The sequence below is a fragment of the Syzygium oleosum genome, unplaced genomic scaffold (assembly GCF_021117445.2).
Source record: "Syzygium oleosum isolate NSW1041296 unplaced genomic scaffold, Sole_v2.1 Sole_v2.41, whole genome shotgun sequence".
In the NCBI taxonomy this organism is placed as follows: domain Eukaryota; kingdom Viridiplantae; phylum Streptophyta; class Magnoliopsida; order Myrtales; family Myrtaceae; genus Syzygium; species Syzygium oleosum.
Genome location: NW_026607525.1, coordinates 756512 through 894024, shown reverse-complemented (window position 1 = coordinate 894024; position 137513 = coordinate 756512). Strand labels below are relative to the sequence as shown.

At 40.5% G+C, this 137513-nt stretch overlaps 15 protein-coding genes, 2 long non-coding RNA genes and 2 pseudogenes across 31 annotated transcripts; 10 read left to right on the top strand and 9 right to left on the bottom strand.

The window, feature by feature from the left end:
- Positions 1-11849: 11849 nt before the first annotated feature.
- Positions 11850-15551, top strand: LOC115691517 (cytochrome P450 734A1). The gene is made up of 5 exons (XM_030618161.2): positions 11850-12235; positions 13319-13545; positions 13672-13916; positions 14091-14499; positions 14646-15551. The coding sequence occupies exons 1-5, from the start codon at positions 11950-11952 to the stop codon at positions 15102-15104; spliced, it is 1626 nt and encodes a 541-aa protein (XP_030474021.2). The 5' UTR covers positions 11850-11949; the 3' UTR covers positions 15105-15551.
- Positions 15552-24359: 8808 nt separating this feature from the next.
- On the bottom strand, positions 24360-27426 carry LOC115691518 (uncharacterized). Of its 4 annotated transcripts, none has more exons than XM_056306145.1 (3): positions 27199-27426; positions 25827-26280; positions 24360-25364 (listed from the first exon to the last, which is right to left on the bottom strand). In XM_056306145.1, exons 2-3 carry the CDS (start codon positions 26238-26240, stop codon positions 24597-24599), a joined length of 1182 nt encoding a protein of 393 aa, XP_056162120.1. In that variant the 5' UTR covers positions 26241-26280; positions 27199-27426; the 3' UTR covers positions 24360-24596. The 4 variants fall into 4 exon arrangements, with proteins under 4 accessions (XP_056162120.1, XP_056162124.1, XP_056162122.1 ...); XM_056306149.1 differs by having other exon boundaries at positions 25827-26272; XM_056306147.1 differs by lacking the exon at positions 27199-27426 and adding an exon at positions 26878-27181.
- A 3275-nt stretch (positions 27427-30701) lies between these two features.
- LOC130136032 (uncharacterized) lies at positions 30702-31441 on the top strand. Its single transcript, XR_008815111.1, has 2 exons — positions 30702-31151; positions 31224-31441. It is a non-coding gene; the product is annotated as an uncharacterized LOC130136032 (long non-coding RNA).
- A 2510-nt stretch (positions 31442-33951) lies between these two features.
- LOC115691520 (protein arginine N-methyltransferase PRMT10) lies at positions 33952-39095 on the bottom strand. The gene is made up of 8 exons (XM_030618165.2): positions 38770-39095; positions 38067-38259; positions 37839-37944; positions 36747-36936; positions 35101-35283; positions 34942-35025; positions 34378-34602; positions 33952-34263 (listed from the first exon to the last, which is right to left on the bottom strand). The coding sequence occupies exons 1-7, from the start codon at positions 38980-38982 to the stop codon at positions 34426-34428; spliced, it is 1146 nt and encodes a 381-aa protein (XP_030474025.1). The 5' UTR covers positions 38983-39095; the 3' UTR covers positions 33952-34263; positions 34378-34425.
- Positions 39096-48211: 9116 nt separating this feature from the next.
- Positions 48212-48631, bottom strand: LOC130136026 (uncharacterized). Its single transcript, XR_008815107.1, has 2 exons — positions 48496-48631; positions 48212-48414 (listed from the first exon to the last, which is right to left on the bottom strand). It is a non-coding gene; the product is annotated as an uncharacterized LOC130136026 (long non-coding RNA).
- Positions 48378-50647, top strand: LOC130136025 (probable receptor-like protein kinase At5g20050). The gene is made up of 2 exons (XM_056306002.1): positions 48378-49916; positions 50158-50647. The coding sequence occupies exon 1, from the start codon at positions 48534-48536 to the stop codon at positions 49869-49871; it is 1338 nt and encodes a 445-aa protein (XP_056161977.1). The 5' UTR covers positions 48378-48533; the 3' UTR covers positions 49872-49916; positions 50158-50647.
- Positions 50648-53960: 3313 nt separating this feature from the next.
- Positions 53961-58144, top strand: LOC115691515 (uncharacterized). 2 transcript variants are annotated; one of them, XM_030618156.2, is made up of 10 exons: positions 53961-54091; positions 54917-55008; positions 55174-55288; positions 55597-55633; positions 55736-55805; positions 56098-56202; positions 56451-56601; positions 56684-56766; positions 57579-57672; positions 57769-58144. In XM_030618156.2, exons 2-10 carry the CDS (start codon positions 54978-54980, stop codon positions 57851-57853), a joined length of 771 nt encoding a protein of 256 aa, XP_030474016.1. In that variant the 5' UTR covers positions 53961-54091; positions 54917-54977; the 3' UTR covers positions 57854-58144. The 2 variants fall into 2 exon arrangements, with proteins under 2 accessions (XP_030474016.1, XP_030474015.1); XM_030618155.2 differs by having other exon boundaries at positions 54917-55044.
- A 1197-nt stretch (positions 58145-59341) lies between these two features.
- LOC115691516 (deSI-like protein At4g17486) lies at positions 59342-61965 on the bottom strand. Its single transcript, XM_030618160.2, has 4 exons — positions 61591-61965; positions 60449-60736; positions 59829-59909; positions 59342-59722 (listed from the first exon to the last, which is right to left on the bottom strand). Exons 1-4 carry the CDS (start codon positions 61721-61723, stop codon positions 59583-59585), a joined length of 642 nt encoding a protein of 213 aa, XP_030474020.1. The 5' UTR covers positions 61724-61965; the 3' UTR covers positions 59342-59582.
- A 2325-nt stretch (positions 61966-64290) lies between these two features.
- On the bottom strand, positions 64291-70006 carry LOC115691530 (uncharacterized). The gene is made up of 9 exons (XM_030618180.2): positions 68436-70006; positions 67753-68360; positions 67544-67642; positions 67318-67470; positions 66438-66601; positions 65485-65632; positions 65217-65339; positions 65026-65113; positions 64291-64748 (listed from the first exon to the last, which is right to left on the bottom strand). The coding sequence occupies exons 1-9, from the start codon at positions 70003-70005 to the stop codon at positions 64582-64584; spliced, it is 3120 nt and encodes a 1039-aa protein (XP_030474040.2). The 5' UTR covers position 70006; the 3' UTR covers positions 64291-64581.
- A 12050-nt stretch (positions 70007-82056) lies between these two features.
- On the top strand, positions 82057-86086 carry LOC115691541 (receptor-like serine/threonine-protein kinase SD1-8; annotated as a pseudogene).
- A 3169-nt stretch (positions 86087-89255) lies between these two features.
- On the top strand, positions 89256-93965 carry LOC115665664 (receptor-like serine/threonine-protein kinase SD1-8). Of its 4 annotated transcripts, XM_056306163.1 has the most exons (8): positions 89256-90563; positions 90810-90917; positions 90990-91216; positions 91373-91580; positions 91664-91901; positions 91987-92137; positions 92240-92468; positions 93739-93965. In XM_056306163.1, the coding sequence occupies exons 1-8, from the start codon at positions 89366-89368 to the stop codon at positions 93750-93752; spliced, it is 2373 nt and encodes a 790-aa protein (XP_056162138.1). In that variant the 5' UTR covers positions 89256-89365; the 3' UTR covers positions 93753-93965. The 4 variants fall into 4 exon arrangements, with proteins under 4 accessions (XP_056162138.1, XP_056162137.1, XP_056162136.1 ...); XM_056306162.1 differs by lacking the exon at positions 93739-93965 and having other exon boundaries at positions 89259-90563; positions 90996-91216; positions 92240-92768; XM_056306161.1 differs by lacking the exon at positions 93739-93965 and having other exon boundaries at positions 89259-90563; positions 90993-91216; positions 92240-92768.
- Positions 93966-96909: 2944 nt separating this feature from the next.
- LOC115665663 (receptor-like serine/threonine-protein kinase SD1-8) lies at positions 96910-100375 on the top strand. Of its 3 annotated transcripts, none has more exons than XM_056306160.1 (7): positions 96910-98183; positions 98421-98522; positions 98608-98834; positions 98991-99198; positions 99282-99519; positions 99601-99751; positions 99854-100375. In XM_056306160.1, the coding sequence occupies exons 1-7, from the start codon at positions 96974-96976 to the stop codon at positions 100148-100150; spliced, it is 2433 nt and encodes an 810-aa protein (XP_056162135.1). In that variant the 5' UTR covers positions 96910-96973; the 3' UTR covers positions 100151-100375. The 3 variants fall into 3 exon arrangements, with proteins under 3 accessions (XP_056162135.1, XP_056162134.1, XP_056162133.1); XM_056306159.1 differs by having other exon boundaries at positions 98421-98528; positions 98611-98834; XM_056306158.1 differs by having other exon boundaries at positions 98421-98528.
- Positions 100376-106543: 6168 nt separating this feature from the next.
- On the top strand, positions 106544-109951 carry LOC130134566 (receptor-like serine/threonine-protein kinase SD1-8). 3 transcript variants are annotated; one of them, XM_056306126.1, is made up of 7 exons: positions 106544-107827; positions 108077-108184; positions 108270-108490; positions 108648-108855; positions 108939-109176; positions 109263-109413; positions 109518-109951. In XM_056306126.1, exons 1-7 carry the CDS (start codon positions 106618-106620, stop codon positions 109812-109814), a joined length of 2433 nt encoding a protein of 810 aa, XP_056162101.1. In that variant the 5' UTR covers positions 106544-106617; the 3' UTR covers positions 109815-109951. The 3 variants fall into 3 exon arrangements, with proteins under 3 accessions (XP_056162101.1, XP_056162100.1, XP_056162099.1); XM_056306125.1 differs by having other exon boundaries at positions 108267-108490; XM_056306124.1 differs by having other exon boundaries at positions 108264-108490.
- Positions 109952-112613: 2662 nt separating this feature from the next.
- Positions 112614-116219, bottom strand: LOC115691540 (G-type lectin S-receptor-like serine/threonine-protein kinase At1g11330). Of its 2 annotated transcripts, XM_030618192.2 has the most exons (7): positions 114926-116218; positions 114474-114581; positions 114153-114382; positions 113775-113982; positions 113453-113690; positions 113225-113375; positions 112614-113127 (listed from the first exon to the last, which is right to left on the bottom strand). In XM_030618192.2, exons 1-7 carry the CDS (start codon positions 116130-116132, stop codon positions 112831-112833), a joined length of 2439 nt encoding a protein of 812 aa, XP_030474052.2. In that variant the 5' UTR covers positions 116133-116218; the 3' UTR covers positions 112614-112830. The 2 variants fall into 2 exon arrangements, with proteins under 2 accessions (XP_030474052.2, XP_056162102.1); XM_056306127.1 differs by lacking the exon at positions 112614-113127 and having other exon boundaries at positions 113219-113358; positions 114926-116219.
- An 888-nt stretch (positions 116220-117107) lies between these two features.
- Positions 117108-120597, bottom strand: LOC115691539 (receptor-like serine/threonine-protein kinase SD1-8). 2 transcript variants are annotated; one of them, XM_056306116.1, is made up of 7 exons: positions 119295-120597; positions 118848-118955; positions 118533-118765; positions 118173-118380; positions 117854-118091; positions 117626-117776; positions 117108-117518 (listed from the first exon to the last, which is right to left on the bottom strand). In XM_056306116.1, the coding sequence occupies exons 1-7, from the start codon at positions 120514-120516 to the stop codon at positions 117222-117224; spliced, it is 2457 nt and encodes an 818-aa protein (XP_056162091.1). In that variant the 5' UTR covers positions 120517-120597; the 3' UTR covers positions 117108-117221. The 2 variants fall into 2 exon arrangements, with proteins under 2 accessions (XP_056162091.1, XP_056162090.1); XM_056306115.1 differs by lacking the exons at positions 117108-117518; positions 117626-117776 and having other exon boundaries at positions 117800-118091; positions 118533-118762.
- A 4278-nt stretch (positions 120598-124875) lies between these two features.
- LOC115691548 (early nodulin-93-like) lies at positions 124876-126153 on the top strand. Of its 2 annotated transcripts, XM_030618201.2 has the most exons (5): positions 124876-125036; positions 125225-125338; positions 125464-125525; positions 125682-125757; positions 125871-126153. In XM_030618201.2, exons 2-5 carry the CDS (start codon positions 125245-125247, stop codon positions 125963-125965), a joined length of 327 nt encoding a protein of 108 aa, XP_030474061.2. In that variant the 5' UTR covers positions 124876-125036; positions 125225-125244; the 3' UTR covers positions 125966-126153. The 2 variants fall into 2 exon arrangements, with proteins under 2 accessions (XP_030474061.2, XP_030474060.2); XM_030618200.2 differs by lacking the exon at positions 124876-125036 and having other exon boundaries at positions 125141-125338.
- Positions 126154-126205: 52 nt separating this feature from the next.
- Positions 126206-128836, bottom strand: LOC115691538 (pentatricopeptide repeat-containing protein At1g08070, chloroplastic-like; annotated as a pseudogene).
- An 881-nt stretch (positions 128837-129717) lies between these two features.
- On the top strand, positions 129718-131169 carry LOC130136040 (early nodulin-93-like). Its single transcript, XM_056306017.1, has 3 exons — positions 129718-129894; positions 130794-130869; positions 130983-131169. Exons 1-3 carry the CDS (start codon positions 129718-129720, stop codon positions 131075-131077), a joined length of 348 nt encoding a protein of 115 aa, XP_056161992.1. The 3' UTR covers positions 131078-131169.
- A 316-nt stretch (positions 131170-131485) lies between these two features.
- On the bottom strand, positions 131486-133958 carry LOC115691547 (pentatricopeptide repeat-containing protein At1g08070, chloroplastic). The gene has a single exon (XM_056306130.1). It carries the CDS (start codon positions 133915-133917, stop codon positions 131671-131673), a length of 2247 nt encoding a protein of 748 aa, XP_056162105.1. The 5' UTR covers positions 133918-133958; the 3' UTR covers positions 131486-131670.
- Positions 133959-137513: the final 3555 nt, after the last annotated feature.

Sequence of the window (137513 nt, the reverse complement as noted above, 5' to 3'; positions counted from 1 at the left end):
CCCTATCAACTTCCGCTAGCTCTTCGTCATCATCAACCAATGAAGTCAAGACATGCTTCACAACAACTACCCCAAATATATTGAAAGAGTTGCCGAAGATAGAATCGGCATTCTAAAGTGGTGGAAGAGTAGAGGTTCACATTTCATGATTCATTCCACCATGACTCGTGACTTACTATGCCCGCTGACGTCTATGGTACTATTGGATTCCATATTTAGTGCTAGCCAATGGATTATGGTAGACAATAAATGCAGGTTACTTGCGAAAATCTAGATTGGCCATTTGCGAACATGATTGGTTATTAAAAGAATTGAATATAATCGAACGTGCCCAACATAAAGAAGAGGACGACCGTGCTACTTTATCATCCGAGTCATGGTTAGGGACACATCAGCGAACACACTGGACTAATTAGACATTCTCTTAGGTGTAATGTATTTTTAATCATTATTAGAGAACTTGCAAGTTTAATTTGTTTTCCTCGAATTTGCAAATGTACTTGTATTTCATTTGTGTAATCGGATGAATGTTTTTGGATGATTTTTCTTATTTAATTTTTCAATTATTTTTAGTGCTAAAACTTATATATATTGTTGTTAATGGAGACAACATAAAAAAACACCCACCCAATCTGCCTATAAAGAGAACAAGAAGTTTGCACAAGACATTTAGAAATCACTACTCACATACCTGTCGTGAATCGACAAGTTCGGAAACCCTTACACTATTCATATTATGCAATCCAACCAAACAACATATGGCCGACTTGAACTTCAATATACCTGAGTTAGGTAACCGATCGAGAGAAAGTGGCATCGATATATGTGAATTGTTCGATATCAAAGAATCCTGGATCTGAGACATTGTGCAATGGGTAGATAGTGTTGGCAAACTTTTGTGTATAATCCAAATAATAAGATGCGACTTTTGTGGCGGTACAAAGAGTGTAATCGTGATCAAGAGGGACGTGTGGGTAGGCTCGGACTGACCGGCGAAGCATAGCTATGGAATACCAAATTATAAATATTATTAGCATACTTGTACGTTGTGGTTTGAATGTATTATGTACTGTTTAAGTTATCCTAAACTATTATTATAGTTCCATATCTTCACTTTTCATTAAATCCCGCCATTTATAAATACAATTTTTTTTTTTACTTTTTTTGAATTTATCTTAAAAAAATTTAAGGCTTGAGCCAACCGTGCCCGGGATTGGCATGGCCCGGGATCCCGGGCCATCGCTAATCAAAATGGAATGTGTAAATATAAATAAAAAGTATTGCAGTCTCTCGAAAATATATCGAGTCAAACAAATGAGCTCAAAACACTATACCATTCCCACTCTTTTTCATTATATTTATCTCCATCATTGGTATTTGTTTACATTATTTTGTACAGCATGGCTGTGAAAATTACATGTCTATACCAAATACTTGACGTCCTAGTCAAGACCTGCCCACCCAAGCGCTTTCGGCGGAGTACCTCGCTGTTTGAATTTGGAAGTGGAAGTGACAAATTAAGCCCTAGTTACGCATTTAAAATTTAAATGATTGAGGATGGTACGAACTCTTGATGTTACCCCTTTTGATTTGATTGAGAAATTTTCTACAAATGGCAAAAAGGGCCTTTGGCATATGTAGGATCTTTCTTCTCGCTACAGCCTACATAGAATCTTTGTTCTTTTCCATCTTATCATGCTAAGAAAAGATAGAAGTTGATCCTCATAATGATAACAGTGAAGAAGATCTTCTTCTTCTGTTTTTCTCTTCGTTAGGTTTGTTTTCGGCTCTTGACAAGGCCATAGATTCCAACTATTTGGGACATATATGTCACTAACATTCCAAAGGTTAAACAGTCCCTCCATCTCTCGTGTGAAATTCTCGTTTGTTTTTTTTCTGTTTTTTTTTTCATAAAAAAATTTGGATGAGCATAGTTTCTTTCAATTATAGAAATTTCAACGTAGGGATAAATTTTTTGCCAGATACAATGTGCCTATACATAGATTTTGGTTTCTCTATCTAATGGTCTCCTAGCCATCAGGGTTAGAATAATTGGTTGGATGCGTCAGGTGGAGTTCTAGCTTAGGTTTTGGAGGCCGTCCGTTCAAATCCTACCAGCTAAGTCCAACTACTATTAATTTCCATTGACACCTGTGTAGGCCAAATGTCTACACTTAACCGTTTTATGAGGTTTGCAGAGTGTTTCATGAATTTCTAGATAGATAGACATCTACGTTCATGTCCCTAGATTGATGATAACTCAATAAATTTGCTTAACAAAAAATGGGTATTAACCCAAATAGTGAGAAATTTTTCACCAAAAGTTGATTTTTGGTAAGATGAATAGCAAATTTAAAGGCAAAAGATCGTAAATGATGGAAATTTAAAAGACAATAATATCAAGAAACCGAGAAAAGTACATCAGGAATATGTGTTGTTGATGATCCTCTATGGTGACACGCTACCATATACATAACCCCACTAATTACAACCTTTCACTAGCAGTTATAATTCTCAGTACAATTACTATGCGAGATTCCAGCCTCCTATTCGCACGCCAATCTCATTCGCAAACGATTACAACTTCCAAGGTCATTAGGTTACTCAACTGTCTTCAGTTGATATTCTTCTCCTCATGTCCTCCCCTTGCTTAAAACACTTAGCCAAATTTTGGAATGTCAAGCATTTGCTTGTTCAATTGATGAACTTTGTTGAACAACTCTCAGCTACTTGTCGATGTTGATTCAACATAGAGTCGATGGTTCTTCTTCGTAGATGTCGATATTCATGTCATACAATTGTTGATCATTTAATGGCTTGCACCACTTTCATCTATTAGTCTTCCTCAATTGTCTATACTTCGTCGCTCCTTGATATCTATATTGCATGTTTTTCAAGGGCTACGCATTATGGTCATCGATAGAGTAGTTTTGTAATTGCTAATAACCATGTCCTGCAGTTATCGATAACCATGCCAATCACATCAACCGAACTCAATTAACCAACTAAACCCACTATATGTCGATTCAAAAGAGCTAGTTACTTTTTGGTGAAAAAAAAATGATTTCTTAGATAAAGCATGCCTTGGTGATACATACATACATACATACATATTAACAAGTCATAAGGGTCAAATGTTTGGTATATATTGTGCAAATCCTTTGTTCAAATCACGACATCTCTTATGTAGAATATCCTTGGAGTTCAATTTCACCATCATGTGGATGAAGCCTTAAATGACGTACATGGATGTGCACAAAACGAATTGCAAGCATTCATGAGGATCATTCGAATCCAAGATTCGGATACCACTTACTATAGAAAAAAGTCTCGATCTTAACATACCAATTTTTTAAGGCAAATGCATATCGATAGTGCGAAACATTGTGCGACCAAGAGTGGAAATAGATATGGGGAGGAACATAAGTCGACCGGAAAAATTTGATCTATGATTATCACCTGTTCAGATACAATGTGAGATTATTGTTAGACTATTATCAATTGTTCACGCTCAAGCTATTGAATAAAATCATTTTTTTATATGTTTAAGTATTCTCAATACATATAAAATCCACCATATATGGTAGACACACCTCGCTCTACCTAGCCCAAATAAAGGATCACACATTGTTTCTCCCTTCAACATTGCGTAGATGACCCCTCTTATTCAAATTTCAAACTCAAATGAAACGACTCATTAGTATTCCACGAGTGTTGCAGCACTTAATTTTATGGTTCCTGCCACGGAACTACATATCCAGCGAGACCATCATTAATTAGTCCATCCAAAAAAAAAGTTCGAATGACGAATTTATTTAAATGATCCAACACCTCTCTTCATAGAGTAGGTTGATAATTCAAAAAAAAATCAAATTTTAAAAGTTGGATAAAAATACAGGGTAAACTAAAAGATTTTGAGATGACAACTCTACTTCGACATTAAAGTGGAACGTTTTTAAATCTATATTTTCTATTGGCCACGCTTTTTCCACTCCTAAATTGGCTAAAACACTTCCCAACAAAAGTGTTTCGATTATTTTACCCATTGTGGGTCCCACCTTTTAATATCTTAAGAGCCCGTTTGGCAACTTGCCAAACAGTGAAATTTCTGTTCTTTTGTTCCTAAAATCAGTTTGGGAACAGAAATCCGTTCGTTAAATTTCTTGTGCCCGAGCATAAATTTGCAAAAAATTGTTTCCAGAATCAGTTTTGGAACAGAATCAAGAAGCAAAAAAAAGTAGCTTCTTGATTATGGAACAATTTTTCCATTTTTGATTCTTCTTGGTTTTCTTCTTTTTTCTTGGTTTGTTGTTCTTCTTCTTCTCGGCCTACCGTCGGCCACCGATCAGGGCCGACAAGAGCGTCGTGGCCCTTGCCACCTAGGCGAGGGCAGCTTATGGCCGCGACGGGGAGTCTTCGCCCAGCCATGGCGAGGCCGACCTTGCCGTCGCCTGGGTGGCGACAAACCTAGATGGCGACGACGAGGTTGACCTTGCCTTAGCTGGGTGAGGTGCGAGGGCGGCGGCGAGGGCCACGACACCCTCGCCGGCCTTGGCCTATGGCCGGTCGCCGGCACCGACGACTGGCCATGGCCAAGGAAGGGAAGGAAAAAAAAGAAAAAAAAGAGAGAAAGAAATATTAAAAAATTCAAAAAAGTATTAAAATATTATTAATAAAAAGAAATTTTGTCTAGTTACCAAACGAATTTCTGTTCTTTTTCTATTCTAAGAATATAAATTTTGGTCAGTTATCAAACACCTTCGAATGCTTAGAAATTGTTCCTGGGCACGGAATAAAAAAGAATCATTTATGAGCAGAATCAGTTTTCGGGCACAAAATCGTTGCCATGCGCACCCTAAACCTTCCCTCTGTGTCTTGTTTTGATTTGTTTTTGCGGGTCCCATTTTCCCTCCTCTTCATCCCACCTTTCTTCTTTCTCTCTTTCTCTCTCTTGTAGAGAAAATGCCACAATAATCACTTCCATAAAAGCACGTAACTCAATCGAATGATATTTTCCTAGTATAATTGGTGGTTGTGCAACATATGGAAGCGTTCTCTATTCAAAACCAACCCAATATAGTATAGAGGAGGGATTCAACTAGATTTTGCACCGCCACCAATAGACTTTACTAGCTAATATGCGAAAATGCATTTGGCATGCCCACTTGTTATCAAGAACCGCAAACAAAATGGTAAAAAGTTTCAATAAACCTACTGAAATAAGAAGCAAATTGAAATTTACTGGATAAAAACCCTTCATCCTTTACTAAGTCTGAACCAAACTAGACCAATATGTGCATCTTGAAATCATTCTGCCAAACAAATTGCAGAAAAGAAAGAGGCCAATGGAAACCAATCCAGAGAAATTTTCAATGAAAAGAATATTCAAAATTCACTGAAAAAATCAAATGCATGCTCTAACCGCACAGGGTCAAAGAAATCACTAAGTTTAATCGTTAGAAGTTAATGGGATGATAAACCTTTTTTCACTCGGTGAAAGCAAAACTCTTTGGTTACGTTTGGTCGTCTGGATTTCTAGTTAAGATATGACTGGATAAGATAGAATATGAAATCCAAGGGATTTGCTATATCCTATCTCTTGTTTGGTGAATCGCAGTAATAACGCCATAGATTTTCACATCTTACCGTGTCCATTATTTACTATGAACATCATATTAGTGTAAATAAACCTAAAAATTGTACAAAACGAAGATGATAAAAATCTCTCACGACACTCTTACCTACTTCATTTTTATTTGCTTATTTTTTTATTATTTTTCCCTCTCTTTTTTAATTAATTTTTTTTATTTCTTTCTCTCGTTCCATCATTCTCTAATAAAATTTTATAAATTAGTAAACTATACTAATATACCTAAAATATTTAATAAATATAAATAATAAATGTATTTATTTATATATATGAAATTTATATCATAAGACAGGAAGAAATTTGAATATTTAAATAAAAAATAAATAAAAACGAAATTATTTTTATGTTTTTGTTATTTTGAATTTTTATATTAAAATTTAAATATTATTTATATTCAAATATTATTTTAATTTTATTAATTTAACAAGTTTGATATTCGAGAAAAATAACTTTTATATTATGGAGATTAGAAATCCTATCCACCCTTATTTCACCTCCTCTATGGGATAATTTTATCCGGGCTATATCCCTACTATATCTGACTTTATCCTGTCTTGGACAGACACCAAATACAGGATATGATAAAATATATCATATCATGAATTTTATCCCGACTACCAAACGTAGCCTTTAGGATTGGAAAAGACCCGTTTTTCTCTTTCCACTCTTCCCCATTAAATTTCAAAGACTTCAACTAATAGAATCCCCAGAATGAGAGAAACTTAGCACTGCCAAAAGGCCTCACTAAAGATCATCCTTAAAAGCATAATCTGTAATCATATTCAACTGTAAACGAGGAATGAATCAATACCTACTTTTCCCAGACATAAAAAAAACACAGATGAAAGAAGAAAAAGAAAAAAAAACACCTTCAAACTTTATTAATCTCAACCCATCACAAGGAAAATTACCACATTACTCAACATTAATCAACACTTCTAATTTAATCAATTTATCCAACACCCACCATGAAATACAATGCAAAACCATCTCAAACATCAAAGAGATAGAGAGAAGGGTGAAGATAAAAAAAAGTGGGGCCCACAAAAGAAATTCCAAGAAAAAAGACACTAAGGGTGCGTTTGGTGGCTTGCCAAATAGTGATCGATCCTATTCTTTTGTTCTCGAGAACAGAAAAAAACAGAAATCTGTTTGGTAAATTTTTTATTTTCGGGCACAAATTTGCACAATTTTGTTCCCAGAATCAGTTTTGGAATAGAATTAAAAAGCAAAAAAAAGTTACTTCTTAATTATGGGAACAAGAACTAGAAATGGAAAAGAAATTTTTTTCTTCTTCTTCTTGGTTGTCTTCTTCATTTTCTTCCTGACCTGTGGCCGGTCGCTGGTCGCCGGCCACAAGCTAGGGCTGGCGAGGGCGAGGGCGGCTCTCGCCCAAGCCGCGAGCCGCCCTCTTCGGCCCTGGCCTGTGGCCGATCGCCGGCGCCGGCGACCTGGCCATGGGCCAAGGAAGGGGGAGAAGAAGAAAAAAAAAAGGAAAAAAAGGAAAAATAAAAAGAAAGAAATATTAAAAAATTCAAAAAAGTATTAATAAAAGGAAATTTTGTGTAAGTACCAAACGCATTTTTGTTCTTTTTCTATTCCAAGAATAGAAATTTTGGCTAGTTACCAAACGCTTTCAAATGCTTAGAAATTATTTTCAGGAATAGAATAAAAAAGAATCATTTCTGAGCAGAAATTATTTTCGAGAACAAAATGGTTATCAAACGCACCCTAAGAGGATGCTTAAAGATGAGACCCACAATGGATAAAATGGTTACAATGTTTTATTGGGGAGTGTTTTAGCCAAATTAGGAGTGAAAAAAGCGTGGCTCATTTCCTATATATATACTTCTTCTTCTTTCGATGTTCGGCATTTTTATAATTTTTTTAAAACTCAAATCAAATTTGTTTTTTTTAGTTCTATCGCAGGTTCCAAAATACTACTATTTAACTGTATGTAGAATATTCTTGTGTACTTTTTATTTGATTCTCCTTACATTGACTTTCCAGTGAATCGAATAAGGATCTTTTTATTTTTCGAGGGGGGCCACTGAAATAAAGGGGCCAGTATTGCCTTCACTCATTTGTCTATTAATGCCATGAGCTACTTAATTAATGTTGCTAAAGAATTTCTAAAAACACAATGCTGAATTTATTAATATTGGTTCACAAAATATCCAAATTGGACGTGACCCTCGATTTGTATTTATGATTTATTTGCAGCCTCTCCTTTCCCTTTTAATTTCTGCAGAAATCACATGGCACAAAAGTAACAACATGGGTTTAAAAAAAAAACAATGAGGAAAAAACATATGAAAATTGGCAAAGGAAGGAGGGAAGGGGGGGAGCTTCATCATCATCACCATCATTTGCAGGCTTTTCCGGTTGAATGATTTTGATCATTTTCGAAAACTCCACACGGCTCTGTTGTGTGATTGCACATACTTTGTCCTTTAGCTCTTTTCATTGAACTTTTCGTTAAGAAAAATTAAAGGGAAAAATCCATCTTTTCCTTTCTTTTATCGTTCTTTTTTCCAGGTCCAGGTCTGGTCAGATTCTCTTATTGCCCTTCTTTTCTAAAAGTCTCCTCTTAGATGCATCAGCCTTATCCAACTGAAGCAAAGAGACAGGGCGAACAGGCAGCGAAGGACAAAGTCAGATCTTCCCTTCAACTCATTGTGGTACAGAGCCGAGAATCCACCGCCATACATTGATCACCCGGAGTGAATACCCAAAGAAAGAACCTAGGATGAATTAATTACGTTGCGCATCATCAATTGGATGAGTTGAGATTCTTGCGTTTCGGTAGAATGCGAAGCCATAGCTCGAGCGGATGTATGTTCTGAAAGACTTCATTTTAGATTTTTTGGTACGTTCATAAAAAATGGCGGGATGCGATTGTACCACCCTCGTGAACCACGACGGTAACAAAAACGGTGGCGCCTCATCATTGCACGAGGCTGGATTTTGGACGTGGAACAACTCGATCGGCGATTCTATGGTCGAGCTACTTAGAAAGAACGAGAGAGGAGCACATCCACATCCACATCATGAGAGTGACCTAAAAGACTGAGCAATAGAAGAAGTAGGAATTGAGCTTGCATCCGATCATTCTCGTGAAAAACTTCCATTAGACCATGTAGTAGGAACATGAGTTAATTTGGCTACTACAAACAAACACATGTAGTAGGACTAGACATTAAATTTACGTAGGACCCATGAAAGGGCACAAGGCCCCAACATGTCTTGGGTGCATTAGGACAAGATGAGGGAGAGAGTGTCTTTGGGTGGGGCACGGACGGTTGGGTCGACTGGAGGGCAATGTATGCCCCACCAAAGGGCCACAAGGAAAGAAACCCTAATTTCGACGGCCCTTTTGTTCCCATGTGACCAAAATTTAAGAGCAACATTCCAAGACAACAACCCCCTTTGTGCCCCCCCACTCCCAAATCTATCCCCTCTTTCATTTTCTTTCCCCAAAAAATCGGTCTAACATGAGTCGATGTGCGTTTTGCAATTGGACGCTCGACGCACCGTCTCCTCCTTTTCCTCCCTTGTGTTCTCACTAGCGGTTAAAGGGAGGGAGACGAGTATGAATGGACAGAGAGAAAGTAACAATTGAAGGCGAGAGAGGGAGAGAGAGAAGGGGGGGGTGGTGATTAAGCATGACTGTGTATGTGTTTTGTGGCATTTGGCTTTGGCGTTATGGGTAAGGAGTAAAAGAGTTGCGTTCGTCGGTATTTGAGCTGCTTATCACATGTCATATAGTGTGTATGGTCAAGTCATATACATTCCATAAGTTCTCCAACAAAGGTGATATCATACGCGGTTAACAATATCTTTGTGAACGCCTTTGAACAAGTCCGTGGAAATCGTTGATCTTTTATATATATATCGGTTATGAACAAGCCGATAGGCTTAGAGATAAGTTATGTCGATAATGTTTGTTCATCAGTTGTTTAATTTAATATTGGACTGACGAGTCGGTCTGTTCTATCAAAATGTATACCGATGAGGTTAGTCAAACATAAATGTAACAATTGTTACTGTTCAATCACCGACTTGCTTCTTCTTCTTCTTCTTTTTTCATTTCTATGGAGCTATCGGTCTGTTCTGCCTTCTTCGAACATCTCCCAAATTCATACGGCGACACCACACAATCAAAATCCTCCTAAGCTATAAGATGGCCAGCTGAAGTAGCAGCGAGACCCCTGTGCTTCGGGAATTGTATTCACATTTTCATGTGGCCAAATGATCGACGAATCTACTTTACATTTGAAAAAATGAGAGACCAACAAGCCCTACACATTCCCACGGTTCATTTTTCCTTTTGCCACTGACACATCGAATTTACATGATTAACAAAGTGGTCAAGGCTTGATTGGATCATTGGAAATTGGTTCACGACCTTACATTTATACTCGATGAAATCAAATTCCGATGAAAACTGTGATTTGACCAGGGGAATCAAGCAGGTCAACTTGTAGGAGAAAAAGGGAGGTCCGAATGTGTCCTCCCAACCAACAAGTTGTATCGGCATGACCATCGGACTACAGATCCTTGTCGAGACTGATATTGATCTGTAGATGATCTTGACGTTGATTTCACTATCTCAGTTTTATCCCATGGATGGAAATAATCCCAATTCGACCCGTAAACGATTAATGCATGACCTGATATGGAAGGATCTCTTTATCCCTTAAATTTAGTAAATACTGTGGAGTTTACACAATCTTCATACATGCTATATAAGACAAGCTCGAGAAGTAGCTCTTAACCTCAAATTTTTACCGAAAAAAAGAAAATTAGTAATACTCATATACACAATAAGATGAATTGTAACCATATACTATCAAACAATAGTCAAAACGGTGATGATTCTCCGTGTGTAGATTCTAAAGTAACGTTAAACTATTCCATAAATTACAACAATATGGGATTCTTCTTCAATTAGTTCGTGTTTTCCTTTTTTGTGTACAATTCTTTCTTTGGTAAAATTTTGTATACAATTCACAATTATATATTTGATATATGGAACAATAATTTAAATCATCTTGACTGAAATAGACCAGGCTTCTCAACTTTTCGTCTCTTGGAAAGAGCAGCATAGAGAGACTGATTATTCAAAACTCCATGACCCGTCCCGTTTAGTGAGCGCATGTTTAATTAATGAATGATTATCGTATAACATACCTCATTTGCTGTAACCAGCACAACACATGTACCCCCCAAAAAACAAATGGAATGTCCCACTTAATTATAAACTTATATGCCCGAGAAGTACATTCCATGTCGTTCTTTCAGGATAACCACATTCTTAATCATTAAATATGTACTTAGTACTTTTATATTTAGAGGGACAGAAAGGGGGGCGTTATTAATTGGAAGATTGCATCGTGACAATATTGAATCAAATCTCATGTTATTATGGATTTTGTTAAGAAGTGCTCTTAGGGAAAATGTTAAACATATTGTCATTTTCAAAACACTATTGATCTCGTGTTATGCAAAATCATGCGTTGAAAATGAAATTATTTTTTTGTTTGTTTGTTATGGTTTGAAAGTGCCTCAGAGTACTCGTTATAAGACCCTATGGCACAATGGAAATATATGATTCCGGGATATCCCGACCTAAAACAAGGAAGCAATAATATTTTTCCTGAATAATGATAATCGGAAGATTACATCATGATACTATCGAATCAAGCGTTTCTTAGGGAAATTTGTTAAACACTTTGTGATTCTCAAAATACTTTTGATCTCGTGTTATGCCCAATCTTGCTTTGAAGGAAATTATATATTTTTTTGTTTGTTATGGTTTAAAAGTGCCTGTGATAACCTGTTATAAGGCCCTATGGCACAATGGCCCGACCCTAAAACAAGGACGCAATAATGTTTTTCCAGAACAATGAAATGGCATTTTTTTTTTCCAAGATAGAAAAGAGGGCAAGGGCAAAATCGTCCAGGACGGCCCAAGAAGAAAAGGAAAAATTTAAAGAAGCACCTAATTCGTTGACCCTTAGAATTCCAATGGCGGCCCCTACGCCGTTGCTCTTGCCACGAATAATACCAAAGGCCTCTCTCTCCTTCTCTCTCTCTTTCTCTCTCTCGCGTGGTATTAAAAAGCGGAGACACTAACAAGGAGCCAAAGCTCTCAGTCATATAAGAGAACAAAAATCGCTCAACAGAGACACACACAGCAAGAGAAAGAAGAAGAAGAAAAGAGACCCCCACATCCTTTCTCTCTCTCTCTCTCTCCCTCTTTCCCTCCCTCTCTCTCTCTCTCTCTCTGTTTAAACATGGAGGACGAGGCGTTTGGGTGGCTGAAGCTGGCGCTGATATGCGCGGCCCTGGCGGCGGCTGCACTGAGGATCGCGGCGGTGCTGTGGTGGAGGCCGAGAAGGATCGAGGACCACTTCTTGAGGCAAGGCATAAGGGGGCCGCCGTATCGGTTCTTCATCGGGAACGTGAAGGAGCTGGTGGGGATGATGATGAAGGCATCGTCGCAGCCCATGGCGCCCCCCTTCTCCCACAACATCCTCCCCAGGGTGCTCTCCTTCTATCACCACTGGAAGAAGATTTATGGTACTAGCGAAGTTTTCTTTTATTCCAAGGTCGTTCTTGGTGCGTTTAATGTTTTACATTAGCGAGAATGGTTCTTGGGTTTTCGTGGGTGGTTGAGTGTCTTTGTTTTGAACGGCACGACTTCTTGATGATTAAAGCGACTGCGAATGTACTTCAGTGTGATGATGTTCCTTCGGCCCTTTGAGTTTTTTCTTTTTAGTGGCTTACTGTTTTGTTCTTTTGAGTTCTCTCTAGGGTACTTCTTTTAACGGCTTTTCGGTCTCTCGCTCCTTTTTCCTTCCCTTTCTTACTCTTTATCTTTTGGGTTTTGTGGGTCTTTTGAGTTTTGGTGTTCTTGATGTTGAAGTTGAGATTTTGGACTGTTTTGGGTCCTTCTATTAATGCTTCTTGCACCTCCTTGCTTCCACCTCTCACCTTGGTGCTCGTCAAATTACACTATTTTTCTTTCTTTCCTTCAAATAATTAATGTGAGAGATTCTAGCTCCAGCAGTTCTTGTTTTCCCTATCCCCTTTCAATTTGCAGGCGTTGCGAAATTTGCAAATTCAATTTTCCTTTTTTCCCCTTTTTCCCTTCTGTATTGCGTACAATGAATTGTTATTCTTCTTCTGAGGGGCTGAGCTACGTTTTCTCGCTGGCTTTCCCTTGTCCGCTTTCGTTTGTTTATCATGGAAGTTCGAATGTGACAATGAAGTTCCTTGTGTTTGTTAGCGACACTGTTCTTAGTTGTCTTTGTTCTCTCTCTCTCTCTCTCTCTCTCTCTCTACTGTCTTTCTCTCTCTCTAACTCTCTCTGGGTGGTGGTAGGGTCTACACTATCCATGCCCTCCGAATTTAATGGTTGTCTTGTAATCCTGCTCATTCCTCTTTAAGCAAACTTCCCACTTACTACTTGAGGCCTTGTGGTAGTTCCTTCTTGGTGCGAGAAACCCTTTGCCTTTGGCAGCTGTTTCCATCTGTTCTATAGTTTTCCCCCATTAGCATGGAAATTTAATGCCACATTATCACCACCGTCGTCGTCGTCCTCATCTCGTTGCACTAATCGTCCTCTAGTTTTTATGACATCACGAGGCGTTTTCATGGCAGGGTCAACGTTTCTGGTGTGGTTCGGACCCACGGTCCGGCTCACGGTCTCGGACCCAGACCTGATCAGGGAGATTTTCACCTCCAAGCAGTCGGAATTCTACGAGAAGAGCGAGTCGCACCCCCTCGTGAAGCAGCTCGAAGGCGACGGCCTCCTCAGCCTTAAGGGCGAGAAATGGGCTCACCACCGCAAGATCATCCTCCCCACATTCTACATGGAAAATCTCAAAGTAAAGCATCCCTCCCAAGAATCCCACAAGAAAATTTCAATCACGTCAAGAAACAAACACTCGATCAGTCAATGCAGATCGATTGACTTGTTATCTCTCTTAGCCAATTTCTTTTTTTGTGTGCAGCTGCTGGTGCCGGTGGTGGCGAGTAGCGTGACGAGCATGTTGGAGAAATGGGAGGCATTGATGTCCAAATCCGGAGAGGTCGAGATCGAGGTGTCGGAGTGGCTCCAGAACCTGACCGAGGACATCATCACCAGAACAGCATTCGGCATTAGCTACGAAGATGGCAAGGCCATCTTCAGGCTCCAAGCTCAGCAGATGGTCCTCGCAGCCGACGTTTTCCAGAAAGTCTTCATTCCTGGCTATAGGTAAACCAGTAAAAACAAAAATCAATTAACCCTGCTCTATAACACTCATCGATCAAGCAATACCCATCATCGCCTACCCGTCGAATGTTTCGGAACTGGCGTGCCGGGCTCGGTTGGCGAAATACCCAAAATTTATTCGATGCATTAACTCACTCTCTTATGGTCTTTTGGCAGGTTCTTGCCAACGAAGAGGAACATAGTCTCCTGGAAGCTGGACAGGGAGATAAAGAAGTCGCTCGTTAAGCTCATCGATCGCCGGAGAGAGGAGTCCGGCAGCGACGGCGATGGTGGCGGCGATGGCGATGCGACGCTCGAGGGACGAAGCCGGAGCCGGCCCAACGACCTGCTGGGGCTGATGATCCAGGCCTCGAACGCGTCGGACGCGGTCTCGGTGAACGACATCGTGGAGGAGTGCAAGGGGTTCTTCTTCGCCGGCAAGCACTCCACGTCGAACCTGCTGACGTGGACGACAGTCCTCCTGGCGATGCACCCGCAGTGGCAGGACCGGGCACGTGACGAGGTCCTCAGGGTGTGCGGGTCACGTGACGTCCCCACCAAGGACGACCTTGTCAAGCTCAAGACGGTACCGCTCGTCTCTGTTTTTTTCGCCTTTCTTTTCATCTACCGAAAAAGACCCCCCAACACTACACGCACTTGAGATTTTAGTTCATCATAACATTCATTTTCGGTGCTGTTTTGTGTATCTGATATGATTGATCGTCTGTGCAGCTGACCATGATAGTGAACGAAGCCCTGCGGCTGTACCCGCCGGTCGTGGCGATGATCCGGCGGGCTAGGGCAGACGCGGAGCTCAACGGGTACCAGATCCCGCGCGGGACCGAGATCCTGATCCCAATCCTGGCCCTCCACCACGACCAGGCCATATGGGGGAGCGATGCCAACGAGTTCAACCCAGCCCGGTTCGCGGACGGCGTGGCCCGGGCGGCGAGGCACCCGGGGGCGTTCATCCCCTTCGGCCTGGGGCCCCGGATCTGCATCGGCCAGAGCCTGGCCCTCTTGCAAGCCAAGCTGGCCCTGGCGATCATAATCCAACGGTTCTCGTTCGTCCTCGCACCGAGCTACCGGCACGCCCCGACGGTGCTGATGCTCTTGTACCCGCAGCACGGGGCGCCCATCATATTTAAACGGTTGACTGATCCTCCGGCCCCACAAGATCAACGGTTGTGAATCGAAGCTTGTCCTTAGTATATCTGATGAAGGAATTTTTTGCGTATGTGTTGGTGTGGGGGATTGCTGGTGGGTGGAGTGGAGGGACCAATTTGTCCATGGTTAAGTTATCCATAGTGCCAGTAGGGAGTGAACAAAATGAGGGAAAAAAACGAAGGAAAAAAAAATGGGAAAGGCGTCTTGAAATTCTGACCCAATAGTCATGTTTTTATTTTTCTTTTTTTTTATAAGAAGGAAACAAAAAAAAAAATGGAGAGGAAGAGAAAGGAGGGGGTGCCTAATGGCATGTGGGATTTTTAATTATTTTTTAGGTTTTAGGTAGGAATTTACTAACGAATAGGAGTAGCCCATCTCATATCTGTATGCAATGTATATTTTCCACAAGTACCCAGCATTTTTGTAATATTATGCATTTATGAACATGATGAAGTAAGATGTTTTACTCAAGCCCCCCTCTCTCTCTCTCTCTCTCTCTCTCTCTCTCTCTCTCTCTCTCTCTCTCTAGCTAGCACCACACTTGTTCAAAATTAGATGAAAAAATGGTTATAGCTTAATGTACTTGAAAATAATCCAAAGACTTATTAACATTATGTGGTGTGGTACTAATGGATATTTAGTGGCTCAAAGTGGAATTTTCTTCAAGATACAATGATTTCATAAGGCACTACTAACAAGTAATGCATTCGTTTTTTCAAGGTCTAGGCCTGGGAAAGGAGAAGGGAGATTGTATTTGATTGTATAATTTGCATCGTCTAACTGCCATATAAGATATTTCTTGGCTTCTTTTCCTTACTTAAAGAAAAGACTCACTTTCCAATACATAGTTATCTTCAAAACTTATTTACTCAGAACTTTTTTTAACATGGGTGCTATAGAGTTGAGAAATACGAAAATCCATGTACATTTTAATCCTTCGAAGTATCTTCATATGAGCTTTGGGATGCTCTCTTTGGGAGATTGACCATAAAGTACATGCAAAAATCTTCTACCACGATGGGTGCCTCTCAATCATTTTATGTGTTAGTTATAAATTTCATAAGTGCCACAATTAGTATGAATGAATAGTTTGGATGGATGAAACACCGAATGAAAAACAATCCGTGCAAATTAGAATACCATCGATTTACTTTGGTACGGCGAATTATCATAGAGGGTTTCCTCTCTCATCATCGAAGCTCGTTCATTTAGAAGATAATTGATACATATAGTCAGTAGAAGAAATGATACTTACATATAAAGTCTTGTTATTAAGTGATATGTATAATTAGTGGTACAAGTGATACATCGCTTGGGCGTGCACAAGTGAGGCTGCATATATGTCCAGAAGGTAAGGCCGTCCAGGCCTCCCTTTTTGGCGCGCATTGGATTTCTATATGCACTTTACCTCTGCCCTTCAATTCTGTGAGCCGGTTTTGCTGACTCTCTAGAACTGGTTCTTAACTTATCACTGATAAAAAAAAAATAAAGTCTCATTAATAAGTGCCCTTTTGGGACGGACTATATACAAAATAAATAAAAATCAAAAGGTCTCTAGAGAACTAGTTAAGGTAATAAAACATAGCAAGAACACTTTGAATGGTACTTGGAAGACATACCTACATCAAATGGAAAATATATACATTTCATGAAACAATTTCAACAAAGCTTAATGAGTACCTAATTACTCTTTGACATTTTCCTCGCATTGAATAGATCTAATATATATAGTTAGATAATGAATGTGAGTGAAAAGTGCAAATATCATGTACATAGACATTGCATTTGACTTTTCACTAGAGCTCAAAGTGAAGATACAAGAATTCATATACGATAGCTGCACCTAAATTGATTGAGATTGAGCACCGAGCAATGTTTCGATTTAATTGGCTCATGATAATTGAGACCATGTTCACAAAAATTTCTACTAGGTCCCGTGTCAAGATAGAGGCAATGATCTTCATAAATGAATTTCCAACGAAACAACATGCGTCTCTGCAAGTATTGGACCTTTCTATTCCATTCGGGCATGGACCATGTCACGAAAAAAGGTACTTATCTAGGGTTTTGCTCCTCAATCTATCTTTTAAGATATCAAAATGTTGTTTAACTCTTCAATCAGGGCAACAAGCTCCATTGGAAACTAATGAAGTTTATACACTTCCACCTTCTTTCCAACTATGTCAATCAAGAGCTTGGAGAGTCTTGTCTCCTGCTTAGTGTAATCAAGCCTATAGAATCTACGAGTGCATGTGTACGACACATTTCAAATGTATACGTGTGAATCACGTATATGTTCCTCGGTACGACGATAATTTTGAAAGGAGATACAGGACATCGATGAACATCTTGCGTTATAAATAAGAGGTGAGTTTTGTTTGGTTACTTAGCTTTAAATTTGGCTAACCAAGATGCCCGTGTCAAGAGCTATTGATATTCTCTCTGTAAAAGATTTTCAAGGGTCATCTCGACTCTCATGCCTACTAGTACATAGTTGATATAGACCATATACATGTCAATACAATCATATATATCTTGATTTTTTCCCATTCTAAAACTAAAGAGTTTGCCATGTAGTTACTCCAGAGGGACTTGTCGTTACAAACCAGCAGGCCATTTTAGCATGACCACGATAGATGTGGGTAGCGTCGACAGCGAAAGGAGGTGTTTACGTTTCCATGAAAACTGAAAAGTGAATTATAGAAATGGTCCATCCCATGCCATATTCCTATTTTTAAGATAATTTGGACCAGTCCTTGGTCCCTCCCATACACTCCATTAAGAGTGGACTGTGTCAGTTGACTAACTATAAATCAGATCCTGTGAGATTTCAATGTCACAGACATGTTGATATTCATTATAAAATGAAAAAAGAAGGAAAAAAAACCACACTTGAGAGAGCAATTGAATTGGCTGTATGTAGTTTCGAAATTTTACATAATTCTTTTCTTGTAATTTCTTCTTTTTCTTATCATAAATTTGAAGCATCCTCTCTCCTCATTTATGCCAGTTTCCAATTCGCCATTTTGCACATAAAATAGCTATCTGTCGTGTTATACTAACCTATTAAACTCGGAAATATATGTTCGCAACGCGAAAATATTATGTGTATACAATGTAGTTGTCTTACATGTGATGCGGTTGATATAATCACAATGTAGAAATACTTTGAAAAGAATGGTTGCTTTTATAGGATTCACTGTGGATATCATTGTTTCTCGAGATATTGTTTACCTTAATTTAATTTAACAAACAAAGGGATTAATCACTCTTCTAAACATTGTGTTAACTAGTTAACTTTATTGTCAATCGGAGCGGTCCAATCACTTTGTTGGGTGGAATTAGGAGGCAGTTGTTTCTTACTTTGCCTTTCTGCAATGGAAAAAAGCTTTTGTTTCTTCTTTGCCTATTATAATGTAAACAAAAGCAGTAACGAGCTTCCTTTCTACGAGAATTGGGACCCCTAAATATATGGGATAACTACACACGGTGCAATTACCTCCTTAAGATATGAGCATATCATCACTGTTAGAATAATTAAATATTAAACCACGTCATCATCTAATAACTTAAACTTTTAGAATAGTTGGCAGTGGTTATACCAAAATCTCACGTAATATCATAGCTGAAAGTCCTGAGTTCAAATCTTTCCAGGCCCTTTTTATCTCTCCAATTAAATATGTCAACGCTTAGTACTAGGCAAAAAAGACCATACTAAATGTGAGGGGGAGGGTTAGAATAATTAAACATTAAACCACGCATATATTCATCTAATAGTTTAACCTTTTAAAACAGTTGGCAGTGGTTACACCAAAATCTCACAATCACTACCACTAGCTTAATGGATTGTCCATATCTATTTTCCACCTTTTCTCTTGCCACCGAGCCTCGTCCGTGATCCCTCTACCCAATGTCATGGCCCAACTCCGATTCATGACATTTGGTATGACCCTGTATCTGGTGTCGCCGGAGATTGGGACGCCGTTTCGCAGCCTAGTCTGTCCTAGATTGGCATGCAGTGGGCGGCACAACAATGGTGATAGAGGCTTAGAGTTCATGGCAAAGTAGAGACGGCCCGGAGGGGGTAGAGTGAGGGGGGAAAGTGTATGGGGAAATTTAGGCTTTTTAATGTATTTTTCTCTACAAGAGAGGGTAATTCGGCCATCTGTGGGTAATTGTGCATTTAACCCCTTAAGTTTAAAGGATCTAAATTCTTTCTCTAATTTTAACATACCTTTGTGCATTTCGAAAGTTGTTTTTGAAAGCAGAAATAAACTGAGATCAATATTTTGAGTTTCAAGTGCAAACATGGCATGCATATATGATAGCTAATGAGTGCGAATCAAACTTTTCTACATGCAACATAGATTATTATGAATCATAGACAACCACATACTAAAAACACTAACATTTCCCAAGGCATGAAATGTTCTTTGGAAGCAAAAGAAGGTGACTGCAATCCACCATGCAACGCATCTTTTTTAAATAAATATGTCTCCCATCTTTTTATGGGATTTGGGGGCTTTGGTATGTGTAGTTTATAGTAAGCAGTGTCATTGAGAGTAACCAACCTCTCCTTTATAGCACTAGCTTTTTGGGATCTTCTCATGCTCTTATTATTACTAGTGTTTATTGTTTCACTTATTTAATTATTTGTTTGCCTTGATGGTCCCCAGGAGGAAGCATGTGGCTAGGGTAATTCCGCTTTTTGATCTTGTGTGTTTAACTGTGTTCTCTTGCTTTTGTTAAAGGAATCAAAGCATGCCCACGAAGCCCATGTGATGGAAGATCTCATCTATAATTACAGTATGGACACATTGCTGATTTCTTGATTATCTTTCTTCACTTTTGAAGTCCCATGACATTGTTTTGGTTAGGGTTTTGAGGTGGGTTTTTCTTTTCTCTCTCTTCATGCATGATCTCTTTGGAGGGGGGGACAAATCCTGATGCACTGATGGAGATGATTGTTCTGGGTGTGTTCATTCCCTTTTATTTTCTTGATGAACGTGATGGGTGAACCCATGAACCAAAAAAGAAAGCCATAATTATTATGCTAATCTTGGAGTTCTGGCATTCCTGACTATTAATAATTGAATCAAGGGTTTGTCACATAATTAAGGGCATCAGAAGGGGCATAATTTACCTCTCAGGACCACCTCAAATCCCATATAACAAGGCAATATTTTTAAAGCCCTTTTGGTTATTACACTATGATATAATGCACTTCTCCGTAATAAACAAGATCCATGTCCTCATCTTATAGTCCATAGTTTAATAATATATTTGCTGTGCAAACAGAGGATTTCCTTCGTTTGTGCTTTGTCTTGAGCAAGCCTCCTCATTAACATCCATGCATTGTCCCCCCAAGGTCAGTAAACGACAAAAATCAACATTCCAATGTAGTCGATATTTAAGAAGAGAAGGCACCTTTAAATAAAAGTAACAATGAGGAAGGAAGATGAGGCTATGTAAAGCAAAATATGCATACCATGTTCATTTTATTCATGCTTTCTCTATCCGCAAAGAGAAAGGGAGATGAAAACATGTGAGTATTGAAATAGATTCTGAAAAGTAACCTTTAAAATCCCACTCAAGAAACAAGCACCTATTTTGGGAAATTTAAAGATTCTGCCAATCATGTAGGGAGAGCTACAGACTTGCAATCTTAGTTGCAGAAATGAGATATAAAGGTTCTGCACACCATCAAAGAAAATTTTCTGAAATTTTAACTAAAAATAATTAGTTCTATTTTGCTTCATTCTTTTTAAATATAACGTAAATTTCACGTATTTTTTTGCAACTCAATCTAGAGCCCTACTTTGTAATTAGTTCCCAGTACTCGACACAAAGGTTCCGTCGGGTCGGGAAACTCGATAAGCCCGACTAGGGCCAATAGATCTTGGTGGTGGCCAGCTCACAAAATTTGGGTTAATTAATGTATGAAACCATATGGTTGGAAGGAGAGTCGCTTATATAGTAGAAATGCAGTCATATTTAATCACAAAATGTCCCCAAGAGTAGCACAAACGCCAAAGAGATTGAGCTGGCTAATTGTCTGTCCTTGATTAATGCTACCTTGTCGGGGTGTCATAGAACAATGTCCAAGGACTCGCCTTTTCTCTTCTTCTTTTTTCAAAAAATTTATTTTTTTAAAATTTTTGTATGATTGGCCATTTCATGCTCAAATGAGTGAGCCATCTTCATTGTTGGTATTGGCCAAATGGCACTTCTCTCTCTGTGCCTCTGTACACATCTCGGTGTTGTTCAGTCCTCTGATCTTTACCTGCCCATGTCATTTCTTTCAATGAGATCTAAGATTGATCATTCAACTTTTACGATGACAAACTATCAATTTTGACAGATGTGAGCTTCCTTGTTTCATCATCCTCTCAGTGCATCACAGATACTTGGAGTTAACCCTGCTTTTTCCCCTTTATTTTCTCCAAGTGACAAGACGGCAAATTCAACTCCCTGCATATTACATTTTTTGTGAAATTACTTAAGTGTCCCCAGCGTTTCCAGGAAAGAGATGGTACTTACCTGCCTGTCCAAGCTGTTGTTTTTTTGGGTCAGAGCCTGTCCAAGCTGTTGACACATCAAATTTGTGTACTAACACATTCAAGCCAAAGTAGCAAGTAAGGCATCTATGTTGACAGAGTAGAACTTAAATGGGGAAGATTGATTGCACCTCCAACATGTATACAGTGACCAAATAGGAAGAAAAGGTGGGCAAACATTCTCTCGTTGAAGAAGGGCTCTCTTAATCAATACAAGTAAAAGATATAAATGTTGAATGTTATCATCACAGATTACATTACAAGTTACAAAATGCAGGATTTTTTCCCCACATGAAGACAACACTAGCATTAGTTACCCCTCAATTTCCTTTCCATGGGAATTGAAATTCTGGAGAAAAGTGGACCTAAATTGAGGATCATAAAGACTAGGAGCTAGCACAATAACAAGTAACAACCCAACTCTCTCTCTCTCTCTCTCTCTCTCTCTCTCTCTCTCTCTCTCTCTCTCTATAAAAATAGGCATGATCACATGGCAGCATCAATCATGAAAAGATGCTAATGAGACAGGGGCTGGGGTGATTTGGTGGAGCCACATAAATGCACCAATTCATTCGTAGGCTTCCCATCCAGCAGTCTCACTTTGGGTGATAAAATAAAGAGGCACCGCTCCAAATCATCAACCTCCATTTATTTATTTTATTAGATGAACAAAAACAAACAAACAAAGCGAAAATCTCAAATGAATTCACAGTTCAAGTTGTCTCAATACATTAAAAATTTCTGCTGTACAGTATACACTGTAACTAGGAATGACACCAAGGTGGGCTTTGTTGGTGATTCCAGAGACAGTGGCACCTGTGCAGTCCTCTCTTTATGGTCTCGCAAAAAGTTTTTGGAAAATTACCTTTGAAAAGGATGGCAGAAAACCAAACCCCGATTGATGTTTAGCATAATAGTTTCTATGTATACGACAAGATGAAAATACAGAGAACAACACTTGAACACTATTTTGATAATCAGAGAGTATATGTCTTCATATGCTCCTATATCCCACTGGTCTTTTTATTTTTTCTGAACCAATCTTAGTTAGGCAAGTCCATGTCAGTACAGCAAGGTGACAACCATACTAAGGACATATTAAATTGGCTTCGTGACATCACAAGGTTGAAAAACAACTCGATCGTTACTAGTTCTGTTTGCATATGGTTGTGATTACCGGGGGTACAGGGATGCTTGTCGCAAGAAGTTATGCCGTAGAACAGTCGAAAGAGACGACTTGTTAGTTTGTTTGGTCCGGCTCGCATTGACAGGAAGGAGTCCAAAATCTACACAATCTAAACGGTAGATCTCAGATTACAACAGATAAGCAATTGAAATTGAACTCCATCAGCAGCAAAAAGTCATCATCATATGTGGAATCAACTAAGGAGGTGCCTTGACCAAAATAAACACGGTTGGTAATTTGCTGCTTTGTATTGCCAGAGATTTCCCACAAAACAGAAGGTAAGAAAGCCGTACTTTTTCTCGTGGTTAATCAAACTGATAAGCGAATTCCGAATTTGATCATAAGAGAATTTGAGCAAGAACGTTAGATCCTTCTTTGCACACTACTGTAATAAACTTCCAGAAGTTGCTGCTCATGCCCCTCATTTTCAGGGATTAGGATCCCCAAATGTAATAGATCGACCCTCTACAATCATTGGGCCTGGACTCTAGGGCCCAGTTAAAAAATATCAGCTAATTTCTTTTACCTTCTCTTTTGTTCTTTGGGCCAGTCTCTTTCCTTCTATTTAGTGACCGACTTTGGATGTTTTCCTCAATCAAGAACTTGTCTCAATCCTTCTTTGGTCTCTGACCACAGTGCTGTCCAATCAGTGGTTTCCGATGAGGACTGAATGTGCATCTCAGGAAGCGCAAATCTCATGTTGAAGTTTGCTTCATCATGGACTAGTCCGTTAGGCCAAGTCATTTAGAATTAATTTCTTATGAATTTTTGTAGATGGTCTACCTTTGAAAGATCGAGATGATTGACGGATTCACTTAGTCTGGTACGCAAAAACCAATTTGCGACAAGCTCCATTGCTGTGGAAAGATTTAAACTGGTAGATCACATGCCCAGTGAGCTTATTACAAGCTCCATAGGAATATGCGGTTATGCAATGAAAGCCTTACTCTCTTTAGCCTGAAGAAAGCTACAGTCAGTAGAAATGCATCTGATTACACTATTAGCAACATGACATGCACTTGGTTGACTGATCGGCTCTGTAATGAACACGACTCGACAAGATTCAGAATGAGTTAATTATCTTGCTTGACGCTAACTCGAGGCTGGGATATCATCTTGATTTCTCATCTTCTTGTCTAGACTATAAAGAGATGCAGTTGCATTTAGTCTAATAGGAATCATGTTGCTTTGGCAGCTTCTTCCTGTTTTACACCATAGTTCTGGATGACGCATTTAGGGATCGAAATCTGATTGCCAAGTGATTGCAAAGAGTTGGCTTCATAGTTACCATTTTCATATTCCTCACTATGTCTGCATAGAAATTCAAGAGCACAATTAATCAGGTGTTACAAATTGCAGCTTTAGCTTATGCTAGACCAAAACAGAGTAGCATTGCTAGGTTTGATTTGAACAAGGGCACATCGATCAAGCTAAGATTTTGCTATGCAGTTCCTAAGCACGTCTGAAAGGTAATGACTTGGCACTTCACAAGTGTCTGCAGACTACAGTAGTCATAAATAAGTTTCCAAGCAATAGAAAGAACAACCGATGATAAATACTGCAAAACACAAGCTTATCTTTGAAGACCAATCCTTTGAAGTCCTCATATGAACATTTGAAACTAGAGTTTGCAAAATAAAACTGAAAGCAATCAGGCAAAACCTCAGATCCTGTTTCTAAGCAACTGCTCAAAGGTAAATGACAAGGAATCGATCTATGAATCTAAGTTTAAATGAAGAAAGAAGACATATTCATGTGCTTTCTTCGACTAATCTAGATGCTATGATCTGTAGAAACTAATTTTTTCAACTCCATCAAATGTTCATCATTTGATATGTGGAGTGAAAGACGAAGGTTAGTCACCAGCGCTTCCTGTTCCCAACTCAAAGGTCCCGAAGCATGCAATGCCTCCATTGTGCAACGGTAAGCTTGCAACTCCAATCTATGTATTTCAGCTTCCAGGTTTTCTTTTGACAAAAGGAGATTACTCTTTTCCTCATTCTCCCTGTGACAAGTGGATTGAGCATCACCAGTACAACTACCGACTGAGCATTCATCGCCATCGTCGTGACTGGATTCTGTGTGGGATGCAAAAGAACGACCATCCGCATCAGTTGATTTAATCCTCTTCGCATCCACTTCAGTAAAACCACTGATTCTTCTCCTTAAAAAAGACAGTGAGGTTTCTTGATCCAATGTGTCTCTTCGGATGGAAGCCGCATTAATCTGCTTCAATAATGTAGGCGTATTTGCAGCAGTTACATTTGGGAATCTTCCTTCTTTATCTGTAACTTTACAACTCATGAAAGCTCTAGAAGGTGCTTCTGCTACAGAAGAGCCATTCAAGCATGGTCTTTTAATAGATATATGTCTATCAACACGATAATCCTGCAAATTTATGCCGTTTTCAGCAGTAGAAAGATTATTTTTCTGAGACAGCTTCCGCTTTGCACGTTCCTTTTTAACTGGGAGGTTGGGATTCTTGTCACACTTCAACAAAGGCATTTCCTTACATTTTCCTTCACAGAAAATTGCAGAATCCTGAACATAGAAACAATGTTGAAAGTGAGACAAAAACAAATTCAAAGCAAGTGTTCATATCTATAATTCAACTGGCTTGCATTGTCCCATTGGTCATCTGTAAACAAGTGTTCACACCTCTAATTCAACTGGTTTGCATTGTCCCATTGTAGTAAACACGCATCAGTATTCACATTATGACTAGCTTATGACAGGATTCTAGTTTACAGTTAACTCAGAGATTTGACTGCAGACAGTCCATATGACTTCGTTAATCTATACCAGAAGAAAGAAACTTCAGGTATTCTATGTAGAGACCTTGCTGATAGTAATTGTTAACTACCAAAAACATGAACATGACAGGGGAAAACCGACTAAACCAAGTGCAGCACATGCAAGCAATTGAAAGTTTCACACAGATACCTTCGCAGATCAAATGAAGATATCATGTAATTAAACATAAGTGAACCTTCAATGGTTTACCTGTCTGATTAATGTCCATGAACCATCTTGCCAAGACTGTCTAGCCCGAATGTCAGAACTCGTAACTTTTAACTGCTGAAAGGCTCCCAGCAACCTAACCAGATAGTAGTTTTTTCCCAAAGCCCTTGAAACTGTAGCCACTTTCCAAGAGAAACTATTGAACACCTCGACAACATCACCGGGAACCCAATTGCCCGAAATATCCAGCAAAGGCGGGCAAGGCCTAATGGCCTTACTCGATACCCTCTCCAGGGTATTTTTTACTGTGGCACCCTTGTAATTATAATACCGGACCATGTAGTTGCAGCCATTGCCAGATATTATCTCTGCACTTCGCCAGGAGCCAGTTGGAAGCTCCTTTATGTTCATTACCTCCACTCTAGTGCCTTTCTTATATCCCATCTTGACAACCATAACTGTAGTCTATAGCTCGTCAGATGCCACGCCTGAGAAGCTAGGGTTGACCAACATAAGAATCAAAATAGAAGAGGACAAACATCAGCCTCTTACACTTAAGGACATGAATTCATAAGGAAGTAGAGCTTAGGAAAAGCATGCATCTTATAAAAGCAAAAGCATTAACATTCACAAGATAATATAATGTTCCAGACTCCAAGACCAGAAGGCATCAGAAGAGGAACAAGATTAAAGAGCAGGACACATGACATTAAGAGGACCTATCCAGAGAGTCCTCTCACGCAAAGGATACACAAACGCTAAGATTGCAAGCATCAAGATGAGATCAAATCTGGAAAAAAAACAAAAACTTGCAATGCATAAAACTGTACGGGGACAGAAAGACTGGATGTAACGTCAAACAATCGAGATTATGACAAATTCAAGGCAGTGTCTCAGCTTCACCCATCTTTTATTTCCTTTGCCCGACAATCAAACAGAGCATCTAAATGGAAAAACTCACAAGAAGCATCTCCATGTAACCACGAAAAGGACAAGAAGCTTTTACATATCTAAGCAGAGAAATTTCCATTAGCAGTATATTTTCTCAGAGCCCCTGTTTGGTTGGAATTCAAGCAAAGAGAGAGAATCCCACTTTGAAAAGTCATGACTTTGCAGATGTTGGGAAAGAGAAACAACTCAATCGAGCAAAATATGACTGCGCCGCTTGATGGGCCTGTTTACCAATCCAAATGCCAACTAAAAATTTATTCAAGTCATGATCAAATACTTCATTGTTCCCCTCTGCTGTCACAGCAACAAAACCAGAGTCAAAGAAATTTGGGCAAATCCTCAAATCCTCAACTTTCACGTCAAAGGATCAAACTTTAAGCAATAATCCACCAAAACAAATAGAAAACACATTGATGAGAAGCCTTAGAAACACGAACAGGAGATCAAACGAAAGGCAATGAACCTTCAAGATGATATGGTTTAAAGGAGCTGCAAGATGGGTTGAATTTGACTGACCTCTTCCGCTCGATGCTGAAGGTTCAACTATGCAGGAAACTTCTTGATGCTGCTCTAATGGGGGGCTTGTATGAATGAATGTTTTGATGTGGTGATGAGAATGAGTTCCCACTGTTGATGGGATGTTTTGTTTTCTTTTTCACAGAAAACACATAAAGATTGCCCCCTCAAACAAGTTGCACTTGGAGGTCATTTTGTCCCCACAAGTGAAAATATAGGATTCATGGGACATGGGTAATTTGTTTTAGGGAAGGGTTTGGTAGCATGAGATGTGTAAATAAAAGGATAAATGCATTGGAACTCGCCGATTTTTTACATAAAGTGCTTTTTCATTTTTCGCATATTGGTAATTTGTCAAATATGATCCGCACCGGCACCACCACGTAAGCACTGACTAGACTAGTCAGGATTACATGGTAAATTTTTTTAACCAAGTGCTTCATATGGATAAGAAAAAAAAGGAAAGTACGAAAAAATTCAAAAAACCCTAGCCGCCATCAACATTCATGCGCCGCCATTGGGAAGGAAGGGCTAGGGGCGGGCAAGGGTAGCCGCATTGTTGCAACACCGAGGCATGGTGAGGACTGTCGAATGCTTGCCGACCACTACCCTGCGACCACTACTACCTCCGCTTAAGCCCACACGGGGGCGAGGGGCTAGCCAGGCATGACTCCAACAAGGCGATATCAAGGGTCTTGTTGTTGATTGTGAGCCAAACCTGGCCTAGGTCGCCCGACCCAAGTCACATCTCCTTATTTTGGTTCGAGTTTCCTTTTTTCTAAAATTTTTCAACAATTATTTTGTTTTTGCAATATTCTTCATTTTTTATTTTCTTTTTTCTTTTACTTTTTGCAATGCCACATAGGACAGTACGTAAGATTTGAATGACAATTTGATTGGCAACATCAATATTTCCGTTTATAATTTTAACAGAAGAACCAACTCGAATAAAAGAACATACAATTTGAGGACTCAATTGCATGGAAAGAAGTTCGAGGACCTAATTCAACAATTTTAAAAATAGTTTAGGGACCTCTTGTACCTTTCTCCCAAAATGAAATTGTTACGTCTTTAGTAAGAACAATTTGAACTGAGAAATGGTGGATAGTTTCTCAACTTTTATTCAATATTCATTGTCGTCATTGATTTTTATTTTCTTTTCACTTAGTCCCTAAACTTTTAGATTTTCGCTCAATTTTAATTCTTTAGTTAAGTGAAGCATCATATCATGTGTGTCTCGGTTGATCCGGTGGTGCGCCACCTGATAAAGGGAAAAATAAATAGTTCTAGGGTTTTTTGCAAAGATAAAAGGGACAAAAGGAAGAAAAAGGAGTTAGAGGAAGCTCTTCCCACAATTAAAGGGTCACTGCCAACCTGCAAATGTGATCTTTCTGAGGTATTCCCCTCTCTCTCACCTTTTTCTCTTTCCCTTGTTACCACGAAATTGATCGTTTTTTTAAGACAAATTAATGTTGTAAACTATGGCAAAGAATCCTTGTAGAAGTCAAAAAGTCTCGACTTGCCACTTTCCTTACTTGGCAGCCTACCATAGAGATGCCCCAAAATTGAAAGGAAAAAGAAATAGTTCATTGTAATATGTCAAACCCATAAAGCATAAGTATTAGATGACTAATTTAGGTATCTCTTTTCCAATTAAGGTTAGGGACACACATTAAGAGATAATTTTTTATTTTTAATTATGTGATTGACGTGGTATGACCAATCAAATGCTTTTTTTGATTAATATGTAGTTTTAACCAATTTTTGCATTTTGGAATATTCAAGCTCTCTGTAATAACTACCTTCTCGTTGGGGCTGAGATGGTGCAAAATTTAGTGAGGAAGGTAGAATAAGTACAAGGCGACAAAAGGCGTAGTGTTGGTCCCATCACACCATTTAGGGATAATCTATATTAAGGTGGGTAAGTTCCTAACGTAAAATCAGAAAGCGATCTGATCACCCGTTGTTCCAAAAAATTGAAACCAGAAATCGAATCGGTCAGTTCCAAAACCAAATCGGTCCTAGGTGGGTTTCCAATTTCAACTAGACCTGGTGCTCACCTCCAGCTCGACTCCTTAGCATCCCCGAGTCTGCCATCGCCCTCACACATTAATAATACATAAATAGTTTTTCCATGGAAAGTGTTTCCATTATTCAAAGATCTGTAAATTTTGTTACAAAATAGTAAAGAAAATAGCTTTTCGCACGCGAAGTCAAAAGATCTGTGCAATTGGGTTTACAAAATGGAGAGAAAAAAACTTGTAATTTCTATGAATTGATCACATAGGTCCACGTGTCATTTTCATAGCAGTAGGGAACAATACTTTTCCATGAGAACTGGTCCCTTGAGCAAGTTTTTAATACTTTTTTTTCTTTTTTCTCGTTTGACCAAGAAGCATTCAACACGGGCACTATCAATTTATTGTCCATAAACATTGGAAGATTAGGATGAGTGATATGGTTATAACAAACTTCAATTTGGAACTATCTTTGGCACATAATTTAGATGTTTAGGTATCGAATTCATTAGGGATTGGTAAAGAATATTACTTGCGTATATGCTTGGGCGACTCTTCTGAATGTTGTTGCTTCGAGGGTTCTCTAAAGAGCAAGTTTTGGGAAAGACCTAATTTCAGCTGTTCATCCAAAGAAAAGAAAAGAAAAGAAAAGAGAAAAAAAAAGGGGGAGGGGGGGGGGGGGGGTGTTGTGGTTCCGAAATTATGGAGTTAATATATGAAAAGAAAAGGGTATTTTTTGTGATAACTTTGAAAGATTGGGCTAAATTTGAAAATGGAAAAAAGATCATTCAAAGTTTTAGGATTTTTTATGAGACTGCTCTTTTTATCCATTTGAGGGACGGATCTACAATCCTCAATGAAAGTTAACTAATCATGCGCCTCCACATGGCCGGCTATCATACTCGAATTTGGCTAGAGTCGACGGTAGGAAGAATACCGTAAGAAATTCCGATATATCGGATAGGATATTACATATATTAAGATATCAAGGGTTTAATTGGCCCACTTAATACGGAAAAAAGAAAAACAGATTTGCCCAACCCAAAATCCAGGGGCAAAATGCAATTTGCCCAAATCAAGTGGAACATTTTTTCTCCTCTAAACTCGATGCGATATTACTACCATTGGCGGACCTGAGGGCAAGTGGCGGCCTCCGCCCCGAGCCCCCTCGAGGTCCATTAGTTTGTTAGCCTTATTAGGTAGAATTATTTTCAAAGAAAATTTATATATGTGGTATTCAACTATAGTTTCGTCTCACCCGCCCTCCCTTAACTTTAGTCGGTCATTGTGATCGGTGGGGACGAGAGGATGTAGGAAAGGAAAGAGGGAGAGAGAGAGAGAAGAGAGAGAGAGGGGGGAGGGGGCGGGGTGACTTACGACTTGTGTGTGATAGATTAGTTAGTTCATTCTTATCGAGCAAATAGAAGAAACGATTAATTCTTTCGAGAGTTTTTTTCATTTTTGGTCTACCTTTCGCGAGTTCACCATCACGGGTAATCCGGCGTTCTTTCTCTTTCCTTTTTTTACTATGAAAAGAATTCATCTAAATCCATAAATTCCCGACCGATGAAATATCCGCTAACTTCAGAGACCCGCAAAACAATATCATCCCAAGAGCCTAGCCATGTAGTTCATCTTTGTGAGCCACTCATTTGTGTCGGCAGGACGCTTTGGGGACCCTTTTAATCTCCAAAACCTTGGAGCCTCGAAATGGGACATGATGGGATTCGTGGGAAGAATTAGGTTTAAACGGGGCTCCTATCCTAGGAAGAATAAAAAAGGCATTAAGACATGATGGATTTATACGTGGAGTGTTCGAGTTGTACACAGCGCTTCTTTTGACGTACGGGGCGTGGCAAAAACCGAAGGCTCGAGCTCCGACGTAAGAGTTCTACATCTCTCACGTCTCTCGTCGATTCTTCTTCGATGCTTCGCCCTGTTTATACAGAAACAGATCTGGCAGCTCTATCGTTTCCCGGAAGGGCGATTTGCTTCGGAGTCACGGCCACGTTTCCCACGTTTGTTAATGAGTAGAAGACTTATCAACAGGAGACCTAGCAAAACCATGTTTTATCAGAAAGAGACGGGGCAAAACCATGAGGTTATACACGATTGAGTACGAGTCGAATCCGTGTTCTAACAATCAATCATATTAAAAACTTTTTATTATAATTTCTATCTGTAGTTTAGTTGAGAATTCGATATGAGAATGCCTTTTTTTCACTGACTTTGACCCCAAATCGCACGCCGAGAGGCAATGATATACGATGAGTTCAAGTTTTGTCCGCGTTTAAATTCTTAAACCGTACCGATTATCAATCTGGTGGACCCGTTACGCAGAGGGAGGGTTAATCTAAGATGGTATGAGCCACAGTGTTGCATTCGAACTTGAACACGACTAGGCTTTTGCGGTTCGCTCGGACCCAGTCTAGTCAAGTTTTTCCCTAATAATCTTCTTTAGTATCATCACTCACTCTTACGCAGAGGAAGGCTAAAAGGACCGGTTTTACTGATCGGTCGGACATTAGATCTATCCAGATTAAAGTTCCAATAGATTATTTCGTGTGTATTGAATCCAGTACGTTATTTTCTATTGAATTAAAACAAGATTCATAACCATGACCGCGACCCTTAATCCCAAGTTAGATGTCTGAAAATTTACTAACCCTAGCTTGCTAATTCTATTTACTCTTCTTTCTCTGTATCAGAAAAAAAGAAGCTGCTTAACGGCTAAAAGGAAGTGATACCAAATGAAAAAAAATGGCAATTTGGGTGCATTGTGTCAGAATTAGAAGCCATTTATACTCTAATTCTTCCATCCAAGGTATATCACCCACATATTCACTTTTTTTCTTTTCCAAGAAAGAGAAAAGAAGCAAACTGAATTGCACATGGCCATATTTCTGTATCCTTATCAATGAGAGCAAAGCCAGAGAGTAAGAGCACAGAGTAAAAGAACAAGCGGGATGAGGTGAACAGCTTTCTCTCCTGGCGACTTGCGGTGAGCACCACTTTCCTTCTTGGCTGAATCGGATGAGGGATGACGAAACAGCGGCAAGTCATTGGCGGACGAATTCCTCAGCGACGAGAGGGCCGTCGATGCCGGCAACAAGTTGACCAAGAACTCATCGAAGTCCCTCGACCCGCTCGACAGTCTCTGCATCCTTCGGGAGATTTGAAGAACAAGGGAACCCCGGAACTTAGTTTGAAACCCTACCAACTTTCTGAAAATCACCAGACTTTTATAGATGACAGAGGCATAGGACTCGAGGCAATTTGGCAATGTTAAGCTTCGGGAAAGCCTGAAGTAGAGGAGACGGGTGATGTAGCTTTAACGTGAAAAAAGCATTTTGGAGGAGAAAATGTGAGGCTTGACATGTGAAAATGTTGTGGGCTAAGCTAACCATCGATTTACGGTGAGAGTAATGAGGGTGTCAGCGTATGTTGGAAGCTGCTTCCAGAGTAATTAAGGCATGCATGTGCTTGTCATACATTAACTTCGACAGATAAAAAAAGCCTCCATAGATTAAGCATAATTTATTTGGACCTAACCTTGGGATTGCAACTGAGCAGAAGATGCTTGATCCAATTTTATCTGACCTCTCTCTCTCTAACAAGAGAGATCAGAACTAATACAACGTGCTCGTCGAAAACTTGAACTGTCTCAGGCAAATATGTCTCCCATTTTAAGCCATCTCCCATGAAGCTCCTTAGCAGTGACAAGGTTTAAAAGATGAATCAGTGCCATCTTTTTCCTGATCAGTTTTAACATCTAAGCTACGAAATGGTAAGTCAAACATTTCTCAAACGTTCATTAAGTACTATTTTTATCAAATGGTTTCACATTCACAACTGAACAATTAATACATGAAATGCACACTTGAATAGAATTAAACATCTGTTCAAAACCCTCCTATATTTCAAGTTGATTGCTTGTGCAAATCTACCAGCTTCAGGGCGTAAGTCTAACCCATGGATCATCTACCAGATTTCTAGTCCCGTCAGGCAAAGCTAACAATTACCTAAGTATCAAACAATCACCTAAGTATCAATGACACCGGCATGACACGACACGACACGCTAATACGTCATTTCTCAAAAAATTGATAATTCTAACACGTTAAAACACATCATATATTAAATGTATATTTTTATATATACATGATAAATTATCATTTTTATAATTATTTCTATCAAATTAATTTGATTCAAATCCACTAAATAAATAAATAATTAAAAAAAAACATAGAATGAATTTACACTAAAAACATTGCATATGACAAAAGGATATATATAGTTTCGATAAATTTACATTTTGACCCCTGATTTATTGAAAAAGTTTTAAATTGACCTCGTGCGTGTCGGAACGACGTACTGGGATGCTAGACTCACGTGTCGCTAGCGTACTCGGAGCATTAACCAAGTGTCGGAGCGTGTCCGACACCAACGTGGAAGCCCCCAAAGAGTGTCCGTGCTTCCTAGATAATCACACCCCTATAATATATTGACCTCCTATGGCATCCGTTTATTACAGAAGTCAATCTGCGCTTCACCACTCGCGACACCATCATATCAATTACCAATGTATCATGGCTGCAAATTTTGCCACAGAATTAAGATCAACTAGCTAAACTAGCACATGTAGTTGGCAGTAGACTCTACTTGGTAGTGAATGCATGCAGTTTAAAATATTGCTCAGCATGAAGATATTAGCTTGCAGAGGAATAAAAGATCTACAGCACATTTATAGTTGTTTCCTTGGAGCAACAACCCTATTTACAGATTCCAGAAGAAGAAAATCATTGGAATTCTAGTAGGAGCATCCTTTCTCCCAAAACAATCGTACATCATTTAATTAAAGAGTTACAACAGTATGACTTAGAATATTGAGTGTCAAAAAAACAGCAAAAACCTCCAAAGAGAGCTTGTCAACCCAGAACCTGAGGACCTGTGCTCCAAAACACAGTAGGTTGCGTGATCCCGAAACTCAGGCTCTGGAAAACCATAAGCAAACAAATATTTTAGGGATGGCAGAGGTCATAGTAGATCAGAACAAGATCAGGCACCAACAGCCTTCTCGAATGAATGGAAGTGCTCAGAGTACATACCTGCAGTTAAAGCTGAACCCAAATAATCGTTTTGGAACTTTCATTGTCTCATTCAACATAAAACAATTTTCTGAAAGGCTGAAGCAGATCGCCAGTGGGTTGCTTGATTCTGCCATCCAGCTCAACCTCCATTAATCGATGATTGTCCTTTGAACGGGTCATAGCAAACGAAACATCAACATCATTCCCTTCAGAAACTACAATGGCGGGCCCTAATAGGAAGATCTGCGCATGCAAAAGTACATGAGAAAGGGATGGTATGATCCAAGAATTAAATAATCAAGACAAAGTTGAAAATGATCATGTGGCAGTTCTCATATATCATCTAACAGAGGCAAAACCTTGGGAAAACCATATTCAAGCATCTACGCAATGGATGCCAAAGCTCTCATAAAATGGCAAAAAGCTTGGAGAGAAGAACCGTTATGGCTTAATTTAATACTTTGCCTATGCACATTCAAGATGTTAAATTTGCCATTTACTGAGACATTAGTAGCCGACCCACTGAGTGGGCTAAGGCTTAGTTTGTTGTTATTCTGCACATATTTGCCAGAGGAATACAACCTGCTGTCCCCAATGAGTGCCATTGTCCACACTAGGTGCTGTAGTTAACTCAATCTCTTTCTGAGCTGGATCTTCCATTCTTCCCTGGGGGGTAACCAAAACAGGGAAGTTAGTCTTAGCTCATTCATAAATGTCAGGGATGCACAAGTACCATCTTACCCGGAAATGGACATCAAACCATCCACTAAAACCACAAAGCCTCGTATTACATTTGATTATTGATGAGAAATTTGATCTAACTTCTGCAATATCATTTACAGTGGCAGTCAAACAGTCTATCTCCTTTACAGTGGCCGCTGTCCCTATAACTTGATTCGGATGAAGGTTGTTCCACAAGGAAGTCTGCATAATTTAAATTTCTTTTCAATAGGCAAGACCAATATTATTTTAAATAAGTGTGCACAAGGACAGAAACATGTTGACATTCTTTATACAACAATAACAGAACAGTAAAATAAAGAATTTGGCATCAGGATACACTTTAATCACTGAGTTCCAGGCAACAACAAACGCCAGCAAACAAGGCAATCAGTTTTAATAACAATCATGATCCATTTCTCTATGAAAATGACCCATCTAGTGACATAAGTATGCGAGATTTGTATTCAGTATATGTCAGAAGAATGAATATCATTAGAACAATGTTCTATTATCAATACTGATAAGTGTTCACCTGATGTGGGAGCATCACATTCTATGGAATAACTTTCAAGCCCAACTCAGTTTTCACCGATTGATCCAACCCAATCATCACTCATGCAAGAAAAATTTGACCACAACTTGATTTGATGGGTCCAAGGTTGGAGATGTCAAATCTCAGGTAGATGTCAAATCACAAGACTAGCTGTCGATTTCGAGGCTGCTGATCCACTACCAAGTGACTGCTGGTCAATTCCTATGGTTGTTTGTCAATCATCCAAGGTGGTTGTTCGACTTCCCAAATTGGTGGACAAATTGGGAGAGTCAAGTCCTAGTTACTATGCATCTTTATAGCGTGGTCAGTTTCCATGAATCATAATGTGTCTATATAACTGTCCCAGAGTTATTATTGTCTGCTAGATCCCACGAGTCATTTACGTTTGTTTAGTCCCTAAACAAAGTTTCTCTATAAATAGAGGAGTCATTTCACATGTAGAGGCAGACTTGAATTTGACATATACATGAGATTTTCCTCAAGTGAGCGACTTTCTATTTTCGGTTCTTTATCCAATCCCTTTGGTGGTGGTGAACTAAAAGTTATTTATCCTTGATTGATGGCATGTTCCTTTATGCCTAGGTGGTGAAATTCATCTATCCCAACCTTATTTTCACACATACATGCTCCATTAAACCCTTCTATTAACCATTTCCAGTAAACACTCTTCCATATAAGTAGCATGGAAGACACGTTTAATAATCTCTCATTCCCATCACGCATCATCACCAAGCTGGAAAAGTGGATGAATTACTCAAAACGCTATACAAAGCAGAGTGAATAAAAGGGAGGAGAGGGTTGAGTTTTATGCACAATAGATGTCCTTGGAAATACAAAGTACTAGTCATGCTCGCATGGAGGCAGACAGAATATGCATGTGATTGCATGTATACATGAAACAAACACATTGGATGATGTATTTAACGCATGCATAGTATTGCATGCTGTAGCACATGACCTCCCTATTGAATTCATTTATGAGTGGATCTTCTTAGTGTACATCCTAGTCTATAGCGCATGAATAAACTATGGGGTATAGCTATGATTGGACTCAGAACATGCTAAAGAGGAAAGATGTGACATCCAAAGGTACACGATTACTAGGACACACCTGGAGATACCATTTTTTCTGCTCTTCGGCAAATGGTTTGGTCAAGATACTCATATCGACACCATAACAAGTCCTAGTATCGTCCAGAAAACAGTGCCAGTCATCCATGGATCCTTCGTAGTCATTCAATTTTTGATCCACCAACCCAGACCTGATAGGAGCCATCCACATTCGAGCATGACTAGGATACCTGCCAAAAGGGGAATATTTGCTCAGACAAAGCAACATCTATAGTCATCTTTGTAAAAAAACTATACTAAAGCCCAAGGTTGTCAAATATTCACCAAATGCAGAACCCCTATCTGACCATGCATGACAAATGACAAGGACAGTGCTACTACAGTTTATCACCCAGTTTTAATCCTTTTCTTTTCTCAAAGAAATCTAGTATCGAGTACTTAATATTGTGCCCATCTTTTATTTTCTGCCTATTCTTTCTGGTGCACGTTAAAACAATCAATAATTATGAGAGAGAGTGGTGGTAGCGCCCTGGCTCTGCCACTGCAAGAGGATGGAAGCATACAAAGCACTCTTCTTTAATGATTCATAGCACATGCAGCAAAGAACTGCACATATACAACATGAACATGCAGCGGGTGCACGAAGCAATGTGCGGAAGTGGACAGCAAAATGCAGTGTGTGGAAGCAGAAAGCACCGTGAATTTTTCCAAAACCAGTTGGACAAAGCCCTCAAATACAACCATACATTTTGGGTTGAGTTCTTTTGTACTTGTAAGAACTCAAACCAATAACAGATAGGCACAGACATAAATGTAACATCCCAAAATCAAAAGAAGACCTAAAGCAAGTAAAGCAAAGGCATCTGACAAGATGCATTTCAGTTTATATGAGGCTAGTTCTCCGAAATGAAGGTCATAAACCAGACAAAACTAGGAATGCCAGACTGTTGGTTACATATGTGGTTTCTGCAATTCCAACCAGGGCAAAAGTGTAAAAAACTCAGATGATGAAAGGGCAGAGAGCACAACAGCCTAGCTCTGACTACTACTACTACCGAACAAGGGAAATGCACTTTGAATGCAAGTCAAGCAATTTAACTACAAACCATTGGGATTTACCTAAATAACTTACATGACTCCAGTTGGCTTCAGCCAGCGGTCACGTGCACAAATCACTGAATCAAACATAGATTCACGCAGAAGGAAGTATCCCATCCATTCTGATATGATCACATCAACTGCCATCAAAGGGTTTTCATACTGTTATTAGGGATAACTAGGCATACCATATATTTAATTCGGGCTTAAGATACAAGGTGTGAAAAACCAAGTATGAAGTCATGTGATGCAAAGCTCTAACCTTTCTCAGGGAGACTAACATCCTCCATTGAACCCTCAATCACTTCGACGACGTCTTGAAGGTTATTTGCTTTTACAAGAGCTCGGGCATGCTCTGACATCTTTGTCGCCTCAACTGCATAAACCTTCCTTGCACCAGCTTGTGCTGACCATATTGCAAGAATACCACTTCCTGTTCCTACATCCAGCACAGCCTTCTCGACAAATTCATCAAGTCAGTGCTTATTCCAACATTAAAAAAACAAAAAAAGGGAACTTCATATGTTTTCCAGTGCTGTTGCAGCTCATGATGAGAAGTAAGAACTTCAACACTCATAAACTCTGCCCCCAAGGACAAGAAGAAACCCAAACAATCAAAATGTCATTATTTCATCTCAACAGTGTGAACAAACTCTTTCTTGCATATGCTTAATTGTACTCTCAGACACATCAGAACTTGAAAGCACCGCCAAAAGCTTCACTTGACAGCAAACTATGAACTCACTTCTTGCTTAACTAAGCAAACAATACCGCAGCAAAAGAAAACTAAAGCTTCAAGCTTTCATCCACTAGTCATCCACCGGATTCAAAAACATTAAAAAAAAAAAAAAAAGACTCGACTTGACCCGACCCACAACACAACTCAACCCAAACAGCCAAAAACCCAAACAAGAACGGGGCTAAAGCGGAGACATTTCCAAGACAGAAGCCGGAAAAGGCCGCACCTTTCCGAGGAAATGGTGCCTGTTCTGGAAGATGGCGCTGTAGTAAGCGTCCATGCGGACGCGATCGGAGAGCATCTCCTTCTGGTGGTAGAGGAAGGCGTAGGTGCAGAAGTAGTTGGCGAAGTCGACGCCCTTGTCCACCGCCACGGGGCCGCCGCCGTGGGGGGGGCCCGTACGGTCGCCGGCGGCGGGGCCATTCCCGAAGCTGCCCATGGCGCTCGGAGGAGCAGAGGTCGAGCTGAGGCTTTTTCGGGACGGGTTTTAGGGCAACGTCGCTGCGATTGCGGTGGCGGTGCGACGCTGTCTGCCCCCCCACTCGTGCAGTTAATGTTCCACTTTCCTTTTCTTTTCACTTTTTTCTTTTGGACGGTATTTTTTTTTTGGTCGGATTTTTGGACGATATATTTCAAACTTTTTTTACCACTAGTTACCTATTTATTTTTGGGAAAATAACACGAGTAATCCCTGAACTTTGGCTCAGCGTGTAATGTGATCTCTAAAATTTTAATTTGTTCAATGTGGTCCGTGAAATTTAACTCAATTTGCAGTGAAGTCCCTGAATTTTTAGTTTGTTCAATATATATCCATGAACTTTTGGTACATGTTCAATGTAGTCTTCGAACTATATGAATATATTTAATGTAGATAATTCATGGACTATATTGAACATGTATAAAAAGTCTAAGGACCACATCCAACATTAGGCTGAAGTTCAGGGACCATATTGAACAAATTAATAATTCAGGGACTACATTGAATATTGAGCTAAAGTTAATGGGCCATTTGTGTTATTATCCCTTTATTTTTCCAAAAAAATTATTAAAAAGCGCCCACAAAAGAATATACTGAGTAACTAAATAAGAAAAAGGGTTTCTAAAAATATTTAAGTTGTTTTGTGCTATACATAATCAATGCCAAAAGAATCATTTTTCGTGGGTTTATCCCGGGGTAACAATTAAAATTAGCATTTTGGAAAGAGGCAAATCAATTGGTTTATTCAAAGGATATTAGAGAAGCATATAATCAAAGGAAAAATTACCAAAACAGTCATAAACTTATTGCAATTGAACAAATTTAGTCCTAAACGTTTTTTTTTGTGCCAATTTAGTCCTAAACCTTTTACATTTGTGCCAATTCAGTCCATCCGGCCAGCACTGATGTGGACGCCGATCGGCTAGCGAATCCTGACGTGGCAATTTTTAAAATATTTTTTTCGAATTTTTTTATTAATTTTTTTCTTTTTTTTTACTTCATCTTCTTCAACCTCTAGCCGGTTGCCGGACCGACCGACCAGAGGCTGGGCCAGTGGGGTCGGCTTCACCGACCGCTAGCGAGGCCGACCTCGCCTAGCAACAGCGAGGTCGGCCTTGCCAGCCGGTCGCTTCAAGCAAAGTCAACCTCGCTAGCGACGGCAAGGTCGGGCGACCGTCCTCGCCATCGCTGGCGAGGGCTCGACCTCGCCATCAACTGGCGAGGTCAGCCTCGCTCGAAGCGACTGGCGAGGACGAGACCTCGCCGGCCGCTGGCGAGGACGAGACCTCGCTAGCCGCTAGCGAGGTTAGCCTCGTCGTTGCTAGGCGAGGCCGACCTCACCGGCCTCAGCCTTTGGCCGATCGCCGATCCGGCAACCGGCTAGAGGTTGAAGAAGACGAAGGAAAAAAAAAGGAAAAAAATTAATAAAAAAATTCGAAAAAATAGAATATATATTTTTAAAATTGCCACGTCAGCGTTCGCCAATCAGTCGGCGTCCACGTCAGCGCCGGCCGGCCAAAATTAGCTGGATGGACTAAATTGGCATAAATACAAAAGGTTTAGAACTGAATTGGCATAAAAAAAGGTTTAGAACCGTTTTGGTAATTTTCCCTATAATCAAACATAGATGTGATTTTCGTCGAGTAACAAGTTCATTCTAGTTTTCAATTTATTCGGTCTTATTTTTGTACTTTTGATTTGCCAATAAAAAGTATATACTTCTCCCATCGAAATGACCATCCCATTAAAAAAAATAACAAAATATGCCAAGGGAGCACTGGTCCAATTCCAACCCAGACCGAACCGACCGGTTTTGGGCGATTCCCACCAGAACCAGTCTGATTCCAATTTTTTAAAACCAATAATGTTCGATCAGTTCCTGGTTTTAGACCGAGGACCGACTTATCCGAGAACCAATCTCCCATAATTATTTCTTACTATTCTGTCATCCTACTTGATTCTAAATTTTTTTAAAATAAAATATATTATCTCCGAAAAATTGTCAAAAAAGTCATGAATTTATTGTACAATGGCCAATTCAGTCCTAAACCTTTCAATTATGCCATTTAAGTTTTAAACATTTTGATGATTTTCCAATTTAATTCTAAACCTTTAATGATTTGCCAATTTTGGCCAGAACTCGCTGACGTGATGGTTTAATTAATGCCGAACGTCCTACATGGCACAACGAAAGCTGACGTGGACAATATTTGCAATTTGTTTTTAATTTTATGATTTCTTTTCTTTTCTTTTTCTTTTTTCCCTTTTCCCTTTTTCCCTCCGCTAGCCTCGGGGCAAGGGCAACCCTCGCCTGAGGCCCGCAAGGGAAAAAGGAAAAAAGAAAAAGAACAAAAAGGAAAGGAAAAAATTCAGAAAATTAAAAAAAATTGCAAATTATCCACGTTAGCGTCAGCCGTGCCACATGAATGGCCGACGCTAACTAGATCGCCACGTTAGGGATTTCGGATTTAAATTGATTGAAAGAACTAAATTAGCAAATTGTTAAAAGTTTAGGACAAAATTGACAAATCATCGAAAGGTTCATGACTAAAAAGTTTAGGACTTAATCGGCAAGTTGTCAAAAGGTTTATGACTAAATTGGTACAATTGAAAAGTTTATGATTGAATTAGCCACCGTTCAATAGGTTTATGACTTTCGGTACAATTCATGGTTGATAGTAGCAATCATGTATAGGTAAACTTGGAGGAGATGAAGAGAATATGTTTGAACTTCCTTCCTAGAGTTTACGAGGAATGCTCCACTAAAAGGCTTTATTTTTGTTTTGCCGAAAATGAATGATTTGACAATATTTTTCTAAAAATGATCACTTGTATTAATTGAAATAATTAATCAATGAAAAATATTTGTATTATCTACAATAATTTATCTCTAACCGTTTTCGTGGATAATGGAAATATTTTTCTTTCATTTATTTTTGTAATCCATAAACTTTTGGTACATATTCAATGTAATCCCCAAACTATATGAATATATTCAATGTAAATAATTCATGGACTACATTGAATATGTATAAAAAGTTTAAGGACCACATCCAATATTAGGCTAAAGTTCATGAATCACATTGAACAGATTAATAATTCCGGGATTATATTGCATATTGGGCCAAAGTTAAAGGACCATTTGTGTTATTATCCATTTATTTTTTCAAAAAAATTATTATAAAGCACCCGCAAAAGAATATACTGAGTAACTAATTTTTTTTTTTGCTCGGTTCCTGAGTAACTAATTAAGAAAAAGGGTTTCTAAAGTTCGAATTAATTACTTAATCAATGCCAAAAGAATCATTTTTCGTGGGCTTATCCAGAGGTAACGATTAAAATTAGTATTTTGGAAAAAGGCAAATCAATTGGTTTATTCAAAGGACATTGGAGAAGCATATAGTCAAACATAGATGCGAGTTTAGAGGTATTAAAACCGAACCGAAAAATCGAACCGAACCGAAAATTTTGTGCATTTCGGTTCGGTTTCAGTTTCGGTTCGGATAATCAAAATTAACCAACTTTTTTTTTTCAATTCGGTTTATTTCGGTTCGGATCGAACCGAACTGAAATAAACACTTCGGTTTTTACCCTAAAAGCCTTTTGCTTTTAGCTTTAGGGCTATCTCGCCCTCGCTACATTTGCCACTGCTCGTTAGCAGAGTCTCTGAATTCGACATCGCACTGCCTCTGTTGAGGCAAAGAGTAAAGGCAATTACAAGTCCTGGTGATCGATACCTGTCGGAGAAAGCCAAGCAGATCAGGACCACCAGCGGGAAAGCTCAACCTTTCAACAACAACCCCCAACCCCACAACCAAAAAAAAAAAGAAAAAAGAGGGAGGGGGTTGCAACGAGAACGCACCGGATCGCTGGTGAAGAGGTCCAGGGAAGCCGAAAGTGACGAGCGTCTGGTTCAAGTACCGAGCGCAGCGCTCCAAGTTTCCGGCATTGGCGAACGCGTGCTCCCTGCACCGAGAGCCACCATAAAGAACAAAAGGAGGTGAAAAAAAAACAAGCCCATCAACGCTCGTGACGCATGGAGGCAAAAAGATGCAGCAGGGGTGGCGGAGGGGAGGGATGGAGGTACCCGGCGGAGAAGGCGGAGTGGGGCGATGGCTGCCGAGAGAAATGCAGAGAGAGAGGAAGGAAAGGGGGGGTTAGAAAGAGAAAGAAGAGGGAAAGTGGAAATGGAGGAGAGGGGGGGTGGGTTTACTCTGAGATCGAACTAGGTGTCAATGGCCACCATTGCTGAAGGTGAGAGCAGCTCCGACGGAGAGGAGAGGAGAGAGAGAGTCTCTTTCAGAATAGATTTGCAAAGGAAAAAGGAAGTTTGAAAAAAAAAACTGAGCCATGAATAAAAAGCAAAAAAAAGAAGAAGAAGAAGAAGAAATCGAAAACTGATCCGAAACAAATCGATTTTTCGGTTCGGTTCGGTTCCAATTTGATTCGAGCGAGTTTCGGTTCGGTTCAAGGGGGCATCTTTAATGGTTCGATTCGGTTCGGTTTTCTTGAAAAACCGAATCAAACTGAACACGGTTAGATGTGACTTTTGTCGAGGAAAAAGTTCGTTCTAGTTTTCGATTTATTCGATCTTATTTTTGTACTTTTGATTTGCCAATAAAAAATATATTCTTCTCCTATCGAAATGATCATCCCATTAAAAAAAATAACAAAATCTGCAGGAAGAGCACTAGTCCGATTCCAACCCAACCGAACCAACAGGTTTTAGGCGGTTCTTGGAACCAATCTAATTCCAATTTTTTGGAACCAATAATGCTCGGTCCATTTCCCGATTCTAGATCGAGGACCAATCCATCCGGGAACCGATCTTCCCCAATTATTTCTTACTATTGTGTTATCCTACTTGATTCTAAAAATTTTGAAAATAAAATATAAATATATTATCTCGGGAAAATTATCCAAAAAGTCATGAACTTATTGTACAACGGCTAATTCAATCATAAACCTTTCAATTATACCAATTAAATTTTAAACATTTTGATGATTTTTCAATTTAGTCTTAAACCTTTAACAATTTGCCAATTTTGGCCAAAACTAGTTGACGTGGTGGTCTAGTTAGTGTCGGCCGCCTTACATGGCACAGCCGAAGCTAACGTGAACAATGTTTGCAATTTTTTAATTTTATGATTTTTTTTCTCTTTTTCTTTTTTCCATTTTCTCTTTTTCCCTCCACTAGCCTCAAGCGAGGGTTCCGCTGGCCTCGAGGCAAGGGCAACCCCCACTTGAGGCTTGCAAGGGGGGCCCTTGCTTCCCTAGGCGTGGGTGTCCCTTGCCTAAGGCTGGTGAGGATGGCCCTCGCATGAGGCCGGCGGAGGGAAAAAGGAAAAAAGAAAAAAGGAAAAGAAAAAAATCAAAAAAATTACAAATTGTCCACATTAGCGTCAGCTGTGCTACATAAGATGGCTGGCGCTGACTAGACCGTCACATTAGATGGCCGGTGCTAACTAGACCGCCACGTCTATGATTTCTGATCTGAATTGGCCTAAAGAACTAAATTAGCAAATTGTTAAAGGTTTAAGATCAAATTGGCAAATTATCAAAAGGTTTAGGATTAAATTTGCATAATTGAAAAGTTTAGGATTAAATTGGCAAGTTGTCAAAAGGTTTAAGATTAAATTGGCATAATTGAAATGGTTAGGACTGATGTAACTACTGTAGAATAGATTTATGACTTTTTAGATACTTTTCCAATATTATCTCCCATTCATGGTTGATAGTAAAATCATGTATAGGGGAACTTGTAGGAGATGCAGAGAATATGTTTGAACTTCCTTCCTAGAGTTTACGAGAAATGCTTTATTGAAAGGCTTCATTTTTGTTTCACCGAAAATGAATGATTTAAAAAAAAATTTCTAAAAATGATCGCTTATATTAATTGGAATAATTAGTCAATGAAAAATATTTTTATTATCTACAATAATTTATCTCTAAACGTTTTCGTGGACAATGAAATTTTTTTTCTTTCATTCATTTTTGTAATAATATAAGCAATCGTTTTTAGAAAAATATTTTTTCTAAATCATTCATTTTTCGCTAAATAAACGAAACTTAAGTTTTAAGAATTTTCTTTTAAAGAAAATCAAAATTTAGCTTGTGCATCTCATAATTTTTTTACTGAACTAAGTGGAGATTTTTTCTAAGATTCTTTATACTATTGTGAGTAAATTAACATCTTCAAGTTGTTCTCTATAAATAGATGACACATTTATCAACCTCCATATGTTTCGCACAAAATGAATGATTTGGAATACATTTTCCTAAAAACGATTACTTGTCGCGTGTACAAAAATGAATGAACGAAAAATATTTTCATCGTCTACAAAAATGTTTAGAAATAAATTGTTATTGATAATAGAAACTTTTTTCATTGACTGATTAATTCAATTAGTACAAGTGATCATTTTTAGGAAAATATTTTTTCAAATTATTTATTTTCCGCGAAACAAATAAAACTTTAGGGTGCATTTGTTTGACCGAAAACTTCATGATAAAGAACAATATTGTCCATAGAAATCATTTTCAAGAAATATTTGTTAATTTTCATTGTTTGACGGTTTACGAAAAGCGGTGTTTTTCTTCCAAGAAGGGGAAATCGTTTTTTCATAATCTAAACTTGTTGCTTTCAGTTCATGAAAAACGATTTCCGTAAATCGAACAGTTTTTCGTCATCCAAAAATCGAAAAATAATTTTTCAAAAATAATTTCTTTCAAACAAACGAACAACGATCCATATCTCGTTTTGATCGCAGAAGACCTTAACAATTGGTATCAATCTTTCTTTTCTCGTCCCATCCTTCATTTCCACTGTCAAACGCCTTTGGTGGGCAAGTTAGTGTCAATCGCCATTGGTACAAGCCCAGCGATCCCTCTTTCTCATTTGACTTTTTCGACCCTTGAGACTTCTCTTGGTTAACCTTGCAGTTGACCACAGGGATGAGGACAAGAAAAAGGAAATGACATTTTGACTTTCATCATCATTTTTTTTACAAAAAAAATTGTGACATTTCTAAAAAATATTTTATGAAAAGTCATTTTTCCAAAGAAGTCAGAATGAAAATGACAATATTTTTCAGTGTTTGTCTGAGAGTTGAAAATAAAATAGAAAATATTTTTCGTTGTTTAGTAAGGAGTGATTTTCATAAATATATATTACACTATTTGAACGTTATTGACTTACGCATGGGTAGTCAAGGAACTCGATATGCGAAACCCAGTCCCCTGCGCTTGGAGCCTGCTCCTCCAAGGCCAGGCCTCGCTTGTCGGCACCTAAGCCCGAGCCCCACATTATTGGACTGAGATGCGGGCGTAGGGGATCTGGGCATGGGCATGAGTACGGGAGTCCCGTGCCTGGCCTCGATGGACCTAGGCTCAGAAGTCGGGGACCCGTGCGTGGTTGCATGGGTCTAGGACCGGTCATTGATGGGACCTGGGCACGAGTGTCGAGTGCCCTGGGTCTTTGGGCGCGACCTAGATGGACCTAGGTCAGGGTACTAGGGTCCCGTGTCTAAGCGCGAGGGACTCGGCCTCGCTGCCAAGGGCCTGAGAACGAGCATTCGGGTTCCTGTGCCCAATTGTAGAGTTTTTGGTCCGAGTTGATACTTAGTCATGTTTTGGAAAATGATTTCCGATTTTTTGAAATGAAATCTTTTTTTTTAATTTAAGTTTTGTTAGGAAAACATTTTCCGTTGGCTCATTTTTTCAGTGATCCAAACACTGAAAAATAAGGAAAATGTTATTCGGGAAATAAATTGAGCCTTTGACTCTATTTGTTTCGCGAAAAATAAATGTTTATAAAAATGATCGATTATATCGCTTATACAAATCAATTAACGAGAAACATTTTCATTGTCCACGAAAATATCAGACATAAATTGTTATCGATAATAAGAATATTTTTTATTGATTGATTATTTCAATCAATATAAGTGATCATTTTTAGGAAAATATTTTTCCAATCATTCATTTTCTGTGAAACAAATAGAACCTTTGCAACGAATCAAGAAAGAAACACAAGAAACAAGAAAATATGTACTTAAAAGCTTCACAAATCTCATAAAAAGACTTAGAAGCCATTAGATATAGAAGATCGGGGGTGAAAAAGGAGGGCAAGGCGGGGCGGGGCCATAGCACAAGGTCGGCCATATCCATCCTCGTCCCGCCCCACGAAGCTCGGGAAAGTTTTTCCCGTTGCCCCTCCAAAATTTAATGATCGCGAGTAAAGGCAAGTGGGTAGGGCGGGGCGGGGTGCAAGGTCGGGCATATCCATCCCCGTCCCGACCCCACTCGAGGCCCAAGAAAGTTTTTTCCGTTGCCCCTCCAAAAATTGTGGATTGCGGACTTTGCCCACCCTATTCAAGGGATTGGGGGTGAGGCCGGATAGTATTAGGTCCGGAATTCGATTCTTGTGAGTACTGCATATACATGTACATAGAAGGGATGAGTCATGTTAAAAAAAGAAAACTTGGATGAATTTGCCTCTCTACTAACAAAACTTCTCGAGTCTACATAATATGAATAAGGTACGGTACTCTCATGTCCCTTCTTATACTAGTTTTCAATTTCGTGACTGCCTACTGACTGGTTATTTTTTCTTTTTATACTATTCTCACGTCATTTGTGAGTAGTTGGTGGTTGCGAATTCGGCACTGATCTCGTGACCCAAGTGATTGTTTGTTCATCTCATTAGTATTAGTTGGCCTAATTCCAAAATACAAAACGTCAAAACCCCAACAACGCTTGTTTTTATGTACAAAACATGATTAAAAACTAATTACGCAAGTTAATCTCGGCGACTGAGTAAACGGACCAAGGTGTCGGTTTGGAATCAAGCGATAAAATTTCCAGATCAAGAACTCACGGATCCGCTTAACTTAATTAGTGGATATTATCATAAACTGATAATTAGTGTCGATGGTAACCTGCGACTGATCGCAAAATTGCAAGAAAGTATAAGCAGAGAAGTTAATGAACAGGTCAAACCCCAGGATTCGCAGTGGGTATCAGTCCCTTTCAAAAGACTGAATCACTTAATATATATTGAATGTGCTTTTCAGAAAAGTTGACTAATGTATATAAGCAGCGCGCCTTGGCTCGGTCAAGATTTTGAGGACAGAAACCTCAGTTAATACTCGTTGCTAACCATGATTAACTTCGAAGAAACGAGGAATGATTCAACCGAAAATCAGAGACTGAATTAACTAAGCAGGTGGCCATAAAGAAAGGAACAACCCCTCGGAAGTTATTGGCTATGAAACAATGGGCAACTCTACAAGTAGTCACTATCTAATATAAAGAAAGAAAGAGTAAGCTTGTGACCTTTCTTGGTGTTTTCTTCTGTCCATACACTGGTCAAACCTGAACATTTGGCAAAACCTGGAGATAAAAAGGGGTTTTCATCTGAGTTCAATGTTGGAAATTGTCAACCCGCCATTTCCAGGAGAATGTTTCGCTAACCTGTGGATTCACAATCCTGAAGCAGAGATGAAGTCTTGATGGAGGACAAGAAAGCAAACTGGATTGCTTGCTCGTCGGTTCTTGCTCTGATCGTCGTGATAGTCGTCGCCCGTGCGACTCTCCGACTTTCCAGGGCCTTTTACCTCATCCTCGGCGTGGATGTGGCGTTGATCCTGTCGGTCTTCGTCTGGCTCGCGGTAAGGAGGCACTACAACCGCCGGCGGATACTGCTCGAGTCACGCCTGGCCGAGGGCCGTGAGCTGAGGATCGAGTACAGTTTCCTCCGCAAAGTCGCCGGGGTCCCGACCAAGTTCCGGTACAAGGAGATCGAGGAAGCGACCGACGGCTTCCAGGCCCTGCTGGGCCAGGGCGCTTCTGCGGCGGTCTTCAAAGGGATCTTGAGCGATGGCACGGCTGTGGCGGTCAAACGCATTGACGGCCAGGAGCATGGCGAGAGGGAGTTCCGCTCGGAAGTCTCTGCGATTGCGAGCGTGCAGCATGTAAACCTCGTGCGCCTGATCGGCTATTGCTGCGTCCCTGCTGGGCCACGCTTCTTGATCTACGAGTTCGTCCAGAACGGCTCGCTGGATTGCTGGATTTTCCCCAAGTCGGGGCGGCGGAGCCGGCTTGGAGGCTGCTTGTCGTGGAACCAGAGGTGTCGGGTGGCTCTCGACGTGGCCAAGGCGCTTTCGTACCTCCACCATGATTGCCGATCTCGCATCCTACACCTCGATGTCAAGCCTGAGAACATACTCATCGATGAGAATTACCGGGCTGTTGTCACTGATTTCGGCCTATCAAAACTGATGGGGAAAGACGAAAGCCGGGTCATCACTACAATTAGAGGGACAAGAGGGTACTTGGCCCCGGAGTGGCTATTGGAGCACGGAATCTCCGAGAAGTCAGACATCTATAGCTACGGGATGGTCCTCCTCGAGATGATTGGAGGGCAAAGGAACGTGTGCTTGATTGGGAACGGGAACGCCCGGTCAGGGAGGAAGTGGCAGTACTTCCCCAAGATTGTGGCCGAGAAATTGAAAGAAGGGAGGCTCATGGAGGTGGTCGATCGCCGGCTGTTGGAAGACGGGGGTATCGACGAGCGGGAAGTGAGGAGGCTGGTTTTCGTGGCCTTGTGGTGCATCCAGGAGAGGGCGAGACTCAGGCCGAGCATGGCCCGGGTGGTCGAGATGCTCGAGGGCCGCGTGGCGGTCGACGAGCCCCCCGACACGGCGATGATTGTGGTCGACCTCTTATCGGTCGATGAGGAGGACCGAGACGATCCGAATTGCCCTAAAGTTGCTACAGCACATACCGTGGGGTCTAATGTTCCTAGTTGCTCATATTCATTTGCATTGTCTGTTCTTTCTCCCAGATAGCTCCCACAAAATGTACCATCATCAAAGCAGGATGGGTTGCTTTTGGTTAGTACCCTTATTCTTTTGCCTCGTTCTGTCAATTATTATCAATCATTCAACTGCTAATCTCTTTCTCTGAAAAGATGAATCGAGGTTTCGATCTGAGCAATTGCCATTATCTGTATGCTTTCTGCAAAAGTTCTTGACAGCAAGAAAGCAAAAGTATGCAAACAAAAGAAACAAGGGAAAGATAATGTCCCTTCTTAGCAATTTGACAATTCCTGGTAATTCTAGATGAATTGACCAGGACCAGGAGAGTGGCTTTTCCAGGGAAGATATTTTTGGTTAAGTCATTTTCCAAGTTGCCTTCGCACTGGTCCTACAGAATTTGTGGTTCACGGCCACGGGCGTCTACAATGTACTCTCAGCTGTCAAAATTTAATACGGAGTGCTGGATCCGCGCAACTGTCTCGGCCTCTTGAAGCTCGTCCCCGAAACCGCGGCGCCGGTTCGACTCGGAAATACAGCCACTCTGGTCAGCGAATTGACGAGACGGTAAACATCTGATCGAATTTCCTATGAAACTGCTCTCGGGAATTCCTGAGACCGCAGCTGTCGTTTTTCGTGGATCTTAGGACGCGGTACTTGAGTTGACTTCGACGGCCCGTCTTCCGATCCTAGACCGTGTATTATACACCAGAAACTTGTAAAAATGTATTTCAAGTTTTTCTTATACAGTACTGATACAAAAAAAAAGGTGCTGCGGTAGAGCAAGTATAGTCCCCTCTGAGAACAAACTACGAAGGTACGCTCCTAAGCGATCACTCCACGAACAGATTAAAAGTAACATTCTTTCGGGCTTTCATAACTTCGCCGTAGAAGTGTTGCACTCGATGTAAGCATTCGATTTAGGCCATAACTATTGTCCGGACCATCTCCGCCCTAGAGAGATCCCTAGAGAATCGCTGCTTCGAGAAAGGTAATATCGTTACCGTAACCTCATCGACATCTTAGCACGAGAAATGCTCTTTCGCACAAGGATTGGCTTACGAGTCTTCTATACTTAAAACTCACGATGAGAGGCCATTTTCGCCGTTCTCGATTAAGTTTTATGGAAATGTAGAGGAAACTTGTTTCCCATATTTTCTCTTAGGGTTAATACCGCGAAAAATCCAAAACCGGTACGCCTATGATAATTTTACCCCAAACTAATTTTTTGACCACAAAAAACCCCAAACCGGTACATCTGTGACAAATTTACCCTCGGTTTATTTCCGTTAAACTTTACTGTCAAATTACTTTGTTAAATGACAAGCGGCAATTGACGGATGTACCAATTTTATGTTTTACCCTTCGTTTGTCATAGGCGTACCAGTTTATGATTTTTTGTGATATTTATTCAATTTAATGGAAACTAACGGAGGGTAAATTTGTCACAACTGTACCGGTTCGGGATTTTTGGTGATCTAAAAATTAGTTTGAGGTAAATTTATCACAGGTGTACCGATTTAGATTTTTTCGTGATCAAAATATTAATTTAAGATAAAATTATCATAAATATACTAATTTAAAGTTTTTCGTGGTATTAACTCGTTCTCTTATCCCGTGTGGCTTGAAAAGCTCTGCGTCGTCCACTCTATCAAATGAGTCCACTTTACTAAGTTCACAATAATTGGGAAAAAAAGTGTGTTGGACCCGCACTGATGAGTTTTGACTAAACTATTTTTCCTTTCCGTTTTTATTTTGTCGTGCATTTCACTGTTCCTGCAGTAACTAAATAGCACAGTGCACACTGATAGGAAGGTATATTAAATCTCGAAGAATAGTTTACGTCTTACCTCCCACATTACCTGAAAGGCGGAAACTATCTTTTAAAACAATGTTTCTATTGCTCGACTCGAGCGTTCAAAATTTTCACGACAATTCTCGAAAATTTTCACGACACATAGAGCTTAAAGAAGAACAAAAACCATTTTTAATACGAATTTTATTTAAACAAAATAAAAAAATAAGCTAATTTATTTTTATAAAAAAGGAGGGTGAGAGCTCGGCAGGGCCTCCCCACCATCACCGGGAAGGGCTGGCGATGGTGGGTCGGCAGCCCTCCCCTCGTGCCTGATTCTCACCCTCCTTTTTTTAAATTTAAAATAGCTTATATTTTTATTTTATTTAAATAAAATTTGTATTAAAAATCGGATTTGGATTAAAACGACGTCGTTTAAGTTACATCATTCCTTGCAGGATAGAAAAAATATTTTTAAAAAAAAGTCAGGTCGGTATTTTCCTTTAACCAAATTGGACGGAGTTAACGGAATGTCTCGATTGCATCAATTTGACAAATTTTGAAAAAACGAGCCATTGTCCAATCATGGCTAACTTCGATAGGGTCATTGCCAAGCCATCTCTCCCTTTTTTTATAGGGAGAACAATACAAATGGTCAATGAACTTTGACAAAATGTGTAACCTCGTTCTCGGACTTTTAATTTGTTCAGTATGATATCTAAACTTTAGGCTAATGTGCAATGTCGTCCCTGAATTTTAAATTTGTTCAAAGTGTTTTCTGAACTTTTGATACATGTTCAATTTAGTCCCTAAACTATATGAAAATGTTCAATACATCAGGAACGACATTGCGCATTGGCTTAAAAGTTCTGGGACTACATTAAACAAATAAAAAAGTTCGAGAGTGTCATTGCACATCGAATTAAAGTTTAGAGGACCATTTGTGTACTTATCTATTTTTTATTTCCTTTTTCATCAAAATTATTTGATACTGACAAAAATCATTTCAGTAATTTTTTACTCAGAACGAAACAGCCTATTGAGAATGATTTGTTACATGACAATAGGAGTGATCGGTTCCCGGGCGATCTAGTGGAATCGATCGTTTTAAGCTCTTCATTTTAATCGGCGTCATCAATAGTACTTTTGATTCCAGTCGTCAAGTGAAAAGATTTCATACATATTAGTTGGCCTCCGGAGCTTCACCACCCAAAAAAAGAAAAGGCAAGAATGTATTAGAACGGAAAGACCAATAAATATGAAATATCTATATTGTTGCTTTTGTTTTACATAATTTAGAATTGATGATAGAAACAGTCGAGCTAATGGGAAGCTCCTCTTCTACCCAGATGGGCACTCATTTGAGGCAATTGAGCTAAACTCAAAGTTCAAGACTGACAACTCTTCAAAAAAAAAAATAGAATAGAAAAAATCCAATTGATTATGTATTCAGTAAGAGACAAAATTAAGCAAAGAACATCGAGTTTCACTTGAAATAGGCCGATTAGAGAAGAGAGGAGGCATGAGCGTTGTAGGCAAATTTGAAAAGACCGAAATAGGAGAGCAAGATGAGGCGTGCGTGAGGGATTTTAGATTATTAGGTTTACATTTAAAAAAAAAAAAAAATCCGTTTGGGCGGTCCTGTTTGCTTCCCTCCTTGAAATCGAGAACCGGATTGCCCAAATACCGATTTCACTTTTGGGGACCTGGAACCGGACCAAACCTGCTGGTTTAATCTGGTCAGATGTTCCCGGTTCAATCGGTTCATCTTGCTCACCCTTACACAACGGTCTTAATCGTTTTGGATTTTTTTATTAAAAATGGGGAGATCTACCGTGAACAATTAAAGTTCACTATAGACAAATAATTTTCACAAATAGACTCATTTCACTCTTGATGAATATGATACAACACAAAATAAATCAAGTTACATATGATAACTCCACTTTACTCCATAAAGAAATTTATTTTTCTTTCCTAAAAGTGCGTTCGTTTTACGAAAAATAAGTGATTTAGAAAATTTTTTCTAAAAAATAATTGATTGTATTGCTTATAATAATAAATGAATGGAAAATTTTTTCATCATCCCCGAAAATAGCCGGATATAAATTGTTATTGATGATGAAATCATTTTCCGTTAATTAATTTTTCTAAACGATACAAGCAATCGTTTTTCATTCAAATCACCCATTTTTCGCAAAGCGAAGAGCATCCTAAAATTTACAAAAACTGTTTTTTAAGTTTTGATAAATGCAAGTTAAATTAAATTTCACGAACCCGATTCACCCCATCATCTCCCTCAGTAAAAGTTCTGAACGGGCCACTAACGACAAGAAAACGCATGAGCTCACATAAAATTAGGTGGAAGAGCAGAGGCGCAGAAGAGAGAGAAAGAAGAGAGAGAAAGTGCTGTGGCTCGCCCTCGCAATCTCCCACTGATCCATCATCATCCATCGAGGTACGCAGCGCCGGTGGCTGGACTCCAACCCTAGAATCTTGCTCGGTTCCTCCCCCTTTCGGCGCCGGGCGCCGTCGTGTTCTTCGCGGCGAGCTCGGGTTTTCGTTCGGGTCTCGCGGGGGGCGTTCGGGTTTGAATCGCCGTTTGTTGTTCCCTCGTGCTCGGGTTTTCGTTCGTGATGGTTCTGCGCATTGTGTTGTTTTTGATGTGCTGAGGCAATGTGGGGCGGGCGTTTTTTCTTTTTCTGGGTTCTGCGGAACGATGCGGGTGGCTTTTCCCGGCTCTTGATTTCGTGGGAATTTGAGTAATTTGGGAGTTCTTCGCTCTGCCCATTTTAGGGGGAACCCGAAATTTGTGAAAAGACTGAAACTTTTGATGACCCATTTTCGCTGCTCCCTTTCTTGATGGGTGTTTGTGGGATTGCCGTGTGTAGATTGCATTTGGGGTGTCCGAGTTTTGGTGCTTTCGAAGGTGTTGTTGTGAATCATGGAACAGTGTTATATGCAGTGTCGTCTCGAGTCGGCTTCTTGTGTGCATCATCCGTTCTCTCCTTGTCGAAGGATGACTTATGCAATTGACGCCCGCGTACTTTACGTAGTGAATTCGATGTGCTAGACTTGCGTCGTGTGTCGATGCAATAGTGTTGGCTAGCAGTTTAGTATGAACTGGTCGATATGCTCCGACACCAAGTTGTCTCTTTCATGCTGTTGATGTTTAAGCCTTACCTAGAGCGGGAATCAGCCGGTGTAGGATTTGAGCCTGCAATGTCTGTTGTCAGAGCTGGGTTCTGATGGAATATATAACTTTGATGTTTGTTTCTGTCAGGGTATCTGCTCTTACACCCGGTGCAGAAAATCTCGTTTGGTTTTTATCTCTAAGGAGCCAAATGAGCTTTTCAGGGTCTTCGATGGGTTCTGGTTTGTTTGGTCTTCCTTTTCCTTTTTCTCCTTGTTGTAAGTTGAGCAATTTCCTAGTGCACTTGATGCTGAAATCTATCAAAAGGTCCTTTATGATTTGGCTAAATTCTTTTAATGTTATATGTTGACATCAATATGCTATCTGTGGTTGTCGCTTTATTACAGGTGGGCAAACAGCTAGAAAGGCATTTAACTTTGGAAGGACATACGTGGTCAGGCCCAAAGGTAAACACCAAGCAACTGTTGTTTGGCTGCATGGCCTTGGTGATAATGGTTCAAGGTAATATTTGACATCAACATGGGCCTACCAAATGTAACTTTACTTATGAATCTGTTCGACAGCAAGTTTCTCTAATGACGACATTTTCAGTCTAGAAGGGTTTATCTGATATGCAATTATCACTCACCTCCACTTCCTGTCACAAGAAAATAGTTGTGTTGGTTCTTCATGTCAAGCACCGAGCTCGAGTTGTCTATTTCAAGTTTTTATCCGCACATATAACATGTAGCTTCTTAGTGGGTTGTCAAATACCTCTTACATTTGGATTATTGTAGATTTCTTGTTTACACTCTGATATTTTTTGGCAGCTGGTCGCAGCTGTTGGAGACCCTACCTCTTCCAAATGTAAGAAATAGACTTTATAGTGAAGGCACACTTTATTGCATGCTGTGTGGTTGTTTTCTTCTCCTTAGATGATTTCATAACTTTTCACTCTTGATATCTCAGATAAAATGGATATGCCCAACTTCCCCTACACGACCAGTCAGCATTTTTGGGGGCTTCCCTTCTACTGCTTGTACGTCCATTGCCTTGCAAGAAAGAGCCATAGCATCAGGAAGTAGAATTGTTTTATAAATAAAAACAGTTTATCTTTAATATAATCATGTATCTTAGGAGGAGGCAATAAACACCTTATCGTATAAAAACAATTAAGATGTCCTTGCTAAGGATTGTGAAAAAACTATAATTGTTATTCCTGGTTAGGATTTATATGCTTGTTTCAAAGAAGGTAAATTGAGACATGGCCTTTTGGAGAAGGTAGATTATGTTGACTATCATCGCTTATATACTAATACGATTTAATTCAGGGTTTGATGTTGGAGACCTTTCCGAGAATGCTGCTGATGATTTAGAGGGTTTGGATGCTACAGCTGCACATGTTGCAAATTTGTTGTCAACGGAACCAGCTGATAGTAAGTTTCGTAATGCTGATGTGATGGCAAAGCCTTTTCTGATGCCAATTTATATTGAAGAAGTCTTGGAAGGGGAAGCAATGACTCCTTGATGGAATAAGCTTTCCTTGAAGGATAAAAGAGTTTCCCTATCCCTTCTATTAGTTTTTAGCTCTTATTTTCTCAGTTCGTTAATTCAATAAGTGGTTTATGCATTTTGAAAAAGGAAAGAGAAATCCAGTAATTGTTACTTTCTTCACCTTTGGCAGTCAAACTTGGTGTTGGAGGCTTCAGCATGGGAGCAGCAACTGCCCTCTACTGTGCATCATGCTGTGCTTTGGGAAAATACGGGAATGGCAATCCTTACCCAGCCAAAATAAGTACAGTCGTTGGGCTCAGTGGCTGGCTCCCATGTTCAAAGTTTGGCTACTTTCATTATGTTTTGTCTTATCTGAATTGTTGGGGCCTTGGTGCTGAGATAACTAGTTCTTTTCTTCAACAGGACCTTGAAAAGCAAGTTAGAAGGGGAAAGTGAAGCTGTGACACGTGCTGCTTCATTGCCCATACTTCTCTGCCATGGCACAAGTATGGAAACTACCTTTGCATGAGAATGCACTATTCAATGTTTCCTTAATATATATCCTTCTGTGTTCAGCTGTATGACTAATCAATACTAAGCCATGGGAGCTCTCTTGTATGCCTGTTGTGTTGTGCTATGGAGTAGAATGACTTTTATAAACAGTTAGACGGCTCACTTAGTTTGATCCGTTCTCGGTATGTGGAACAATGAACGAGAGAAATGTAGATTTACAGTTATTATATCTTGTTTGCACACTGCCCATTTTCCTTTCTACATGTAGATCGAAGATTAATCCGTTCTGACCTGATGAGACGCTGATGCTTAGCTGTTAACTAGCTAGTTAATTGGTAACTCACATCTTTCTTACTCACCACGGCCACCTCATTCGATAAAAGCTTGCCAACCTTTCTTGTCATCTCAACCAATTTTCAAGTGATGGTAGCAGAAAAGCAGAGTTTAGTTTCCCAGGGTCTTAGTTTAGCTGCATGAATGATTTACAAACTTTACCATAACTTATAAAACTCAATTCTTTCTTTGACCATCTTTATCGTTCACTTTTTCACCTTGTGGCATCTGGTCTGAGCAGTCGCTCTGTGGCTTTTGTTTCCTGTTATTGCTATTCTTATTGTTACAAGGCTGACCATGCTTGTCATGTTTGTGACTTTACTGCTGGTCAAGATGAATTTTGTTAGCTATTAGAGAAAAAAAATGATAAAACAGCTATTTTTCTGAAGCATGTCTCGCTTGACAAATCAGCACTGATCACTACCTGACCTACAGATGTAATTTATCAAATAATGTTGATATGCTGTGATAGGTGATGATGTGGTGCCTTACAAGTTTGGTGAGAAATCCTCAGGGACCTTGAAAGCTGCTGGGTTCCAAAATGCGACATTCAAATCCTACAGTGGGTATGTTGGGGCAACCCCTTAAGATCGCTACTTAGGAGGAACTGGTTATGATATTGAATGTGTAACTGTCTCATTATAATTTCCTCATCTGTGCAGGCTCGGGCACTTCACAATTCCCGAAGAGATGGATCAGGTGTGCGCATGGCTATCTTCAAATTTGGTGCTCGATGGCTCATCATAAGGTGACAAGACAAGTTTCGAGAAATAACAACCGAGGAAGAGCTGGTGTCGAAGGAGATTTGTTAATGATTGGGATAATTTAATTGGGTGACCCGTAGTTTGTGCTGGTGATTTCAATGGTATACGTACGTTGGCTATGAGTTTGGTTCTCCTGCTGTCTTTTTCGTATTATTTGGCACATTGGAACCTCATGAACTCCCGGTGGTGATTCATGGTATCTCATGTAAACATACGGTTTGGGGTGGCAATACCGGGATTCTGGAAATCTTAATTTCATGTTTGCTTAAGTGCACATTTGACATGGTCTTTTGCGGTGGTGATTCATGGTATCTCATGTAAACATACAGTTTGGGGTGGCAATACCGGGATTCTGGAAATCTTAATTTCATGTTTGCTTAAGTGCACATTTGACATGGTCATTTAAGCTGATTGGTTCCTATTCCTAGGGCAATCCTTGATTAAACTTTTGCAAGCAGATAACAACTAGGATAAAGATGGGACACAGAAGGTAAGAGCGAGATTTGACGATGAAGTGCCAGTGATCCGATCTGACCTCAGAGTCCAAGTGTACTTGGACTCCGTTAATCAGCGCGTAAAGAATGTGTTTGGTCGTCTGCCCCGGAATCCAGATTTTGCATATGACCGAATAGGGTGGTAAAGCCAAGTCTCCATAGTGCTTATTTGCTCCCTCTGCTAAGCCAAGGGTGGTCACGATTGATTCAAGTTGCTGCGCGCAGATGATGTTATACAAAGATTACATAGAGTTAGGAGTGGGAAAGCTCATGAAAACCATACCCATAAGGAAGATGGAAAAGTAAAGCCTTTATTAGGAAATCTCTCAAAGACCCAAGTCACCTGATGTATGAAAGGAAGTTTAGTAAAGCTGCTTGTCTTTCAAAAAAATTTATCCTTAGTGTCTGCCTTTTACAGGTCAACACATACTCTCTTGACTTAAAATTTGCGACGGACAAAATTTCATAATCCTTATATAAACGGGTGTGTTTGTTTCACTGAAAATTTCATGACAAAAAAAAACATTTTTTATGAAAATTATTTTAAAGAAAAAAAGTTATTTTTTATTTGTTATTTTTTAGTTTTCTACCATTCAAACATCATAATATCGAAAAACAATTTTTCAAAAACAGTTTTGCCTAAGACATTGAATCAAACACCCGCCATCTTTTGAAATGGCCAAAAGCATAGTCACGTTCAAACTGCGCTGTCCGCTTTGTCCATTTCATTGTTTCTACCAGACATTTGCCAGTTGTGCTCTCATGTATGCTTGGTCACTGTCGACTTTACAATCCAGACTCCAGAGAGAGAGAGAGAGAGAGAGAGAGAGAGAGAGAGAGAGAGAGAGAGAGTGTGAAGCTAAAGCTTGTCTGGGATCTGACACCTCCCAAAAAAAAAGCTTGTCTGGGAGCAGGTACATCAACAGCCCCCTGCCTCCAACAAAGAAATCATTAATCACACAATTGCTGGCAAGATGGACAAAAAAACAGAAAAATTCAGAAAAATTTAAAGTCAAACATACAGGTTGGAAGGTGAACAAATTAAGGACAATTCCAATTGCAAGTGCAAAACAAAAGTCGTAAGTTGCAAACCAATGGAAAATAACAAATGATGAATTGGCCATATCATTTATCTTTGAAATAGCACAGTTAACAATGTTACAACCCCAGTTGCAGGGAAGCATCTTGTCCTCCCTTAATTGAGAAGGCAATCGAGTATCACTTCTGCATCTCTTTAACGAAAACCACTTCTCCGCTTCCCGTCACAGGTGACAACAAGTGCTTTTCTTGTTCACTTTCGTCTATTTCAGTCGACTCGTAGGGAGTGGCATTTGATAAAGATTCCGTTACTTCATCCTCTGGAGATTAAAAAGAATGAACAGCAATTACGTCCACGTCTTAATGGCAAGTGTGCAAAATGATATTCATTAACAAGAGAGAGAGAAAAATGCAGAGAATCATTACCGGAACATTCACGGTACTCTGGCGACTGTTTGACTGTAGTTAATTGTAAGCTTTCTGGAAGCAGACAACTGCATAGAGCGCCTACAGATATAATGCAAGGTGGCGATCGTCAACACTTAACAGCGGTTCCGTTTAAGAAATACAACAGTTTTTAGAGTGGTTCTATATAAAAATAATGGTAGTAAAAGAAAATTTCAAATATTTAAGGCTATACCAATCAATACATCTAGGTTTTTTTCATACATGTCATTTCATAGATTGGATATGCCACCAAAATACACGGTAAGATGCACAAAATGCTAACAACAATAAATCATGTCGGTTCTTTGTCCCGAATAGTCGTAGAGAAAGCTAGAAGAATTAGCATGCGATGAGTGTATGTCCACCCCTGTGCAATCGATACAGCTAGTTTGTTTACCTGGACGTCAAGATAACCATATATTTGTAAATTTCAGTTCACTAAACATGGAGATTCACTTCATTTTTCTGACTTGCCCATCTTATAAAAGGTCAAGTCAACCTATTTTTCAATCTTGCATGAAGGTGATTACAACGGAAACAAAAACGAACAAGCTGAAAAGATTGAGAAGATGTAAACATCAGAAATTTCATGAACTTACCTAACCGAGCAAGCCTATTTACCCAACCAGGGATCCGTCGGCCCGTCAATCTCAATGAGACATCGTCTGTGAAATGATTACAGTTCTTGGAGATGAGGTGATAAGTATCTCCATGGTATTCAGATGCCATATTCTCAATAAATGTTCGAAATTCTGAGGGAGACATATTGATGCGTCCCAACGATATGGTAGTCCTATATAAGAAACCCGGGCAGCTCCTTGGTTCCACTTCAAAAACCCCACTAACTGGGAAGTCGTGGGCACCAAATCCATACTCTTTGCCATGAACTGTTCACGCAATTAGTCGGGTGTTTCAGGTTATCACGACAAATGAAGAAATAAGAACTCAGGAACAGAAAAGGGAAATCGAAGAGAACTTCTATGAGCAACTTCTTGAATCGGCCTAACAGGGGATTTGAGGCATAACTACATGTTAATAAGTACATCTGCAGTGATTTAAGCATTCAATTCATTCGAGCAATTTGGCTCATTAAACAACGCAAGTCGAAGCATAGTGACACCCGCTGACCAACTATTGCTATCTATTTGCTTATGTCTCATTACCAGAGAGTAAAATCCTCTAGGATCATCTTCAAGAAATTGCAAAAGAAGCCGAACCACTCAATGACATACAGACCAGAGACAATAAGGTCATAACTCTCGACGGCGTCTCCTCCCTCTCACCATGCCTTTGACCCTTTGACCTTGAGGTTAATTTATCTGATGTCCAACCACAAAGTCACAAGGAACGAATTCTAAGTAAACATTCAATAAGCATTCCTCAAGCAACAAAATTCAGTTGCATTCAGTAGTTCACAAGGTACACAAGTCTAGGAACTAAGGAACATCCGACTTCATCACGAGTATCCAACGCACTGCATTATCAGTCAGCATCAGATCATATCGGCGAACATCATACCAAATCTCTCCCAAATCCGAAACTCATATCAAATAGAGAGTACGAAATGCAACCTCCGTGGCACTTTCATCATCAACAAAAACCCGAGCTTTCAACACCACAGAGCCGATCCCGGCAAAATCACAAACACCCAGATCGCAAAAACACCCGAACAAATCCAAAACAACTCGAACGGCAGAGCTAGACGCAAGAAGCCATCAGCCATCAGCTCAAGCAAACGCACCTTCGATGCCCGAATGGAAGATGCCGAAGCCGAACCAGCAGGTGTAATTATTAATGGGCGTGAGGTCGTAGACGTTCAGCACCACCTGCGTCTCGCATTCCGAGCCCGATCCGGAGGTGGTCTCCGCACCCATTTCGTTCTCCTCTTCTTCTTTTGGTGCTCCTCCTCCTTCGAGAATTCAAGAGACGACGCCCACGAAAAAGCCAAGAACCCTAGATTCGTTTCCTATGATCCGTGAACCGAAAAGGGAAAGAAGCAAAAAAGATTTCGCGGCCTCCAAGATCTCTCTTCCGGGGCTCAGAAGGAGGGGGAACCAAAAGAGGAGGAGAATCTCGGATGGAGAGGGAACAAAAACCGAATATGATGAGAGAGAGAGAGAGAGAGAGAGAGAGAGAGAGAGAGGAGTCAAACGAAGAACACGGGTGGCTCTGTCTCTCTCTTTCTCCCTGACGGTTTGACCTTCCGGTTGAAGGAATGAAACATGGAAAGGCCGGTAATGATCGGGCAGCCTAGGAGGAGGGATCTAGCTTAGTATGATCAAAGACATGATTTGTTGCTAGCTCTTGTCTGCAATGCAAAAGATTGCTTTCAGCAGCTCATTATTTGTGTGAAAATTTTGTTTAGTCCTCTTACTTTTGGACTTGCTCGATTTTTGGACATTGTGATTTCACGGGACGAGTTTGATTCGTGTATTTTATCGCATTTCTGTCCGGTCCCGATGGAGTTTGTCGTATACGCATTCCATGGGACAAGTTTGATCCGTGTATTATCGCATTTGAAGTCCTAAAACTTGTCACGAGAATGTAATCGAGTTCTTAAACTTTCAAAAACTGCAATCAAATCTTAAATCTTGTCAGGTTGGTGTAATCAAGTCATTCGCTTGATTATACTTTTTTGAAAGTTTTAGAACTCAATTACATTTTCTCGACAAATTTTAGAATTGCATTGCATTTTCTAAAAATTTTAGGACTCCATTGTGTTTTCGTGATAAGTTTTAGGACTTTCAGTACATTTATCCATTCTAAAACTATCTTTATTATATGAAGTTAAACCCGATCGATGGGCGGACCGGGTCTGTTATCAAACTTTAAAATCGTCCTTCAAATTTGCTAGTGATTAGAACAATTTTAAATTTTCTATATGGAATTAACCTGATGCTGGACGGCTTGGAGGGTTCAAGGTGGACGAGCCAAGTCCAAGAATTAAGTCAATTAGCCCTTTCGGCCCCACAGGTGCCCGCCTAGCGATGAGGTCTAATTAGAACTATGTTTGTCAATTTATGTCGTGTAGAGATTGAGCATATGGATAATAGTTACCACAAGTAGACACCCTGTTTTGCGTCTTTCTCGTTTGCAAAATCAGAAATGACTAGCCAAACAAACCAATGGGCTAAACCAAACCTTTGTCATCATGGCATATCCAAATTTTAAAAGTTATGAAAAGATTAATGGGAATTCACGTGCCGATAATTGTATATTGTGAAAGTTTCGAATAGCTTGGATAATGAAAAAGGGCAAATTGAATCCCTCGCGGGATTTGGATCAAACAAAACATACAAAATAAAAGTTCATCTAGACACGCCCATAATATTATTATTTTCAATAACAAAGATTATATATAACAATTATTTCGAGCTGTAGGTCTTTCGAACCGATCAAAAAATAAGAAAATCTTTAATACTTGGCACAATAATTAGTAAATAGGGTGGCTGAGAGTACACTGCTCAGAGAGACAGAGACAAAAAGATTTTACACTAATCTAAGACTAACTAACGTTTGGTTTTCAACACAGTTTCTAAGAATCTTCGACTGACATATAATTTATTATTAAATTTATTCTTTTTTATATAAAAAAATTCTTAAATATCTAAATTCTCTATTCTCGGATCTAGTTTTATTATTAATCTCGCTTAGTGCTCATCCATATTCATTTGATTTGTCAACATTCAACCATTTCATTTGTCACATATGCACTCCCACATCTTTTGAGCAAAAACTGATCTTTGAATAAGCCATAATTTTCGCACAGGTAGATTTTAATTGTTGGTAAATATCAAAATACTGTTGTTAAAAAGAATGGCTGACGATATTTTTTGTTCCAGGTAATTTGTCGGTGACATATTAACATTATTAAGAATTACTAATTTTTTATAAATTGTAAATAAGCAATTTTCATCCAACTTACCAACTTTTATCTTGCAAGACATATTGAACACTTCAAATTTACTAACTTAGCAACTTTTTAAATTTAAGACACTGATAAAAAGGACAAAAGGAGTTGGTAATTTGCAAACCGACAACAACAGTTGGTAATTGAATAAGCAACATCAATAAGTTACCAACACGTTATCGAAAAAATTTTGCCAACAGTTTTTTGAGACTTTGCGACTCTTTCTGAAAACATTCGGCACGAAAATATAATCCGTTATTTTGGATCCATGGCATAGAATCAAGACCCACAACTTTCTTTCAATTGCTCCATCCATCTCCAACATTCAATCACGTATCTTTATTAAAAAGTCAAAGTAGAAAACTTTTGAATCAGTTGAATGAAGAATGATAGTTCTGTCCTCAGAAACTGACATGATTTGAGTCAATACTCGATATGGTTATCAGAGCAAGAATCGGGCTAACTCTGTGCCGGTAGCTAAGAATAGGTAAAAGGAGAGAGAGAGAGAGAGAGAGAGAGAGATCCCACGAATGCATTATCAAATTGCAATCTCAGCAAGAAAAATGACAGTTTGACTCGTGTTCCTGCATCATGTTCATCTCACAGCATATGGCTCCCAAAGCATGGACGTCGCATCACAGCGGTGACTGCAAAAATTAATTCACCGTTGTCGACGGATCCTAACAAGGGTCTCTATTTTCAAAACAGTCCCTCTAAGACAGTGGACGGCAAAAACTACGCAACGTCCCAACATGCCCTGTACTCGGTGTTCCTAAAGTTACTTAGTTACAACAAAAGAAACTGGAAGACCTATATATATCATCATTTTATGTTCATTGCAGCTGACATGGCTCGTAGCTCTTTCGCAACGTCTGAGAAGGATGGCCTTGAATTCACATCGGTGGACCAACATCTCTCCATCAGTGATCTCCACGCCGGGTCACACCAACTCGGGATTTCAGGTCGTAGAGTTCCTTTGAGAATACCGGCTGAAACATCATCAGGAGAGAAATAAAGTCAGAACAGGCTTTCCTTTGACAATGCTTACTCTGATCAATACCCTTACAAAATATCCAAGAAGGGTATATAGAAAAACCAAGGTACGAAAAATAAAGCGAAATTCACAGAGCATTCGGTCGCCAATTCTGAAAAAGCATAGAAGACCAAACAGAAAAAATGGCATTCTAGAACTAATGTTTAGGTGGCCCTTTTGAATTTGTAAACCCCTTACTATAACAGATCAGAATTCTCAGTCTGGGATCATACCTATTATATCCTCCGAACGTAAGTTTGCATAGGGTTCTTCCCCAGTCAAAAGTTCCCACATGACTATTCCGAATGAGTATACATCAACCTACATTGTCAGCACATTCCCAAATTACAATGTTAAGATTGGGGCAAGGAAAATGTTGGCATCGAAAGTTGTAAATTGTATTATAGTCCAATTATTAAAATACCTTCTCTGTCACCGTGTTATTCTTATTGTTGAAAAGTTCGGGAGCCATCCATGGTATTGTCCCTCGCACTCCACCAGAGACCAGCGTTTTCTTCTTGATTTTTGATAAGCCAAGATCACCAATCTGAGGAAGGTTTACACTCACAGTTACACCTTACTCAAGAACAATGAAGGATTTGCAAATAAAGGCTCAGGCACTTAATAAAGAGGGAATCTACACTGCGATTACATTATGAAAGGCAGGACATCTAAGGTAATTGATTAATCACCTTACAAACTGGTCTCTGTGGGTCCCTCATATTCACAAGGAAATTATGAGATTTCAAATCGAAGTGAACAATGTTCTTCTCGTGTAAGTATTCCATCCCAAAGGCTGCATCCATTGCTATAATCAGCCTCTTCCGGCGATCAATTGTCCTGTCATCCAGTAGAAACATAAGCAAGCATAAAATTTGGCCTTAAGTAATTAAATTCCAAAACTGGCGAAATAGGACTTTGTCCCCACAAGAAAGATGAAACGGTCATGTGAACTCTGATATTTCACAAATAGTTTTAGGTTGAGGAGATTTCTGAGGCACAACTAGCCACAGCTCATATCAGTATACAGATTATGTCTACTACTTAAGTTTCTGAATTTCAGACCTTGCAGGGAAGGGGGTTGCTTTTTCCTTTCATGCCGACGTTCTCAACCTCATATTTTATTTCATCCCTCTTAACGAGCGTAGAGTTGGATCAACTTCTTTATTTTAGTCAGTATTCAGTAGGCATATGCTGCCTGCTTCAATTCAGGAGTAACTTGGTTCTGGGGACTTTAGAATAGAACAGTGTTAGACAATGGTCACCATAACTTCATAAAGAATGTCGACAACTCTATAATCAACTGAACAAGCCAAGTCAATGCCAGAATAGATGGTAACAGGATAATAAACTTGCGAGAATACAAAGTGACAGGCTAATGCAAGGTTACTCTCTACAACAATACTTAAAATCCTTATGATCTTGGTAAATATTCACAAAGTTCAGAATTCCAGGATGTCAAGGCAATTTAACCAAACCAACTGGTTTTAATACTGATCACATTAGGAATCCACAAAAAGCAAAATGTAGCAGCAGTATTAGGTCAGGTACTTAGATTTCCAACTTCAAATGATTTACATTAAACTTAATTGTTTATTTACTTATGATATTAAGTTCCATGTATATAATTCAGACGGATTTATACCTATCTTTCTTTCGCAAGACTTGTTTGAGGGAGCCATTGACCATATACTCTGTTACAGTTGCCAAACTTGTCACTGGCCCATCTGAAACTACTCCATAAAACGCCACTATATTTGGATGGTGAAGCTGGCCCAGCAAGTGAGCCTCCTTCCAAAAGTCAGCAACCTGGACGATATGATAACGAGATCGACAAATTAGAAAATATCTTTTCATTCAGTAGCCTTTTGTTTTTCAAGTATAAGTTCATCTATCATGTCAGACCATGAAGCTGAATCAGCAGGTTTATAAATAGTAATAATACGAGTTGACTAATCCGTCTAGTAAATAGGTCGCCCCAGTGGCGAGGGGGGAATGGGGTAGGGAAAAAGCTTTCAGACTAGAAGATTGGATCACTCAACCAGAACAACACCCATATAACACCAATTAACTTTTTGAGACAGTTAAATCTAAATATCGTCCATGAAGAATATGCACTCAATGTGAAGGGTAGGCTTAAAGTAGGCTGGTGATAACGGAGGATGAGCATTGGTGCAAGCAGATGCCCAGAATGCAAACGAGTACATTCTGTAGGGCTTAGGCCCCCATTTATACAAAAAGAAGGGCATATTTTGACAAGACATCAGTTAGGAAATCTTACTATGACTGAGCAGGCAGTTCAAATCAAAAGGAAACCAATACGTGGAATTCTCTAGCAGTTAGGTTCGCATAAAAATGTTTGGTGGATGATAAAAAGTTTGAAAATCTATGATCCTACAAACAGAGTTTCTCATAAAAAAAGATAGTGACTACAAGTGATTGGTAATTACAATAAATCTGCAAATCTACCAAGTAACCAAACATTTGAGACATGACATTTAAATGTCGCAACTGGGAGAAATTACCAGACGATCTTCCCGAGCAGCACCGTCTGTGAAGCAACAAGACTTTAGCCTCTTAATCGCAACATCAGATCCCCTCCACTTCCCATAGTAGACAGTTCCATATGTACCGGATCCCAGTTCCTTTATACATTCTACATCTGTAGTTTTAATAGTCTGCAGAGAAAATGGAAACCTTTAATCCTTCTAACATTGGAAGGGAAGGCACCAAAGCAAATTGAAATATTACCTGCAGTCCTTGAGAAGCGAGGTACGCCTTAAATGCAGTCAAGTCCATTGAGATGCCGCCAATTACCTTAGAGCACTTGGGACTTCCTTTAAACTTGTCCTGTCAAAGGAAAGGCTCATGCTGAGTGAAGTCAATGGATAGTATCATATGCTCAAGAAACTTTACTCGCTAATTCCTTGAGCAAATGGGAAAGTATCCTCGAGCATTACCTTGCCGTCAATGCTTAAACCTGATGAAAGTTCCTCCAGATTATCTTTATAAACATGATTTTTTTCCACCTTAGGGACAGCCTCTGAAGACGAATCAGATTGAACTCCATTTGATTCATCAAGTTGTGGGCCCGTGCTAAACTCCATCAGATCTATAGACTTGGCTTGTGGCTTGGCCAAAGCATTGTTGCTAGTTGCACGAGAAGACTGTGCAGATAGTTCCACTTCTTTGGATGACGATAGTGAGAGGTTATGTAACGACAGATCAACTGATGATGAAATGTTATTATTATAGCTTGACAAGTTAATCCCCGTTGATCTACTGGGAAACTTGCCGTAGCATCTCATGCCTGTGCTGTCACTACATTTGCTGTCACTTGGCAAGAGATATAAGTCGGAACTTTCCAAAGGATCCACAGGAAGTGGTTTCTTGTCTGCATTAGAACTACATTTTGACCCATTATGGAAATTTTCAGGGGAGGTTTGATGTATTGCAGTGTTCTTATACTCATTTAATGCGGATTGGACATCATCTTGAGCATTCATCACCTCTAGGCATGTCGATGGACACATGGAATCATGATGCACAGCTGGCTTCCCATCCACACCTGCAGAGACGCCTCGATAAGTTGGATTGCATTCCATAAACATTGCATTTGCATATAGTAGGGTTGGATAATCACCTTGAGCATAAATGCAAGGATTTTCACGATTCGAATAGGAGTTCATCAAACTCACACTTCCATTCGACAAACAGTTATAAAATCCGGTCCATGCCTTGTGCTCTGCCTGATGTGTCGTTAACTGCTCCTGCTTTGACATATTAGAAATAGGCTTGAGACCAGGATAACCTTTTCCAAGCGATAGCCTCTGTTCAGCTTTAACGGCTAGGTGGCTCTCCATCTCAGCTGGATCATAGCGATGATTTCGGACATGATATGGATGAACCCTCTGATCTCTTGCATTGGATGCAGCTGATCTGTGGCTGCGGTTACTGCTCTGCATCGCTCCCCATGCCCTGCCAGCCACAGCTGAAGGCTCTTGAGCATAACTTCTTCCGGCAAGTGGATTGATGCAAGGTAATGGTACAATGTTTTCCCTGTTCAAATGACTCTGCAACCCCACGTCGATCCTTCTCAAGTTTTTCGAAGCATCAACACTATCACCCTTCAAAACCACTGCGGGATTGCCCCGTTGCATTGGATCCTGAGGTACGGTAATATAATGACTTGAGCATCCTTTGCAGATCCCTGACTCGTGGCCACATTTCCGCGATACAATCTGTGAAGCTAGATACGTTTGCACAGGAAGATTCCCGTTTCTTGGAGTTAGAGGGCGTGGGCGTGCTACCCGAAATTGAACGAGATTATAACGGCTCTCACTGCCCGGACAATGCGTGCCCACTTCTCTACGGTCCAACATGCCCATCGCGGCTTGGGGTCCAGAAGCCAAATCAGGATGTGACTGATCGTACTTTGCGCGCGCCCCGCGAGCAGAAAATTCCATCTTTGTATTCGAAACATCTCGAACATTGTTGTAAACAGCCAATTGTCTCACGAGAATTGGCTCGGTCCACCCCATATTCCTAACAGGATCATCACGAAGTCCCGTCCCGGCAACACCCGTCGCCGGATTCTTAACAACCGCGCAACTAACCAAACTGCCGCGAAACCGGGCCTCCTGATCTTTTCGACCCTCGAATCCATAACCATTGAAACCCCCCAACCCTCTCCTACCCGAAAACTCATTCTCCCCACACACGCCACCCCCCCGCGCACCGCCATCCTTCCCTAGCCCACCACCGTCTTCGCGACCCTTACCATCACTACCGTCGCTAAAAACAAAGAGCCAGAGCCTCGCGTGCTTACCGCGCGCCTCGAGCTTGTCGTGCTCCTCGATCATGCACCTGACGTCGTCGTTGGAGGCGACCGAGACCAGGGGCGCGTCGCCGGCGCGGCCGGCGCCGGGGAGGAGCTGGTACTTGACGGAGAAGCCGCCGGAGCGGGGAATGCTGGGGCAGAGATCGGCGATCTTGGACGCGAGGCGGGAGAAGGAGACGCCGCCGCGGTCGACGGAGACGATGCGGGTCTCGCCCCCGACGTAGCGGAGGTCGCCGGAGGGCGGGCGGGGCTGGAGGGCGCCGTTGAAGCTGCAGACGAACTTGAGCTTTCTTGATGGGTTGACGCCGGCGCCGGTGGCGGCGGCGGCGGCGGGTTTCTTCCGGAGGCGAGAGAGAGACAGAGGCTCTTTCATGGCGAGAGAGCGAGAGAGAGAGAGAGAGAGAGAGTGTGTTGGGTGGCAGAGAGAGAGGGGGAAGTGAGAGAGAGTTTATAGTTGCGAGTGCGAGTGGAGGGGGGGAGAGTGACGTCATGCGAGGGGGGGGTTATGAGTGGATTGACCGAATTGCCCTCGATCTAAGATAGGAAACTTCCTACTTTCATTAGCAATTTCACCTATAATTTTAGTAATAGTTGAGTTAATGTCACGAAAAATCTTAAATTTATACAATTATGATAAATTTATCCTAAATTAAATTTTTGATTTCGAAAAACCCTAAATTGATACATCTATGACAATTTTACCTTCAAATTTCTAAGTTGAATGACACTTAGTAGTTGGCAAGTGTATCGATTTGGGGTTTTACCCTCCGTCTGTCACGTATGTACCATTTTGTAGTTTTTCGTGATGTTAATTCAATTTAATGGAAGGTAAATTTGTCGTAAATATAAAAGTTTAGAGTTTTTTGTGGTCAAAAGGGTAAATCTGTCACAAGTATACTAATTTGGAGTTTTTGATTGTCAAAAAATTAGTTTTGGATAAATTTATTATAGGTGTACCGGTTTAAGATTTTCGTGGTATAAGCTCGTAATGGTTTTCCTACTTTGAATCTATTCAGGCAACTTTTCCGTGAATTACACCATGAAATAATTCGAGTTCATAAAATTGAATAATTATTTCGTGTGGAATTGTGAGTCTAAACACCCTATGAGTTATTATGTGTCGATCGAGTGTGATTGTAAGCTCTCGTTTCATCGCTCAATCCATAATGAAATCCCGTGCCACTTTTTTCCATCACTAATTGAATCACATGAATCTGAAGTTCAATTTATAAATTAGTGTTTATACTTTTATAGTTGGTTACGTGTAGCGCCTTAAACGAGTCAAAACAAAGCGCATATTTGTACTTTAGTCCATTACGTGGGCCAACATCTAAATTCGTGCAAATATTATTATAATATATGATGGAGTGGGGGTCATTAATCAATTAATTAAAAGCATATGCTAACTTGCGCGCCTAAGTTCCATGCATGAACATCAAACCCAGGAGAAGGAAAAAATGGAACCGATTTTTATTAACAGGTGTCTCCGAAATATTCGATAAATTATAATATAAAAAATTTACGCAAGTTTTTATACGTCTCCTTGAATGTGTATTATACGTTACATATTCTGGGAATTTAAGTAGCTTTATCAAAATATGCTCGATAAATATTTCGAAATTTTTATTAGCAGGTGCTTATTTGGTGGAGCGGTAGAATTATCGGTTTTTTTTTTATCGAAGAATTATCGGTTCAAAACCAATAAAAGTGCTTTTTGCATATCACTTTGTTAAAATTCAAATAATTTTTTATGTACTTGAAACCAAGGAAAATCTCTGCATAATTTGTCATCGAGGAGATTTCAAATATCTGGCAAATGAAAGAATACCATGCACGTCAGAAAGGTTTCTAAATCGGCTAAAATCAAAATGGATTACTCAAATAATAGCCATTTAATTAAATAAACCATCTCATGTGAATACCATTACAAACCCTCCAAATCCAATACACGATCTGAGTAGTACAAATTCCACTGTATGTTGATCTCCTCATCAGTGTCGGCTCATATAACCTAACAATACTCTTTATTCAATCGACGTTTCGGTTTATTCCTGCCCGCTTTCTCATCCCAAGGCACTGTTGAGAGCCGCACATATGCGGCGTCTTTTCGTCAAATTATTAAGGTGAGCCGCACATATGCAAGCGTCTTTTCGTCAAATTATTAAGGTCCACACATCTGCATCGTCTTTCTCCGTAGGATCTAAAAAATGCTGCCAGTCAAACTCCGCCGCATCAAATCATTAAGGTCCGTTAAACAAAAATTAATCTAGATACCGTTCATAAATCATTAGGTATAATCAATTCCGTAGTTATCGAATTATGACGCGATTTTTATTATAGTTAATTATTTTATTGGAATATTTCAATACGAGGGAAATATAAAAAGAAAGAAGAAGGAGGTGCACTTTAAGGTTGGCAAGTCAGGCGCACATCGGCATACGAGTCCAAAAAAAGAGAATAGCAGATAACTTCACCATCAAGTTTGGTATCCTCGTGCTGACGTGGACCACTTAGATCCCCACCTGGAAACCACAAAAGCCGATACAAAAGTGCGCCTCTTCGGTTGGGGGATTCGGGCCCCACTCGGGGGCCCACCTCTGGCCACCAGCACGGCGACACGTGGCGGTGATGAGTTGGTAACCCATCTCGTCGTCGCCGCCGCCGCCGCCGCGGCGGGGTCAAGCCGTGGGTCCCGAATCAGAGTCAGCATGTGGAGCCCAGTGGCCGGTTTCGGGCGGCCACGGGTCAAGCGCTGACGTGGACAAATGGGACGGTGGATTGATTCGTACATCAATCGGGAAGTGACTCCAGCATTTTGGCGTATAGGGGACAAAACATCCACGTTTGATTTGATTTCTCTTTTGTTTTGAGGTTGTGAATTGGGATTGAAACTTTTGTCCCTTCTTCTTGTGGACAAAAGAGTGCATGCTGTTCTTGTATTATTATTATTATTATTTTTCATCAAAGTAACATTCCATTTATTTTCACGGAAATATAAAAAGAAAACTATGTTGTCCAACTGCAAATCTAGATCTCAAACAACTTCAAAAACAAAACAACTCCAAATAACGTGACGAATCACCGGGATAATATTTGAGGTTATACGCTTAAAAAGCAGATCTGTAACTTCTTTAAACCAAAATCGGTGGCCGATCATCGAATTTGTCTTCAATAACGAGCACATATCGAGACCTCCATTTGTTACTACAGCTTTGCCTTCCGGCGATGAGAGCCTGGGTTCGGCGTCCCCAATACCATCACCATTAGGAATAACAAGGTTAAACGAGCATAGATCTGGCATTTGTTAGAGCAAATCCTTCATGAAGCTCTTCCGATCTCTTTCAAAACTTGACTTGTACATCAATGAGACTTGAGGAAAGCGAAACCCCGAAAACATACAGAAAATCCCCAAATCTAGACTAGATTTTGGTAGTAACAACGTTGTTCTCGTATTGAATGAGAAAAATTATTATAGTATAGTGGATATTGGATGAAATCAAGGCTAGATGGTAAATATTTCAGAAGGGTTGGGTTCATATTTATCTCAAAAGTATCTGATCTCGCGTTGATAATTCATCATATTGCTTATACATCTCGGATCTCAATTATCGTTTAATCTTCGGGGCACACATTCAATAATTAGACGAGCATTAAAGTCGTTCGTCCAAAATGTTGTTGTTAATTACTCGATCGAGGCAAGAAAAGTTCATCTTTCTTCTCGAGTAAAATCTTGGGACTTTGATCACCAAACTGGCCCCATCGACATAGGTTATGAAGAAATAAGAATTCGTACTTTATATTTTCTAGGTTATGTTTGATAGACCTAATCGCACCATTCCTAGTCGCGATTATTAGACTACAACGACTTAACTCGCTAATTGCAAGCGATGACTTATCCAATCGTGCCAAATTTTTCTTTTTTTTTGGTTGGTCCGAATGAGCGGCTTCGCCGTTACTAGGCCATATCATGAAAGTATAGCAATTTCCCCGACGACACATTCACTCATGTTCAATGAAAATCATTAGCATTTGCATAACAACATGAACAATAAGGCTAGTCGACACGAACCCGATTTCGCAAAACACGAATTCCCCAGTCCTATCCTATGCTCATGGACCGGCCTTCTCGGTGAGCCGCCCTCATGTGAACGAGCTCTTGACCGCGGGGCTAGCTTTCAAAGTCAAAGAAAGCGATGTCATCTCTTGAGTCCATGACATGACCCTTTGGGAGTTCGGCTACAGCGCATGACGTTGCAGCAATTCTAAACTGACGGCAGCAGAATGCATCTTTTCAATTTCGAAATGAAATTTCTCCGGAAAATTTAATTTTCATTAATATAATGAAGACGGTGGAAATTACAATTATGATGTTTGAACCTCACGGTCAATGCACGCTGTTGGAAAAAATGTGTTTGTAGGAAATGGAATCGGAATGTAGTCGGACTTTGGGGCGTGTAATCACTGTCTTTTTGGATCAATTTACCCCACAAAGTTGTTGCAGGTTACTGGTAAATTCCCTTCAGGATACAACAAAGTCACGGTGAGAATACTGGATAACAATTCCGGTATTTCTCCTAAAACTCTCTGCGAAACAATTGAGAGAATGGCTGTCTCGTTTTTCTCTTAAAGAAGACGAAAATGAAGGGAGTTATTCCTTACCAAAAAAAAAAATAAAAAATGAAGGGAGTTATGTTCTTCTGTCAATTGAATAGAATTGTCAAATATATATAGAACACGTCTCTTGGTGTCTAACTATCCATACGGACACACCCATTCATGTCCGAAACATTGCAATTTGGACATAACCCTTCGTGTCTGAAAATCGCCATTCGGACACAATAGTTCATGTCCGAAAAGTTGCAATTCGAACACAACTCTTCAAGCATGAAAATTGTCAATTTTGGACATACCTTTTCATGTCCAAAAAACGGACAGTTTTGTTCGAACAGTCATTAGTTAAAATAAATAAATAAATTGTTGATTAAAGCCTAAGTGAGCGTAATATGCGCGTTAAAATCGCGCACCCGCACGCGGATATTATAGGGTCAAGCCCGCTCACCCATTTTTCTCCATTTACAATAAAAGATAATATTTTAACTTATAAATAGATCAAAACTTTCATTTCTTTCCTATGTAAGACAAGGAAATAGCCTTATTTATTTGTTTTACAAACAAACATCAACACACGCTAGATCAAAATTCTAGTCATGAATACCACCTACTCATGTCTTTGTGTTACAAGGCGCTACTTGACAACACAAGTCTAGCTCCACTTGGTGCGATATCTTCAATTTGTACATGAACATCAAAGTTCTTAGTAGGTCTTACGGTGGACGGATGTAATGGCTCCGATACGCGAGGCTATGGTAAAGCCGCTCGAGAGCGCTTGATTCTTTAACTCGTAGATATTCATTGATTATCCAAAGCCGGGCATTGTGAAACATGACTCGAGCATCTCTCACGCCAAATCGAGAAATCGGGCCAAATTCAGATAGTCGAATTCCATGACCTGGGTGAGATCGAAGTTTCGAATTAGGGTGCGTATGGTAACGTTTCTATTTCTGGGAACAATTTCTTTTCAGAAATAGTTTTTTCTATTTCTATTTCCTGGAAGATTTTTTGAGCAAAATAATGCGTTTGGTAATCGCACAAAATTTCTATTTCTAGAACAAATGTGTTTGTAAGCTACAAAATTTCTATTCTGGAATAGAAAAAGAAGAATGCGTTTAGTAACGTATAAAATTTCTATTCCTAATTTTTGCATTCAAATCTATATCTTTTATTTAACTATAAGTACAAGTTATAAGTGAAAAAAACCAATAAGCATGATTTATTGGTTTGTCTAATCCTTTTTAGGGGTTTAAAACCCCTTTTAATCCCTAAACTAAGAAATCTTCAAAAATGCCACTTGGGCACCTCAAAAATTTAAATTTCACTCAAAGTAGGTGGCCACAGGTATTTTAAGCCATTATGTGAATTTTTTATATTTTTTGGGGTAAAATTTATTAAAATTTTTTACTTTCCCTAAATCTGTTTCTTTTTATTTTTCCGAAAATTTTTTATGAAATTTTTTAATTTTTCAATTTCGGAATTTTGCAAATATTTAAGGGTTTTCTGAGTTTTTCTGATTTTTATGGATTTTCTGAGAATTTTCTGATTTATATGAATTTTGGGATAATTTTCTAATTTTTTATGGGATTTTTCTGAAATTTTTCTAATTTTTATGAAATTTCGGAATTTTTTAATTTATTCTAAGCCATTATGTGAATTTTTTATTTTTGATTTTTTGGGGAAAAGTTTATTAAAACTTTTTACTTTCCCGAAATTTGTCTCTTTTATTTTCCGAAAGCTTTTTATGAATTTTTTAAATTTTTTCAATTTCGGAATTTTGCAAATTTTTATGGGTTTTCTGAGTTTTTCTGATTTTTATGGATTTTCTGAGAATTTTTCTGATTTTTATCAATTTTTGAATTTTTGGAATTTTTATAATTTAATTAAATTTTTTTATTATTTCGCCGAGAATGGACCGGACCAAGTGCTTTGAGACGGTTTGCAAGCGACGGAGGATGGAGGAGGAGCCGAGGTCGCGGCTTGAGGACCGGACCTTTCTATTTCTATTTCTATTTGGAACAAAGAAGTAGATTTTTCTACTTCTTATTTCGCTTCAAATCTATTTCTGGCCACTTTTCTACTCCGAAATAGAAAAATAAAATGCGTTACCAAACGGTTTATGTTCTTTTTTTGTTCCAATGAACGAGAAGAACAGAAAAAAGAGAAACGAAGCGTTACAAACGCGCCCTAGTCTCTTCATCGATCGCCATCAACTGTCGTCCCCATTTTATTCTCATATTCGTGCAAGAAGCTACTAAGTTTGTGGGATATAGATTCAGATACAATCCGCTCAGGTGGGCTCTCATTTTCCAAGCTGTAAAGTGGTCAAGAAAGGAATGAGTTTCAAAAGAACCATTTTCCCACTAACTTTTGCATTTTTTTATTTAGATTTCCTCATTATGATTAAGCAAGTTGAATTCCCACTAACTTTTGCATTTTTTTCAAAAGAACCCTCGAGAGCTCTTGATCAATGGATTAGTATTTTTATTTAAAAAGGGATAATGATACAAACAGTTCCTGAACTTTGGCCAAATATGCAATGTGGTCCCTAAATTTTTAATTTCTTCAATGCAGTCTTTGAACTTTAATCCAATGTATAATATGGTTCATAAACTTTTAATTTGTTCAATGTTGGGCTAATTTGATCACTAAAGTTTAGGAAAAGTCAACCATGAAGCATGGCTAAAGCGGCGATGTTCAATGACCATCGGTTCGACATGTCAATGTCTCTGCTTCGAGGTGCCTACGCCAATTCGGTATATCCACGACATTGCTGTGAAATGAAAATGGGATGATACGAGAGTGAAGGTCGGATGTAATAACAATGCGAGACAAGCATGGGAGGGATTTCGAGAAACGGGAGATGCTTTATGGGTTTTGTTAAGTCAAAGTGGTCAAGCTCGTGGTAGGGGTGTGCAAAATGAACCGCTCGGATTGTATCGAACCTATCGGTTGCATCCGATTTCCGGAAGTGTTGGTCCGATTCCCTGTTCCTAAAAGTAGAACCGGTGTCCGGGCGGTTCGATTTTAGGTTTCAAGGGGCAATTGGACCGACCGGACCGAACCAACTACATATACTTTTTTTAATTTTTTATTTCTTCAAAAAAAATTAGTAAAATATAAACTAAACCCACATACAATGATTTTCCCTTATTGTCGTGCAACAATGACTCTTCACTTATCGTCGCATCTGTCAATATATTGAGATTTGTCACCCACTCTCGTCGTGATGGGAAAAAAATAAAAAAGTAACCGGTTCCCAATTCTATGACCAACCGGTCCAGTCCCCGGTTCTCAAGATTGAGAACTAAGAACCGATCACCCCTAGTTCGTGGGTATATTTTAGATCAAAGTCGAATCTCGAGAGAAATTTGGGAAAAAGATGGTACTTTATGGGGATTTTTGAAATTTTTCTTAATTTTTATTTTCCATATTTTTAGAGTGTAATATGGAAATGTTCTTGTCAACTAGCAATTCGCCCATCTGGCCAAAAAACAAGCAATTCGCCTCTTTCCTCCTGATCCCAAGCGATCTATTCTTTTTCATAAAAAAAAGGATGAAATTTCGGTGAAAGGTAGCACCCTTAAGAGATGTTCGAATAGGATGTGTTTCAAATGGTCACCAACTTCTTTGTTTTGGGTACTCTTGATCGTTCTCTCAATAGAATTCATATTACTCTTATTCCTAAAGTTTCAAACCCGGAGTGTATTTCTCAGTTCAGGCCTATAAGTCTTTGTAACTTTAGTTACAAGATTATTTCTAAGGTTATGGCGAATCGCCTAAAACCTTGGCTTCCTGACCTCATTACCTTGGAACAAAGTGCCTTTGTGAGTGGTAGGCAAATACAGGATAATATCTTTATAATTCAAGAGGTTTTACATCAACTGAGAATACGCAAAAGGAAAAGAAAATTCCAGGTGCTTCTTAAATTGGATATGCAGAAGGTATATGACCGGGTGGAATGGGATTTTCTATGCTGAGGATTGGATTCTGTGAAAGATGGGTTTCTTTGGTAAAACAATGTATCTCCACAGTTACTTTTAGTGTGAAGGTTAATGGGGAACCGTTGCCTTACTTCCACCCAACCCAAGCCATTAGGTAAGGAGATCCATTATCACCATACCTGTTCATAATCATGGCGAACGTGCTTTCCTATTTATTAACCCAAGCAAATGCGGATGGGAGTTTAAAGGGGATAAAATTGAATAGATATTGCCCTATACTTTCTCATTTGTTGTTCGCGGATGATGCGATTTTCTTCTTGGATGGCACTATCACAGAGTGTCAAAATATGGCAAATTTGTTGAATCAGTATTGCTTTGCCTCAGGTCAAGCCATTAATCTAAACAAGTCCTGGAATTTACTTTAGCAATGGTTGTCCCGAATCTAAAGAGTAACATGGCGAATGAATTGAGAGTCCCAATCATCGAGAAGACGGGGAAATATTTAGGAATTCCTACGGACGGGTCGGTCAAAGAAAGAAATGTTTGCTTGGATCCTAGTGAGAGTTAATATGAAGTGAGAGGGATGGAAAGAGAAGTTGTTGACGAAAGCTAGCAAAGAGGTGTTGATCAAAATGGTGGTTCAGACGCTACCCCAATATGCCATGCCTATATTTAAACTTCCTATTTCTATTTGTAAAGCAATCGAACGGAAAGTTGCTTCCTTTTGGTGGAAACAAAACGCCTCTAAATCGGGAGTTCATTGGAAGAGATGGGAAGTATTGAAAACAAGGAAGGATAATGGTGGACTTGGCTTCAAAGACCTCGTTGATTTTAATAGGGCCATGCTGGGTAAGCAAGTTTGGAGACTAGCACAATCCCCTTCAGCATTGTGGAGTTGGATCCGAAAAGGAATTTACTTTCCTAAAGTTAAAATCTGGAATGCTAGCAAAGGTTCTCGTCCGTCTTGGGGGTGGCAAAGCTTGATATTGGGGAGAGATGCAATTAGCCAGAATATAAAATGGGTGGTTGGTGATGGGAAGAGTATCGATATTTGCGTGGACAGGTGGCTTTCAGCTGGTGTTATTGGTGGCCCAGCGAATAGGGAAGATCCTAAAATCGTGATGGAGCTTATTGATCATGAAGCAAAGGTCTGGAATGTACAAAAGTTGGAAGTGCTCTTTGAAGAATGCATGGTACAGGAAATTTTAACTATCCCTCTATACTCCAATTTGAGCAAGGACCAGCTTATTTGGACAGGCAACAGGGATGGATCCTTCACGGTCAAGAGTGGACACAATATCATTCGATCCAACCAAAAGTATCAAATACAATACAAGTGACATCATCCTATCGGCCTCCTCGTATTCTATGGAATACTATTTGGCAGCTACGTTCTTCTCCTAAAATACGATTCTTTTTGTGGAGTGTGTGTCAAAACGCACTACCCACAAAGGACAATTTGCATAAACATAAGCTGTTACCTGTTTAGATTTGCCCGTTGTGTCGATAAGTTCCAGAAACAGTTGAACATCTGTTCATTTTGTGTGAGTGGACCAAGGCTATATGGACGGATTCAAGAATAAAGATCAACACATCCCAGAAACATCACAAGAATGGACAAATGGATTCTTAAGGCTATGACGGTAGGATTTAACGCACCTCGAGAGAATTGATCATTGTTATACTTTGGTTGATATGGAAAGCTCGAAATTCCTATGTTTTTCAAGGTCACAACCCAAATCCAGGTACAATCGTGGATGAAGCCCTCGCCCTGTAGAAGAGTTTTGTGCTGCAGTCCCAAATACCCAAGAGTTTAACAAAGAAGAGTGGTGATTTACCGATGGGGGTGGATGCTGCCGGGAAAAGGCCTTTTGAAGATGAATGTTGACGGATCGTGGATTAACAGCTCCTCGGAGGCTTAAATCGCTGGGATCTGTCGAGACACTCATGGAGTGCCGATTACTGGGTTCGCGGAGAAAATTCGAGTTGATTCGGCCGAGTTAACTGAAACCCTCTTTTGAAAGGAAGCTAGGCACACGTTCGGTTCTGAACGAAAGGGGAAGTGATTGGCGGGGAGATACTCTTGATCTGCAAGTGGTCCTACAAAGTGATAGCTTATCGATAGTCGACTCTGTATTAGGCCGATGCCAAAGCCCATGGACTACTCGTCTCTTAATTAGTGAATGTAGGGGCCTCTTGGCCCTTCTTCAAAGAGTTGTTGTGGAATTTTGTCCAAGAGAAGCTAATCACTGTGCCGATTGGATTGCCAAAGCTCATAGAATAGGGTCCCTCCCTATTAATTGGCTCTCTAAACCCCCCCAACCCCTTTGAGATTTATTATGTTTAGATGCCCAACTATGTTGTTCTTCAAGTTCTACTACTTAATGAGAATGTTTCGCTTTCGATAAAAAAAAAAAAAGAGATGTTCGAACGCAACTTCTACATTTTACTTTGGAAAAATTTCAAGTAAGCATGAAATGGAACCCTTCTCTCAAAAGAGAATTAAAGTTTTAAGGTCTGAAGTGGCTAAATTGGTGCAAAATAAGAGCACGAATTCCCCATTGGGGTTTTCTTCGGCGAACTAGAATATGAGTAATTTTTTTTGGGGAAAATGATTTAAATAGTCTTTGAACTTTAACCTAATGTGTAATATCGTCTCTGAACTTTTTGTATATGTTCAATGTGGTTTTTATACTTTTGATATATGTTCAAGTTATTCCCTGGATTATATGAAAATATTTAATATTATCCTTCCATTAATTCAAGTTCAGGGACATCATCGAAAATTTTCATATAGTCCAGAGACGAGACTGAGCATGTATCAAAAGGTCATGGACCATATTGAACAAATCGAAAGTTCACGGACGGCATTGCATATTCAGCTAAAGTTTATGGACCACATTGAATAAATTAAAAGTTCAAGAATCACTTGCATATTGGGCTAAAGTTCAGGGACCATCCATGTCATTTTCCTTATTTTTTTTTCCAAAATTCGCAGCCGGGTAAAAAATGAATAAAATCCTGAAAATGAGAAAAAAAAAACCCCCAAAAAATTCTAATTAGTTTTTTTTTTGTTTGGTCGGATTTCTCCTTCTTTCACAGGTTCGGGGAAAGCATGCAGAGAATTACAAAATTTTCTGGTCAGCCTCCTCCTCCTCGTCACTTGATGCAACCATTTGTGCTACTTCTCTCAGGTGGTGGCAAGGCAGCTTGGCGTGCAAATGGACCCTGAAACATCCATTCGCCGTCTCTGCTGACGAACGTTGGGAGAATGCGAGGCGCCGGCCGAGATCCCTCACTGTCCCGGAGGTGATGATCCGGTGGACCCTCAAGGTCAAGCTGCGATGTTTCGTTTTCTTCTGCAACGCAAAGTTGTATCGAGAACGGACGCTATGAGAAAACAGGGATACAGGGTCATTCATTGCTGTCAGGAGCAAGTGCTCTGTTCTTTGCTCTCATCCACGGTGCTGCTACAATCGCGAATGTCAATGACCGATGGGGGATGTCGAGGAGTTTGCTTGGTAGTGCTTGTGGAAAGAATGCAGAGGCTTCGACTGTCGACATAGTTCTGGCTTACACAGAGGACCTCAAGTAGGACACGGCGGTGGCCAAGGAATGAGTCAGTCGTTCGAGGAGACCACAATGGTCCGCCCCTTTTGGGAGGGTAAGTAATAAAAAAACAGAGACTTCTCTTCTAGGAATTCTTCTTCTTTGTCCTGTTACGTTGAATTGCTGTACCCAGTTGAGTCTCCTCGCCCATTCAGATATTGCTTTTCGCCACCCTGTCCCTCTCCGTCTCTCTCACTCTCTCTCTCTCTCTCTCTCTTTCTAATGGGTCATCTTTCTCAAGGATTGAAAGTTTTTCAGCAATGGCCACGGCCTCGTTCTCTCTCCTACGGAACTTGGGGAAGCTCCATTCTTTTCTCTTCTTCCTCCAGTTTTGTTCCCTCTAGCCCTGTTTGTCTGCGACAGCAACCGACATGCTCTTGTCGGGTCAGGACATCAGAGGCAACAGGACCTTAGGATCACCCAACCAAGTGTTCGAGCTCGGATTCTTCAAGACCGGGGGTCCTCCTCCGCCAACTACTACCTGGGCATTTGGTTCCGGGACGACCCGCACCAGAAACTCATCTGAGTCGCCAACAGAGAGAACCCGATTCTGGATTCCTCGGGCGTTCTCGCCATCAGGTACGATGGGAATTTGGTGATCACTGATAAGAGGCAGATTCCGACGTTGGTCAATTGTGGGATGCTTGCCACTAGGAACGGCACGCACGCCTCTCTTCTTGATTCTGGCGATTTCGTTCTTGTGGAGGGAGAGAGCGAGAGCATTGTCTGGGAAAGCTTCTTTTATCCATGTGACACGTTGTTGCCTGGGATGAGAATTGGGTGGTTCAATTTAGGGACAGACAAGTTGAGGGAACAGTTCCTGATCTCCTGGCAGACCCCATCTGTTCCTTCCACCGGTTGATTCGCCCTCAGCATTGATAAGAATAACGACACCGTGATCCGGGTGTGGCACTCTGAGGTCTTGCGGGAGATCAGGTATTGGGACGGCCGCAGATTCAGGTTCCTCTACAACAGCTCGCTGGATGACTACAATTTCAGTTATGTGACCAGCAGGGACGAGATATATTTCACTTTCGCTAATAGGAGGAATGCTAGCATCTCCTGGTTTGTGTTGAACCCTTCGGGGGAAATTCAAGCTTTCACTATGATCGGGAAGGAGATATCATTGATGTATAGTCCGATTTGCGAGAATACTTCCTCTTCCAGCGAGACTGACTGCTTCCTCGAGCAGCCGTTGTCTTGCGGCGATGGGAATAGCTTTTCTAAGATACAAGGGATCATGACAAATCCTACTGTGTTCAATGACTCAGATCGTTTGGGTATTAGCTACTGCGACATCATGTGCAGAGCCAATTGCTCTTGCACTGGTTTTGCTTCTTATCGTGACGACGCAACTGGATGCGCGTTTTATTATGAGGATACTATCTATTTTAGACAAATTTGGCCCAGGGACTGCCAGTATGGGGGAATGCTACCGGAACTGCTGACCAAAATCCAAGGAGATCAGGTGGGCCTCATCTCAGTTTTTGAAATAGTGTCGAATCTCAAGATGATGTCAAGAAAACAACAAATAATTCTGACGCCACAATGTTGCACTTACCTGGCCGAAGTAGATTTTTCTGTTGACTTATATCATATATCGCTGCCGGTACAGAAAAATGAGATGGTTCTATTTTCAGGTTCTCGGAACAAGAGGCTGCTCTGGTTGTTGATTGGAATCATTCCTGCGGTTATATTGGTAGTTTCTGTGGCAATTTCCATCTCAAGAGGGAAATGTTCCACCTGTCTAGGTACTGACTATGCCTGAACAAATTCCATAAGATAGTTGTCTTCTTAGCCTAAATAGTTTGTTTGATTCTCAAGTAGCAGCGTGGAAGGCGAATCGGACCAGCACAAGTCGAAGTTTGGAGCTGTTTCTACGACAACTGGGTCCAGCACGAGGTCAACGTTGCGAGAGCACCGGTAGAGTTGAATCTGTCAGAAAGAGGGATCACGAGCTCCCAATTCTCAGTTTCTCTTGCGTGGCAACATCTACAAATGATCTCTCCCCGGCAAATGAACTTGGAGAGGGTGGTTTTGGGCCTGTTTGCAAGGTTGTTTGCCCACCGAAGAACATTCTAAGACTAACACTTGGTTTCTTGTGGGTTTTATCTTTTAGTTTTGGTTGATTTGGTCTCTCTGCATTAGAATCAGTGTTGCGAAGTCCTGCCTCTCATTATGATTGTTGTTTAATCGGCGACGCGACGGAAGCGGATCGTAACTTTGCAAATAAGTCGGGAGCCGTAGAAATTTGATAGAGAAATAAAACGAGGAACAATAAAAGGATACGAGAAATTTACGTGGTTCGGTCCGAATGTTGAAACGTACGTTCACAAGGAGAACTGGCAAATAATCCACTAATAAATCGGAGAATCACAGGATTACAGTTACCCACACGCTCAAGTGTTTTTCAGTCCTAATATATGCCAAATACCCACAGTATTTAATAACTCAACTCGATGGACTCTCTCTCTATAAACACAAATATCTCCGAGCTCACGCCTCTCTTCTGGAGCCCTCTTCTCTCTTCTTAGCTTGTCTCTGTCCTCTGCGGTTCTCCTCTTATAGGAGAATGGATGAAGAAACGACACAAATGATCCATCTTCAGAAGTCCATGCAACTAATGTGCATATGACCATCGTGCACCGCCATGCGAAAAATGAACATGGCTTCTGCCTTCTTTCTTTCTTCATTTATTAACAAAAGACGAATGAAGCCTACAAAAGATGACCAGAAGGAAGGAAGAGACATCCGGTGCCCACGATCTTCTATGAGCATATGTGCATGCATTTAATGGAGGAGAAATTGGACGTCCAACTCCATTGACACGCATAAAAGTAGGAGAGAAAAGTCAAGACTTAGATCCCATGGGCACATTTAAATAATAAACGACAATTATGGCCAACACTTCTGCCATGCGTAGAAAGCGTTCAAGCTTTGCTTCTTCCTCTTTGTCCGCTCTACACTGCATTTTTGCGCGTGAATTTGAGCAATAAATGTTCCACGTGTGCATCGGATCTCGTATACGGGCTCAAACTCGAGACACAATTTAACAATGATGGTGAAGTTTGATTCTTCAACAATCCCCTAAAAACTTTTGCGGACCATGTTGCTGGGGCATGGATTTGCGGTAAAAAGACTTTCTAGGAAGTCTGGACAAGGAATAGAGGAGTTCAAAAACGAGGTTCAATTAATATCCAAGCTACAGCACAGGAATCTCGTTAAGTTGTTGGGCTGTTGCTTGGAAAGGGAGGAAAAGATTTTGATCTACGAGTACATGGCAAACAAAAGCTTGGATTCCCTTCTTTTCGGTACGTAATCGGATCATCACAATGCCTTTATCGATTTACAAATCCACGTTCATTTTTTCGGTCACTCATGAGATAAATTACAAATCCTAACAAGAAGCAGCTACTGAACTGGAGGAAACGAGTTTCTATAATTGAAGGGATAGCTCGAGGGCTTCTTGACTTACACAAGTATTCTAGATTAAGGATCATACATCGAGATTTAAGAACAAGCAACATATTGCTAGATGACGACATGAACCCAAAAATATCAGATTTCGGGATGGTAAGAATTTTTGGGGACAATGAAGCAAGGGCCAAGGATGAATAAAGTTGTGGGAACCTAGTAAGTCTCTCGCATACACGTGTAAACTTTGATGCCCCATGTCTTCTGATATGTTTTTAACTGTTTTCCTTTTCTTGAGCAGCGGTTATATGTCTCCAGAGTACGCTGTACATGTGCTTTTCTCTATAGAGTCCAATGTATTCAGCTTTGGAGTCATCATGCTCGAAATCGTTAGTGGCCAAAGAGACACAACTTTCTCCAATCTAGATCACTCTCTAAACCTGCTTGGATACATAAGTGATCGCATTCTTCTTGTGAGTCTCGTATCCAAATCTCCTATTACTTAGCTTTCCGATTGAAATACTGAACTAGTCCTTAAAAACTGTCTGCATTTAGGCTTGGCAGCTCTGGAATAGCAACCAAGGCAAAGAGTTAATGGATCCGGTGGTGGCCGACATATCGTTGAGTGGCCAACTGTTGCTATGCCTACGCATTGCTTTGCTGTGCGTGCAAGAACGCCCAGAAGATAGACCCTCGGTGTCAGATGTTGTTACTGCATTAAGCAACGAAATTGGGGATCTGCCCCCGCCAAAGAAGCCAGCGTTCTCAGCCCATATTGGTTACTGCAATTTACTTCATCAGGAAGATCGCTCGACTAATGATATAAGCTATTCTGTCGTAGAAGCTAGATAGCAACTGTAGATACCTTGTCAACAGCTCCCGTAGCTATGATATTCTATTAATTTGTGAAGACCAACAGTATGATATTCTATTAATTTGTGAAGACCAACAGTTCTGAAGTAGTAGTTACTTGAGGAAGACTAACCAGTTCTAAAGAATCCTAGCTCGAACACTTCATTGGATGAGAACGAAGTCCTGTTGTCCCTCGAGTCCTGACCAGGCACAAGAATGTTCATTGCCTTGGATAGCCGCAAAAAACAGCTAAAGAAGTTCGCGAGAAGAACATAGGACTCGATGAACTTCTCGGAGAGGGAAACCACAGTGGTTGTGGCCATAGAAACTCTCGTTCTCTGAAAAGTTGGGTGATGCCTGAATTTTGAGAACTGGAATGTATCATCAATCATTAGGCTTTGAAAGTGAGAGAGAGAGAGAGAGAGGGAAAGGAACAGAGTAGAGCAAAAGAGAATTGTTAAAATATGTCTCGATTTTGAGCTTGTGGACGATTTTGATCTAAAAGTACACGTGAATATCCAAGTCATATTTTCATGATTACGGTTTCCTTAATCTGAAAAGCCTATTGGACTTGGAAGTCGCCGAATATTGGAGTTTGAATTTTGGTCAATAATTAAGGAAGGGAAATTAATTCCCACTTCAAGTCGGTCCACGAAAAGCAAAAGGGGAAAGGCTATTATCTCCTTTGTTGCCGAGTGGGAAAGCAAAAATAAAAAGAAATGAAAAGTTAAATATTTGCTGGATGGAGCAAACAAATATTCTTTCCTAATTGATGTTGGAGCCTACGGCTTGAACAAGAAAGTCCAACGCGGCTTTTGATTCAGACCATGACTCGGTCAACTCTTGGGCACATGTAATATATTCTACTGTGGGACACCCTTGGGAGGCAGAAGTTGGAAAGTGCGGAGTGTGGTCCTCGTGCCGTCCACGTCCAGGGAAAACTTGAAGCGCCGAGCCGAGTGCTTGACGGGAGTCTTCGTGGAATTACATCTTGGCGTTTTCTTCGTGCGTGATATTGAAGAAAAAAACAGTACGAGTGATTTAGCAGATAAAATCTTGTGGTAAGATTTGTATATAATTCTTTCGTGAGATTAAGAGATTATTTCGTGAGGAATTATTGGGGCTAAACACCGCGCGAGTTATTGGGTGTAATTAAGGCTTGGGAAATACTTAGAGTGTTTGAGTGACTCGAGTGTGGTTGTAATCTCCGTTGTATCGCTTGATCTATAGTGGAATTTCGTGCTGCTCTTTCCGTGGACGTAGGTCACTACGACCGAACCACGTAAATCTGGTGTCCGATTTATTTACTTGTTCTGTCAAATTTATCGTTCGATCGCTTGACTTCCGCAACAATAATGGTTCTATAGAATTAGCATTTCCGATTAGACAAATTGATGGTCAACACAAAAGGACCACAATCAAGCTGAATCGAAGGCGTCGTCTATAAAAAAGAGGACCAAAGCTCATCTTCATTCCTACCGGCATATTCTTTCTAGATGAGTATCTTATCTTGATTTTTGTGGACCGAGGCGTGGTCAACAGGGGTGTTCCATGCATATTCCATACATGTTATTGTAGATACACGCCTTCACTTTGTTTAGTCCACAATCACAGACTTGCAGTCGCTGAATCGCCATCTCGAGCTCCGGGAGTGGCTACGCCGGAGGAGAAGCAAATCAAGGGGTAGCTGTCGCACTCGATCCTACCGTCGGAGCAAGTTCGCTCGATGGTGGACTAGTTGTTAAGCGTGCTCCAAGAAAAGGCAAGCAGGTCGACCACCTCTCCTAGATGCTTCCCCTCGTCCTCTTCACAACCCGTGCTCAGTTACTTTACGAGCGCACATCCATCGATATAGGTGTCAGAACCGAACCAAACCGAAATTTTATGCATTTTTAGTTCGGTTCGCGTTTCGCTTAGGATAATGAAAAAAATAATTTTTTTTATTTCGGTTCGGATAGTTTTGGTTATATTCGATTAATCGAACTGAACTGAAAATCGCCCATCTTCTTAATATTACAGTTTACACGGTCTCTCTTCTTTTTCACTAAATCTCTTCTTAATATTACGAAAAAGAAAACTGAAAAACTGAACCAAACCCGATATTCGGTTCGGATCGCGGTTCGGTTCAAAGCTAATGCACACCCAAACGGTTCGGTTCGGGTTTTCAGGAAATCTGAACCGAACAGTATTGTCGACACCCCTATCCACCGTGTCGCCGATGAGGTCACCAAGCAAATGGAGCGCCCTGGCTGGCAAGTGCAAGCACCAAAACCTCCTTCGCCATGTCGTCACCATCACCAGCGACGTCGATCGATTTAATGAAAAGCGCGAACCTCCTCGACGCTTCCATTTTTTTTTTGGGGTCTGTTTTGACGCTTCCATTGGAGACCCGAAGTTGAGTCGGTTTTGGGTAGAACCTGGAAACAAACTGGAACTGACTAGTTCGGTTTTCGGTTCCAAAAAAATTGAAACCAGGAGTCAGAGGGCCGATTCCTTGTTTTAGGTCGGAAACTAGGTCAGGAACCTGCCCAACTCGAAACCTATCACCCATAATTTTAGCATATCCATGACATTGCTGTGAAATGAAAATGGGATGATGCGAGAGCAAAACTCGAACTTGATAATAACAACGTGAGATACGTCGGGGAAGAGATTCGAGAAACAGAGGCTATTTAATGGGTTTATTGAGTTAAAGTGATTAAGTTCTGGATACTCTAGAACAAATTCAAATTTGGAGGGAAATTTGATTAACCGGTGGCACATTAGGGACTAGCCAAAAACTATTAGCAATTCACCTGTTTCCTCGTGAAGTTCAATGAAAGGTAGCATTCTCTAGAGATGTTTGATCCCAAGTTCTTGACTGGGTGAAGCAACTAAAACATTTTTCTTGTCTTTTCACTGGGCAATTAACTCCCACATTCAAGATGTTTGATCCCTTAAGTTGCGAGAACTCAAGACCTCGTTGTTCATCAATCATCGCCGGCTTCTAAGTGAAAAGAATGCAGAGGCTTCAATGGTCGACGTGATCCCAGCTTGGAGAACCTCAAGCAGGGACATCCATCCCTTCGGGCCGGAAAGGGAAGATGGAAGCTTCTCTTCTGTCAACTCTACTTGTACGTCTCCCAACGTTGGACTGCTGTACCCAGTTGACTTTCATCGCCAATTCGGAAATTTCTTTTCACCACTCCCGTCAATTCAGATATGTCTTCCCTTCTGGCAACCGTCTCTTTCTCTCTCTCTCTCTAATGTAAATTGTCTAGAACTGTGCCATCTTTCTCGAAGACTGAACAACTTCTTTCGGCAATGGCCTCTCTCTCAAGAAACTTGGGGAAGCTCCATTCTTTCCTCTTCTTTTGTTCCATCTCGCTCTGTTTGTCTGTGACAGCAACCGACCAACTCTTGCCTGGTCAGGACATCAGTGGCAACAAGACCTTAGTATCGCCCAACCAAGTGTTCGAGCTCGGATTCTTCAAGACCGGGGGGTCCTCCTCCGCCAACTACTACCTGGGCATTTGGTTCCGGGACGACCCGTACCAGAAACCCATCTGGGTCGCCAACAGAGAGAACCCGATTCCGGATTCCTCGGGCGTTCTCGCCATCAGGTACGATGGGGATTTGGTGATGACCGACAGGAGGAAGATTCCGGTGTTGGTCAATTCAGGGATGCTTGCCACTAGTAACGGCACGCACGCCACGCTTCTTGATTCTGGCAATTTCGTTCTTGTGGAGGGAGAGAGCGAGAGCGTTGTCTGGGAAAGCTTCTTTTATCCATGTGATACGTTGTTGCCTGGGATGAGACTCGGGTGGTTCAACATAGGGACAGACAATAGGAGGGATCAATTCCTGGTCTCGTGGCAGACCCCATCTGTTCCTTCCACGGGTTCATTCGCTCTCGGCATTGATAAGAATAATGACACCGTGATCCGGGTGTGGCACTTCGCCTTCTCGCGGGAGATTGGGTATTGGGACGGCCGCAGATTCAGGTTCCTCTACAACAGCTCCCTGGATGACTACAATTTCAGTTATGTGATCGGCAGGGATGAGATATATTTTACTTTTGCTAATAGGAGGAATGACAGCATTTCCTGGTTTGTGTTGACACCTTTGGGGGAAATTCAAGCTTTCACTATGATCGGGAGGGAGATATCGATGGTGTATAGTCCGATTTGCGAGAATACTTCCTCTTCCAGTGCGACTGACTGCTTCATCGAGCAGCCTTTGCCTTGCAGCGACGGGAATAACTTTTCTAAGATAGAAGGGGTGATGCCGAATCCTACTGTGTACAATGAATCAGATCGTCTGGGTATTAGCGACTGCGAGATCATGTGCAGAACCAATTGCTCTTGCACTGGTTTTGCTACTTATCGTGATGACGGAACTGGATGCGTGTTTTATTACGTGGACATTAGCTCTATTGTGGACCGCATTGGCCAAGGGAATGCCACTATATTCATCCGCAGAAATGCTACTGAAACAGCTGATCAAGATCCGAGGAGATCGGGTAGGTCTCATTTCAGTTCTTGAAAGAGTGTTGACTCAAAATCATGTCAAGAAAACAACAAAAATTCTGACCCATAATTTTACCCCTACCTGGCTGAAGTAGATTTTACGTTTGCATATTGGCGTTAATTTTTTTCGTAGGCACATCATTAAGCGTTCATCTTTCTGTTTAAAAGTTATCATAGCACGCCCCTTCTTTCATTCATATCACTCCCGGGGCAGAAATATGAGATGGATCTATTTTCAGGTTCTCGGAACAAGAGACTGCTCTGGGTGATTGGAACCATTCCTGCGGTTATATTGGCAATTTCTTTGGCAATTTTCATCTCGAGAGGAAAATGTTCCACCTGTCTAGGTACTGATTAAGCCTGAACAAATTCATAAGATAGTTGTCTTCTTAGCCTGAATAGTTTGTTTGATTCTCGAGTAGCAGCGTGGAAGGAGAATCGGACCAGCACAAATCGAAGTTTGGAGCTGTTCCAACGACAGCTGAGTTCACCACGAGGTCACAGCAACAGCACCGGTAGACTTGATTCTGTCAGAAAGAGGGATCACGAGCTACCGATTCTCAGTTTCTCCTGTGTTGCAACATCTACAAATAATTTCTCCCCCGCAAATGAACTTGGAGAGGGTGGTTTTGGGCCTGTTTACAAGGTAGTTTGCCCACCAAAGAACACTCGGTTACTTGTGGGTTTATCTTTTATTTTCGGTTCATTTTGTCTCTCTTCATTAGAAGCAGTGTTACGAAGTCCCGACTCTCATTATGATGGGAAGCTTGATTCTTCAACATACCTCTAAAAACTTTTGCAGGGCATGTTGCTGGGGCATGAAGTGGCAGTAAAAAGACTTTCTAGGAAATCCGCACAAGGAATAGAGGAGTTCAAAAATGAGGTTCAATTAATATCCAAGCTTCAACATCGGAATCTCGTTAAGTTGTTGGGCTGTTGCATAGAAAGGGAGGAAAAGATTTTGATCTATGAGTACATGGCAAACAAAAGCTTGGATTCCTTTCTTTTTGGTATGTAACCGGAGCGTGGGATTGCCTTTATTGATTTATATTCCCACATTCATTTTTTTGGTCGCTCATGAGATAAATTACAGATCGTAACAAGAAGCAATTGCTGGACTGGAGGAAACGAGTTTCTATAATTGAAGGGATAGCTCAAGGGCTTCTTTACTTACACAAGTATTCTAGGTTAAGGATCATACATCGAGATTTGAAAACCAGCAACATATTGCTAGATGAAGACATGAACCCAAAAATATCAGATTTCGGGATGGCAAGAATTTTTGGGGAGAACGAAGCAAGGGCAAGGACGAATAAAGTTGTGGGAACCTAGTAAGTCTCTCCCATACACATGTAAACTTCGATACCACATGTTTTCTAGTATGTTTTAACTGTTTTCTGTCTTTTTTGGGAGCAGCGGCTATATGTCTCCAGAGTATGCCGTACATGGACTTTTCTCAACGAAGTCTGATGTATTCAGCTTTGGAGTTATTATGCTCGAAATCATTAGTGGCCGAAGAAACACAACTTTCGTTAATCTAGATCGCTCTCTAAACCAGCTTGGATATGTAAGCCATTGCATTCTTCTTACAATCTCATATCCAAATCTCCTAACACTTAGCTTTCCAATGGAAGTGCTGAACTAGTCCTCAAAAACTGTCTGCATTTAGGCTTGGGAGCTCTGGAATAGCAACCAAGGCATAGAGCTAATTGATCCGGTGGTGGCCGACACATCGTTGAGTGGCCAACTGTTGCTATGCCTCCACATTGCTTTGCTGTGCGTGCAAGAACGCCCAGAAGATAGACCCTCGGTGTCAGATATTGTTACTGCATTAAGCAACCAAAATGCGGATCTGCCCCCACCAAAGAAGCCAGCGTTCTCAGCCCATATTGATTATTGTAATTCACTTCATCAGCAAGATCGTTCGACTAATGATTTAAGCTATTCTGTCATAGAAGCTAGATAGCAACTGTATATACCATGTCAACAGCAACCGCGGCTGTGATATTCTATTAATTCATGAATATTCAGTCAAGAATTTGCATGTAAAGTGACAATAGATCATTCTATTAAATATCTCAGCTAAAATTTTCTGAAGATTCTTTTATCTGTCAAATAGACAGTTGATTATTGTGCACCGTAATCTTGAATTTCATTAGCTTCTTCTCAGCCTCTTAGCGGATGAGTTTTTCCTTTAATATTCAGAGATCATGAATTTGAATGAATAATCCATGTCCACAACTTAGAATCAAGCTAAATGGAGAATTAGTTCCTCTTGTTTCTGCATTCAATGCCACTTACAAATTTAGCTGCTAAGATTCTAACATAATTGGCTTCTTCTCCTTTGATTCTTTCCCTTTTCTTTTGGCCTCAATATGCTAGTGATATACATTTTGCATAAACAGCTAACTGGTTTTTCGAACTCTAAGGAGTGAACCATAACGTAGTCAAATTAAAGAGAGTCTGCAGTCTTGAACCAGCACGTACTATGCTTGGTGTAAATGATTGTGGAATTTTTCCAGTCCAATCACTTGGAGGTAAATCTAAACAGTTCCGGAAGCAATAAATTCTCCTACATGGTTGCTTTCCCTATTGAGGGAATAAAATCTAATTCTCAAGTTGTCGATAATATCTCAGATGACATTTTCTTATTTTCACTATATAGTGATCTTGTTCTACTGATGCTGGTGCCTGATTTGGGAATCCATTTTTACTGTAAAAGTGAGTTTCTGTTTGATGAGCATCAGAGATTCTCTCAATGCAAAAAGCCTCGTATCACTAATACAGAGTTTGTTATTCAAGATTAGTATCTATTCAGAAATACTTCAGCTAATCTGCTTTGGACTTTCTGGTTCGTCACCGTCCATTGATCATTTCTCAAGTATCTGCTGCTCATCCCTGAGTTCTGATGACTGAGTAATATGTACCTCAATAAATTGATTACTTCTTCCACCACTCATTTATCAGAATTAGAAGCTTTCCTCTCAAAAGGCATGACTCCTGTTTTTCGAAAAGATTCCAGCATTTGGCCACTATCCGTTTAATTGATCATACTGAGCATCTTATCTTGAAAAGCCATAGGATGTTCATCTGAGATATGATCTGAAATAGAAAAAGCTCTTGTAGGGTGAGCATATTAGTTGATTCCGATGTTGTTTGAATTGACAGGGAACTTGTACTAGTCGAGAACGGTTAGTTTGTGGAACATCAGCGTTAGGCAAGTCTGCCAACTGGTGCAAGTTGAGACAGTCCTAAAACTGCATTGAACTTGGATTGAGGACGCCCAGGGACAAGGGAGTAGTGAGCAAGTGGCAAGGTCTCAAGGAACCGCGCAATGTAAGAGTTACTAAGAATGCAGCTGGAGAAAAAGAGGAGTTCTTGTGGAGACGCACAGACTGGCAAAACAAAAAACAACAGTCGAATTATTCTTCTTTTACCTTGTACTTTAACTACAAGTTGCAATTCGAACCTTTGCAATGCGATGCAGTGTTAGCTTATGACATTTCAGTCTTCGTCAATCTATTTGCATCCATGTGGGCAGTTTGGTTTTCTTTACATTGAGGGATGAGGCAAGCCCTGCCTCTTTTGGCTCGTAGTCAAATTGCTCTACAGTTCAGAATTATCTTAGGATTGACTCGGCCATTCCAACAGATGACACCGAGTTTGAAAAGATAAATGATCATCATGATATTACCTGCTCGTAGCACCTCTTAGTATGTTAGTGTTATGAGGTGGTACTTGAAATTTTAAATCTAGCACCGTTTGGTTTGAAATCTCAAATTTGTGCATGCATATGAAAATTTTACGTGAGTCTTATAGTGGATTGATGTAATGGCTTCTACGTGAGGCTATGATGAAGCGAAAATCTCATGAGCTCTTGATTCTTAACACATAAGTACTATATATTGTTCGAGCTTGACGTAGGCTGCGTTTAAATTAACTTTGGGGGAATGTAAAGTTATTTCCCCAAAGATCTTTGAATGAAGGTGTATTTGTGGAAAGTAGATAGCGTTTGGATCATTAATTTCGGTGAATACTTTGTAATGAAGCTTTGAAGTTAAAATAAAAAAGAAAAAGAAAAAGGAGAGGGAGGCAACTCGGTGACCGGAGGCAAAGAGGGTAGGTGAGGGTTGACGGGCGACCATCGACCGTCGGCCAGGCGAGTGTTGACCGGCGACCCTTGTGCAACAGGGCACCGACCGTTGTAGCAGAGCTTGACACAGCTCAACGAAGCCTGATTGTCATAGCAAAGCTCAGCAAAGCCCAACATTGGGGTCGCGACCCCCCAAGCAAGGGCTGCCGAGGTCGAATGACCCTAGGCAACGAGCTGCCAGGATCACGTGACCTTAGGCAAAGCAACGCCAAGGTCGCCTGACTTCGAGCTTCCCAGATATGGCCTTTTGACGGTCAGGCTTCCTAGATTTGACCCTTCGATGACTGATGTGACCCTAGGCGGGGGCTGCCGAGGTCGCGTGATCACAGGTGAGCTAGATCTCAACTCAATGCGTTGCGCGAGCGAGGCAATGGTTTGTCGAGGTCGTGCAACGTCGGTGTTGCGCCACCCCAAGAATACCCCTCACCGAGATCCGTCCAGCTCCTTCGAGCCACACCTGCATCCATCTAGCTCATGATTTGTAGGTTAAAGATGATCAGTATGACGGCAAGACTAGAATAGTTAAATATAAGTGGGGACAATTTTGGGAAAAAAAATCATTTTCCTTAGATTTAGCCTTTCGAAAATACTGAAAGTATAAGGTAGGTGGGGACTTGCCTCCGTTTTTCAGCTTTACCAATGTGCATTTTCCCAAGGTGGTTAAATTTTTTTTTACAGCCTCTACTTTCTCTGAAGGGACTTACGAGTTTAACCAAACTCACCTGTAATACTCATCAAAGTTTGACCTCAACTTGACGTGAAACGTGATTCGAGCATTTCCCACTCTTAATAGAGAAATTGAGTCGAATTCAGATATTCCAATTCTAAGACTTTGCTAAGATCAAAGTTTTGAACGAGTCTCCTCATTGATGACATCAAATGTCATTCTCATTTTATTCTCATGTTCTTCCTAGAAGTTACTAGGACAGAGGAATTATTTCGTCATTTAGCTATTTGAATGTTTGATTAGTCAAATACCAAACTCGATCAAGAGTCCATAGAGATCAATCGCTGTCAACACAACTTGCTCAGGTCAGCCCTCATTTTCCAAGCTATAAAATGGTCAAGAAAGGAATAAGTTTTAAATAACCATTTCCCACTAACTTTCCTTCTTAGATATCTCCTTCTTACTAAGCAGGTCAAACACGACTTACTTGATGGATTAATCAAACTGACAATACTCATTTTCATCATCTAAGGCATAAAAAACTACCCATCGCTACTTTTCTTTTATGATAACTCCAGATTAGTTGTACAGCGGACTGGCTTATCAAAGCACTTCAGTGCATTTGGATGTTTACTAGCCTACAAAGCAGGTGAAATCATTGGCCCAAATTACTAATATAGTCGGTACCTAGTACGAGAAAGAGGTGGCAAAATGAGTCTTGAACTCATATTTGCGGTTGCCACAAATTTAAACTGAGTTAACATGGGTCTAATAAAACAAAGCTCGATTAAGGATGAGTTCTAATGGGTTTGCAAAAAACCCACCTTCGACCCATGCTTGTGGTTGGGACTTCAGCGGCCATGCACGACTACTTGGCACCCGCACCCAAGTCACTAACATCCTACCCGAGTCCATCGACTGTGCCCCATTCCTCGATGGCTTGGTCTAGGTGCACAAAGACTAGGCTTAGTCCCTTGGGGCCAAGCCCAACTCTTGGTGCCCGTGCCTAGGTCCACGCAGGGTGGGCTTAGGTCCCCAGTGGTCATGCCGGGGCACATTAGGGACTAGCCAAAAAAAGTAGCCATTCACTTATGTCTTCATGATCTCACGCGTCCTTGGCATGCATCACCTAATTATCTATACAAAAAGAACGTAAGTTCAGTGTAGCGTTCTGTAGAGATGTTTGATTCCAAGTTCTTAACAGGGTAACGCAACTAAAACATCTTTCTTTTGTCTTTTAACTGGGCAACGCAACTCCCACATTCAAGATGTTTGATCCCTTAAGCTGTGAGAACTAGAGACCTCGTTGTTTATCAAGCACTGCGACTTCTTCATGAAAAAGAATGCAGATATCAGTAAACCGCAAGTAGGACATCCATCCCTTTTGGGAGGGAAAAGAAATGACGGAAACTTCTCTTCTGGCAACTCTTCTTGTTTGTATTCTAACGTTGAACCGCTGTACCCAGTTGACTTTCATCGCCAATCAGATATTACTCTTCGCCACTCCCGTCAATCTCTCTCTCTCTAATGTGAATTGTCTAGAACTGTGCCATCTTTCCGAAAGACTGAAAACTTTTTCAGCAATGGCCACGGCCTCGCTCTCTCTCCCAAGAAACTTGGGGAAGCTCCATTCTTTCCTCTTCTTTTGTTCCTTCTCGCTCTGTTTGTCTGTGACAGCAACCGACCAACTCTTGCCTGGTCAGGACATCAGTGGCAACAAGACCTTAGTATCGCCCAACCAAGTGTTCGAGCTCGGATTCTTCAAGACCGGGGGGTCCTCTTCCGCCAACTACTACCTGGGCATTTGGTTCCGGGAGGACCCCTACCAGAAACCCATCTGGGTCGCCAACAGAGAGTACCCGCTTGTGGATTCGTCGGGCGTTCTCGCCATCAGTTACGATGGGAATTTGGTGATGACCGACAGGAGGCAGATTCCGGTGCTGGTCAATTCTGTGATGCTTGCCACTAGTAACGGCACGCACGCCACGCTTCTTGATTCTGGCAATTTCGTTCTTGTGGAGGGAGAGAGCGAGAGCGTTGTCTGGGAAAGCTTCTTTTATCCATGTGATACGTTGTTGCCTGGGATGAGACTCGGGTGGTTCAATATAGGGACAGACAATAGGAGGGATCAATTCCTGGTCTCGTGGCAGACCCCATCAGTTCCTTCCACGGGTTCTTTTGCTCTTGGCTTGAATAAGAATAACCAGACCGAGCTCCGGGTGTGGCACTCGGAGGTCTCGCGGGAGATTGGGTATTGGGACGGCCACAGATTCAGGTTCCTCTACAACAGCTCCCTGGATGACTACAATTTCAGTTATGTGACCGGCAGGGATGAGATATATTTTACTTTTGCTAATAGGAGGAATGACAGCATTTCCTGGTTTGTGTTGACACCTTTGGGGGAAATTCAAGCTTTCACTATGATCGGGAAGGAGATATCGATGGTGTATAGTCCGATTTGCGAGAATACTTCCTCTTCCAGTGCGACTGACTGCTTCATCGAGCAGCCATTGTCTTTCGGCGACGGGAATAACTTTTCTAAGATAGAAGGGGTGATGCCGAATCCTACTGTGTACAATGAATCAGATCGTCTGGGTATTAGCGACTGCGAGATCATGTGCAGAACCAATTGCTCTTGCACTGGTTTTGCTACTTATCGTGATGACGGAACTGGATGCGTGTTTTATTACGTGGACATTAGGTCTATTGTGGACCGCATTGGCCAAGGGAATGCCACTATATTCATCCGAGGAAATGCTACCGTAACAGCTGATCAAGATCCGAGGAGATCGGGTAGGCCTCATCTTAGTTCTTGAAAGAGTGTTGAATCTCAAAATCATGTCAAGAAAACAACAAATAATTTTACTCTTACCTGGCTGAAGTAGATTTTTACGTTTGCATATTGGCATTAATTTTCCTCGTATATACATCATTAAGCGTTCATCTTTCTGTTTAAAAGTTATAATAGCACACCCCCTTATTTTTTCACATCACTCCTGGTGCAGAAAAATGAGATGGTTCAATTTTCAGGATCTGGGAACAAGAGGCTGCTCTGGGTGATTGGAATCATTCCTGCGGTTATATTGGTAGTTTCTGTGGCATTGTTTATCTCAAGAGGGAAATGTACCACTTGTCTAGGTACTGATTAAGATCTAAGCCTGAACAAATTCATAAGATAGTTGTCTTCTTAGCCTAAATAGTTTGTTTGATTCTCGAGTAGCACCGTGGAAGGAGAATCGGACCAGCACAAATCGAAGTTTGGAGCTGTTTCTACGACAACTGAGTTCACCACGAGGTCACAGCAACAGCACCAGTAGACTGGATTCTGTCAGAAAGAGGGATCACGAGCTACCGATTCTCAGTTTCTCTTGTGTCGCAACATCTACAAATAATTTCTCCCCCGCAAATGAACTTGGAGAGGGTGGTTTTGGGCCTGTTTACAAGGTAGTGTGCCCACCAAAGAACACTTGGTTACTTGTGGGTTTATCTTTTAGTTTCGGTTCATTTTGTCTCTCTTCATTAGAAGCAGTGTTACGAAGTCTCGACTCTCATTATGATGGGAAGCTTGATTCTTCAACATACCTCTAAAAACTTTTGCAGGGCATGTTGCTGGGGCATGAATTCGCAGTAAAAAGACTTTCTAGGAAATCTGCACAAGGAATAGAGGAGTTCAAAAATGAGGTTCAATTAATATCCAAGCTTCAACATAGGAATCTCGTTAAGTTGTTGGGCTGTTGCATAGAAAGGGAGGAAAAGATTTTGATCTATGAGTACATGGCAAACAAAAGCTTGGATTCCTTTCTTTTCTGTATGTAACTGGACCATGGCATTGCCTTTATCGATTTATAGTCCTACATTCATTTTTTCGGTCACTCATGAGATAAATTACAGATCCTAACAAGAAGCAGCTGCTGGACTGGAGGAAACGAGTTTCTGTAATTGAAGGGATAGCTCAAGGGCTTCTTTACTTACACAAGTATTCTAGGTTAAGGATCATACATCGAGACTTAAAAACCAGTAACATATTGCTAGATGAAGACATGAACCCAAAAATATCAGATTTCGGGATGGCAAGAATTTTTGGGGAGAACGAAGCAAGGGCAAGGACGAATAAAGTAGTGGGAACCTAGTAAGTCTCTCGCATACACGTGTAAACTTTGATGCCCCATGTCTTCTCATATGTTTTAACTGTTTTCCTTTTCTTGAGCAGCGGTTATATGTCTCCAGAGTACGCTGTACATGGGCTTTTCTCAACGAAGTCTGATGTATTCAGCTTTGGAGTCATTATGCTCGAAATCATTAGTGGTCGAAGAAACACAACTTTCGTTAATCTAGATCGCTCTCTAAGCCTGCTTGGATATGTAAGCCATCGCATTCTTCTTACAATCTCATATCCAAATCTCCTAACACTTAGCTTTCCAATGGAAGTACTGAACTAGTCCTCAAAAACTGTCTGCATTTAGGCTTGGGAGCTCTGGAATAGCAACCAAGGCATAGAGCTAATTGATCCGGTGGTGGCCGACACGTCGTTGAGTGGCCAACTGTTGCCATGCCTCCACATTGCTTTGCTGTGCGTGCAAGAACGCCCAGAAGATAGACCCTCGTTGTCAGATATTGTTACTGCATTAAGTAACGAAAATGCGGATCTGCCCCCGCCAAAGAAGCCAGCGTTCTCAGCCCATATTGATTATTGTAATTCACTTCATCAGCAAGATCGTTCGACTAATGATTTAAGCTATTCTGTCATAGAAGCTAGATAGCAACTGTATATACCATGTCAACAGCTCCCACAGCTATGATATTCTATTAATTCGCGGATTTTCAGTCAAGAATTTGCATGTAAAGTGACAATAGATCATTCTATTAAATATCTCAGCTAAAATTTTCTGAAGATTCTTTTATCTGTCAAATAGACAGTTGATTATTGTGCACCATAATCTTGAATTTCATTAGCTTCTTCTCAGCCTCATAGCGGATGAGTTTTTCCTTTAATCTGCAGAGATCATGAATTTGATTGAATAATCCATGTCCACACCTTAGAATCAAGCTAAATGGAGAATTAGTTCCTCTTGTTTCTGCATTCAATGCCACTTACACATTTAGCTGCTAAGATTCTAACATAATTGGCTTCTTCTCCTTTGATTCTTTCCCTTTTCTTTTGGCCTCAATATGCTAGTGATATACATTTTGCATAAACAGCAAACTGGCTTTTCGAACTTTAAGGAGTGAACCATAACGTAGTCAAATTAAAGAGAGTCTGCAGTCTTGAACCAGCACGTACTATGCTTGGTGTAAATGATTGTGGAATTTTTCCAGTCCAATCACTTGGAGGTAAATCTAAACAGTTCCGGAAGCAATAAATTCCCCTACATGGTTGCTTTCCCTATTGAGGGAATAAAATCTAATTCTCGAGTTGTCGATAATATCTCAGATGACATTTTCTTATTTTCACTATATAGTGATCTTGTTCTACTGACGCTGGAGCCTGATTTGGGAATCCATTTTTACTGTAAAAGTGAGTTTCTGTTTGATGTGCATCAGAGCTTCTCTCAATGCAAAAAGCCCCGTATCACTAATACAGAGTTTGTTATTCAAGATTAGTATCTATTTAGAAATACTGGAGCTAATCTGCTTTGGACTTTCTGGTTCCTTACCGTCATTGATCATTTCTCAAGTATCTGCTGCTCATCCCCGAGTTCTGATGACTAAGTAATATATACTCTCACTAAATTTATTGCTTCTTCCACTACTCATTTATCGGAATTAGAAGCTTTCCTTCCAAAAGGCGAGACTCCTGTTTTTCGAAAAGATTCCAGCATTTGGCCACTATCCGTTTAATTGATCATACTGAGCATCTTATCTTGAAAAGCCATAGGATGTTCATCTGAGATATGATCTGAAATAGAAAGAGCTGTCATAGGGTGAGCATATTAGTTGATTCCCATGTTGTTTGAATTGACAGGGAACTTGTACTAGTCGAGAACGGTTAGTTTGTGGAGCATCAGCGTTAGGCAAGTCTGCCAACTGGTGCAAGTTGAGACAGTCCTAAAACTGCATTGAACTTGGATTGCGAACGCCCACGGACAAGGGAGTAGTGGGCAAGTGGCAAGATCTCAAGGAACCGCGCAATGTAAGAGTTACTAAGAATGCAGCTGGAGAAAAAGAGGAGTTCCTGTGGAGACGCACAGACTGGCAAAACAAAAAACAACAGTCGAATTATTCTTCTTTTACCTTGTACTTTAACTACAAGTTGCAATTCGAACCTTTGCAATGCGATGCAGTGTTAGCTTATGACATTTCAGTCTTGGTCAATCTATTTGCATCCATGTGGGCAGTGCGGTTTTCTTTACATTGAGGGAAGAGGCAAGCCCTGCCTCTTTTGGCGCGTAGTCAAATTGCTCTACAGTTCAGAATTATCTTAGTATTGACTTGGCCATTCCAACAGATGACACCGAGTTTGAAAAAGATAAATAATCATCATTATATTACCTGCACATAGCACCTCTTAGTATGTTAGTTTTATGAGGTGGTACTTGAAATTTTAAATCTAGCACCGTTTGGTTTGAAATCTCAAATTTGTGCATGCATATGAAATTTTACGTAAGTCTTATAGTGGATTGATTTAATGGCTTCTACGTGAGGCTATCATGAAGCGAAAGTCTCATGAGCTCTTGATTCGTAACACATAAGTACTGTATATTATTCGAGCTTGACGTAGGCTGCGTTGAAATTAACTTTGGGGGAATGTAAAGTTATTTCCCCAAAGATCTTTGAATGAAGGCATATTTGCGGAAAGTAGATAGCGTTTGGATCATTAATTTCGGTGAATACTTTGTAATGAAGCTTTGAAGTTAAAATAAAAAAGAAAAAGAAAAAGGAGAGGGAGGCAACTCGGTGACCGGAGGCAAAGAGGGCAGGTGAAGATTGACGGGCGGCCATCGACCGTCGGCCCGGTGAGTGTTGACTAGCGACCCTTGTGCAACAGGGCACCGACCGTTGTAGCAGAGCTTGACACAGCTCAACGAAGTCTGATTGTCATAGCAAAGCTCGGCAAAGCCCAACATTGGGGTCGCGACCCCCCAAGCAAGGGCTGCCGAGGTCGAATGACCCTAGGTAACGAGCTGCCAGGATCACGTGACCTTAGGCAAAGCAACGCCAAGGTCGCCTGACTTCGAGCTTCCCAGATATGGCCTTTTGACGGTCAGGCTTCCCAGATTTGACCCTTTGATGACCAATGTGACCCTAGGCGGGGACTGCCGAGTTCGCGTGATCTCAGGCGAGCCAGATCTCAGCTCTAGCGTTGCGCGAGCGAGGCGATGGCTTGTCGAGGTCGTGCAATGCCTGTCACACCCCGAAACCTACCGGGATAGGGGATGACACGGCCGTCCTTTCATCCGAAGGACGTAGCCTCAAACCACTCAAAACTCCTCACGATATCGCTCTCGCTCTATTGGCTACTAACCAAAGAACCTGAAAAGATTGGGGAAAGAAAGGAGTGAGCAATCACAGCTCAGTAAGCAGTGCGTATCTCTTCTAAGCAGATCGAGCAACTACTATGCATATATAAAGTAATACTGAAAAACTCATAATTTAAACCTATAATATCATATACATATCATATTAAATATGAGTTATTGCATTTCATCAAAGCTTTATACAAATTCAGAAAATACTCATTTAAATCATCATAAACATCAACGGTCAAGTCCATTGATCAATCTTTATTAAAAACCACGTCAATGGTCAATTCCATTGACTAATCTCAAATCACACATCAATGGTCTATTCCATTAATGAATCTCATCAAAAGCACGTGCCAATGGTCCATTCCATTGGCCAATCTCAATAAAAAAAAAAAAAACACACGCCAATGGTCAACTCCATTGGCCAATCTCATATCACATCACACATCGATGGTCCATTCCATCGACCAATCTATTGCTCAATATCAAACTATGGTCACGACACAAAGCCTTGTGACAAGGCTATCAAGATTCCCCCTTGGCAAGGTCTCCACCTACAAAGCCGGTGGCTCGGCCCAGAAGGATATTCTAAACTCGGTATGCATACCCCCAAAGCCCCTCATTGGGCTCACAGTGATATTGAGCATCAAACAATCATCATTCAATATCAGAAATCCAATAATCCACAATACATTTAACAAACCAATCATACAAACTTTCGTAACTCAGTTCATCCGATAGAAATACTTTTTCGTAAAGCATTTCTCGTATCATTTCATAAACCGAATTCATAAATCGATAAGTATAACCTTTTGTAACGTTTTTCATAAAACGTTTCTCAAATCATCTTTGAACTCATTCCATAAACCAGTTCGCAAAGTGACACATATATATCATTTCACAATACCTCTCATAAAACCATTCTTAAACCATCCTCAAATATTAAAAGGTAGTAATTGCCCGATCCAGGCTTTTATGCAATAAACATGCTTTAATAACTCATACGATACTCAAATCATTATCACTTTCAAAACATGAGTTTATAAACTCAAAGAAGAGATAGCACCACTCACCTGAAATCCCCAAAATCAAATAACGACGCTCACTTGAACCGACGATCTCGTAATCCTAACAATTAAACGAGACTACGACAATTACGAAATGGCTAAACGACACTTAAACGCTAACAAAACAACTCAAAGGCGCCCACAAATTACTTATCCAAAGCGATTATCCAAACCGTCCGCAATGCGGAGCTTGAGCGCGAAACTTGATTGCGCCGTAACTTTCTCCACCGAACCCCATTTCAAGCCAGCTTATAGTCAATAGAAAGCCCATTCAGAGCACTACAAGAACCCCAATTTGGCCATCTCAAAATCGAGTCGAAAACCGACGAAAATCGGCCTAAAATCTGCTGATCGCGCACTGTTCACCTTGCGCGGCCAACTTAAAATATTCATATTGGGCAAACCATAAGTCCAAATCAAGATCCGTAAAATCACACGGCTCCAAGACACCATAAACTACCAATTCTATATATATACGTAGCTCAACGACTCAAAAATCGGACTTCGCCGCTCAAATAACACATAATTCCGAAATATGAGCCCTAACCCGGAAAATACTCCGATTAGACGAACGAGAGGCGTGAGCACTTATAGTACGTTGCGTTACGAACTCGAATCGGCTTGGCAAGACCCCGTGGCACCAAACCCTCTCTTTCTCTTCTTTCTTTCTTCTTCTTCTTCTTCTCTTTTCTTCTCTTTCTTTCTTTTCCGTTTCTGTCTCGGCTAAGGAGCTCTCGGCCTCCTTTCAATTTGGCCGAGTGTCCACTGTAGCTTCTTTTCTGCTTTTTGACTTGTTGACTTTTTTTTTTTTTTTAAAACCAAATATTACAACGCCGGTGTTGCGCCACCCCAGGATACCCCTCACCAACATCCGTCCAGCTCCTTCGAGCCACACCTGCATCCATCTAGCTCATGATTTGTAGGTTAAAGATGATCAGTGTGACGGCAAGACTAGAATAGTTAAATATAAGTGGGGACAATTTTGGGAAAAAAAATCATTTACCTTAGATTTAGCCTTTCGAAAATACTGAAAGTATAAGGTAGGTTGGGGACTTGCCTCGGTTTTTCAGCTTTATCAATGTGCATTTTCCCAAGGTGGTTAAAAAAAATTCACAGCCTCTACTTTCTCAAAAGGGACTTACGAGTTCAACCAAACTCACCTTTAATACTCATCAAAGTTTGACCTCAACTTGACATGAAACGTGATTTGAGCATTTCCCACTCTTAATAGAGAAATTGAGTCGAATTCAGATATTCCAATTCTAAGACTTCGCTAAGATCAAAGTTTTGAACGAGTCTCCTCATTGATGACATCAAATGTCATTCTCATTTTATTCTCATGTTCTTCCTAGAAGTTACTAGGACAGAGGAATTATTTCGTCATTTAGCTATTTGAATGTTTGATTAGTCAAATACCAAACTCGATCAGGAGTCCATAGAGATCAATCGCTGTCAACACAACTTGCTCAGGTCAGCTCTCATTTTCCAAGCTATAAAATGGTCAAGAAAGGAATAAGTTTTAAATAACCATTTCCCACTAACTTTCCTTCTTAGATATCTCCTTCTGACTAAGCAGGTCAAACACAACTTACTTGATGGATTAATCAAACTGACAATACTCATTTTCATCATCTAAGGCATAAAAAACTACCCATCACTACTTTTCTTTTATGATAACTCCAGATTAGTTGTATAACGGACTGGCTTATCAAAGCACTTCAGTGCATTTGGATGTTTACTAGCCTACAAAGCAGGTCAAATCATTGGCCAAATTACTAATATAGTCGGTACCTAGTACGAGATAGAGGTGGCAAAACAAGTCATGAACTCATATTTGCAGCCGCCACAAATTTAAAATGAGTTAACACGGATCTAATAAAACAAAGCCCGATTAAGGATGAGTTCTAATGGGTTTGCAAAAAACCCACCTTCGACACATGCTTGTGGTTGGGACTTCAGCGGCCATGCACGACTACTTGGCACCCGCACCCAAGTCACTAACATCCTACCCGAGTCCATCGGCTGTGCCCCATTCCTCGATGGCTTGGTCTAGGTGCACAAAGACTAGGCTTAGTCCCTTGGGGCCAAGCCCAACACCTGGTGCCCCTGCCTAGGTCCACGTAGGGCGGGCCTAGGTCCCCGATGGTCATGCCTGGGCACATTAGGGACTGGTCAAAAAAAGTAGCCATTCACTTATGTCTTCATGATCTCACGCGTCCTTGGCATGCATCACCTAATTATCTGTACAAAAAGAACGTAAGTTCAGTGTAGCGTTCTGTAGAGATATTTGATCCCAAGTTCTTAATAGGGTAACGCAACTAAAACATCTTTCTTTTGTCTTTTAACTGGGCAACGCAACTCCCACATTCAAGATGTTTGATCCCTTAAGCTGTGAGAACTAGAGACGTCGTTGTTTATCAATCACTGCGACTTCTTCATGAAAAGAATGCAAATATCAGCTTGGTAAACCTCAAGTAGGACATCTATCCCTTTTGGGAGGGAAAAGAAAAGACGGAAACTTCTCTTCTGGCAACTCTTCTTGTTTGTATTCTAACGTTGGACTGCTGTACCCTGTTGACTTTCATCGCCAATCAGATATTACTTTTTGCCACTCCCGTCAATCTCTCTCTCTCTCTCTCTAATGTGAATTGTCTAGAACTGTGCCATCTTTCTGAAAGACTGAAAACTTTTTCAGCAATGGCCACGGCCTCGCTCTCTCTCCCAAGAAACTCGGGGAAGCTCCATTCTTTCCTCTTCTTTTGTTCCTTCTCGCTCTGTTTGTCTGTGACAGCAACCGACAAACTCTTGCCTGGTCAGGACATCAGTGGCAACAAGACCTTAGTATCGCCCAACCAAGTGTTCGTGCTCGGATTCTTCAAGACCGGGGGGTCCTCCTCCGCCAACTACTACCTGGGCATTTGGTTCCGGGAGGACCCGTACCAGAAACCCATCTGGGTCGCCAACAGAGAGTACCCGCTTGTGGATTCGTCGGGCGTTCTCGCCATCAGGTACGATGGGAATTTGGTGATGACCGACAGGAGGCAGATTCCGGTGCTGATCAATTCTGTGATGCTTGCCACTAGTAACGGCACGCACGCCACGCTTCTTGATTCTGGCAATTTCGTTCTTGTGGAGGGAGAGAGCGAGAACGTTGTCTGGGAAAGCTTCTTTTATCCATGTGATACGTTGTTACCTGGGATGAGACTCGGGTGGTTCAATTTAGGGACGGACAAGTTGAGGGAACAGTTCCTGGTCTCCTGGCAGACCCCATCAGTTCCTTCCACGGGTTCTTTTGCTCTCGGCCTGAATAAGAATAACCAGACCGAGCTCCGGGTGTGGCACTTCGCCTTCTCGCGGGAGATCGGGTATTGGGACGGCCGCAGATTCAGGTTCCTCTACAACAGCTCCCTGGATGACTACAATTTCAGTTATGTGACCGGTAGGGATGAGATATATTTTACTTTTGCTAATAGGAGGAATGACAGCATTTCCTGGTTTGTGTTGACACCTTTGGGGGAAATTCAAGCTTTCACTATGATCGGGAAGGAGATATCGATGGTGTATAGTCCGATTTGCGAGAATACTTCCTCTTCCAGTGCGACTGACTGCTTCATCGAGCAGCCATTGTCTTGCGGCGACGGGAATAACTTTTCTAAGATAGAAGGGGCGATGCCGAATCCTACTGTGTTCAATGAATCCGATCGTCTGGGTATTAGCGACTGCGAGATCATGTGCAGAACCAATTGCTCTTGCACTGGTTTTGCTTCTTATCGTGATGACGGAACTGGATGCGTGTTTTATTATGTGGACATTAGCTCTATTGTAGACCACATTGGCCAAGGGAATGCCACTATATTTATCCGCAGGAATGCTACCGAAGCAGCCGATCAAGATCCGAGGAGATCGGGTAGGCCTCATCTTAGTACTTGAAAGAGTTTTGACTCTCAAAATCATGTCAAGAAAACAACAAATAATTTCTGACCCATAATTTTCCACTTACCTGGCTGAAGTATATTTTATGTTTGCATATTGGCATTAATTTTCCTCGTATATGCATCATTAAGCGTTCATCTTTCTGTTTAAAAGTTATAATAGCACAGGCCCTTATTTTTTCATATCACTCCCGGTGCAGAAAATGAGATGGTTCTATTTTCAGGTTTTGCTAACAAGAGGCTGCTCTGGGTGATTGTAATCATTCCTGCGGTTATATTGGTAGTTTCTGTGGCAATGTTCATCTCAAGAGGGAAGTGTTCCACTTGTCTAGGTACTGATTAAGATCTTAGCCTGAACAAATTCATAAGATATTTGTCTTCTTAGCCTGAATAGTTTGTTTGATTCTCAAGTAGCAGCGTGGAAGGAGAATCGGACCAGCGCCAATCGAAGTTTGGATCTGTTTCTACGACAACTGAGTTCACCACGAGGTCACAGCAACAGCACTAGTAGACTTGATTCTGTCAGAAAGAGGGATCACGAGCTACCGATTCTCAGTTTCTCTTGTGTCGCAACATCTACAAATAATTTCTCCCCCGCAAATGAACTTGGAGAGGGTGGTTTTGGGCCTGTTTACAAGGTAGTTTGCCCACCAAAGAACACTTGGTTACTTGTGGGTTTATCTTTTATTTTCGGTTCATTTTGTCTCTCTTCATTAGAAGCAGTGTTACGAAGTCCTGACTCTCGTTATGATGGGAAGCTTGATTCTTCAACATTCCTCTAAAAACTTTTTGCAGGGCATGTTGCTGGGGCATGAATTCGCAGTAAAAAGACTTTCTAGGAAGTCCGGACAAGGAATAGAGGAATTCAAAAACGAGGTTCAATTAATATCCAAGCTTCAACATCGGAATCTCGTTAAGTTGTTGGGCTGTTGCATAGAAAGGGAGGAAAAGATTTTGATCTATGAGTACATGGAAAACAAAAGCTTGGATACCTTTCTTTTCGGTATGTAACCGGATCGTTAAATTGCCTTTATTGATTTATAGTCCCACATTCATTTTTTTGGTCACTCATGAGATAAATTACAGATCGTAACAAGAAGCAATTACTGGACTGGAGGAGACGAGTTTCTATAATTGAAGGAATAGCTCAAGGGCTTCTTTACTTACACAAGTATTCTAGGTTAAGGATCATACATCGAGATTTGAAAACCAGCAACATATTGCTAGATGAAGACATGAACCCAAAAATATCAGATTTCGGGATGGCAAGAATTTTTGGGGAGAACGAAGCAAGGGCAAGGACGAATAAAGTTGTGGGAACCTAGTAAGTCTCTCCCATACACATGTAAACTTCGATACCACATGTTTTCTGATATGTTTTAACTGTTTTCTGTTTTTTTTTGTGAGCAGTGGCTATATGTCTCCAGAGTACGCCGTACATGGGCTTTTCTCTACAAAGTCTGATGTATTCAGCTTTGGAGTCATTATTGTCGAAATCATTAGTGGCCAAAGAAACACAACTTTCGCCAATCTAGATCACTCTCTAAACCTGCTTGGACATGTAAGTGATCGCATTCTTCTTATGAGTCTCTTATCCAAATCTCCTATTTGCTCAGCTTCCCAATTGAAGTACTGAACTAGTCCTTAAAAACTGTCTGCATATAGGCTTGGGAGCTCTGGAGTAGTGACCGAGGAATAGAGTTAATTGATCCAGTGGTGGCCAACACATCGTCGATTGGCAAATTGTTGCTATGCCTCCGCATTGCTTTGCTGTGCGTGCAAGAACACCCAGAAGATAGACCCTCGATGTCAGATATTGTTACTGTATTAAGCAACGAAAGTGCAGATCTGCCCCCACCAAAGAAGCCAGCGTTCTCAGCCCATATTGATTATTGTAATTTACTTCATCAGCAAGATCGTTCAACTAAAGATATAAGCTATTCTGTCATAGAAGCTAGATAGCAACTGTAGATACCACGGCAACAGGTCCCGCAGCTATGATATTCTATTAATTTGTGAATATTCAGTCAAGATTTCACATGTAAAGTGAGAGTACGTAGATCATTCTTTTAAATATCTCAGCTAAAATTTTCCGAAGATTCTTTTATCTGTCAGATAGACCGGATCCAGATTATTTTGCATAGTGATTCTGAATTTCATTAGCTTATTCTCGGCCTCATAGTGGATGAGTTTTTCCTTTAATCTTCAGAGATCATGAATTTGATTGAATAATCCATGTCGACTTCTTAGGATCAAACTAAATGGAGAATTAGTTCCTCTTGTTGTTGCATTCGATGCCAGTTACAAATTTTAGCTACTAAAATTGTAAACAGATTCCCTTTTCCTTTGGGCTTAATATGTTAGTGATATACATTTGGCATAGACAGCAAACTGGATCTTTAATCTTTAAGGAGTGAATCTTGATATAGCCAGATCAAAGAGAGTCGAGCCTCTTACCAGCACGTACTATGCTTTAATGATTGTGGAATTTCTTCAGTTAATCGCTTGGAGGTAAATCTAAACATTTCTGGAAGCAATAAGTTCTCCTAGACGGTTGGTTTCCCTAATGCGGAAAGAAAGTTAATTCTCGAGAGAAAAGTCTCCCGTCGTTGATAATATCTCAGGCGATATTTTCTAATTTCCACTAGGTAGCGGTCGACTGATGCTGGTGCCTGATTTTGGAATCCATTTCTAATGTAAAACTGAGTTTCTGTTTGATGTGCAATAGAGCTTCTTTCAGTGCAAAAGCATTGTATCACTAATACAGATTTTGTTATTCAAATTTAGTACCTTTTCAGAAATACTGCAGCTGCTCTGCTTTGGACTTTCTGGTTCCTCAGTTGCGGCTTTCATCCATTGATAATTTCTTAAGTATCTGCTGCACATCCCCGAGTTCTCATGACCGAATAATTTATACTCTTACGAAATTTGATTGCTTCTTCCACTGCTTATTTATCAAAATTAGAAGCTTTCCTCTTAAAAGGTGTACTCTTGTTTTTCCAAACGAATCCAGCATTTTGCCACTATTGGGTCAATTAATCATACTGAGCATCAAATCTTGAAAAGCCATAGAATGAACATCAGAAATACGAGCTGGAATAGAAAGAGCTGTGTTAGGGTGAGCATTTTTTGTTGATACCCATGTCGATTGAATGAGAGGAAACTTGTACTAGGCAAACTGTCAATTGTCAAACAACAGTGTTAGGCAAGTCTGCCAATTGATGCAAGTTGCAACAGTCCTAAGACTGCATTGAACTTGGATTGACTACACTCACAGACAAGGGAGTAGTGGGCAAGTGGCAAGATCTCAAGGAACCTAGCAATGGAAGTTTTACTGAGAACGCAGCAGGAGAAAAAGAGGAGGCTTTATGGAGACACAGAGACTGGCAAAATTAAAAACAACATTTGATGTATTCTCCCTTTACCTAGTAGTTGCTAGGATATCACTACACTTAGGCTGATGGTTTTCAGTTCGGAGTTCTGGTTTTTTAACTACTAGTTGCAATTTAAACCGTTTCAATGCAATCTTAGTTTGGGATACTTCAGTCTTCTTCAATCTATTTGCTCCAATTCGGGTAGTTTGGTCTTGAAAAGTACTTTTCATTTAGGGAAGAGGCGAAGTCAGATTGCTTCAAAATTTGAAATTATCTTAGGATTGACTTGGCCATTCCCACAGAAAACACCACGTTTGGAAAAAGCTAAATGATCCTCCTCATGGTATTACCTGCTTACTTTTGCTGCTTGGGCAGTCGACCTAGTTGGATTTCACTTTTACGTTGTATATCAATCCAGTATCTTTAAATCATGTTGAGGATCGGCATAATCCCCTGCATGAGTTTTCAGAAACTAATCTCGTTTGAAGGACGATTTCCTGGCAATAAGCATGCTCTGTATGATAAATTCGAAGAAGCCCCGACTGTCATTTGACTACTTTTACCCGCATTATGTGTGCATGCATACATTGAGCTTTATGATCCTCCTCCAAAGACTCCCTTTCATTTCTAGTCGAAGATAGTTACTGTAACAACCCGGTCCGATGAGGGCGGGGAGTGGTCGCCGGGGTCCGAGGACCTGGACAAGGAGCGGCTCCTCCCACGTCGCTTGAGGGGGGAGTCCCGGGCAACTTATAAAGGCTTGGGAAGCCTTAACTTGCAAGAGGCCTTTTCTGGGGTAGTATGGACTGCCTTCGGAGGAACAAAACCGTGAGGACTTTGTGTCCAAAGCGGACAATATATTGCGAGTGGGACCCAAGTCGTTACAGGTGGTATCAGAGCCGACTCCCGACCGCATGTGAGGCCACAGCGAGGACCCTATGCTTGAAGGGGGAGAGTGTGACAACCCGGTCCGATGAGGGCGGGGAGTGGTCGCCGGGGCTTGGGAAGCCTTAACTTGCAAGAGGCCTTTTAACTTGCAAGAGGCCTTTTCTGGGGATAGTATGGGCTGCCTTCGGAGGAACAAAACCGTGAGGATTTAGTGTCCAAAGCGGACAATATCTTGCGAGTGGGACCCAGGTCGTTACAGTGACTTAAGCAGAGGCATGCTAATCAAGTTTCCTTCTTGGAGAATTGTAAAGGTCACGAAAGTCCTGCCACCAAGTTCAGCAAACCGTGAAGGTGACCCTGAAAATGAAAGGGGCGATTGCATTACCATGACTGTTGTGACTTAGAAACCAAGTCATTTTCAACCCTGATTGGCTATATAATACACCGCGAAGGTCTTTGTCCAACAACAATGCTTTGAAAACCCACAGAATTCACAGCATGAACTAAATCAGGAGTTTGTTCCTTGCATGATTAACCACAGTGACAAAAATTGAAATGGAACAATTAGTTTAAAGAAGGTGCTATCTAATCAAAAAAAGAAAAAAAGAGCTGTGCTCCCCTTCTTCCTCCCTTCTCTGTGAATAATGAAATGAAATTTTGTGATCTAGAAACAGTTTGATTATGGATAAATCCTCCGTACAAAAAGAATTGCCTCGCTACCTCGCTTCCATAACGGAATATGTTATATCATTCAATGAGCAACCTTGCCGCTCTTGCCCACTGCAATTCCTTTCGCGTGAAGAAAACGCTGCCTGTTTTGGTGAAGGCAGATTGGCACTCTCATTAGTTAGCATTGAAACAACATATGACATGTTTGGTCTGTCTTCTGGTAGCTCTTGTATGCACAATAGCGCAATGTGTAGGGACAGAGAGAATTCTCTTGCAGAAGACGGATCAACTGATACAGGGTCCATCAACTCAATGCCTCGACCAGAGGACCACAATTCCCAAGCCTAAACAATCGACTTTTCTTGGTCAGCTCCCAGATAATGTAAGAAAGATACTAGGCTATTTGTACATGTAATTTGTAATTCTGGGCAAAAACCTTACATATCCTAGCAGGTTTAGAGAACGATCCAAATGAGTGAATGTTGTATTCTTTCTGCCGCTAATGATCTCCAGCATGATCACTCCAAAGCTGAATACATCAGATTTAGTAGAGAAATGGCCGTGAACAGCATACTCTGGAGACATGTAACCACTGCATTAGAACAATTAATTAGCCATTCGGGGGAAATACATGAGGAATCCATGTTATTCGTATCTTAAGAGACTTACTATGTCCCGACTACCCTAGTGGTCTTTGCCCACACTTCATTCTCCCCGAAAATTCTCGCCAACCCAAAGTCTGATATTTTCGGGTTCATGTCTTTATCCAACAAAATGTTACTGCTTTTCAGATCGCGGTGGATGATCTTTAATCTGGAATGCTGGTGCAGATAAAGAAGTCCTTGAGCTATTCCTTGGATTATAAACACACGTGTCTTCCACTCCAGCAGTGGCTTCTTGTTAGGATCTGTATAATTATTGTTCGGTTAAATCACAAAGGGCACTTGATATAAAGCATCAACTAATCAAAAGAAGTTAGATCATCACGTACTGAAAAGAAAGGAATCCAAGCTTCTGTTAGCCATGTACTCATAGATCAAGATGCTTTCTTCTCTTTCAATGCAACAACCGAGCACCCTGACAAGGTTCCGGTGCTGGAGCTTGGAAACTAACTGAACCTCATTTTTGAACTCCTCTAGCCCTTGTCTGGACTTCCTAGAAAGTCGCTTCACTGCAATTTCATGCCCCAACAGCATACCCTGCATGAATCACTTGTGCCATTTAGTATAATATATTGCACGTTAGTATAATATATTGCACGTTGGATACTGCAACCGCATCATCTTAAATTCAAGGTTTTTATTCGAGAAGAAGGACAAAAACAATGAGAAGAAAAAGCACTGGCATTGATCCATGATTGATGAATAACCTTATAAACAGGCCCAAAACCACCCTCGCCTAGTTCATTCGCAGGAGAAAAATTATCCGTGGCCTCTGACACACAAGAAAAGCTGAGAATTGGCAGCTCATGATCTCTCTTTCTGACAGATTTGAGTTTACTAGAGAGGCTGTCTCGAGTTTTCTCTGAGACATCAGTACCCATTTGGTTCAGGAACAACTCCAGGCTTCTTTTTGCATTTGTTTCTTTCACATGCCATGCTGCTCTCAGGAATCAAGCAATACAGTGAGAAATGAGTCCAAAAGATAAAAAAAGAGCCAATTTGTTTTTGTTTATGAGTAGATTCAGTACCTATGCAGGTGTGACTTTTCCTTCTTGAGATAACGCCAAATGCTGAAACAATAAATACAACTACGGGAATGGTTATTATCAGCCATAGCAGCCTCTTTTTCCAATGACCTGAAAATGAAACTGAATCATCACATGTTCAAAGTGATGCCCATATACATCATAGTATGTTGAAGTCATTTCTTTTCAAAGGTCTGATTCTATTAAATTGGTGGATCAAGCTAGTCATAGATTTTAATGTTTGATAGATGTGTGTAACTAATGGAGGCAAAAAATATGGGGATGTCAGCATCAATATTCCATAAGTCATTTACTAATTTAGGTCAGCCTATCAACAAAAATGCAAGTAATGAGCTTATAATTCTTTTTTAAGAGGTTAATATGGGAACTTGAAGTACGGGATAAATCAGAAGAAACGTCCAGGTTAACATCATGGAATAAGTTATGAATCCTACCGCTATTCCTTGGAAACCGATGAGCGGGTTTGGTGATATTCCCGCGAACAAACACGGTGGTATTCCCTTGGCCAGTTTCATCCACAGTGAACTGTACATCTCCATGGTAAAATTGACATCCACTACCGTCATCATGATAAGAAGCAAAAGCAGTACAAGAGCAATTACTCCTGCATATTATTTCGCAGTCACTAATGCCCAGAGTATCAGACTCATCGAAAGTGCTAGGATTTGGCAAGGACCCTTCTATCCTTGAAAAGTTATTCCCGACTGCGCAAAATGGTGGCTTCTCAATATAGCAGTCGGCCGCACTGTTAGAGGAAGTATTTTCACAAATCGGACTATACGATAACGAAATTTCCTTCCCAATCATCGTGAAAACCTGAATTTCTCCTGACGGGGCCATTACAAACCAGGACCAACTATTATTTCCCTTAGTAGCAAAAGTTAAGTAAAGATCAGTACTGCTAGACGCGAAAGTGAAATTGTAATTATTGAGCGAGCTGTTAAAGAGGAACCTGAATCTCCGACCATCGTAATACCCGATTAGTCTCGAGACGTCCGCGCGGTGCCACACTTTGAGTTGGGTCTTGTTGTGTCTGAACAGAGCAAGAGAGAAAGAACCGGTGGCTGGAACAGATGGACTCTGCCACGAAACAAGAAATTGGTCCCTCGACTTATCAGTGCCTATATCGAGAAACCCTAGTTTCATGCCGGGCAGGAATGTGTCTGATGGATAATAAAAGCTTTCCCAGACAGTGCTTAGTCCTTCCACAAGGACAAAATTGCCAGAATCAAGTAATGTGGCATTTGTGTTATTACTAGCAGCCAACATCTCAGCATTGACCAAGAATTGTATGTTCCTCCTATCAGAAATCACCAAGTTCCCATCAAACCTGATATAGAGAACACAGGAAGAATCAAGAAGCGGGTAATCTCGATTCGCGACCCAGACGGGTTTCTTGTAAGGATCATCCTTGAACCAGATGGCCAAGTAGTAGTTTCTTGAGGAAGACCCACCAGTCCTAAAGAATCCTAGTTCAAACACCTCATTAGATGACACCAAAGTCTTGTTGTCTGTCAAGTCCTGACCAGGCACAAGACTCTTTGTTGCCTCAGACAGCCACAACGAGCAGCTAATGAAGATGAGAAGAGTACAGGACTTGCTCAATTTCTTTGAAAGGGAAGACGAAGATGTGGTAGCCATTGAAGAGAACTCTGCTGAAAAGTTGGGTGATGGTTGAGTTTTGTAAATTGGAATGTATCAGTAATCATTAGTCCTTGGAACTGTGTAAGAGAGAGAGAGAGAGAGAGAGAGAGAGAGAGAGAGAGAGAGAGAGAACGAAGCGGAAGAGTCAAATTATAATCGCATTCCCATTGCCCAAGTGGAAAAACAATGGTCAACATGAATGGCAAGAAAGAATTTAAGATCAGCTCAATCAAAGCCATCGTCTTCAAAGAAACAAAAATTCATCACAATTCCAATTGGTATAATCTCATCTTCACTTTTGTGGACCGAAGCGTGGTCAAGAAGAGTGTCGCACGCTTGGTTTCAGCCGGAAAGTAAGCAAAATTGGTCAGCAAAAAAACCAAGTTTCTTTTACGGTGAATATACATACATTCTTTTTCGGGGAATTATGCATACTTTGAGTTACGAAAAATTAACTTGCACTTCTCAGCAAACTTTAAATTTTGCATCGGCCAGGTATCCTGCAGACAGCCTCCTCCGAACCCCCAATAAGCTTGTAGAGGAGTGCTTGTCTAATATTGCTTTCTAAAGAGAGCACACAACATGATTGTCTAGTCTTCATTTCGTTCTGGCGGAAGGAGAGAGCACTGTTCTCATGATATTCACTATTTCCTCGTGTGTCAAATCCAGTAAGTTTGAGTCAAGAGTCATGACAATGCTTTTCACATTGCCTGGTTCAGTTGTTTGAGATTTAAGATGGTTGCCAAAGTCTTGCCACCAAGTTCAGCAAACCATGAAGGTGACGCTGAAGAAGAAAGGTGTGCTCGCATTAGCATGACTTTTGTGCCTTAGAAACCAAGTCAGTTTCAACATCCATGTTGTCTTCATAAGAGAGGTCTCTGTCAGATGAACAATGCTTCAAAGAACCCACGTTTCGATTCACAGCATAAAATGAATCGGGAGTTTGTTCTATCTACTGATTCACCACACTGATGAAAATTGGAACAGAAAAAATATTGGAACAATTAGCTGAATGATGGTGCTCTATAAACAATTACATGACAATGAATTTTCTGTACAACAAGAATTTATCTTTGAATTCGACTGCTACCTTGCTTCCACCGTGGAATAGGTTATCTCGATTGACAAGCAACCATGGTGCTCTTGTGAACCATGATACCCTACATGTGAAGAAAATGCTGCCTGTTTCGGTGAAGGCAGATTGGAACTCTCGTTACTTAGCATGGAAACAACATCTGACATGTTTGGTCTATCTTCTGGACACTCTTGTACGCACAACAGCGAAATGTGTAGAAACAGAGAAAATTCTCTTATGGAAGACGGATCAGCTGATACAAGGTCCATTACCTCAACTCCGTGCCCAGATTTCCACAATTCCCAAGCCTAAATACATACAACATTTCGTAGTCAGCTCATGGATTGTGTAAAAAAGAGATTTAGGCTATTTTGTGTATGTACTTCATAATGCCAGGCTAAACACTGCAACTTACATATCCTAGCAGGTTTAGAGAGCGATCCAAATGAGTGAAGGTTGTGTTCTTTCTACCACTAATGATCTCCAGCATAATCACTCCAAAGCTGAATACATCAGACTTCGTAGGGAAAAGGCCATGCACAGCAGACTCTGGAGACATATAACCGCTGCATCAAAACATTTAATTAGCCATTCAGAACATTACATGAGGAACACCTGTTTATTTGTGTCTTAAGAGACTTGCTATTTCCCGACAACCCTAGTGGTCTTCTCCCGCACTTGATTCTCTCCGAAAATTCTCGCCATCCCAAAGTCAGATATTTTAGGGTGCATGTCTTTATCCAACAAAATGTTGCTAGTCTTCAGATCGCGATGGATGATCCTTAATCTAGAATACTGGTGCAGATAAAGAAGTCCTTGAGCTATTCCTTCGATGATTAACACACGTCTCTTCCATTCCAGAAGCGGCTTCTTGTGAGGATCTGTACCAGTATTATTCAGTCTAAATCACAAAGGACACATGATTGATAGCATCAATTAATCAGAAAAGTTATAACACGTACTGAAAAGAAAGGAATCCAAGCTTTTGTTAGCCATGTACTCATAGATTAAGATTTTTTCTTCTCTCTCGATGCAACAATCCAGCAACCTGACAAGATTCCTGTGCTGGAGCTTCGAGACTAACTGAACCTCATTCTTGAACTCCTCTATCCCTTGCCCGGACTTCCTAGAAAGTCGCTTCACAGCAATTTCATGCCCCAATAACAAACCCTGCAATAAAAACTAGGGCCATTTACTCTAAGATATTGCATCTCAGGAGCTGCACATGGATTGGGAAATTTCATGTTTCTACTTGAGATTAAAAAGGATCAAAACAATGAGAAGAAAAAGTTTTCATATTGAATTACTGATTTACAAATAACCTTATAAACAGGCCCAAAACCACCCTTGCCTAGTTCATTTGCTGGAGAAAAATTATTCGTGGCCACTGACACACAAGAAAAGCTGAGAATCGGTAGCTCATGATCTCTCTTTCTGAGAGATTTGAGTTTACTAGTGCGGCCGTCTCGATTTTCCACCCAGACATCAGACCCCAGTAGGATCAGGAACAACTCCAAGCTCCTTTTCGTGTTTGTTCCTCTCTCATTCCATGCTGCTTCAAGAATCAAGCAATTCAATGAGAAATGAGTCAAATAAAGAAAAGAACCAATATTTTTGCTTATGAGTAGATTCAGTACCTATGCAAGTGTGACTTTTCCATCTTAAGATAACAACAGAAGCTGAAATGGCGAGTACAACTAGGGAAATAATTGTTATCAGCCAGAGAAGCCTCTTTTTCCAAGGACCTGAAGATGAAACTGAATCATCACACATTCAAGGCAAAACCCATATGACATACCATAATCGAATCAAACCTTTTTTCTAAGGTTTCATTTCATTATAATTGGCAGATCAATCTAGTCGTGGATTTCGATAGATATATGTGACTAATGGAGGCCAAAAGTACGGGATGTAAGCATCACCATTTTATGAGTCATTTACTTATTTAGGCCGAGCTATCCAATGAAATTGCAAATAATGATCTTGTATTTCTTGTTTTAGAAGTTCACATGGTTACTTGATGTTTAGGATAAAATCTGAAGATCCATGCAGATTAATATTATGCAACAAGTTGCCGAACCTACCGGAATTCCTTGGAAGTCGGTAAGCTGTTTCAGTGAAATTCCCACGAACAAACATGGTGGTGTTCCGTTGGCCGGTTTCACCTGCAGTGAACTCTATATTTTCATAGTAAAACTGACATCCAGTGCCGTCATCATGATACGAATTGAAAGCAGTGCAGGAGCAATTACTCCGGCACATTATTTCGCAGTCACTAATGCCCAGACCATCGGATTCATTGAAAGCACTAGGATTTGGCATCGGCCCTTCTATCCTTGAGAAGTTATTACCATCTGCACATAAGGGCAGCTTCTCGATATAACAGTTGGCCGCATTGTTAGACGAAGTATTTGTGCATATCGTACTATACACTACCGATATTTCCTTCCCAATCTTTGAGAAAGCCTGAATTTCCCCTGTTGGGGATATAACGAACCAGGAAAAAGTATCATTTCCCTTAGTAGCAAAAGTTAAGTAAGTCTCAGTAATGCTAGACACAAAAGTGAAATTGTAGTCATTGAGTGAGCTGTTGAACAAGAACCTGAATCTCTGACCATCATAGTACCCGATCAGTCGAAAAACCTCGTCGCGGTGCCACACTCCAAGTTGGGTCTTATCCTTTTCTAGTAGAGCAAGAACGAAGGAACCGATGGAGAGAACAGATGGACTCTGCCACGAAACAAGGAACTGGTTCCTCATTTTACCAGTGCCTGTATCCAAAAACCCAAGTTTCATCCCGGGTAGGAATGTGTCAGATGGATAGTAAAAGCCTTCCCAAACTGTGCTATCGCCTTCCATCAGAATAAAATTGCCAGAATCAAGCAATATGGCGCTTGTGCTATTACTAGTAGATACTTCATTGACTATATGCTGAATCAGCCTTTTATCAGAAATCACCAAGTTCCCGTCATTCCTGATGGAGAGAACACCAGAAGAATCAATAAGCGGGTATCCTCGATTCGCAACCCAGACCGGTTTCTTGTGAGGATCATCCTTGAACCAAATGCCCAAGTAGTAGTTGCTTGAGGAAGACCGACCAGTCCGGAAGAATCCTAGCTCAAACACTTCATTGGATGAGACCAACGTCTTGTTGTCCGTCAAGTCCTGACCAGGCACGAGAATGTTGGTTGCCTCGGATAGCCGCAACAAACAGCTAAAGAAGATCATGAGAAAAACATAGGACTTGCTTAACTTCTTTGAGAGGGAACGCAAAGTTGTTGCGGCCATCGAAGAGAAGAATCTCATTTTCTGGAAAGTTTTTTGGTCAGACGTTCTCTGAAAAGTTGGGTGATGCGTGAGTTTGGAAAACTGGAATGTATAATTTATCAGTAGGGAAAAGAATGGTTCTACAGATTAGCATTTTCGATTAGACAAATTGATGGTCAACACAAAAAGGATCACAATCAAGCCCAAACTCAAAGGTAAGCAGTTTCCCCTGTAGATGGAGGCGACCGCCATCTTATTTTTCCGTACATGGATGGATCATAGGTCAACTGAACTGACAGATATCTCTCTCTTATTGTCTTCCAACTGTTATGTGACCGATGCTGTCTGCATATACGAATCGACATATGAAGTTGAATCTCGGAATCCTGTGCGCCCACGTTCATTATGTTCAAAACAAGTTCGAAAAGCTTTACTAGATTCAGTCCGGATTCATATGAAGAAATTAATATTAGTTTAAAGGTTAATACCACGAAAAATTTCAAATCGGTACACATGTGACAAACTTTTACCCAAAACTAAATCCCAAACTGGTACACCTGCGACAAATTTACCCTCCGTCAGTTTCCGTCAAATTTTACCGTCAAATTGCTGAGTTTAATGATACGTGGCTGTTGATAAGTGTACTAGTTTAGGGTTTTATCTCTCTGTTTGTTATAGGTTTATTAGTTTGTAATTTTTCATGGTATCAATCCAATCTAATGAGGTAAATTTGTCACAAGTGTACCAGTTTTGGATATTTGGTGATAAAAAAATCAGTATGAGATAAATTTGTCACATGTGTATCAGTTTTGGGATATTTGGTGATCAAAAAATCAGTATGGGGTAAATTTGTCGCATGTGTAACAATTTAAAATATTTGGTGGTCAAAAAATTAATTTTGGATAAATTTATCACGAGTGTACTAGTTTGGGGTTTTCTATGATATTAACCATTAGTTTAATAACAATGCCCCTTTCTGCCATGACTTCTTGATGATCTCGTCTTAGAATTTCAAACAGTATTAAATTGGCTACAAAATTTAGGTACGTTTTAAATACAAACTTTCTTCTTCTTCTTTTTGTTTCTTTAACCCGAAATACCATTTTTCAACGTGAATATACCGTTTGGATGACCATGCATAATATCGGTTATTTCAAAAACAAAAATCAACGCAATGAATATTATCTTGGAAGCGGGAAAGTTTTGTTTTTCATAAACAGAAAAGTTTTGTTTTTCATAAACAATGAATATTACTTTTGTTGATTACTGATTATCCCATCACTATCTAGTTAGAACTTGATTAAGAAAAAAGTTTCCTCTAGGCTTGGGAATTGTGGAAATCCGGTCGAGGCGTCGAGCTAATGGACCCCGCATCGGCCAAACCGGTGCCTCCATATTGCATTGTCGTTGCATCCTAGAGCATCCTGAAGACGGACCAAGCACGTCCGATGTTGTTCGGATGCTCGGTAACGAGAGCACCGATCTGCCTTTGCTGAGACCGCCGCCATTTCGTTTGAACATAGGTTATTATAGCTTTCAAGAGCGGCAAGAACGCGTGATTATCGATCTAACCCGTTCCACTATCGAAGAGAGGTAGCATTCGATTGGACAATACCTCTCTCTTTTTCTTTTTTCTTTTTTGGTTCAAGGTAATCTGTTGTTCAAACTGTTTCTGCCAAAAAGAGAAGAAAATTGCCTGTAAAACCATGTTCAGGTGGAAATGCAATTTAATGCGTGAGTTTACATTTGAAACATGGATTGATGTTGATTTGGTTTCACAAGACAAAAGTCATGATAATTGACTTGACTTTGGGGTAGTGCCGTTAGTTGACCGTCATTACAAGCATCGAAGAAAACAACTTGATTAGCTTGTATGGGCCAGCTTTTATGTGTGTTCATACCAGCTAAATTAATTAAGTTGAGACGGGTAGGAGTGTCAAAGGCTCGGTTCCGTTCGGGTCCAAACTGTCGAGGTGAGAGGCTGAACCAAACCAAACCAAATTGCGACCTCGGTTTTGTTCGGATTTTCGATATTCCTTTTCTTGTCGGGCCTGCTGTATATAAGTCATTTTCTTTGAACTTTCAGTAAAATAAAAGCCACATGAATAGTTTCAGTTCGGTTCGATTATTGAATCGAACCCAAACTATCCAAACCGAAAAAAATGGTTATTTTTTCATTATTCGAACCAAATCGAAAATGCATAAAATTTCGGATTAGTTCGATTCGGTTCAGTTTACCATATCGGTTCTGACGCCCTCAGTGCCGGGTCGCCATAGCGGGGCTGAGTCGCTTGGGCTTGAGTCGGGTCAATTAATCTCTCGGTTCGGACAAATCCTTGGGTCGGGCTTTGGGGGAGGAGATTCCAATGTGGGCTCCAGGTGGGCGTCATTGCAGGGTTGCGATTCCTTGGGCCTCCTTTTGGGCCTATGCTGGACTTGGGCCATATCAACATACAAGGGAACATATGCTATTTCAATAGAATATCAACGTCTGAGAATTTGTTTTAAGAGGAGAATAGTACCTGAGCCAGTTTGTCCTCTATGTTGATTGTTGAGACAGCGCCCAGAATGCATCGGGCATATCTTTCTTCTTTGCCGCTGGACAGAAGAAGTATGGCTACATCTTGAATTAAACTTGACAAATTTCGAATCAGGTACTTAATCGAATGGCAATAGTGGTTTTCTCGACGAGGAAATTCGAAGTCGAACTCGCCTTCGCTGGATCTTCTAGCTGGAAATTCTCCGGAACATGTGTGGAAATCAAGAAATCACTTTGTTTTTGGGCACCAACGTCTGAATCTCCGAGATGGGTGGTGGAATCTGATTGCGAACTGATGTCAATCTGTGCTTAGAGTATGGCAATTGGTGTTTGATGAGTGCACCGACTAGTCGTGATCTGCTGGCTCGCATTGCGCAAAACCTTATTGCCGAATGCAAACTTCAGTTGGCTGATTTCAAGAATAGCCAAAATCATACACTGTTTCAGAGAGACCGGATAGGTAGTAGATTGAGTCGTAAAAGCCAACGGGTGAAAAACTGTTCCTCGTAATTGGATTTTTGATCCCCACACGATTTTTGTGGGACCTTTATTGTTCTAAGACTAATTGGTTGCGTACTCATTGACTCACTTGAAGTAATGAAAACAGTATGTTTTCAACTGAATAAGAAAAAGAACATCAACAAAATTTTATTGTGTAAAATTTCATGTAGCAATCAATGATTGTGATCAATCTGTCCACGACAGATTGAATTTTGAGGACCGCTCTAAATATGCAGTGCACATAGGGCTATGCGATGCCCATTGCCCCTGGTTTTAGGACAGTAGTGTCCAAAACCAGTGGCCTACTGGCCCCTCCCTCCCCCATCTCTCTCTCTCTCTCTCCACAGAAGAAACAGAGGTTTAATGTGTGTGTGAACATAGAAGTCGAATGAAAACAACATAGGAAAAAGGCCGAACTCTCTTATGGATCACTGTGTCAGAGTGAAACTTGCGGCACTCGAACGGATAATATTGTACGCAACCCAACACCCGTCATTCGTCCGTCTTCTTCAGTGCTGCAGTTTTTTCAGCTCCATTCCACGATCCTATCCACTCAGCTGGATCAAGAAACTGCAATCTACCATCACAGTTGAGCAATGCTCTCTTGCAGGTCAGCGCCAGTTTCACCCCCATGAAATAATGATGTCAGTTTGCTTACACATAATGAAGCTCAATACCTGGGAAACACTATGCCACTAGCTGTGATCCCAAGCTTAGTTCCAACCCAGTTTCATTCTTTTCCAGATTATTTCTTTCGTAAAATTTCGAGTTTTACCGACTTTTTTTTTCGAGAAATGTCGGTTCAATGCTCTGATGTTGTATGAGAAATTTTGTACGGATGTTTGAATAAATAATCACCTGATGAAAACACTTAAGACAAAGAGTTCAAAAACCTAGCACCTTCACGAGGGTCATGTATTGTTTTGTTTAAGGAGGTATCCTCTAAAAAAACAAAAAAATCCACCAAAACCTAGTACCTTCACGTGGGGTTTGCCATTCAGGATAGTATTTCAGGAAGAAATCCAAGGTGGGTTCCATTTTCATATGGCTCGACGTATGAAGATCTCCTATCTTTTCCTGGATAATTTTTCAAGACATTTAAAGATCAATTTTGGTTCTTTTTTCAAACACTGAATAAAAATAATGAAGATTAAGAACAATTATTAGTGGTATCTGTGTGCCTTACATTCTACCCTAATCCACATGATTCAATAATTTGATGCTCAACGTTAGGTGCACTTACCTTTTCTTTTAATTTTATCTAAAATAATCCGATTCTACTAGCTCAACGCATAATCTTTCGATCGGATAGACCTCAAAATCCACATAATTCAAAGATTTAGATGCATTGGATCCGCATGGATCTAGCCCATCTTTTTCCCTGTTGGTGAGGAAAGGAGAGTACCCGTACAATATGTGCGCACAACCAAAAACAACAGACCAGAGCAGAAAAAGAAACCGCAGGAAAACAAGTGCCTATGGCGACGTTGGAATTTGAATACCATCAACACCACCTGAGGTATCTCTCTCTCTCTCTCTCTCTCTCTCTCTCTCTCTCTCTCTCTCTCTCTCTCTCTCGTCCTCCTGCTATTTGACCCCTATATATATCACTGCAATAATCTCAATCCCTCATCAGGCAAAGCTTCCTAAAGCCTTTCAACGAGTCCGCTTTGCAAATTGACTCCCTCTCTTACTGTTTTTCACTAGGATCTCATCCCAATACAGCAATGGCCAACAATAATGTCACCGGATCTCCCCTCGAGAAAACCAGCTTGGCTTCACTCGACCAGAGGCTGGCCATGGCGAAACGGTGCTCTCGCGGTAAGCAACATTCCGTACATTGGTGTTCCGTGAATTAAGTTTGCCTTGTTTTCACAAATATACTGTTTTCTTTCGTGTTTTCTGTGAAATGGCTTAAGTTTAAATTTCTGGTGTGCATCAAACAGAGGGTGTAAAAGCTGGAGCCAAGGCGGCTGTTCTAGTGGGGATAGCAACGGCCATCCCAACCGTGAGTCTTTGCTTCGTCCATTTTGTGGGGATTCTTTCTTCTTCAGATATTGGATAAATTTTGCTCAATTTCTTATGCTGAAACTTTTGTTCAATTCAAGGGCTGTATTTTTATTGCACTTCTTTTTTCTCAATATGTTCATGCTTAACCGTGCAGCTGGCTAGTGCAAGGATGCTGCCCTGGGCAAGAGCAAACCTCAACCACTCAGCTCAAGCACTCTTAATCTCAACAGGTCATCAGACTTTGATCAGACTGATAATGATCAATGACTTTGTATCATAAATCTTCATGTAATAGACCATAAATTGCTATTATCTGACGGGAATATTTTCATTCTTACGGCAGTTGCTGGAGCAGCTTATTTCATAGTTGCTGACAAGACTGTCTTGGCCACGGCTAGGCGGAACTCCTTCAAGCAAGTCTCCAACATTGAGGCATGAACTCAAAAAACTAGACAAGAAGCTAATATGGCTTCCGTTTCGACCCAACTTGTATCTGAGTGAACTAGAAAGCAGAGCACCATCTTGTGTCACATAAAAATTAAGGATGCGTTCTTCTGCTTCACACTGAAGATAAATCTACTTCAAATTTTATATAAGAATGAAGAGTATGAGTATGTACTCAGTAATACAGAGCAATTTACAGTATACCAAATGTCATCCCTTTTGATGACGTGTTTATTACCAGCAATCCTTACATGAGCAATTGCCATCTTTAAAACAATGGAAGCGGTTACGGTCCTCACGATTAAGTCCCTATTGAAAATCTTCGAAATGAGCTTTGTTGCCGATTGGCAGTTTCTGCAGACTCGAAGGTTCTTGGCGATCCTGATGGTTGTCCCGGGCTTACTGAGCAGTCCGAACGCAATTGCAAACTTCTCGCTGTGGTAACTTAATGCGCACTCCTTCCACTCTTCATCCATGTCGTAAAGCACCGCGGTTGAGTCTGGCACAAACCCAGCCAAATCCAAAAGCCTGTCTATTTCATCCAACACCATGTATATGTCTTTGCTCTTAGGATGTGTTTTGTTGCCCCCGAGGAACTCATGAACCACACTATCTACTTCTACAGATGTAGACCCTGGAACCTATTTCATTCCCTTATCATTCAGTCTGGTTCTTATTCTCGCCACATCGTCCCATCTACCGGCTTTTGCATAAATGTTTGATAAGAACACATAAGCGCCAGGATTTTCAGGTTCCAGTTCGAAAAGATGCTGAGAGAAAAATTCGCTTAACTCGACTTGTCCCTGAGCTCGGCAAGCTCTAAGCAGAGAACCCCGAATTGCACCATCTGGTTTCACGTTCATCGTCTCTGTGAGGGCCTCCACTTCATCAAAAGTCAATTTACCGAAGAGATCCACAACACATCCATAATGCTGCAATTTAGGGTAGATTTTGTAGTGTTGGATCATTGAAGTAAAATAACTGCGTCCAAGTTCTAATGAATCTGCATGATTACAGGCAGATAAAACACCGACAAATGTGATATAATCTGGCTCGAGTCCATCATTAACCATTCTCGAGAAAAGGCCAAGGGCCTTCTCTACTTCCCCTTGGACAGCCAATCCAGAAATCATTCCGTTCCAAGAGGACAAGCTTTTACTCTTCATGCCATTAAAAACTTGTTCTGCCGCCTCTACATTTCCGCATTTCGCATTCATGTCAATAAGACTGGTAAATAGAGCGGTGCTTCCTGAACTGTTGAAGTTCTTGTTTATATAAGACCCCGTTTGTTTCACGGAAAACATTTCCCGGGAAAACATTTTCTGATTTTCCAGAGTTTGATTTGCTTAGGAAAATAAGTCAAGAGAAAATGTTTTCCTGGTAAATGAAAAACCTATGCTTAAATTCAGGAAAATGATTTCCTTTTTAAAATTTTGAAAAACATTTTCCAAAATATGACTCAGTATAAGCGTTTAGACCCGGAACTTTACCCTTGGGCACAAAAACCCAAACGTTGGTTCCCTACATTCAAGACTAAGTGTTTCGTGGCTGGGCCCGAGTCCATCGAGGCTGACCGAACCCCTAATGCCTGTGCCCAATTCCCCCGCACCTGAGCCCAAGCCCATAAAGGCCGTGCCCAGGCCCTCGATGCTTGAGCTCTAGTCCACAAAAGCCGTGTGTGGGTCCTTGGCGCTCAGGCTCGGGTCTATGATTAATGAAATGTTCGTTTTTATAAAATATTTAAAAAGAAATTCTTGTTTTTAGTTTTTTTTTAAATTCGAATTTTAATTATTTTTTATTTCTTTTTTTTTTCGTTCTCCCTCGGCAAGCAGTCAGCCACAACAATGGCTGACGACCATTGACAGGCGAGGGACGAGCTCGACCAAGGCTAGCAAACTCGAGTCTCGCTAAACCGATGAGCTCGAGCTCGCATAAGGCCGGCGAGCTCATCCCTTGCTCGTGGCCGATTGAGAAACAAGGAAAAATATGAGAAAGAAAAGAAAAAAGGAAAAAAATGCTGGATGTATAACGAGTCAACAACTAAAGAAAAAGAGAAACAGCTATTTGGCTTCATGCATCTGACGACTAGATGTATAACCAGTCAACAACGCCGTATAAGACACAGCATCTCTGTATGAGCTTTTCTTGAACACCAGATGAGCACTGTCCAATTTGCCGCAGCATACATATTAATAAGCGAAGTGTGCACAAAGGCATCAGACTCAAGTCCTAGCTTCAAAACATGCGAATGATTCTGTTTCCCTTCATGGGTCAACCCAGCTTTCGCGCAAAACTTCAACAGGAAAGGAAAAGTATAAGAATTCGGCATTGCCCCAATTAACAACATTCGAACATAAATATCTATGGCTAAACCCGATATGGCTCAAACAATGCCCTCTGATTATAGTGTTCCAAATCAATTGATTCAGCTCCTCAATGGATTCAAACAGCGAGACCGCAAAGGACAGATCGCCGGATGGTGAGATTGTTAGAATTTACATATTAAACAACGCATTTATCTAACAATTTAAACTTTTAGAACAGTTGGCAGTGGTTCGACCAAAATCTCACATAGTATCAGAGCTAGAAGTCCTAAGTTCAAATTTTTTAGGACCTATTTGCCTCACAAATTAAATATGCCCACACTTAATAGTAGGAAAAAAAAATAAGACCAAACTAAGCGTGAGGGGGAGTATTAGAATTTATATATTAAACCACGTCTTCATCTAACAACTTAACATTTTAGAGCAATTGGCAGTGATTCCATCAAGATCTCACAGAGACAGTGCAAAACTCGATGAGCTTGGTGAGGCTAAACTGGGTGTTGCGAAGGTCGGATTTTATGATTTGGGAGTGGAATTGCATGGTCTTCAAATCCTGGTAACTGCTCTGCAAAAACCTTTTCTTTGATAACTATTTTGAAAAGTAATTTTCACATCTATTTCGTCATAATTAATACCTTCATTTTGAGAAGAATATCCTTTAGCAAACCTGGTCATTTTGCAAACAATATTACCTTTATTGTCCAATTTGTTTATGAATGCCCGTTTAGTTTTGATGACAAAATGATCTCAAGGATGTGGTACGAGGTCCCAAACCTCATTGACCTTGAATTGTATAGCTCCTCTTACTTCAATCCAGTTTATTTCAACAATGGCTTCTCTAATTCTTTTCGGTCCAATTTCAGAGATAAGTGCCCTGGAGTTCATAAGTTCTTTGAATGAGGATATGGTCTTGATTCCTTTGCAAGCATCTCCAAGTATTTGTTCATTTCTCTTTAATGAATAAAATTTGCAGTTTTGAAGTTTATTGACATATTAGGTAAGAGAGAATAACGATGTTCTATGGCAATAATTGTGCATGATATAATAATGAAGTGATGAAAACAGTATGTTTGTTTTTGACCAAAAAAAAAAAAAAGAAAACAGTATGTTTCCAATGGAAGAAAAAGAAAAGCATATCAACAAAATTTCAATTTATATAAAAACTCACGTTGCAATCAATGACTGTGATTAATCAGTCCACAACAGATTGAATTTTGAGGATCACTCTAAATATGCAGTGCACATAGGGCTATGCGATGCCCATTGCCCATGGTATTAGGCTACTGTCCAAAACCAGTGGCCTACTGTCCTCTCTCTCTCTCTCTCTCTCTCTCTCTCTCTCACAGAAGAAACAGAGGTTTAATGTGTGTGTGAATGTAGAAGTAGTATGAAAACGACAAAGGAAAGAGGCCAAACTCTCTTATGGATCCCTGTGTCAGAGTGAAATTTGCAGCACTCGGAACGGATAATGTTGTACGTAACCCAACACCCATCATTCGTCGTCTTCTTCAGTGCTGCAGTTTTCTCAGCTCCATTCCACGATCCTATCCACTCATCTGGATCGAGAAACTGCAATCTGAGAGCATTGCTCTCTTGCAGGTCAGTGCCAGTTTCACCCCATGAAGTAAAGATGTCAGTTTGCTTACACATATTGTGAAACACTCTGCTACAAGCTGTGATCCCAAGCTTAGTTCCAACCCAGTTTCATTCTTTTTCCAGATTATTTCTTTAGTAAAATTTCGAGTTTTACGACCCTTTTTTTGAGAAAGATGTTGGCAAAATTTTGTACGGATGTTTTAAAAAATATAACTGGATGAGAACACTTGAAATGAAGATTTCAAGAACCTAGTACCTTCACGTGGATCATGTATTGTTTTGTTTAAGGAGGTATCCTCTAAAAAAAGAATTCCTCCAAAGTGGGGTTTGCAATTCAGGATAATATCTCCGGAAGAAATCCAAGGTGGGTTCCATTTTTATATGGCTCGACGTATGAAGATCTCATACCTTATTCTGGATAGTTTTTCAAGACATTTAAAGATCGATTTTGGCTGTCTATTTTTAAACTGTGAATTAGAAAAATAATAAAGCTTAAGCACAATTATTAGTGGTATCTGTGTGCCTTACATTCTACCCTAATCCACATAACTCGATAAACTGATGCTCGACATTAGGTGCACTTATTTTTTTCTTTTAATTTTATCTAAAATAATCCGATTCTACAAGCTCAACACATAATCTTTCGATCGGATAAGTCTTAAGATTTCACATAATTCAAAAGCTTAGATGCATCGGATCGGCATGCATCTAGCCCCATCTTTTTCCCTGTTGGTGTGGAAAGGAGAGTACCCGTACAATTTGTGCGCACAACAAAAGAAACAACCGACCAGAACAGAAAAAGAAACCGCAGGAAAACAAGTGACTCTGGCGACGTTGGAATTTGAGGGTGTCTTTTTGTCGTACTTCGTTTTTTCTCAATATGTACATGGTTAAATATGCAGTTAGCCAGTGCAAGGATGCTGCCCTGGGCAAGAGCAAACCTCAACCACGCAGCTCAAGCACTCATTATCTCAACAGGTTATTAGATTTTGATCAGACTGATAATTATCAATGAATTTGTATCATAAATCTTCATATAATAGACCATATATTGCTATTATCTGACAGAAATATTTTCGTTCTTATGGCAGTTGCTGGAGCAGCTTATTTCATAGTTGCTGACAAGACTGTCTTGGACACGGCTAGGCGGAACTCCTTCAAGCAAATCTCCAACATTGAGGCATGAACTCAAAAAACTAGACAAGAAGCTAATATGGCTTCCATTTCGACCCAACTTGTATCTGAGTGAACTAGAAAGCAGAACTCCATCTTGTTTCACCTAAAAAATAAGGCAAAAGGACATTATAAGTGCCATAAGTTGTGTACGGAAATCACTTTGGTGCCATAACTTTTTTTCGGATCACTTTGGTGCCAAGTCGGAGGAAAAGAGATCACTTTAGTGACTCCGGCCAAAATTCCGGCCAAAAAAAGAGCCACGTCAGATTTCCGGCGAGCCATGTCAGCATCGGAAATTAATAAAAAAGAGCCACGTCAGATTTCCGGCGACCATGTCAGCATTGGCACTAAAGTGATCGTTTTTCAAAAAAGTTGATACCAAAGTGATCCGAAAAAAAGTTGTGGCACCAAAGTGATCTTCGTACACAACTTATGGCGCTTATAATGTCCTTTTGCCTAAAAAATAAAGAGGGGTTCTTCTGCTTCATCCTGAAGATGGATCTAGTTCACATTTTGTATAAGAATGAAGAGTATGAGTATGTACTCAGCAATTTAGTGCAGTTTACAATTACCAAATGTTATCCCTATTTCATGACATGCTCATTACCAACAATCCTTACAAGAGCAATTACCATCTCTAAAATGGTGGAAGTGGTTACGGTCCCTGGCAATTATCTCCCTATTGAAAATCTTCGAAATGAGCTTTGTTGCCGAATGGCAGTTTCTGCAGACTCGAAGGTTCTTGGCAATCCTGATGGTTGTCCGGGGCTTAGTACTGATCAGCCCGAATGCAATAGCTATCTTCTCACTGTGGTGACTTAATGCGCACTCCTTCCACTCTTCATCCATGTCGTAAAGCACCTCGGTTGTGTCTGGCACAAACCCAGCCATTTCCAAAAGCCTGTCTATTTCATCCAACATCATGTATATGTCTTTGCTCTGAGGATGTGTTTTGTCGCCCACGAGGAACTCATGAACCACACTATCTACTTCTATAGATGTAGACCCAGGAACCTTCTTCATTCCCTTATCATTCAGTTTGGTTCTTGTTCTTGCCACATCGTCCCACCTACCAGCTTTTGCATAAATGTTAGATAAGAGCACGTAAGCGCCAGGATTATCGGGTTCCAGTTCGAAAAGATGATGAGCAAAGATTTCACCCAACTCGACTTGTCCCTGAGCTCGGCAAGCTTCTAGCAGAGAACCCCAAATAGCACCATCTGGTTTCACATTCATTGATTCTATGAGGGCCTCCACTTCATCAAACAATCCATTTCTACCCAAGAGATCTACGACGCATCCATAATGCTGCAATTTAGGGGAGATTTTATAGTCTTGGATCATTGAACTAAAATAACTCCGCCCAAGTTCTAATGAACCTGCATGATTACAGGCAGATAAAACACCAACAAATGTGACATCATCTGGCTTGAGCCCTTCATTAACCATTGTCGAGAAAAAGCCAAGGGCCTTCTCTACCTCCCCATGGATGGCCAATCCAGAAATCATTGCGTTCCAAGAAGACAAGCTTTTACTCTTCATGCCATTAAAAACTTGTTCTGCTGCCACTACATTTCCGCATTTCGCATACATGTCAATAAGACTGGTATATAGAGCAGTGCTTGTTGAACTGTTGAAGTTCTTGTTTTTTTTTTTTGGTAAGGTAATGTTGAAGTTCTTGTTTATATAAGTGTGAATCCATTTTCCCAGATCGAGTGCACATAAGCAAGCACAAGATGGGAGAACATTTAAGAACGTGACATCATTAGGCTCCACATTAGATTTTAACATTTCCCTAAACAGAACCAATGCCTCTTTGTAACGATTCATATGAGTGTAACCACCGATCATAACATTCCACGAAATCACATCCTTCAGCGACATACCATTAAACAACCCTTGAGCTGTTTCTACATCCCCACACTTCGAGTACATGTCAATAAGCGCATTGACAAGCCGTAAATTCGATCCCATTTTATGATCTTCTATCCAACAATGGATCCACTTCCCCAATTCAATTGAACCTGACTGAGCACAAGCTGAGAGAACAGTAACCATAGTACTCTCATTCGGCATCACATTTACCTTCTGCATTCCCCTAAATGTCTCCATTGCCTCCTCGAATTGGCCACATTCACTGTACCCTGCGATCATAGCATTCCAAGACACCACATCTCTAACAGGAATATTCTCAAACAGCTGTTTGGCTTCATCCATCTGACCAGTAGATGCATAACCAGTCAACAAAGCCGTATAAGACACAGCATCTCTGTGCAAGCTTTTCTCGAACACCAGACGTGCACTGTCCAATTCACCGCTCTGAGCATACATGTTGATAAGCGAAGTGTGCACAAAGGCATCAGACTCAAGTCCCAGCTTCACAACATGCGAATGAATCTGTTTCCCTTCATGGGCCAACCCAGCTTTCGCGCAAGACTTCAACAGGAAAGGGAAAGTATAAGAATTCGGCATCGCCCCACGTAACAACATCCGAACATAAATATGTATGGCTAAACCCGGGGTATCGCTCAGACAATGCCCTCTTATTATAGTGTTCCAAATCAACTGATTCGGCTCCTCGATGGATTCGAACAGCGAGACCGCATACGACAGATCGCCGGAGGGCGAGACCGCGCAAAACTCGACGAGCTTGCTGAGGGCGAACTGGGTGTTGTGGAGGCCGGATTTTATGATCTGGGAGTGGATTTGCCTGAGCTGTTGGAGGTTCCGGCACTTGGAGAGCAGCGACAGAGATGGGTGTGTTTGGAGGAGCTTGTACGGTGGATCGGAAGAAGGGAGGACATGGAAGTTGAACGACGAAACAGAGGGAGCGACTGGTGAAGCGAGCATCTTCTCGGTCGTCTGGACTGCGGATGAAGCAGGACAGGGGATGTAAAAGAAGACAGATTTTGAATTACAGTTGGTGAATTCTCGGGTCAACGTCTAGTACCCGCCACAATTTTGCGGGCCGGGCTATTTTGGCCCGACCCAGATTGTATCGGTTTGATCCGGGCAATTGAAGCCCAGCCCCCTCTTTCATTTTTCTTTTCAAATTCGACCTCTTGGTTTATGGAGTTTCAAAATCTAAGCAAGTAAATTATCAACTGATTAATGAGATAACTTATAAAATCTACACATTCCCTTCAAAAGGGAAGTTCCGCACACCTGAGATCAAAGCTTTGGATCGAGATGGATTTAGGTGAGCAGTGATGTGTAAGGAAAGTGATAGAGAGATCCGATTGCAAATCCATCAAGTGTATATGTTGTTGACTATTACATTATATTTTGGTAAGCAACTATTACTTTATAAAGTAGAATTAAACTTTGAATTTGCACATATTTAGAGATTTAGGTATACACACACATCCTCGATATCAAAACCTAATCGTGTTGTCATTTGTACAATAGCTCTGTTGTATTGTAGCTCAGTAAGGATGTGTTGTGGCTATGAATGATGAATGCATTTGCCGATGAATATAGTAAAGCTAGAAGACCTTAAAACAGGAGATGGTGGCTCTAAGAAAGTCTGACATGCTTGATTGCTTCAGCTTCCGAATATCTAATTGAACACCTCATCGAAATTGAAACTCCTCTTTTGAAAGTCGTAGTTACTTTTTTTTAGGAACTACATGTGAGTTGTAATAGAGAAATTCCTCATCGGAAAATTAGTGTGGTGTGAAACAGTATATATCCTTCTTGGCTCATAACTCATTAACTTAAACTTTTAAGTGAAAATTGGTCCAACAGAATATATTGACAGACTTGGACTTAGGCTTCTTCTTGGCAATCTCCCCGAGCAAAGATATCGGATTTCTGCTACATGCTTCCAACAAATGTTACAGAGTCGATGGTTGATTGGTGGCCTACTCCCAATGTGTATCGGTGTTTGGTGAACATCTCAATGAAGGAATCTGGTGACCAACGCAGTTTTGACGGTGGGTATTGCGTGTAGCAACGGCCGGTCTTTTAGGGTGGCGTTTTTTTGTTTTCAGCTTAGAAGTATTGGTGTTGACGCAATATGGAACACGTTTGATTTCGCCCGGGACGTTTGACCTGGAGATAAACCTCAAGTTCACCTATATCATAATGACCGTAGATGATACCTAGATTAAGGGGCTTTTTTGACCAAGTTGGACTTTCTTCCTAGCCTTCACGCAGAAAACTTTTTCGAAAAGTAAGTCATTTTTTTTTCCCCTTTCTTTCTTTTTTTTTTTTTTTTTTTTTTCCGCCCGGAAAAAAGGGGAGATTGTCATAAACCACTTGTGAGTTGTGTTAGAGAAGTCACACATTGGAAAATTAGTACGGTGTGGATCGGTCAATATATCATACTCGGCTTATAACTTATTGATTTAAGCTTTTGAATGGAATGTAAGTCATTTGGAAATTTGATATAATCTTGGGGTTTTGTTTTTGGAATTGACCATCAATTGTGCTTACTACCCTCTTGGGCGATATCCTACTTGACTTGTAATTCATTGACTTGCAACTTTGCGTATGCAAGTGGAGGCATTGAGTTCAACTTGGATATATTGATCACCTAAAATACCTTGAAGCATTATATATAATAATTAAAGGACCTCTGCCTTTCTCTTTGCAATCCTCCTCTAAGGCGACATGCACTTGGACATCTCATGCACTTAGGGAAGGTACGCTTTGAGCGAGGCTAGACGGACCTTGCACTTTCGGCTAGCGTGGTCCCAATAGCTCTTCATATTTATACTATGGAATATACTAGAAACAGAACTCACTTTTGACATCATAATAATTTATATATCTCTATTTTTTGAGAAAATTATTAAAAAAATCATGAACTTATTATACAGTGGTCAATTCATTACTAAACCCTTAAAATTTTTTTAAAAATTTGCAAAAGTTATTCACATCAATGCCGGCCTTGTCACAAAGGACAGTTGGCATCTACATCAACGATTTTTGGCCAACATTATCCAGAAGGACTAAAGTGTCATATTTTCAAAAAGTTTATGACTAAATTGGAAAGGTTTATGACTGAATTAACAATTATACAGTTAGTTTAAGACTTTTTGGATAATTTTCTCTCTATTTTTGCATATATCATTCACATGCCTCTACGAAAATCCTCCCTACTCTTAAAAGACCAAATTGCTCATCCTTACAAGCTCATTTTAGCATGGTACTTGGTATTCAAGTGGTTCAGCTTTTGATTAATCATGAGCATTGTGGGTTGGAGTGAAAATTAGGATTTGGAGATAGATATTTTTGGAAAGAAAATGATGTTTTATTTGAAGGAGCAAAATGGTCTCTAAGGTAAAACTCAGGCATGTCATTGGTATTTTCAAAACTAGAGGTTTGTAAGTGATCATTGGGTGAAATGTAAGGTACATACATGTTTGCTACTATGTTCAAAATTTCATCCGACTCTTATTCGTTTCCCATAGTCATACATAAGAGATAACACTCCTGTCTATTCGTATTGTTTGTCCAAAAAACGTCTTTTATTTTATGTCCAAACACAATTATTCCACATAATCTTACTAGAGCGTAAACCAACTTTACACGTGAGATTCGGGATGGAGACATAACCACACACTAACAACAATACCAATAGTGAAAGCAATAGAAAGAAAAAAAATCAATTTCCATAGGAATGAAAGTGTCACGACATAACATTTCTTTTTCATAAAGCGCATGACTTACCCAACCCAAAACTATATTCCCAATGCACAAGTCAAGTGTAAGATTCATTTTGGCTGCTTCCCTCGCACGTTTAAAATTCAAGTCACATGTTGGAATGTTACAAAAGTAACCATTGATATTCTTCCTTCTCTTCGTGACCTTAAATACATATCCAATCGAGGTCCAATCTGGTGCAATATGGATTAGGACCAGTAAAATAATGTTTTTTTTTTCAGACCATTTTCACACCATACTTCATTGGTCTGAAAAATCTGACAGGGCCCAAGTCGATTTCTTTTCTGTTCTTTTCATTCTCTTTTGGGGTTCTTTTTTATCCTCCCATATGAAACACTAATTAATTTTTATCATCACTGGGGAAGGTTAAAGCGAATTATGCTCGTGGAGAACCGGATTCCTAGTACAATGTTCGTGCTATGTCGAGTTGAAAGATCACCGGCTGAGGACTAAAGGCTGATTAATTATGGACATAATTGAATAGAACATTCTAATCGTAGCCGAAATCTAAGACGCCGTGACTGGACAATATCATTTTCCATGCAAAACGGAAAGCGTATGGTAAAAGATGGTCGAGATAGGTTTGGAATCATAGAAAGGGGAGAATAATAATATTCAAAGAAGAAGCAAACTGATGCGGGAAAGCGAAACATGATTGAGAATCATAGAAAGGAGAGAAAAATGGGGTAACGAAAAAGGGGAAGGAAATCAGATAAAAGGTGGAGGAAAGGGTAAGGGCGCGCATGGAATCCATTTTGGAGCAGAATTTTTGCTCC

Excerpts from the sequence above, each read along its gene's own strand:
- LOC130134566 (XM_056306124.1), top strand. The coding sequence starts at position 106,618 with ATGGCCACGGCCTCGCTCTCTCTCCCAAGAAACTCGGGGAAGCTCCAT. Across the intron at positions 109,177-109,262 it reads AATAAAGTTGTGGGAACCTA|TGGCTATATGTCTCCAGAGT; the intron begins GTAAGTCTCTCC and ends TTTTGTGAGCAG. Across the intron at positions 109,414-109,517 it reads CTCTAAACCTGCTTGGACAT|GCTTGGGAGCTCTGGAGTAG; the intron begins GTAAGTGATCGC and ends GTCTGCATATAG.
- LOC115691540 (XM_030618192.2), bottom strand. The coding sequence starts at position 116,132 with ATGGCTACCACATCTTCGTCTTCCCTTTCAAAGAAATTGAGCAAGTCC. Across the intron at positions 114,582-114,925 it reads TCGGTTTCCAAGGAATAGCG|GTCATTGGAAAAAGAGGCTG; the intron begins GTAGGATTCATA and ends TTTCATTTTCAG. Across the intron at positions 114,383-114,473 it reads GAAAAGTCACACCTGCATAG|CATGGCATGTGAAAGAAACA; the intron begins GTACTGAATCTA and ends TCCTGAGAGCAG.
- LOC130136025 (XM_056306002.1), top strand. The coding sequence starts at position 48,534 with ATGGAGGACAAGAAAGCAAACTGGATTGCTTGCTCGTCGGTTCTTGCT.
- LOC115691518 (XM_056306145.1), bottom strand. The coding sequence starts at position 26,240 with ATGGTTGTCAAGATGGGATATAAGAAAGGCACTAGAGTGGAGGTAATG. Across the intron at positions 25,365-25,826 it reads CATGGACATTAATCAGACAG|GATTCTGCAATTTTCTGTGA; the intron begins GTAAACCATTGA and ends TTCTATGTTCAG.
- LOC115691547 (XM_056306130.1), bottom strand. The coding sequence starts at position 133,917 with ATGCTCGCTTCACCAGTCGCTCCCTCTGTTTCGTCGTTCAACTTCCAT.
- LOC115691515 (XM_030618155.2), top strand. The coding sequence starts at position 54,978 with ATGAGCTTTTCAGGGTCTTCGATGGGTTCTGGTTTGTTTGGTCTTCCT. Across the intron at positions 55,045-55,173 it reads TTTTCCTTTTTCTCCTTGTT|GTGGGCAAACAGCTAGAAAG; the intron begins GTAAGTTGAGCA and ends GCTTTATTACAG. Across the intron at positions 56,602-56,683 it reads GGCTGGCTCCCATGTTCAAA|GACCTTGAAAAGCAAGTTAG; the intron begins GTTTGGCTACTT and ends TTTCTTCAACAG.
- LOC115665663 (XM_056306158.1), top strand. The coding sequence starts at position 96,974 with ATGGCCACGGCCTCGCTCTCTCTCCCAAGAAACTTGGGGAAGCTCCAT. Across the intron at positions 98,529-98,607 it reads GAAATGTACCACTTGTCTAG|TAGCACCGTGGAAGGAGAAT; the intron begins GTACTGATTAAG and ends TTGATTCTCGAG. Across the intron at positions 99,199-99,281 it reads CTTGGATTCCTTTCTTTTCT|ATCCTAACAAGAAGCAGCTG; the intron begins GTATGTAACTGG and ends GATAAATTACAG.
- LOC115691517 (XM_030618161.2), top strand. The coding sequence starts at position 11,950 with ATGGAGGACGAGGCGTTTGGGTGGCTGAAGCTGGCGCTGATATGCGCG. Across the intron at positions 13,546-13,671 it reads TCTACATGGAAAATCTCAAA|CTGCTGGTGCCGGTGGTGGC; the intron begins GTAAAGCATCCC and ends TTTTGTGTGCAG. Across the intron at positions 14,500-14,645 it reads ACCTTGTCAAGCTCAAGACG|CTGACCATGATAGTGAACGA; the intron begins GTACCGCTCGTC and ends TCGTCTGTGCAG.
- LOC130136040 (XM_056306017.1), top strand. The coding sequence starts at position 129,718 with ATGGATCCCTGTGTCAGAGTGAAATTTGCAGCACTCGGAACGGATAAT. Across the intron at positions 129,895-130,793 it reads AGAGCATTGCTCTCTTGCAG|TTAGCCAGTGCAAGGATGCT; the intron begins GTCAGTGCCAGT and ends TTAAATATGCAG. Across the intron at positions 130,870-130,982 it reads AGCACTCATTATCTCAACAG|TTGCTGGAGCAGCTTATTTC; the intron begins GTTATTAGATTT and ends TTCTTATGGCAG.
- LOC115691530 (XM_030618180.2), bottom strand. The coding sequence starts at position 70,005 with ATGAAAGAGCCTCTGTCTCTCTCTCGCCTCCGGAAGAAACCCGCCGCC. Across the intron at positions 67,643-67,752 it reads GTTTAAGCATTGACGGCAAG|GACAAGTTTAAAGGAAGTCC; the intron begins GTAATGCTCGAG and ends TTCCTTTGACAG. Across the intron at positions 66,602-67,317 it reads CTGCTCGGGAAGATCGTCTG|GTTGCTGACTTTTGGAAGGA; the intron begins GTAATTTCTCCC and ends CATATCGTCCAG.
- LOC115691516 (XM_030618160.2), bottom strand. The coding sequence starts at position 61,723 with ATGGGTGCGGAGACCACCTCCGGATCGGGCTCGGAATGCGAGACGCAG. Across the intron at positions 59,910-60,448 it reads AAATAGGCTTGCTCGGTTAG|GCGCTCTATGCAGTTGTCTG; the intron begins GTAAGTTCATGA and ends TTATATCTGTAG. Across the intron at positions 59,723-59,828 it reads AGAGTACCGTGAATGTTCCG|AGGATGAAGTAACGGAATCT; the intron begins GTAATGATTCTC and ends TTTAATCTCCAG.
- LOC115691548 (XM_030618201.2), top strand. The coding sequence starts at position 125,245 with ATGGCCAACAATAATGTCACCGGATCTCCCCTCGAGAAAACCAGCTTG. Across the intron at positions 125,526-125,681 it reads TAGCAACGGCCATCCCAACC|CTGGCTAGTGCAAGGATGCT; the intron begins GTGAGTCTTTGC and ends TTAACCGTGCAG. Across the intron at positions 125,758-125,870 it reads AGCACTCTTAATCTCAACAG|TTGCTGGAGCAGCTTATTTC; the intron begins GTCATCAGACTT and ends TTCTTACGGCAG.
- LOC115691539 (XM_056306116.1), bottom strand. The coding sequence starts at position 120,516 with ATGAGATTCTTCTCTTCGATGGCCGCAACAACTTTGCGTTCCCTCTCA. Across the intron at positions 118,956-119,294 it reads CCGACTTCCAAGGAATTCCG|GTCCTTGGAAAAAGAGGCTT; the intron begins GTAGGTTCGGCA and ends TTTCATCTTCAG. Across the intron at positions 117,519-117,625 it reads CTCTAAACCTGCTAGGATAT|GCTTGGGAATTGTGGAAATC; the intron begins GTAAGTTGCAGT and ends GTATGTATTTAG.
- LOC115665664 (XM_030587514.2), top strand. The coding sequence starts at position 89,366 with ATGGCCTCTCTCTCAAGAAACTTGGGGAAGCTCCATTCTTTCCTCTTC. Across the intron at positions 90,564-90,809 it reads TCAAGATCCGAGGAGATCGG|GTTCTCGGAACAAGAGACTG; the intron begins GTAGGTCTCATT and ends ATCTATTTTCAG. Across the intron at positions 91,217-91,372 it reads GTTTTGGGCCTGTTTACAAG|GGCATGTTGCTGGGGCATGA; the intron begins GTAGTTTGCCCA and ends AAACTTTTGCAG.
- LOC115691520 (XM_030618165.2), bottom strand. The coding sequence starts at position 38,982 with ATGGGCAGCTTCGGGAATGGCCCCGCCGCCGGCGACCGTACGGGCCCC. Across the intron at positions 38,260-38,769 it reads GGCACCATTTCCTCGGAAAG|GCTGTGCTGGATGTAGGAAC; the intron begins GTGCGGCCTTTT and ends TTTGTCGAGAAG. Across the intron at positions 35,284-36,746 it reads AGAAAAAATGGTATCTCCAG|ACTTCCTTGTGGAACAACCT; the intron begins GTGTGTCCTAGT and ends TAAATTATGCAG.